Source organism: Panulirus ornatus, chromosome 56 (assembly GCF_036320965.1).
Source record: "Panulirus ornatus isolate Po-2019 chromosome 56, ASM3632096v1, whole genome shotgun sequence".
Lineage (NCBI taxonomy): Eukaryota > Metazoa > Arthropoda > Malacostraca > Decapoda > Palinuridae > Panulirus > Panulirus ornatus.
Window position 1 is genome coordinate 15,165,887 of NC_092279.1, and position 144,179 is coordinate 15,310,065.

Genomic DNA, 144,179 nt, shown 5'->3' on the forward strand with positions numbered 1-144,179 from the left:
TCTCTCTCTCTCTCTCTCTCTCTCTCTCTCTCTCTCTCTCTCTCTCTCTCTCTCTCCCTGGCGGGCGGGCGGGTGGGTGGGTGGTGGTGGGCGACACATCCCATATTTCTCATTCTGAACATGGTCGACCGCGTCCGCTGTGCAGTTGCCTCGCTGACTCTCCGGCCAAGTTGAAGATCAGGTGCAACCTCTCCGTGTCTTGCTGTGTGTGTGTGTGTGTGTGTGTGTGTGTGTGTGTGTGTGGCGAGTGGGTTGGGTTACATTCTTACGGCGTTCTGTTACACAAAACAGCTTACTTCTGCCATCGCGTTAGGGCCTGTGGCAAGAGAGATAGCTACACGAGGTGGAGGGGAGGAGAAGCTGTTCAGTCTTTTCGAGATAGTTTCTGCACGTGTTCCCGGAGGTTGTTAGATGACGCAAGTTATGAAGAAGGACCCTACGCTAGGAAAAGAGAAACAGAGGAACCCCATTTTTTTGCAGACGGGTTAAGAGAATGGTGGGTGGGGGAGGTTACGCCAAGAGACCCTGTTACTTGATGAGAGAGAGAGAGAGAGAGAGAGAGAGAGAGAGAGAGAGAGAGAGAGAGAGAGAGAGAGAGAGAGAGAGAGAGAATAACACCTCGCACAAGTAGAGTTCGTTGCGTCTCATGTAGTCTCCGTGAGGACGTAGTTATAGCGAGTGTAGGTCTACCAGGTCCGAATGTGGGTGGTGAGTGGTGAAACAGGGCGATGAGTGTAAAATAGGGGTGATGAGCGTTGAAACAGGACGGTGAGTGTAAAATAAGGGTAATAAGCGTTGAAATAGGGCGATATGAGTGTAAAATAGGGGTGATGAGCGTTGAAACAGGACGGCGAGTGTAAAATAAGGGTAATAAGCGTTGACACAGGGCGATGAGTGTAAAATAGGAGTGATGAGCGTTGAAACAGGACGGCGAGTGTAAAATAAGGGTAATAAGCGTTGAAATAGGGCGATATGAGTGTAAAATAGGGGTGGTGAGCGTTGAAACAGGACGGTGAGTGTAAAATAAGGGTAATAAGCGTTGAAATAGGGCGATATGAGTGTAAAATAGGGGTGATGAGCGTTGAAACAGGATGGTGAGTGTAAAATACGGGTAATAAGCGTTGAAATAGGGCGATATGAGTGTAAAATAGGGGTGATGAGCGTTGAAACAGGACGGCGAGTGTAAAATACGGGTAAAAAGCGTTGAAATAGGGCGATATGAGTGTAAAATAGGGGTGATGAGCGTTGAAACAGGACGGCGAGTGTAAAATACGGGTAATAAGCGTTGAAATAGGGCGATATGAGTGTAAAATAGGGGTGATGAGCGTCGAAATAGGGCGATGAGTATATCTGTGTAGTCACTTAGAAACAAACTTTTGAGGCTACTTCTTCTTTTTCCCAATCATATACATAATACCATTTGTGGAAACATCTTCTTTTCTTTTCTTGTATTCTTTATGGGAGGGGAAATTTCTTTCGAGGATGTACCCCCGGGGGAGAGCGGGCTGATTTACAATCAGCATCAATAAAACATCTCCGGAGTGGAGAGAGACAGAGATAGACACACGCGCGCACGGGATACGATGCAGTTGAACGGAATGACTTGCGAGAGGGCTCATTGGTATACATATTCATCGATGACATGTCATGATGTCTTGTTTACAACCTGGGACGAGGCAGGCAAATGGTCCATGAACCATGGGGAAGGGAGGGGGATGATGCCGCACGCTCCCAGGGGGGGATCACGGCCAGTATCAGACGGCCATAAGCAATACACGCCCCCCCCCCCCAACCCCCCAACCCCCTCCTGATGAAGTCCATAACTTCTGAGGGCTGAAGTTCCAACTTGCTTCGAGCGAAGGGGAGGACCCCACCACCCCCTAGTCGCCGTGGAGGCATCAACGCATATTTATCACTTTCGACTCCCTCCAACGACGACGTGTGCGACCCTTTGTGCAAGACCGTTGCAAAGCCCTTTGGGGGAATGATGATCATACCCGCGGGGCGTCCTCAAGGGCAGGTATACACATGCTGTAAAAAAAAAAAAAAAATGGCTGTATCTTCGAAATCGAGTAAGCGCGCCGTTGGTACTCCAGGTGTCCAGGGCTCTGTAAATAGGCCAAGATGTAACGTCTAATCCAGTCAAGGAAGTAGCGAGTTGACGAAGCGTAGTTTTGATTTTCAGCCACGTCCTACTGCAGGCATACTACCACCTCTGGGAGGTTAATGCCACCGAGACATCCCTGGGATGGTGGTTCCGGTGATGTTATCTATCTATATTCATCATCAGCGGTCGACTTGAGATGATTAATTCAATGGAGGTTGATCACTGCACCATCATCATACTCTGATGATCATACGGGGACGCTCTGAGGACATGCTGATAGGTTATTGATCCGTCATCAGAGACGGCGGTCTCCGGGAAGCGAAAGAACGATCAAAAGAAATAATTTCCTCAGTCGTGCGGGGGGGAAATAGCCCACGTCTCATGGTTACTCATTGATAGTGTTTATCCTGAGAAAATATAGGAAATCTTTGGAAATCATTTCTTTTGATCTCTGTGGCGTAAATGAGAGTGTATTTGATTTCTCGTTGAACGCACAATCCCTGGTTTTGAGATACTGATATTTCGAGTTGGGTCGACTAAAAGATTTTTTTTCTTTAGCTGCGTTCTTAAAAAAAAAAGGGGGGGGGTGGGGTACTGTAGTTCAACTACGGCGATGGAACTGACGGATGGATAAGGGAAACATGAGCAACAATGACTACTGCAGTGCTTTTACTCGGTAAGATACCAATAGACGAGGGTTACCCATGGGCGAAGAGACACAAGAGACGTAGGTCTGAAGTAAGAAGGAGGGGTCAAGTAGAATAGGGTGGGATGTGGGTTTGTGGCTGGAAGGAGAGAGGTCAAGTCAGGCAGGATGGTGTTGTGGGTTCGAGGTAGGCTTGGCAGGAGTCCTCCGGTGCTGATGAAGATTCATGGAGTGAAGAAGTAGCCCATGAGAGAAGGACGTGACTAGCGAGCGGGGTCTTCGTGGAGCTTCTGCTGGAGGGTGTGGCGCGCGCTGCCGTTTGTGCTACTGCCGCAGGGGGGGTGGTCGCGGACGCAGCGGAGGTTCATATCTCACAGTGAGAGATCTGCGTATGGTTTGCCTTCACTGGTGCCTGGGTAATAATAGGTGAGCGAGGTGAGGTCACGCAGGCGGTCCTAGGGAAAAGACGTGGCCGACTGGTGCAACTAGGAGGGAGCTTATTACCGGCCTTAAGGGAGAAGGTCGCAAGCTCTTCGACTTCACTCTTGGGCGGGGGGGCGGGAGTGTGTGATCTCGGCAGGGCTGGGGCGATCCGTGGGAGACAGCTCTTCTCAGAGAGAGTGATAAGGTCACCTGCTTGATAATGAGAGAAGCCGCCTAATTAATATCGCCGCCCTCCTCCACTACAAATTCAACCTAATTCAAGTCAAAAGACATACACGAATTGAGCTCATTACAACAGATGGCATTTCTCTGGATGGACTACGCCGTGCACTCTTGTATGTTTATGAATAAAGCATGAGGGAGAAAGATGCAAAGCAAGAATCTAATGATCTCGTAAATCATATACACCGGCACAGGTTGGATTATCTGATATTCAGGACGTGGTATTAAATATGAATCAGCATAACGCATTGTGTGTGTGTCGGAGAGAGAGAGAGAGAGAGAGAGAGAGAGAGAGAGAGAGAGAGAGAGAGAGAGAGAGAGAGAGAGAGAGAGAGAGAGAGTTTTTCGTAGTGTTGTGGTTAGTGATGCTGATTTTGAATTCACGCAGGGGCACGCCCGAGTTCGAATCCTGGGCGCAGCACTCTGTCCGCTATTGAACCCATTTGTTCATCCCCTTATCCCCTTGGGGCTCATCGATTAATGGGTACCTGGATTAGGCTGGGCTATGTATATATTCTCTCTCTCTCTCTCTCTCTCTCTCTCTCTCTCTCTCTCTCTCTCTCTCTCTCTCTCTCTCTCTCTATCTTTCTCTCTCTCTCCAAAACCACAGCTCTCTATCCACAACCAGGTCCTGCACACCTTTCTATGGTTTCCCTCAGATGTTTCACCTCTCTCACTCTCCATGCGTCCAAACTAATTCCCTACACACACACACACACACACACACACACACACACACACACAGGTTGTCCGGGAAAGACCTCCGAAGCTTCATTCATTAATAATCATTAACTGTGTCAACACACAAATCTTTTCAGAACGAATATCAGTAATAAACGTCTCTAAACGACGCGGCGTCATCTCGCGAGATTCAATATGAACCCCGTCCACAGCTCCGTAAACCCCAGCCCTCATAACCCTCCCTCCTGAGACGGCGCTACGACCTGAAAGGCGCTTCTGAACATCGCGCATGCGCGAGCTCTCGGCGGCGCTGTCACGCAGCCGAGGATCAGACGCTACAGAGATTTCGCGCCGAAACTTGTAAATACATATACATATACACCTGTGCGTGAGCCATGGCTAGGGCGCTGACCTACCCCTTCTCTGCCGTCTCACAGTTACCTTAAAATAAAAACGACAGACGGACAGACAGAAGGGCGTAAAAATAGGAGGGGGAGCGAGATACAGAGAGAGAGAAGTCAGGTTAAAGTGTGCAAGCTGGGGATGGTAAGAACGTATTCCGTCCCTGCGCAACGTAAATGAATTTACTGAGGGAAGTAAGAAGCTTCCGACCTGTGATGTGTCCGACTCAGGCAGGAGAGGCGGGCATTACTCTCCCAGCCATTATGCTGATGCCGGGGAAACACATGCAGGAATAATTTCCCTGAAACTGGTGGGAAAATTGTTTCAGGGAGAATCGTATAACTTAACCAAATATGAATTTACAGTGTGTGTGTGTGTGTGTGTGTGTGTGTGTGTGTAAGTGTGTGTGTGTGTGTGTGTGTGTGTGTGTGTGTGTGTGTGTGTGTGTGTGTGTGTGTGAGTGTGTGTGTGTGTGTGTGTGTGTGTGTGTGTGTGTGTGTGTGTGTGTTGTGTGTGTGTGTAAGTGTGTGTGTGTTGTGTGTAAGTGTGTGTGTGTTGTGTGTAAGTGTGTGTGTGTGTGTGTGTGTGTGTGTGTGTGTGTGTGTGTGTGTGTGTGTGTGTGTTGTGTGTAAGTGTGTGTGTGTGTGTGTGTGTGTGTGTGTGTGTGTGTGTGTGTGTGTGTGTGTGTAAGTGTGTGTGTGTTTCTTTATCTAGTTGTCTATACGTACTCCACGACCAGTTTCCATGAAAAGGGTCGTGGCGTTACCCAGGATCCTTCTCAAGGCTCCTGCAGCCCGAGGCAGCGCTACATCCAGTATCAGGAAACCGTAGGCTCCTTTAGACTAAATAAGTTCTCTGGTGAGATTGTACTCCCAATGATACAGCCTCGCCAAAAAGTTAATTTTCTACACCCGCGGAGTAACCTCGGGCGGGCGGAGTACGGTAAAACGTGTGTAAACAAGTAAAAAATAAAGAACGGTTTATTGAAATCAATTGTGTGTGTGTGGTGTGTGTGTGTGTGTGTGTGTGTGTGTGTGTGTGAACCATCAGTGAAGCAGCTGTTTACTCATCCTAAACGGGTTAGGAAACTTTATTTTTCTTCGGAAAAATTCAAATATTTTTTGAGACAAGACGAATTTCAGTTGTCTTGCTAACGCTGGCTTAATCGTACTTAGGTTTAAGTTTGATCAAATCTCAGAGAAAAAAAAAAAAATTCTTACGTCTGCTGCATCTGTTTCAAGTCGCTTCCCGAAACCCTTGTTTTTTTTGTTTTTTTTTACCTTTTCTTTTTCATCCGCAAAGTTTACGAACGAACTTCGGAAATCCTCCAGGCCTGACCTACTCCGGGTTATGCCTGGTTGTGCTCAGATAAGGTTATGTAAGTCGGGTGAAACAAAATTCTGGGTAATCCCTCGGCTCTGCCTTGGTCCGTTCCTTGGTTTTCCCCCGAGGTAAACATACGACCATGGACCTGTGGAACGATCCGGAACCCCAAAACAACACAAAATATTTCAAAAGAAAACAAAAATATCCGAATCATTTACTGATATCGCATTTTTTGCGTATCTTCATATCTCCAATGCGATACGATCATTGTTCGCGTATCCATGCAATGTCTGACTTATCTGATAATTACACACACTATATGATGAACGAGAAATTAGAAATTAGGAGTCTCGTCCAATCGGCCTGTGAACGAGAGATCAGAAGTCAAAAAAAAAAAAAGGCTTGTGTTACAGAAGGCTTGACTGCTCTCCAGAGTCTTGGGTTCTTCTCTGTAGCACCCGGAAGTGTGTGTGTGTGTGTGTGTGTGTGTGTGTGTGTGTGTGTGTGTGTGTGTGTGTGTGTGTGTGTAAGGCGTTAGGCTTTTCTCGATCGTCCAACATAACCCGAGCTTTGCCGCCGCCGTCCGGCATACTGATCGTGCCACCGTACCCCTGAGCCGTGCCCACTGGTGTGCTGATCGCTCGCCAATACCCCAGGCCGTGTGCCGACCAGTACACCGTGTTACTATATCAACCACCGGTCAAATACTCTCTCTCTCTCTCTCCTGAACTGTCCGATTACATCGAATGCCTGATGGTGGTTCCACCCACCAGTGGCGGGCGAGAGGATCCACTAAGCAGCCAGACACAACCATGACAACCTAGAGACCGACGCTCACGCCTCCTGACGACGCCCCTACACCAGCCTCTTCCCCTACCTCCCTCGACGCCCATCCTTTACACCCTCCCCAACCAAACCCTACGTCAAGCACGACGCGCACTAAGGCCTTTTTGTCCATTTATTCCGCAGGTTCGGCCTAACGTACGACCAGCCGCACGACTGGCAGCTCCGCATCCGCTACGTGCAGCACCGGGACGAGGGGACGTACCAGTGTCAAGGTGTCCACCCACCCTCCCCTCATACGGACCATCCACCTCCAGGTCGTTGGTGAGTCAGTCTCTCTCTCTCTCTCTCTCTCTCTCTCTCTCTCTCTCTCTCTCTCTCTCTCTCTCTCTCTCTCTCTCTCTAAATATCAACTGGAATTAAGTAAAATCAAGCCGGAAATGACATGGTAGCTTTCATCATAGTTTTCTCTTTGTCAACAGTTGAGTCGCACGCAATACAACCGACATACTTTGACTTGATTGTCACAAGAATCATGATCATGGTCCTGGGATGTGACAGAACCGGTCATGGATGCCCTCCTGGTTTCACTTGTCTGTTCCTACCTTCCGGTTGGTCGAAGTCTTTGTTTTCCAGACAGAAGGCAGCTTCTGTCCGCGGGTGGCGCAGGTTCTGTGAGATTTCTGTAATGGTACAGGTTGAGGATGACGTACTCGCTGGCACTACGGGTTGGGCTTTTGACAAGTCCATCATCACAAATAAGGAGGAAAGTGTGAGTTATTCCCACCTCGTCCGGCTCGCTGTGTGTGGTGCAGGAAGCCGGATCAGACACCCGGCCCCCCTTCCACTCCTTCCTCCAACTTGAAAGCTATGAATTTGCGGTTTAACCTGACCTCTCTGCCGGCTCGGGAGGCCAAGCTTGTTATGTACTTCCAAGGGAACCTGACACTCATGTTTAGCCGACTCGTAAGGATAGCGATTCTACCACTGACGCAGGGAGATCCCTCTCCAGATTCTGTGGGCTGGCGAGACTGCGTTGGGATTCTCAGTGCTGAGCTGTGTGCCGAGTTCCGACACTGACGCAAGACCGACCCTCCCCCACTGGGACAGGGAGGAGCTGGATCGAGCAGGACAGTCTCGACGTCCTCGCCATGTTAAAGTCGGCAGCAGTACACTCTCCCTCCACATACGACGAAGACGAGGCCACCCCCTTGAACGATCATGGGTGAAAACAGGATCTTTCCCCAAATTTCTTGACGCCAGAGACCGTCAAATCTAGACGCTTCTGAGAACTGTGTGTATTTCAAGGCTGATGTATCGAAGCAAAAAGGAAAAATCTTATCCATAACACTTATTATTTTTATTTCCAGTGTCCCACAAAGGGAGTTTATTATCAAATTTCTTCGGTTGTGTTGGCTGACGAGCCACTGCTGTTGATACAAAGCAAGAACTCTTCTCAACGTCACACTGGGCAAAGTCTCTAAAGCAACACCAGTGATGCTCGGCAGACAAAAACGACTTCCCCTCAAAAAAATAAAACTCATTATTTTCCCTTTTTTTTCACGTCTCCCATAACAAAAAAATAATGAAGAACTTTCCAAGTTGTGTTGAAGATTCACAGGCGGTACGACGACGGCTCCTCCTTCCAATAGTGCAGCCCTTAGACGGAAAGACTTTGCAAACAACAGAAGAAATTCCAGCTCAGCCCTCGTTAATGAGGGCGCTAAACTTTGGAAAAAAAAATATGACGAGCATTAATTTCTTACGAGACGCCTACGTAGGCCATAGCCAGCTGAAATGCAGGCACCTCGATGTAATGTGGACAGGGGTCCACTGTTCTCTTGGATAGTAACATTTAACATAGACACTTGACTGTGAGATTGCACTGGCAAGATCGCGGAGTTATTGTAGGGGCAGCTGAGTGCCCCATGCTGTGGGATCAAAGGAGGAGTGAGATTCTTCGTCCGACAGGTGCCAAAAGATTATACAGACACGAGGTAAGAAGCCGCGAGAAATAATTTATTTTGGTCGGGTGGCAAACTTGTCAGGAGAAATGGCAGGTCAAGGTAAAGTGGAGGAGACAGACAGTTGGGAGAAAGGTCCACGAAATTCACTTCTCTATAATCAGCTGCAGAGTACGTAAAAATAATTACACTTGTGACAAACTCTGGAGAATGTGGTCGAAAAAATTATAAAATTCGCAATTCTTCTTGATGTTTTAAATTACGCTTTTTATACAGTCTTTAAATAAGTATAATTTTAGGTTTGACTACTGGATGAACAAGAGAGCAGTCTCTAGTGCAGCAGCTAAAGATGTCTTTTACAAATACAATTATCAGACATGAATCACAGCCAACATTCTCTCGTATGTCGTTATAAAGTCTTGTAAAAATGTCAGCACAAATACGGCTGACTGTAAATGCAACTCCAGGCTGACAGTGGCCCGGACCCCAGACCAGCGTTAACCAGGGGTCAAGCTGACTGTGGCCAGCACCCAGCCGAACGTTAACCTGGGGTCAAGCTGACTGTGGCCAGCACCCAGCCGAACGTTAACCAACGGTGAGCTGATAGCGGCCAGGATCTGGGATACTGTGAATATACTGCTCCAGCTTGTCTTCCTGGCTTTACACCCGGCGATACATTGTGGTCAGGTCTTATGGACGGCAGTATGTATGCACCCGGACCCAGTAAGGTCCTGCAGGTATCTCACTTTACCTCAAAATACTGGACCAAGTCACACACTTCCTATATATATGTAACACATGGGTCACATGTCGAGACTTGAAGATCACTCGAATTTCAAAATGTTCCGTTCGAAAAATGTCCAAATCATACGCTCTTTTTCTGACTCTTTTTCATAACGTCTTTAGATAGTGTGGGATTCGAAGCGGCGCACGTGCCGTAATTCTAGAACTCACGGTCAATATAAGCTATAAGCGTATGGGCGATGGTGAAGTAACCAATGCTTTTTTTCCTCCCTTTATTGTCATTTTGAGGGTTTTACCGTTTCAATATATGAAAAAAATTAAAGAAAAATAATTCCCTGACCGTACACAGGGTCTTCTCTATTTAGACTTGAAAGTAGCGACCACTGATCAGAACATGTATATGAGCAAACTTGCAAACTTTACTTATACAACACAAAATGGTCTTCGACTGTGTCTGGAGACCTTGGAAGGAGGATTAAAAAAAGAGATCATGGAGCTGAACTAATCGGTGTCTGACTCGAGATTGCTCCGACCTGCTGCAGGAGTGAGCCGGGCTGAGTTGTCGCTCGGCTCCCTCCCCCCCCCGAGCAGGACTGCATCAGTGCTCGTTGGGCTAGACAAAGGTCGTTTGGAGTTAAATGACTCTCCAGTGACTGGATCACCCCCTAAATAACTCACCGTTTCGTCTCCTAGGCAGGCCCATTACCCGTCGGGAAGGCTCCCGCTCCAGTCTTTACTGTCAACTAAACTGATTGCGCCGTTTTCCTCAAGAAGACGAACAGCGCCCTCCTGGAGACGTATCCTCATGGTCCAGCCCCGTGGCACGCGTCCGTCCATACCCGCTTTCTCCAGCGCGCCCTACGGTTTAAATGGGGTCCTCCTGGGAGAGAGCGAGACACAGAACGCTTGTCATGAGAGAGACCATTATGGACTCCTTTAACACGCGTTAAGGGGACGGGGGTTCCTCCACACTCGCTGCCTTGGTTCCTAGATCCACAGAGAAGGACTCAAGGGGGTTATGAGATAGCTCAAGTGTCCCGTCCATCATCAGTAATTTTTAAGGATTTAAAAAAATACATATATATATCATGTGGGCATGTTTGTGTTACCGAACTCCTCCTGCTTGAGGTCACACCTCAGTGAAGAGTCACCTTCAGCGAGAGTGCACATCACCGTCAGCTGACGAGACAAGAAGTATAGCCTCGATCAAGACCTTCTCCCTCCGAGGTAGTCCATCCCATCCCCTGGTTCCCACGGTGTCATGTGATGCAGACTCCTGACCTCAACACCTGATTTCAAGCGCTTCATTCTCTCTCTCTCTCTCTCTCTCTCTCTCTCTCTCTCTCTCTCTCTCTCTCTCTCTCTCTCTCTCTCTCTCTCTCTCTCACACACACACACAAGCAACGTAACGTAACCTCCTTAAGCAACAGAACCTCGAAATCCCATTGCCATGGGATGACCCGCTCTCGACATTACCACGTTATGTCGGAGTTCTTCTTCAGTCCACCGCAAACCCTAACACCACCACTTCCAGACTTCAAAGTGGTACTGAGAGAGAGAGAGACAGACAGACAGAGCGTGAGTTTTCCCTTGACATCAGCTCGCGTCCTCGTTCCCTGTAACAATCACCGTAAACCGCAACGTAGCGCCATTCTCCTTTAATCGCCGGCGGTAAAAGGAAAATAACGAAGTAAAACGAGTCGAGATGATACAGTGGCCAGAGGAGAGACTGGGCAGGGAGGGGAGGGAGGGAGGGGAGGAGGGGAGACCACCACTGCCTCGTACTTCCTCATTTAAATCTCACACGTTCGCCATTACCGTAAGAAGAAGAAGAAGAAAAAAAAAAAGACCATTCGCTTGGGGAGCGCTGGCTATCTGGGGAAATAAGACAGAGAGCTCTGCAGCCCAAGGCATTGTTGACCGGCCACCTGGAACGTCACCTTGCGGCAGCGGCCCACTCCTCTGCCTCACCTGGTGTGCCTGAACGGAGGCATCATCCTCTTCCTCCTTAGCGTCGTCAGTGACGTCTCAGACAGCTACGTCCTCATTAAAGCTAACGATCTTGCCCTGTGTGGCGAGGTGGCGATGGGAATAAATAAAGGCAGACAGTATGAATTATGTACATGTGTAAATATGTATATGTCTGTGTGTTTATATATATGTGTACATTGAGATGTATAGGCATGTATATTTGCGTGTGTGGACGTGTATGTATATACATGTGTATGTGGGTGGGTTGGGCCATTCTTTCGTCTGTTTCCTCGCGCTACCTCGCTAACGCGGGAGACAGCGACAAAGCAAAATAATAATATCATAATATATATATATATATATATATATATATATATATATATATATATATATATATATATATATAAAGGTACTGGGAGACCTTATACCCTTGGGTGCGACAGGACGATCCTTCAACACGGTGGTCCGACCTTTGAGGACGACGGTACAATACTTAAGAGCGTGATAAGCCTGGCCTTTTAACCTGACTTAAAAATAAACATCAGGTCAAAGGCCAGGCTCTATCGATCCTCATCAAGGGTCGTCCCGTCGTTAACGGAAAGTTATGATGGAGCGGCAATAATACGCCCCACAATTACTCACTTCCAGAAATGTCTGGATAATGAAGCACGCTGAAACCCGCTACTGTTACGACGAACGGAAGATCTTAAACAACGTCCTTTTAATTTGGGTAATTCCTCGGGTCTGTTTCGTGGTAGCGAAAGTCATTAGTGAGATATAGCCACCATGGACGGTCCTGAAGCCTTAAATAAGAAAATCCTCTACAGAACAGGACGGGAAGGAGACAGAACATGTCATCTAATGGTGTTTCTGACGCCACATTCCAACCATACCAGAACACATTCCAAAAGGAAACGAGAAAATTCAGTTAAGACAGTTATACTTAAACGCTACTCAGAGAAGATTACATTTCCCTCATTTTTGTCGGCATAATCGTTCCAGAAGTCTTCACCTTGCTCCTTTGCCCCTCCCGGTCTGAGGTAAAGCATGTCTTTACAGAAAACCGCAGTACGCTTTTCCTGGCTTTCTAAGAATATGAACTAATTTACTTTCGTTCTCAATTCCACGAATGAAGCACCTTCCATTTCTCCCATCAGTGTGCTTCAGACCCCCCGCTCCTCTTTCCACTACCCATTCTATTACCTTAAATGTTTTTTTTTTTTAGTTATTCCTAAATTTCTCCATCATTTTTGTGCTATGAATTTGCCCAGCCGCAGTTCAGTAATATGATGAGTTCTCGGTAACTTTATTCCCTGTAAAGTAATCAGGTTTTATTCCCCTTTAACCACCCTCCCCCACCCCAACCATAACTATCATCTGGGCGGCCAGAGAATATCAACCCTGTATACCAGCTCCAACCTCCCACCTCTCTGCTCCATAACAAGATACAACAGGCCAGCTCCAGCCTCTCACCTCTCGTCTCTCTCTCTGTTCCATAACAAGATACAACCACCCACCTCCCGTGCTGGGGAGCTCCTCCTCCTCCTCCTGAAGCGTCAGCCAACCAGATGCTGCTGCCACTATCACCTTCCTCGTCTGCTGCTCCCTCTGGAATCTGCTGTCAGAATACTTTACCAACAGCAACCTGCCACAAGCCTGATCTCAAGTCACGTCAATTGTGATCATCTTTGTATTTCTGACTTCAATTTTTTTCCCCCTTGTCCACTCACTGCAACGGAGGCAATCCATATCTTGTGGTTCATTAGCTATAAATCTCCTGAGTAGTTCTTGGCAGCTTTTCAGAACTCGTCATACTAACCTAAGGGCCTTCTCTTATCTACCAAACCACTCGCGTTGCTATCCACCTTTTTAGACGAGAGCCAGGTACTGAAGTCTGTGGTCTTTGTGTGTGTGTGTGTGTGTGTGTGTGTGTGTGTGTGTGTGTGTGTAGAGTTTGAGGTACCGTGACTGTAGGGGCGGCAGCGCAAATCCTGCCGTCGTAATGAAGCACCAAGGGCCTTGTTCATTGCAGAGGCGGCCATCAGGATCCTGGACGAGCGAGGGGTGGAGCTGCGGGAGAAGTTCTACCGCACGGGTTCCACCATCGAACTCCAGTGCCACGTGGCGGACGTCCCCACGGCCACGACCCTCCAGCTGGCCTGGTACCATGACAACCACCGCCTCAACTACGACGACACCAGGGGCGGCGTCAGGTGTGTTACCTCACCACAACCTCCCACCACCACCTCCTCCTCCTCCTCCTCCAACACATGAAAGCTATCTACTGACTCACACTCGTAACACTTCGGGCTTTACTGATGACTTCGCATGCATTACCAGAATCTAATGACGTACTGACGTATACGAAACTGTCGAGACTGGATGTGTAACGATCTCTCTCTCTCTCTCTCTCTCTCTCTCTCTCTCTCTGTTTACCCCAGACACTAACACGCATTCAAGATTTACCGGACACACACAAAAGCACAGCGACTGTAAATTCAAAATGTCCTAAAGGGAACCAGCCACTTGCTGGCTTTGTAGTGAATATTGAAAAGAGAGAGAGAGAGAAAAAAAAAAGGGTAGATTACACTGATCATACCTGACTATACAGCAGGTGTGCTATACTGCCTGGCCCCATCCCCGACCCTGTAGGTACTAGGAAATGCTTGACAGGCGGACGGTAACCCAACACCACACTCAATGACAAACACAGGTTATGCTACTTGGCCCATAGACGGTCTCTCTCTCTCTCTCTCTCTCTCTCTCTCTCTCTCTCTCTCTCTCTCTCTCTCTATCAGAGCAGTGGGTCGTTGACTGATGCTTCCCTGGAGCGTTAACAACCTGAGGAGACCTGCAAAAAAAAAAAAAGAAAGAAAGAAAAAAGAAGCTTTTCCGGAGACTTACTCCGGAGAGGTGAATCGCCACAGAGCTCCTTAAGCCTTAAGATAAGTCAGAGATGCGGTGGGAATAGCCAAACAAAAACAATAATCTGATGGCCTATAAGAACGAAAATAACTTGGCCTATAAGAACGAGATGATTTGCTGGGGAGTACAGTAAATGGTATCCTAAAATCGCAAGCTCCATCTGTACTGACACGGTAGTTCAAGCCGGCATGGTGGTGTTGGTCGTGCCCGGTGTCACCATACCGCACTTCTGCACCTGGAGTAAATCTCTGGGGTGCCATTTGGGTAAGCATCTTGAATATTCCGAGTTCCTCAAATGACGATAAACTGCCTTTGATGTCGGGGAGGGGAAACCCGGGGCGTTTCCAGACAGAGGAGGCAACTCCCTCTGGGGTGCCACAGCTGTGGCTGTAGTCTGACGAGTGGCTGTAGTCAGACAAGAGGGCGTTGTCAGACGAGAGGGCGTTGTCATACGAGTGGGTGTTGTCAGACGAGCGGGTGTTGTCAAAGGAGTGGCGTGGCCAAACGAAGCGGTGGTGCAGTGCAACCATACGACTGGTGGTGTACACCTGGTGTTGCGAGGGGCACCGGCGGTTGGAACGCTGTGGGTTTATTGCCAGCGCAGAGACTCCCTGTAACTGGTCCCCTTTGTTGATAGAGTGGCACCAGATGACACACTTGTACGTGACTGTTAGGCTAGAGCAACGTCCCCCTCCCCCACTCATGGCTCTCTTACTGTGATGGAATACAGAACAGCTCGCATCAAGATGCAAAGTGACGCACACCTCTACATCCAATAAAAAACCAGTCTATCTTTTCCACTATAACTCTTTTTGTTCCATTATGGATAATTATCCTTCGCCTGCTGAAGCTGAAAGTATCAATATTCCTACGGCTTAATAATTTGTCATCCTCACTGGACTGGGGGTCATAAAATAAATCCTGTATGTCAAAACTGTCCTCCACTCAAGATGAGGCTCCCCACCCCTTTACTCAATTCTTTTCCAATTAGAGCGGGTTTCCCTTTCCTACAGCAAACATATTGATCCCATACAGTAAAGACGAGAAGTGGAGGACTGGTAACACATTTGCTCCAGCAGTCTGGCACTGACTTGGCAGCTTAATGTATCCCACCCTCCCTCCTTCTACTTCTGTAATGACAAGATGTATAATTGCCTAGCCAAAGGATATTTCTATGTGTTATTTTTTTTGTAATATAACAAACACACACCATTAGGCTAACACCCCACCATCCCCTGACAAAGGATCTTAAACTATATCCTTCAAGAGGTGAAGGTTAACTCCTTCACACCCTCAGGGAACGTAATTAATGAGGTCATTTCCAGCTTACTAACCCTGTTTCTCTCCCTCTCTCTCTCTGTGGGGGCTCCGGCCGGCCGGCAGCGTCAAGACGGAGCTGCGCGGCACCGTGGCTCGCTCTTGGCTCCGGGTGAGCGGCGCCGTGCGGGCCGACTCAGGCACTTACTACTGCAACGTCACCAACCTGGCCATCACCAGCGTCAACATACACGTGGTGCCAGGTGCGTCCCTGCTGTTGAGGCGGGTGATACGTGAGAGGCTTGTAGGTGGTGCTGTAAGGGACTGTAGGGGGTGGTGTAAGGGTTGTTGTAATTGATGTATGGGGGGGGGGGGTTCTTAATGGTAATGCACAAGTTGTAGGTGATGTTAAAGGTGGCGTTGTAGAAGCTATGGGTTCGATATAGCTGTTGCAGGTGGTGAGGCAGCAGCCGATGTCTGGAAGGATGGATCAGACACCCATGGCTGGCGCAGGATTTGGCCTCGGTACTCTGCTTAACATCAACGCTGAGAGGCTGGTCACACAGCCTATCTTCACGTGATCATACCACTTTATGTTCCCATCCGTGTAGACATGATTGCCCGTAATGCGAGGCACTGGAATGAGGACTGGGAAAACCATGTCTGGGTAGGAATGATCCCTCAACATTTGCCAGAGCAACACGTCTGCCCCGAGTGGCTCTCAAGTTCCTCCTACCAGTTGGAACCTCCGGTTAAGTCCTTTATCTCCGTGCCAGATGGATCGTCCGGGATCCTGAGTAGCCAGATATTCTGCAGGGGCTCCAGGATCAAGGGCTTAGAGATGGACCTTGTCCTGCGAGTGAATTCTGGTGACACTAACTGCCAGGTGTAACACCTGGTGCTGTATTGTCTGTGTGTACTGGACCATGAGATGACTCGGGCTTGGGTCTTCGTGTACTGGACCATAAGAAGACTGGGGTACGGATCTCTGTCTGTATGCTAGACCTACGATGACTAGGGTCCTGGTCTTGTCTGTATACTAGACCCTACGATGACTGGAGCCCGGGTCTTTGTATGTATGCTGGACCCTATGATGACTGGGGTACTGTTCTTTGTCAATGTACTGGACCCTATGATGCCTGGAGTCCGGGTCTTTGTGTGTATACTGGACCCTGAGATAACTTAGGTTCCAGAACTTACTTCTGCAGTAAACCTTACAACTGGGGTTAGGTCCTGTGTATCAAACCCCTGTCAAACTACAACTCAAGGTCTTTGTGTGTGTGTGTGTGTGTGTGTGTGTGTGTGTGTGTGTGTGTGTATTGAACCCTACGACATCTACAGCCTTAGGACCTGTGTACAGAAGAATCCATGGACAACTAAGGGCTGAGGTCTTGCTTGTGTGCTAAGCCCTGAGACAACTTAGGTTGGGGGTCTTCGTTGTAATGAAAGTTACACTCGGGGGGGGAAGGAAGAAGTTGACATCGAACCCTTTAAAAGTAAGCGTTTAATTAACTCCCCGACTTTGGTTCCCCCCCTTCCTAAAACTCCGAGGGAAACTTTGGCCTCGTGACAGATGGTTGAGGCAGAGGAGAAGCAGCCAGGGAGACAGTCTTGGGTGACAGGCCGTAGCTCACTGGGGAGTACACTGCCACTATGTCCTAAGATCCACACTGTTCTAGATCTAGAAGTAGCTTGAGTCTTTCGTGCCATTCTAAGACATAGGATGTGAGAATACACGGCACGTGTATCATCAAGATATCACAGATTTCGTCTTTCATGTTCAGGTGTACAGAGATGTGCTGTTGTCTTATTTACGCCTCAATTTGTAAGACTGTCAAGTCTTGTGTACGTCTTCTCTTCCTTCTTCACGCCCTCCCCTTCAATCCATCTCTCTCTCTCTCTCTCTCTCTCTCTCTCTCTCTCTCTCTCTCTCTCTCTCTCTCTGTAGTCGTGCGAACCGTCTAATAGTGTTCCCTCGTCTTGCAGACGAACACCCCGCCGCCATCCAGCAGGGAGCCGCGGTCTCGGCCTGGAGAGCCCACACGCTACTGCTGGCCGCCCTCGCCTCCACCCTGGCCCACACCCTGACCTCCTGCTGCTGCTTCTGCTGCCACTCCTCCTCCTCCTGTTACTCCTGCTTCCCGCCGCACAGATAAAACTGCCGGGCTGTGGTACGCCGCCGCTGCCGAGACAGAAACCGGCCCAGAAAAAAAAAAAAAGGAGGAGGAGGAGGGAGGCGGGCTAACATACGTACGTAGGTGTGCTGAGGACTTAGCCAGCCGCACAGACCTGGAGCTTTCCCAGCTAAAGCTGACTCTTCACAGGAACCTGGGGGACCATCGGCTATAATGACCCGACACCACGCCCACCCTACAGATTATGAAGGAGAGAGAGAGAGAGAGAGAGAGAGAGAGAGAGAGAGAGAGAGAGAGAGAGAGAGAGAGAGAGAGAGAGAGATTCTTGTTTTTCTGTACTGATTACAAGTATATTTAATACAAAAAAAAAAAAAACATTTTTATTTTTGCAACTAAACCATGTCTGTCTATATTGGGATAGCAAAAAGCCAGTACCTAACATGGGAACTAAAGATGGGGGGGAAAAAATACTACAAATTGATGTTTCCTCGATGTATATACTTTTTTTTAGGTGCATATATATATATATATATATATATATATATATATATATATATATATATATATATATATGTTTTTCGCCGTGAGGCACTGGTGAAGTGCGGCAGGCGAGGGAAATCATGTTACATTCATCAAATATTGGTGTTTAATGTTGCGTCCTGTTCATTACTGGTTTCCCCTAAAGACACGTCGATGCCTGATGCATCCAAGATTGTTCACTGAGGTCCTTCGTTGTGACGGTAAGTCCCACCACTCATCAAACCTTAATAATATTATTCTATACCATTAAATTCAATGTCATTTGCAAGATGCATCTTCTTTCTAATAAACGAGATCGAAAACCCATAAAACCAGTTTGAATCTCCATCACTTTGATAAGGACTTGTAGACGTTTCACACACGCAATCACAGTATAAATGCCTCTTGCTTACCTTTCCCATGTGTGGATGAAGAAGAATGATATATAATTCCTGAGGATTACATAAATAATCACGTAATCACAAAACAGAAAAATGCTTATCATCTTTCTGATGTACTGATGGAGTAAAATGAAATATAATTCCTACGGATTACATGGAAAATCACTCAATCACAAAATAATAATTAAAAAAAACCTGCTTACCTTTCAGATGTGCTGAGAGAGATGGCTGAAATATAATTCCTAATGATGACATAGACAATAAAATATAATTCCTAAGGATGACATAGACAATAAAATATAATTCCTTAGGATGACATAGACAATAAAATATAATTCCTTAGGATGACATAGACAATAAAATATAATTCCTTAGGATGACATAGACAATAAAATATAATTCCTTAGGATGACATAGACAATAAAATATTGACATAGACAATATAATTCCTAAGGATGACATAGACAATAAAATATAATTCCTTAGGATGATATAGACAATAAAATATAATTCCTTAGGATGACATAGACAATAAAATATAATTCCTAAGGATGACATAGACAATAAAATATAATTCCTAAGGATGACATAGACAATAAAATATAATTCCTTAGGATGATATAGACAATAAAATATAATTCCTTAGGATGACATAGACAATAAAATATAATTCCTAAGGATGACATAGACAATAAAATACAATTCCTAAGGATGACATAAACAATATAATAGGACAATAGAAAGAGATCAAACTACATTATAACAGCAACTTTCTCTGCAAGAGATTGTAGATCAGCGAAAACGGAAACAGAAATCCTTTCAGTGCAAAGAAAATGGCGGGCTGGACAGGATAAGAACGAAGGAAAAAAAAAAGGTCTAGTTTATTATAGAGTGGGAGCGTTCCAGGAAGAAATAATAATAATTTAAGGAAAGGCAATGAGACGAAAATCATGACGATGGTCGTCCAAAAAAAAAAGAAAAAAAGAAAAACAAAAACGACAACTTTCTTTAAAAACACTGCCCATGTCCTGTACAAAATACAAGAATCACAAATTTCCTCCTGAAATCCACGCAATTTAGATTTTAGATCTATAGAATACGAAACAAAACCAAAAAATTATTTCAAGCTGTGTCAACCAGAACGAACATGTTGAGGAAGCCGTGTGGTGGGGTGTCTGTCCGTCCGTAGCGTCTACCAGTAACAATTGTGGCTCGCGGATGAATCATTCCACAAGCGCCAATACCGTCCGCTCGCGCAAAATGCCATTTCAATCATAAATGACCAACCTACCAACTCCCAGAGCCACTAAATGTTAGCAATTGTGTACTTGCATTTCGCGGCTCCCGGACGCAAGACAGCAAACTGCACGCAACACAGAGAGAGAGAGAGAGAGAGAGAGAGAGAGAGAGAGAGAGAGAGAGAGAGAGAGAGAGAGAGAGAGAGAGAGAGAGAGAGAGAGAGATAAAGTCATCAGGGCTGTGTACATGTAATCCATCACACGGAACTGGGAATGGAATTCATCGTGACATGATGATAAACAAACGCGCAGGATAATAAGCGGCCTAATGGCAGATAGAAATCATAAAAAAAAAAAAACACCAGGTATTAAGCATGTTGATGATCGCTCTATAAATAGTTCTCGTATCATTCGCCTCCGGTCATTAACTCCGAGATAATACAACCTTTTTCCTGCTCGGTTTTTTTGGTTTTTTTTCGTAAAATTTGAAAATTGTGTGAACGGAGAGGGAGGCCGTAGCATTCATACTTCATCTGGCAACAGTGGTCCCCCACCCACCCACTCACCCAAGGGTACTAACCCCAGCATAAAGCCGCTAGCTACACACACACTGACCCGAAACGGTTCCCCCACCCACACCCTCCCACTACACAGCTCTTGCCCCATAGCACCACAGGGATCGGAGACACAGTCAAGGATCGAAAAAAAAAGAATAAAAGGAAAAGGAACTGGATCATTGAAATTGTGGACACTGATGTTTGGGGGTTAGCACAACACCAAGCGTCGACAAAGACACACGAGGAATGATCATGCCGCCCCAAACACCAAAACAAAGACACAATTTTAATCGAGTCTTCATCACAGGGACTATGTAGGCACGTAGCTACCTCACTACACAAGAATCTCTTGAGTCTTCACTCATAAAAAAAAAGGGAAAAACTCAAAGCACGGTTGAAGTATAAGAGCTTTCTAAATGTTGATCACAGTTGTTTGAATGAGGCTGCATATGAAGAACCTTTTTACATAAAGCCTAGATTTATCATACCATTGAGCTTACTGTATATTCTCAAGACTGACATCATGTACTGCTGACCCTAAATGCAAAGCACAGGATGATACATACTTTTCCACAAATATGAGAATGAAAAAAAAATAAATCTAAACCCCTGACAGACACGAATCCAGTTCAAAACCCCACCATCCCCCATGAATGGAAAGTCTCTGCCAATGAACGAAGCACTAACCATTCTAGGCAACATATACGACACTGAACAGACGTCATTCCCTCCCCAAACCAGTAACAACAACACAAAATCAAATGCCCTCAGAACACTGACAGATTGGGACATGAAAAAGAATCCTTCAACATTCTCTACAAACGATTCATCCGCTCCACTTTAAACCTCAGCCTCACCCGCCTGGTCTTCCAATGCCTCAAAAACATTCTATGAACAAAGCTTTAACCGCACAAAAATCGTGCACTCAGAACAATCACAATTCACAATCAACCCCTCAATCAAATCGACGTCGTCCCAGGTCAGTTTTCAACTCCAACCCACCAGAAATACATCCATTAGAAACTACGTCCCCCATACAGACACGAGTCACCCTTTCTCCCGTCTGCGTTCTGGACGTCATCCATTACCGCAACACCACAAACACCGTTATCAACATATATACCAAGTCCTTTCTCTGCGCTTGGACGCAAACACACATCATCGGTGGATGTGGCCAGCTTCCTGAGTGCTGCAGGAGACTCATAAAAAGAGACGAGACTCCTTAGAAAATATATATATATATATATATATATATATATATATATATATATATATATATATATATATATATATATATATATATATAAGCACCAGAAGCCACGCCACGGACAAAGCTGTGAGCAGGATAGCAGTATCTGCAAAAGTCGAGAGCAGCTCACCTGTCATGACGTCGAGTGCATGTAGGAACAAAGCTCGTCCACTGACATCATGGGAAAGAGAACAGTTCCTTTCTACTCTGTAATTTGAGACAGAATATCTCCTACCGTCTTCAGCAGCGGTCGCCTACAAACAGCAATACACATTTAACACGCTTATTACTTCTCTCTTGCTCACGTAATCCCTAAGCGCCAGACTTCACATCTGGGCCCCCTCGACACCCGCCACCTCTTTCCAAAATAATAATTCAGTCCCGCACAATGCTTCAGGGGTCAGACCACTTCCCCGCCAAATCGGATTTGCCTCAGCCACGTGTAAGTGGATGGAAGGGTCTTGGCACAGACACAATCACGGATCTTTTTGTTTGAGTCCGTCCATTTTTCCTCATTACCAGTTCCCGAAGACGTTCTGCTTTAAGATAAACACAGTCGACGTTTCAGAATAAAAGGAATCATTCCAAAAGGGGACAGACGTAAGCATCTGGTTTGTTTGCCTTCGAGGTTTTTTTATTCCTCCCCCTAAGTCACTTTCAAAAATCAGTCAAACTCTTCCGCTTAATCTGCAGTCACGTCCACTTGTGTGCCAAATCTAAATAATTCTACTGTAAAAGAAAATAGTACGACATTGAATAGAAAATAACATACTGATCCACGATAAACAAGCCAGACGGCGAGTGGAGCAGAGAGAGAGAGGTCCAGTGTAGGACGGCAGCTATCAGCCATAAATCAAGACATATTTAACGTTGGAGAATTCTTTTATCGTCTCGTATGCCCCGTTCCTGGAGACGAAGACATATATAATGCGATACGGGGGAAGGTAAGCAGTTCCCTCGTAATGGATCTGTCTAGCTGAGGAATGTGAGGAATTAAAGGAGGATTTGCGAGCCAAAATGAGGTGGTTGGCCATCCTGCAGGGTGGAGACAATAGGACGCTGCTGCTGTTGCTGGACAAGCGAACACAAGATTTGGGTATGCAAGACCACTCACTCACTCCCTCTTTCTCCACTTACTTAACTACCTACATATTTACGTATCTACATAGCTCTCTCTCTCTCTCTCTCTCTCTCTCTCTCTCTCTCTCTCTCTCTCTCTCTCTCTCTACCTACCTACCTACGTATCTCAAACTAGGGATTCCTAAACCCCCACGGTTGCATCGTCAGAAGTGCACCCTCGCTCCCTGCATATTGTTCATTCCAGATGTGTCTCCCCGGCGTGAATAATCCCCGCAAAGTATTCTCATCTGAGAGAGAGAGAGAGAGAGAGAGAGAGAGAGAGAGAGAGAGAGAGAGAGAGAGAGCAGCAGCAGCAGCAGCAGCTCCTCAGCCACTTAAGCTGCAACCCCTGGCGGCGAGCCATGCATACGCCGGAACTTTTAAAGAAAAGTGTTAAATGGCTAAACTAGATCAAAATAAAAAGTGCGCGGACACTTTCCCACAGGAAGAACGTTATGTGGCAACCCATGGAACTCAGAGTCAAGAGGCCCGGGGCCTTCCTCCTCCTCCCCTCCTTATCTCTCTCACTCTCTCAACTTGAATAAAGAATTGGCTTTCATGAGCGCGAGTCAGTCGTCAGCGGTGGCAGTGCCTGGTGACCTACCGCGCTCGCCGCCCCTCCCACCTTGCAAAGGTTCCAGCTCTAAGCTGGATTTGAGGGGGGTGACCCCCCCCCCCCTCCCCCGAGTCTGTACACAGCTGGAAACGACAGTTGGAAACCGAAGTCTCTACGGGAAGGGAATTTTCATAAGAAAGTTCACAAAACAGCTTACAAAACGAAGTTGGGCGAGAATCCCCCCCCCCCCCCTCTCTCTCTCTCTACCCCTCCAAAACCTTACCCTCTTTTGTCTTCTTTAACCTAATTATTATGTTCCTCTTAAGGCTTAACTCTGACGAGAACTTAGCGTTCCAGCCCGTGACGCATTCACGGGCCGCCTGGGGTCGAGCCCGCAAAGATTCGAATCCTGGTTGCGGCTGTCAGTCCACAGTCAACCCACCTGTTCATCCTCCCCTAGGGGCTGGTCAACAAATTAGGTACCTAGCTTAAGCTGGAGTGTATATATAAACACACAGCGTTAATGAGGTGGTCTTGAATAGAAAGTTCAGCTGCCCATTGTTTCAGTCAAACGTGTGTGTGTGAGAGAGAGAGAGAGAGAGAGAGAGAGAGAGAGAGAGAGAGAGAGAGAGAGAGAGAGAGAGAGAGAGAGTAGCTAGTGGAATAAGTCAAACTCGTCTCTGTTGGTTTGTCCTGGTGTATATTTCAGCAACCACCGAGGAGGACAGCTTGTGCTGTGGTCACCCCCCCCCCCCCCATGAGTGCCAGACCTGGCAGTATTTTGACTGCCAATCATTACAGCAGAGAGGGATGTTTGAGATGGTATTCAAGTCCAGCGGCCAAATACTGTGTTCATATCTTGAAAAAAAAAAAAAAAAAAAAAAAACGAATGCAAAATCTTAATAAAATGGATGTTGCCGATTTAAAGCGGATTTCGTCATTGACATTTGAAGCAGTCATTTAAAGAGGAGGTCGCGATTTAATATGGAAGTGCCGATTTAAAGCGGATGTCGCGATATAATGTGGATGTCGCGATTTAAAGCGGATGTCGCGATTTAATGTGGATGTCGCGATTTAAAGCGGATGTCGCGATTTAATGTGGATGTCGCGATTTAAAGCGGATGTCGCGATATAATATGGATGTCGCGATTTAAAGCGGATGTCGCGATATAATGTGGATGTCGCGATTTACTGCTGACGTCGTGACCTAAAGTGAATGTTGTGGTTTAAAGTGGATGTCGGGGTTTAGAGTGAACGTCGAGATTTACAATGGATTTACATCGAGATTTACAGTGGACACCGTGATTTACACTGAGCGCTGCTGTTTACAAGCGGATGCGTCGCGATTTAATGAATGATAATGATAATAATAAGGTATTCCTGACAATGCTCTGGCACGTCATTTGTAGGATATTTTCAAAAGAATTTCCCAGAAGAGGAAAATCAGATCGAAGAAATCAGGGCGTAAATCTTCCCCTTCCCTGCCAGATTTATACCCTAACCTGCTGTTCTCAGAATGGAAGAGAAAATTATATGTGCAAAAAGATGAGAAAGAGCGAACTGACGAGAATATTGCCAAAAAAAAAAAAAAGAAATTGACCGAGGTGAAATCTTCGCAGAGCAAGAGCGATACAATTGATTACATTTGTATTCATGTATCTTTTTTTTTCATATATATAGGTTCCTCCCACGAGAGAGAGAGAGAGAGAGAGAGAGAGAGAGAGAGAGAGAGAGAGAGAGAGAGAGAGAGAGAGAGAGAGAGAGAGAGAGAGAGAGAGGCAAAATGCATTTTCATCGGATCCTATATATATATATATATATATATATATATATATATATATATATATATATATATATATATATATAAATGGGTATGTTTGAAGGAATAGTGGTTCCAACAATGTTGTATGGTTGCGAGGCGTGGGCTATGGATAGAGTTGTGCGCAGGAGGATGGATGTGCTGGAAATGAGATGTTTGAAGACAATGTGTGGTGTGAGGTGGTTTGATCGAGTAAGTAACGTAAGGGTAAGAGAGATGTGTGGAAATAAAAAGAGCGTAGTTGAGAGAGCAGAAGAGGGTGTTTTGAAATGGTTTGGGCACATGGAGAGAATGAGTGAGGAAAGATTGACCAAGAGGATATATGTGTCGGAGGAGGAGGGAACGAGAAGTGGGAGACCAAATTGGAGGTGGAAAGATGGAGTGAAAAAGATTTTGTGTGATCGGGGCCTGAACATGCAGGAGGGTGAAAGGAGGGCAAGGAATAGAGTGAATTGGATCGATGTGGTATACCGGGGTTGACGTGCTGTCAGTGGATTGAATCAAGGCATGTGAAGCGTCTGGGGTAAACCATGGGAAGCTGTGTAGGTATGTATATTTGCGTGTGTGGACGTATGTATATACATGTGTATGGGGGTGGATTGGGCCATTTCTTTCGTCTGTTTCCTTGCGCTACCTCGCAAACGCGGGAGACAGCGACAAAGCAAAAAAAAAAAAAAAAAAAAAAAAAATATATATATATATATATATATATATATATATATATATATATATATATATATATATATATATTGGAAAGGATCACAATTTTGCGCGTGATCATGATATTCCTATGAGTCCACGGGGAAAATAAAACACGATAAGTTCCCAAGTGCACTTTCGTGTGATAATCACATCATCAGGGGAGACACAAGAGAGAAATATAAGTCAGTTGATATACATCGAAGAGACGAAGCTAGGACGCCATTTGGTAAACATGCAATTGTCCAAGACATACAACGAGCGTTCATAAACTTATCATTTTACAAATTTTATCAACAACTTTATTGTTATAAAATTTGTAAAATGATAAGTTTATGAACGCTCGTTGTATGTCTTGGACAATCGCATGTTTACCAAATGGCGTCCTAGCCATTGAAGGGCCAGTGAAGGGCGCAAATGGGGAGGTGATAATAAGTAGTGGTGATGTGAGAAGGAGATGGAGTGAGTATTTTGAAGGTTTGTTGAATGTGTTTGATGATAGAGTGGCAGATATAGGGTGTTTTGGTCGAGGTGGTGTGCAAAGTGAGAGGGTTAGGGAAGATGATTTGGTAAACAGAGAAGAGGTAGTAAAAGCTTTGCGGAAGATGAAAGCCGGCAAGGCAGCAGGTTTGGATGGTATTGCAGTGGAATTTATTAAAAAGGGGGGTGACTGTATTGTTGACTGGTTGGTAAGGTTATTTAATGTATGACTCATGGTGAGGTGCCTGAGGATTGGCGGAATGCGTGCATAGTGCCATTGTACAAAGGCAAAGGGGATAAGAGTGAGTGCTCAAATTACAGAGGTATAAGTTTGTTGAGTATTCCTGGTAAATTATATGGGAGGATATTGATTGAGAGGGTGAAGGCATGTACAGAGCATCAGATTGGGGAAGAGCAGTGTGGTTTCAGAAGTGGTAGAGGATGTGTGGATCAGGTGTTTGCTTTGAAGAATGTATGTGAGAAATACTTAGAAAAGCAAATAGATTTGTATGTAGCATTTATGGATCTGGAGAAGGCATATGATAGAGTTGATAGAGATGCTCTGTGGAAGGTATTAAGAATATATGGTGTGGGAGGCAAGTTGTTAGAAGCAGTGAAAAGTTTTTATCGAGGATGTAAGGCATGTGTATGTGTAGGAAGAGAGGAAAGTGATTGGTTCTCAGTGAATGTAGGTTTGCGGCAGGGGCGTGTGATGTCTCCATGGTTGTTTAATTTGTTTATGGATGGGGTTGTTAGGGAGGTGAATGCAAGAGTTTTGGAAAGAGGGGCAAATATGAAGTCTGTTGGGGATGAGAGAGCTTGGGAAGTGAGTCAGTTGTTGTTCGCTGATGATACAGCGCTGGTGGCTGATTCATGTGAGAAACTGAAGAAGCTGGTGACTGAGTTTGGTAAAGTGTGTGAAAGAAGAAAGTTAAGAGTAAATGTGAATAAGAGCATAGTTATTAGGTACAGTAGGGTTGAGGGTCAAGTCAATTGGGAGGTGAGTTTGAATGGAGAAAAACTGGAGGAAGTGAAGTGTTTTAGATATCTGGGAGTGGATCTGGCAGCGGATGGAACCATGGAAGCGGAAGTGGATCATAGGGTGGGGGAGGGGGCGAAAATTCTGGGAGCCTTGAAGAATGTGTGGAAGTCGAGAACATTATCTCGGAAAGCAAAAATGGGTATGTTTGAAGGAACAGTGGTTCCAACAATGTTGTATGGTTTCGAGACGTGGGCTATGGATAGAGTTGTGCGCAGGAGGATGGATGTGCTGGAAATGAGATGTTTGAGGACAATATGTGGTGTGAGGTGGTTTGATCGAGTAAGTAACGTAAGGGTATGAGAGATGTGTGGAAATAAAAAGAGCGTGGTTGAAAGAGCAGAAGAGGGTGTTTTGAAATGGTTCGGGCACATGGAGAGAATGAGTGAGGAAAGATTGACCAAGAGAATATATGTGTCGGAGGTGGAGGGAACGAGGAGAAGAGGGAGACCAAATTGGAGGGGGAAAGATGGAGTGAAAAAGATTTTGTGTGATCGGGGCCTGAACATGCAGGAGGGTGAAAGGAGAGCAAGGAATAGAGTGAATTGGAGCGATGTGGTATACCGGGGTTGACGTGCTGTCAGTGGATTGAATCAAGGCATGTGAAGCGTCTGGGGTAAACCATGGAAAGCTGTGTAGGTATGTATATTTGCGTGTGTGGACGTGTGTATATACATGTGTATGGGGGTGGATTGAGCCATTTCTTTCGTCTCTTTCCTTGCGCTACCTCGCAAACGCGGGAGACAGCGACAAAGCAAAAAAAAAAAAAAAAAAAAATATATATATATATATATATATATATATATATATATATATTATATATATATATAATATATAAAGCGTCAATATGTCCCTGATTAAGGTGTTCAGTTGCCCGTGCCGTCTCAGCGAACATGAAAACAAAGAACAGCATCTTCAGGCTGCAGACTTTTCTAGGAAAGTGCTCCACACACAAACACTGGCGGAGGACCTCAGGCAAGAATGCGTTCCTCTCAGCGTTCTCTGGCCGAGTGGGTCGTTCCCTTTGAGGCGTTCACCAGCTCTCGAGAGATAGCCTGGGGTAAAAACAACAGCATGAGCCGGCTTAATGCGGGAAAAACTGCATGAATAACGCGCATAAATCTGCGTAATAAGGTCTCAACTTTGATAATCTGTCATTATTTTCTCCAGTATTATCTGCTGATTTTGATGTATATATATATATATATATATATATATATATATATATATATATATATATATATATATATGGGTATCCCTGGGGATAGGGGAGAAAGAATACTTCCCACGTATTCCCTGCGTGTCGTAGAGGGCGACTAAAAGGGGGAGGGAGCGAAAGGCTGGAAATCCTCCCCTCCCGTTTTAATTTTTCCAAAAGAAGGAAAAGCGAGGGGGCCAAGTGAGGATATTCCCGCTGAGGCTCAGTCCTCTGTACTTGACCCTACCTGGCTAACGCAGGAAATGGCGAATACGAAAAAAAAAAAAAAATTAGAAAGGTCCTACGACTCCTCTTCACCCCCCTCTACCATCTTCATCCCTGTGATCACTAGCCATTTTTTTGCCATCACTTACGTCACCAGCATCTGTAATTTCACTACTCATGTACATGACCGAGTTCCAGGGAAGACATCGTATAATCTTACTGTATTTTTCGTCATATAATCGAGTTGTCATCTTCGTTATCAACATCCCATCTTTTTTCTTTATCTAATCTTACAATGTTTTTGTCATATGATCTTATTACAATCACACCATCTTTACAATTGTATTTGTCGTCGTGTAACCTTACCAAATTTTTCGTCTTAGAATCCTACTGTATTTTTCTTCTTGTAGATTTTTCCTCTTACAGTAGTGCAACTAAGCACTCCTTGTTTACGTGGAAACCACGAATGACTACATTAATTAAATCGTTCTGAATTTGGTTCTGGGGACGGTTTTTTTTTTTTTTTTAAAGAAATGATGTGCGGAAATCTAATAGCAAAATTAAAAACAAAAATTATTAAAAAAAAAAAATGGGGGAGGGGGGGAATATTCCCCACAGAAAAATTCCCAAATTGTAAGCCTATAGTTTGCCAGCAATTTCCGCTGTACTGCACAACTAATAACTGTCGAGCTAATGAGATGTCGAACTAATGGACACGTCGAACAACACAGTTGGGGGACCAACCGCCCGGTGATCAATGCTGCTGAAAAATACTTATCGATTCGGAGGGATTTATGGGACAGTTGGCTTACGAGGAACAAAATGAAAGAAATAACTTGTGGGAGATACAGATAAATCAACCAATTTTTCACTCCAACAAAAATGAGGGAGAGGGGTGGTGGCTGATTCAATGTATCCTTGCCATGTCTGTCCTCCCGTCTGCAAAATATTTAGGTGGACAGACGCCGTCCCAGGACAGTTAACGTTACCGCAACGACACATGGCAAAACACATGACGATGTTGTCCGTGCGCCACATGGGCTCATAACTCGCGAGGGAACCGTCCGGTTCATCCCTTTGTTGCACGACGGTACGAACCAAGAGTACGACGGTGCGATCCTCAAGCACGACGGTGCAATCTTTGACCACGAAGGTACCGTGCGACAGTGAGATTTTCCAGCATGACCCTCGAGTATGATGACCTGGCCTTTGACTCCCGCCCCCCATCCTCCACAGGTTGTACCATTGTCCATAAGACTCTTATCATCGTGCTGAAGGATCGTACCGTCGTGCTCGTGGGTCGTACCCTCGTGCTCATGGATCGCACCGTCGTACTGAGGGATCGCCCCGTTGTGCTGAGGGATCGTACCGTCAAGCTCAAGGATTGTTTATACATTCATGATTTTTGCATCTGGAGGGTAAGTATTTATATCCATATTTTGTTTTACCTTAATGTGTGTATTTATTCTTAGATGCAATCCACAAGTGGAAATTACATTTCCAGTCAACTTCACAAGTGGAAATTACATTTCCAGTCAATCTAACAGATTTTTGCTACGTGGCTGGGCTACAGGAGTATTTAAGTTCACAGCAAACAATTTCAATCGGGAATCAAATTATACTTGTGTGGTGACCAACAAGCCACAGACAAAACATGCCCCAGTCAAGGCCATCTCGGGTGAAAACAAATACGAAAAAGATAGAAAAAAGAACGAATACATTAATCATAGCTCTGCAAGTGTTTGTCAACCTGAATCTTAAAGGTGGAGTTACAGGGTTGCGCCTGCCTGTGGTTACGCTCAGAGCGAAAAGCCATTTCAGCAAGTCTATACCTTCGCCTGTTGATGATGGGGAGTACAGTCTTATCGAAAAACTCACTCCAAAAGAGTCCACCATTTCCCTGAACATGAGGGAGCCCAATGAGAGTCTTGGGGTTAATGATAATAATAATAATAATAATAATAATAATAATAACAATAATAATTATCCCTGGGGATAGGGGATTAAGAATACTTCCCACGTATTCCCTGCGTGTCGTAGAAGGCGACTAAAAGGGGAGGGAGCGGGGGGCTGGAAATCCTCCCATCTCGTTTTTTTTTTTTTAATTTTCCAAAAGAGGGAACAGAGGGGGCCAGGTGAGGATTTTCCAAAAAAGGCCCAGTCCTCTGTTCTTAGCGCTACCTCGCTAACGCGGGAAATGGCGAATAGTTTGAAAAAAAAAACAATAATAATAATAATAATAATAATAATAATAAATAATAATAATAATAATAATAATAATCTTTAAGAGAAGTTATAGGAGGAGGGAAAGACAAAAGAGGAAAGAGGATTCCACAGATTCGGTGTTCGAGGAAAGGTATCAATACGACCAATCCTCGTGTTACCAACCACCACACAGAAACTACGAGAAGCAGCATACAGAGGGATGCCGTTGGTCTAAGGCCTTGGTGGTAGGACCACGTGCAAGGAAGGAGGAGGAAAGGTTGAACTAAAGATAATATCGATGCTTTTAGTTAAGGACTAGATGGTTATGTCAGCTGAAGTCAAAGTAGCACTATTCACCTACATGGAGGCGTGCCTGGTTTACAAAAAAACACCTTTGGAGTGATTCCGAACAAAAATGAAAGCAGTGGGTTTCAGGTAAAGGGAAGAGTTGATTTAAAGCTTTCCTAATATATGGATCACGTAAAAATACAAGAGATATTGGTAAAGAGCAGCTGTTTAATCGTACAATTTTCTCTGCGGAAAGTCCGTCCACTGCGTCGAACGATTCACCTTACGTACAAAATAAAGATTCTGCATGGAGTTATGTCCGGCTCCCACACCCGTATGGGTGGATCAACAGAGATGAAATTTTGTGAGCGTATTCAGGATTCCTAAGGACAAAGTTTGGTAGCAAAATGAAAAACAAAAACAAGTAAAAAAAAATGTCCATTATGGTGAGACATACGATATGGTATTGTCGCCGAATACGTTTTTCTTCTACTGAAACATGAATTCCACATTCCTGACTGATTACAAAAGCAGCTGAAGCCACTTCGCGCCCTAGCCCTCTGCAACAGAGATCAGACCAAGTCCCGAAGGGCCCCAAATCTGCTAGCATGAATATAAAAAGAGAACGTATGAGTATTACCGGAGAGCATTTGTCTTTTCCCTCTGGATATAAGCTAATGCCCTTTTGCTCTCCGATACTTAAGAATACTTGGTCTCTATCTTGACCCCCAAGCCTGCTTCCGTGAGTGGGAAGCAAGCACAAACTTATGAGGAGATACGTGCGTGTTGGGGGCTACACTCACTCTTACCATCCCTATCGGAGCATTTCGCCAAGAACGCACAGAGCCGCAAGCTCTCAGCGGAAACTGTTCAGGTTTTACTCGAAAATAAAGTCAGTCTTAACCTTCACAATTTAAATAATTTTCTGATTATCAATTCTGTAACTAGCTCAGCAAAACAGATCTAGTGTTTTTTCTCTCTCTAGATCCGGCGCCTGTCCAATTTCCTAAACCATTCCATCTGCAGAAGCTGAAAAATCACGTAATAAGCTAACCCTTTTTTATTCCTCTGAGCTTTGCATTTACATTTTTCCGTTAAGTTATTTACGCACAAAATGATTTTACCCTTCAAATATCCGATAAGGGTTCATACATTATGCATTTGTCCAAGTGCAGTACCTTCTCCAAGCATCATTTCACCCACAAAAGATTTCCAGTGCATAATGAAAAACAGAGCCGATACAAACGTAATCAACACTCATCACAAACTGAGTTAGCAAAACAAGTCAGCAGAGTTTCTCCAACGTAATTACGTCTTACCCAGAAGAGCCGGTCTTAACCTTATAAAATGCAAATATTTCTAAGTTCTTGAGTTTTTCTGTCGACTGCTACAATTTTGCTCGGATATGTAGTATGCTAAACGTACACAATTATACAAATATATATATATATATATATATATATATATATATATATATATATATATATATATATATATATATATATATATATTACTAGAAAACTCCAACCCCTGCATGTCCCTTACCTTATCGACCCCCATCCCTTGAAATGCTCTCCCCTGCATGGTTCTCCCTTCCTCTGACCACCAACTTCTTGCATTTTCCTCCCTTTACACGATCCCCATCCCAGCACTCCTCAGCACGGCCCTCCTCTCCCCTAGCCCTGCATCCCTAAAATTGCCCTCTCCAAATCCCCCCAGACCCCCACTTTCTGCACGGTCCCTTCCCTCTTCGGGACACCCCCCCCCCCCCCCCATTCAACCGCACTACCTAACCCTCAGAAAAATTGTACGGCCCTCTCTTCCCCAGACCCTCACCCTCTGAATAGCCCTACCCTCCCCAGACCCCCACTTAGTGGTCTGCCTTGGTTCTTATATCCAGCAAAGGCCAACACAGTTAAGCGTGGTGTATTATGCCTAACACTGTTAATTAAAAAGACATAAAAAGTGTCTGGGTTGTGCTCTTTAGTCACAACCAACATTTCTGCTACGTTAAAGAAAACGTGGCGGTTTTGGTCCAAACTGATGATAAGTAATGGACCTCAGTGGTGTAGCTGTCCGCGTTCCTTACCGTGACCAACTCTTAATCCACCCCAATGGATTGATCGTTAAAATTTGTTGAGATGGCCTTGAATACGGCTACTGTTCCAAGTGCCATCTAAAAAAAAAAAAAAAGCCACGCCACTCCTTCAGAATAATACGGTTATTAATCAAATAATTTTCCCACAAACTTGATCGCTGTTTCCCATATCAGCGAGATAGCGCCGGGAACAGACGAAGAAAGGCCATATCCGCTTACAACCATTCTCTAGCTATCATGTATAATGCATCGAAACCGCATGTCCCTATCCACAACCAGGCTCCATAGAATTTATCATTATTCATAGTATCAACACCACTCCTATGTTAAGTTGTGGATCAAGAGAATACAGGCATATGCACTTTAAGGAAATCAATTTTACAGAACTGTTGTCCTGGGATCCGTTCCCATACCCGCTGGTTGGCAAGAAGCAGATACGACCACTTCACTGAAGCAATTTGCTATAGGAAATGAGAGCTATCAATACCTATGTGTCATCATCGTACTCAAAATATGCTTTGAATGTTTCTTATCCCCAATCAACCCACTAGCATCATCTGGAATGTCCCTAGCACCTAATAAATTTTCTCAATACATTTCCCCTGTAGTCTATCTCTCCTTGTTCCCCCAACTGCACTGCTAGATCATATAGCTATCACCTGCCACAAAACTCTCCCACCGCGCACTTCTAATGATTTCTTCACACCACATACTCTTATCACACCTATACTTTTCTCTCTCTTCTCTTAAGATTTCTTCACACCACATAACCTTCTCACACCTTTACTTTTCATTCTCTCTCTCCTCTTTACTTAGTGCAACACTACGCAAGTTATCTATCCCAACTGTTCGTATCTTTTACCCATATCCTGCTTACACATAGTCTGGATTCACAACTATACTGCTGCGTTGGGACAACGGCTGTCTTCCGTTCGTTTCACTTTTTCCCCTTGAAACCACAGATTCATAAAATCAATTACGGTGGAGGGAAATCAATCATGCTAAACGAAACACAAGCTAATAAATGCTAAGAGGAAAATCTTAGATATCATCAATTGGTCAATTTAATAATGGCTGTGCACACAAATATCACACGGAGTATAGCAAGATCTATTACAAAACAACAACATTGGCAACTTGGTTCTTTTCGACATATACGACCGAGACTGAACTGGTTGAATGCTTAAAAACATTTTTTTTCAACGCGGCCCTTTAATCAAGCCCAATTGCAGGAATGGTCAAAGAGGGATGTGTACAGTAATGGGAAGGCAATAGCAAGAAAACGTGAGCAGAGCAGAAAGCAGTGAATGGGATCTGACTTTGCTTTGGCTTACGGTAGTTGAAGATCGTCCATAATCATAATTAGAGTCTCACCGGCCTCGTGAAACAAGTAAGTTATTCACGATGACAGTACATTTTTTTACTTTTTTGTCACTGGTTGATGCAGTAAACGCTTGGCTCGGCACTGAGTTGTTACAAGAATTTATGGCATAAAAAATCTACATAGGTCTAGTTTAGCTCCGTTTTGCTATTAACTTTGGATACTGAGTGATTTTGCTTTAAAATGCTATTGTAGTGTTTTGATATATAATTGCTAAGAAGAATGAACATGAGCCATACATTTAATTGAACACCTATCAAACTGACTATAGTAGTGAAGTTTGGGAATGCTATTGGTTCGAGGCAATTTTAACTTATCCATATCAATTTCAATAATAAATGTAGAATCATCACACTTTACAGAAATCTTATTCCACCTTCATAGACCACTCAAAACGATGAGAATAATTCAAGTTTACAGACACATCAAAGCTAACTTAAGTGATAATTTTGCAAACTAGTTGGCATTGAAGTATCAAGTTATTTTTCCAGGTAATTTCCATGGAGACACAAGTTCTAATTGATAAATTTTGACGAAAGTGTTACCAGTGGATGCCTTACACTGTCTCCAGGTGATACAAAGTATGGGATTTTACATATAGCACCTCGTACTCCAAGTTTAAGTTCTCGCATATTGGGCAGGGCTTTAATTGGAGGGAAATCAGGGGGTAAAACCCATATATCAGTGCATTGGTAATACTTTCATCAACATCTAGCAACTAGAAAGTGATGTTTGAGACACCTAAGGCATCCTAACATCAATGTCTAATTAGACTATCCTGTACGTTGTAAAACACTGAACTTTCTTGGGTCATGGATCCTGCCTCAGCATTCCTTAATAAGACTTTTGTAGGATAAGAGGTAGTGCAGTAACATCAGCTAGATGTTAGAACATTTAAAGTACTATTCCAACAGGTATGCTCTGAGTCTGTTGTGCCTTAACATAACTATTTTTATGTTTCTGATTTCCACTCATGGCCATTGGTGCCATTCAGATTCATGTTTCCCAAGATATTTGTGCTGTCTATTTATTTGCCATTGTTCAGTATGATGGATTTCAAGATATTTCTTCAAAACTTCATTATAATCAGCAAGGGCTGGTTCTATATTAAATATTATCAGTACTCAGGAAGATTCTTTTGCAAATGTATCAGCTCTCTCATTTCTTATAATGTTACATTGCAATGGAGTTCATTGGAAGGCATTTCTAAATTCTCTATCAAACAGATTATTAATTACACATAGTTATTAATCAATTATAAATATTTGAGCTTCAGAGCTACTAAAGATTCCAATGCACTGATTCAATAAAAAGAACTATTGATGCCAGATGTAAAGTGCTTGATGCTCACTTCAGTGTTTTCTGTATTATGAATAATTCAACTCTCATTTCTAAGTACATTCCATCAAATCTTGTTTACTTCTGCTCTATATATTTCTATACTATGCAGACCCCCTTTATGGGACTTTTCTGAAAAAAGAAATTTATTTTTCCATGCCAAATGAGTAATTTTCTAAAATACAAAATGTAAACGACAATATGGTATATCTGTTCGTAGGTGTGGGACACAGTGCCATTTCTGTTGCAAATTATTGATGTTTTGGTATTTAACATATATGTACATGCATTTTCATGTTTACACACCATATTCTTTTCAATATTGTTTTTGCTTTTTGTATCGTACACCTAGAAACATGGATCCTGAGACACCTAATATATCATTATGATCAATTTCAGTCTCTAGCATTTCAGAGGAAAGTAGTTTGAATCCCAGTCTCCCTTTCCACAGAGGAAAGTAGTTTGAATCCCAGTCTCCCTTTCCACAGTATGAGACATCTCAGCACAAATCTTGAAATAGCATATATTTTTCTCTGAATTCCATACAGAACTCATACGAGTACCAGACTAATTTTTCGCATCTTGTCATTACCTGTAAGCTGCATGTCTGTAAAATTAAGGAGCCAAAGAAGTTGAATAATTTTCCTGATAAACCATATCTTAAACATCTCACAGATGGTCCAATATTAATAAATTTCATGTTTCTGATTACAGGCCATCGTCATCACCATATACAAAAACTTGTAAATTTCATCTCGAGTGGTGTCAGGGAACTTGGAGAGCCATAGAAAATGTTAACTGTTTATCTTTCAGAAAACCAAAAAAGGGATTATTTCAGTCACTGTCACATCCATGAAATCACTATCAAACTACTCTTAAAAATATTTCAGTTCCTCAGAATTCTCAATAACAGAACAAACATCTGTTATACCTGAGTTACTTCTATCAAATACAAAACGTGATGAAGTGAAGATAGCAACACCCATCCATGCTCATGAAGTAGATGGCAAAGTGACAAAGTAACTCTCCTCTAAAGTGTCTTAGTAAAGTATATCTGCAAAGTCCATGTAATGATTTGGGTTTTCTTGGCACGGCTCATGCGAGGTGAGGTTGTTATACCACATGCTTCTGCAATGCTATAGTTACTCGCTAATTAACCAGAAAAAATACAGACTAATGTAGGGAAATACTCCCCGAGATGCCAAAAAGAGAAATTTGGCCTTTTGTCCACTGACTGAAACTTCAATGTAAAAAAAAAAAAAAAAAAATAATGCCCCATACTGCCATGTATGGACTTTTTAAAATGAGATCCTACATATGGGATACTTGCAATCAGCTCCCAGGGGCAAAACATCCCTTACAAAGTATTGGATATCATGGATATCAGTGGTCAATGGGTTAAGGGGAATCTCGAAAACAGCTTTGGTGGAATTATTTTAGCTCTAATAATATGGTGGATATTTACTTGGAGATCCAAATCTTGTCCAAGGGGGTACTGTTGATACTAAAACACAGCTTGCATTAGATATCACTGGAAGGTTCTATATTAATGTTTTACCCTTTTCTCTAATAAAGGCTGATTTTTCGTTAGTCAAGGGATTCCAGTTCAAAAGTCTTCTGTCATGCAAGAACTAATTTTTTACATGTCTTCCATCAAAATGTTAAACTTTACAGTAAAACTTTTGCGTAATTTCTTCACTTCCCTTTTACAGAACATACCAAACATTTACATCCTGATGCTACTATGGGGATGATTTTACATGTTCTACTTGCAATTCTCAAAGCTTTTCTATTCCTTTCCCTCTTTGGCATCGCCCAAAGCCTTTGCCTCACTGGACTCGTCTAAAGCTTCTACCCTGTCTGCTTTTTCAACATTTTCTGCCTCAACAGCATTGCAAAATGCCTCTGGTTCATCAATGTTTTCAAAAGCCTCTGTCTTACTTCTTATGAATGAATTAATAATTATTAACATCATATCAGCTCGCAAGGATTTCAATGAAGATGCTCTCATAATTCTCCATTTTTATTACACATGAAGTTAACCACATAAAGCAAGAATATTGCAAATGCTTCTGGTAGTATTAGTTAAGCAGTGGTTTTGAATTTTTCATTTCTTATGGTTTGCTTACTGCTACGTCTGATCATTTGAGGGTGGAATGGTAACAGCTGTCCAGAGTTTCTGCATTAAATTTAACAGGCTCAGTATGGATTATAGCATCACCAATGCATCTTTGGATAACAATAATAAGTATACTCTCATTAGCATGCATCTTAGTAACACAATTTCTTGGTCATAAGGTTGGGCAATTTGCCTTTGGTTAACTTTGAGGTTTAACCAGCTTAGCTGTTTTAGCATATCATTACCCAAGCATTTTGCACGTGTTACATGACCCACAATAGACAATCATGGCCAAATCTTTTGGGAGAGGCATTACAAGGGTTTAATGGTAATGTTATCTAATCTTATGGAATTCATAATAGCAATTTCAAGTGAAACTGTGAGGTACATCAGAAAACAACCCTAACATTATATTTAAGCATTTTGCTCCAGTTTACAAATTTATGGTACCTAATGACTCGTTTGTATGGCAGATTTACATATGTTTAATCATTCTTTTTTCCTCCAGATCTCCCTGATGATGTATACCTTGTGGCACTCCACTTTCTACTCGTATGTGGATGGAAAACACTTGACAGAGCAGTCACTGATTCTCATTATTAAACTTAATCTTTCGACCACTTGAGAGATTTGTAAACGTGAACAGGATTAACTTTGTGCAGTTTTTTTTATCGAACAATCCTTAAACTCGGATCTATCCGAGTCAGAACGCCTAGCTTTGCTACTAGCTACAAATTCTTGTGCATTACTGCCGCTAGCCTTAATTATAGTCATTCCATTACTATTGACAACCGTTACATCAAGCCGAACTAACGTCACCTCATTTGCTGAAGGTTTTAGCTTTCTATCCTTCCTGGTCGTAACGTCTTGAAGGCCGTCGAAGTCTTTACACAACACTGTCCACCATAATGGCAGTCAAACTCTAGATTCCATGGTTGAACTTTTGGCTAATTGTAGTTCGTAACAGTTTTCAGCTCCTCGGGAATTTCAAAACCGACTTGATTTTCATATCTAACTGTGCCTTTCGTAATTTGCCGAGTGTCAATACCACTCACTTTCTGGTTATGTAAACCCTAAGATGGATTTGTCATCTTTCGAGTAATTGTCAGACACACCAGGAAAGCTGACAACCAGAGTCCTGACAGGTGTGCTTGACTGACGTTTATACAGACGGCTGACAAAAAGACGAAAACCTGGAGATTTTTCGGATTCTGATGAGCTTTATGAAGTTCTTATGTCGATGTACAAATACATTTCATGCCATGTGAAAGGGTAGAGACATCAAGAAACTTACCTTACTGACGGTTGGAGACTTTTCCTGTATTTAACCGTTGGCGCAAATGCTCCTTGAGAAGTGTCACACACAAACCCAATCCATGACTTTTTTCGCGATTTCTCTCTTGTCAAATTATTTTCTTTTTCAGTCTTCGCAGAGGAAGAAGTTCACAAAGTTCTAAACTAGTAACTTCACAAATTTTTTTCCTTGTTGAGAAACCGAGAAGACGTGATCAGTGAAGTTGATCAAAAGTTCTGGAATGCTGTTTAATTCTAAATGAGACTGTACGATCAGATCGTTTGTAGGAAATTAACGTAATGCATTTCTTGCTCCATTTATGAACAAATGAATACTTTTAATATATATAAATGAATATATATATATATATATATATATATATATATATATATATATATATATATATATATATATATTCCAATACGATATGTTATGACGTCTATGCCTAAGACGAAAGTTCTCGAAAAGCATCTGCCTCTCGGCACTTATTGAAGATGCCGTACATCACGAGCGAGGTGATGCTGGTAAGTAACTTAGCTTGAAGTGGATTTTACGTATAATTCGACACCACACATAACTTTTTTTCTCTCTTCTCTCATTCTTTTTTCGCCGATTCCCGTGCTAGCGAGATAAACGCCATGGACAGACGAGGAAAGGGCTTATTTTCTCATCCCTTTAAGCGTCGTGTAAAGCGCGCCAAAATCACATCCGTGAGCCTTCTCTCCACAACCAGGATCCATTGACCTTTCCTTGATATTCCTCAGCTGCATCACATGCCCAGGTTCAGTCTAGTGAAAGCACGTCTACCCTTTATACCAAATTACTCCATTATCCCGTGCACGCCCCTCATGTTCCTGCATGTTCGGGCCCCGAATCCTCGAAATCTTATTCACTTCACTTCATCTTAACATATCCAGTTAGGTCTATTAATTATTTCAAAATGTAAGGGTGCATTAGATTAATGGTAGCATGCACATGAAAGATGAGCTTCTGTCGTCCTTCAGACATGCTCAGTTGTCCTGTTAGTGGATGTAATGTAGAAATGTCCATCCTCCCATCACTTTCTGGGATGAGTTTGTGTCTGCTGCTACACTGTGGGGGGATGTTATAAGTTTTCTTTTTCATTTTTTCATGTTATTTGGGTTGTTTTATATTTTTTGTAAAGGATTTTTGCCAAAATTCAGATCCTGAGCATTTTCTTAAATCATAGTTGCACTTGATTTTGGGAGGGGATGAAAGAGGGGATCTTTGTACTTGGGGCTGCACAGTAAAGGTTATTAACCTTCTGTTGTGATATTATACATTTTCATACCATTAGGAAACTGGAGTTCTCTTTAGTTTGTTTAGTACTTTAGGTTATTTCTTTCCTTTTCTTTGAGATCATTGTGCTAGTTAATGTAAAGTGGGCTTTGTGATGACTATGCATGTTTATTTTGCCCTTGTAGTTTAAGGAGCTTCTTACTTCAGTTTTTTATGAGGTCATTTTTTATTATACTGGTTCAGTGCTTTGTGCATAATAAGATAGCACCCGGAAGAGACGAAGAATGGCCTTACTTGCTCACTTCCACTCTATATCTGTTGCATACAATACACAACATCCAGCATCCTGTCTGTATGTTACTTTTGTGGAACATCATCTTTCTGTCCATTAGAGACACTTGAAGATGTTCGTTTCACTGAAAATTTCATGCTTGTTCATCCAGATTAATTTTACTTTTTATCAGCAATATGGACTTTAGAATTTTACATTTTTGAGCTTTGATGGTACTGAAATACATCTTTCTCCATCAGATTTTGAACATGCGACTGACACCGTTTATGCTAACCACACAGTATCTTATCAACAAGTCACCAAAGAATGGACGAAGACCCACTCGTCAGCCTTTCCCTTTCAAAGCCGCTCTTCCACTTATCCTGAAAGATCAAGTATCTGGGAAGAGTAGTAAGAAACAGAGTAAGTAGTAAATAATAAATCACATCCTCTAAAATGTAATTCCATCTTTTGTCAGGTGGTGTGTTGAATTTACCCTTTTATGATTATTCTTATTCATTTTAGGCCCATGTCTCATAACCTACTTTTAAATCTTCTCATCCTCTCCTATCCCTGATTCCAGTAAACTTATATTACATTGCCCACAGCCATTGAGTAAAGAGGTCTTTAGTTTGTAAATTTAAATGTTTATGACTTGGAACTGCAGGTTTTTATCGGCCTTCCAGCCTCCAACACTTTGACCATTGTTCAGTATCCTGTTTCTTTCTCTATATTTAAGGTTTTTCTTCTTCTGATCTTAGCATCTTGCTGCTCTTGTATTGTGTGCAAAATTTCTTACAATATTTTCTTTCATCTCAATTTCTGTGTTTTTGTAATGAAACTAATACTTTTCTAGTACAGTAGTACACTTGGTAAGACATTCGCATCAGACACAGCTCCATTTCCTGCCTATTTTAATATTTTTTTATTATCTTTATAACTTACCCTTCCTATTCCTTTTATTTCTATAGCAACCAAAATTCCATCATTTGCAGTAAATTAGGTGACTCACCTGACAACTACATATCAGAAGTAGAGGGAACAAGGAAGAAGAGAAGCTCAGTAAGGAGATGGAGGGATGTGTGAGGAAAGACTTGGGGTAACACATCTGAGCATTAAGGAGAGCCAGAGGCATGCATAAGAGAGATCGAATGGGATTGACGTGGTATATGGAGGCAGCTTGCTGTCATTGGGCTGAACCAGAATGTATGTAGTTGTCAAGGTGAACCGTGAAACGATCTCTGGTGTAGGCCTTAGTTTCAGTACATTATATGTGACAACTTGAGGGTGTGTGTATGCAAATGAGGCTGTTGTTCCTTTGTTTTCAATTATACCTTGTGAAGGTGGGAGGAGCAGTTATATAAAGAATTGATTGATGTTCACAGTGTGAGGATGGTCTAGGAATAGTTTGTAAAAGTTTTTGAGGGCTAGACTGTAACTCAGAGATGAGAGAGAAACCATAGTGGCACTATTGTTAAAGATTCAGTACTGTAATCATGTATATCTTTAGTACCTTTACTGTATCTGGTCTTACTTAAATTTATATACCACATTGAAATCTCCAAAGTATACTTTGTCTTAAATTGCAGATGTTGCTTGTCTTCAAGAGATGTCCATCCTCTTTGCATGCTTAAAGAAAAGTGACTTTGCTCAGTCGTTATGTCAGAAGGAAATAGACTCCCTTGACAGTTGCTACAAGAATTTTATGGTAAATATGACATTTTTTTTTATAGTTAGAAAACATATTATGCACATCAGATATCCCTGATTTTGTTTTAGAAAATAGTATCACAGTGTAGAAATTAGAATGCATCAATATGGTTTCCTTTGTATATGTTCATGCAAAGAGCTTCAGATCTTTTGTGAATGTTTTGATCATTTTATCACATCATTCACCACAATTTTAACCTAAGGTCTTAATTTTTATTCAGAATATTATGTTTATCAAAAAGTTGGAGTGATGCGTTGATTAGTTAGAAGTTAAGTGTACACAAAGTTTCATTTATGGAGCCAGAAAAACGTTATTCATCATTTTAGCAAAACTTTGATAAGATGTTGGCCAACTTTTTTACATTCCCATATGATTGTTCTGTCTAGATTAGGCTCCTGTTTTAGAGTAATGGCTGCTGTTCTGGGCATGATTTTGCTGGTTAGTACTCAGAATTGGTTGTTATTCAAAAGACTTTTTTGTCCCATATTGATCAGTCTTCGTATTATTTACTGCAACTAGTGTAACACAATAGTTAAGCTAGGATGATGGACAGAAATGACAGCGTGCTACTGTCATCCAACTCACTCAGAACTATTTTATGGCATGGAATATGAATATCTTTAGTACAGTGTAAACTGTTTGGATAATCATTCTTGCAACACTTGATGAGTTTAGCAAAGCTTCTGCCATTTACATTTATTACATAAAAACGAGCAGCTAGCTAAAACTTGCCTCTTTAACAGCCTGTTTAAGTGAACTCTCAGTTGACCGTGTCACATACATGGACAAAGGTAGTCAAATTGCTAACTGATTAGAGTTAAGATTTTTATTCTTTTTTAAGTATTCTCAGTTCGCTATCAGTTTAGGTAAGCATGTTCATTTTATGAATGCATATCAAACCGAATATGGGGAGACTTTGAAGGGTTGTTTGAAGAAAAAAGTCATAGTCATCATATGTAGCCATGTTGTGGTTGGTCTTGTGTTTAAAAGGTTTTTTCACAGTACATAATTTGTAAAATGCACGTAAAATTAGGTATAGATTGGATACGTTTATCCTTCAGAATCTGTTGACAAAGGTTTAACAACACCACAGCCATTGCGTTTTGATTTGTTCATTAACCCTTAAACTTAGCAGTTGACCCTCACGGACTTTCTCCTGTGCACAAAATTGAAAAATCAGAAAAATATTTTTACTCTACAGAACATGAGTATGTTATTCATAAGTAAACAAAGACTAAAAAAGGAGGTTTTACTGCACAATTCTCTGTATTGCTGTGGTAGGGATTTGAATGTACTGTTGGGGCAGGTGGGCAGCAACTGAACAGTAATTGCCCTTCTTAGCATGATTTCATTTGAATTTACAACATATTTACATGTATATACCTAAGCACAGTACACACACTATGAAGTATATTTCACTTATATGGTTACACTATGGTTACATATTCGCTCAAAGGCCCAGTCCTCTGTTCTTAACGCTACCTCGCTAATGTGGGAAATGGCGAATAGTATGAAAAAAAAAAAAAAAATGGTTACACTATATGCTCTAATCTTATTGTGCACATATATTTTCTATGTAATCTACTTATTCTTACACAGAATTTCATTAATGTTGATAATTGCATTGGTATTTCTCATATAGAATGATAATGATAATTTTCTTATCACCAAAGTTTTAACAATAGTGCTACAGTAATTGTTTCCCTATGAAATTAACTAAATTTGTTTTACTTTGAGAGACATATTGGAGGTTGCTTAGTATACCTCTTTTATGATGAGAAATGAGTGACTGTGGCATGCAATATTTTATCCAGCTATAGCAGGAGACTGCTGTTGACATATACGGATAAGTGGTGGAATTACACTTACAGCGGGAATTCAGATCAAGGCAGGAACCATTAAATTGTCAGTGGGCAATATTAGCAGTGAACAATGCATCATCATCTGATGATGAGAGCAGTTTAAGGGTTAAATAGCTGGCTTTCCATCAGGATGTCTGCAAAATTAGATTTTTTTTTTTCATAATGTAATATACAAAGGAATTCAAATAGCAACAGACCATATGGGTCAATATGCAAAGGAATTCAAACAACAACAGACCTTTGGGTTAGTATATAGGAATTCAAATAGTAACAGACCGTTGGGCCCTTTCAAGGTTGTTTGTGATAGTGGAAGATATCAGAAACGCAAAGATTAGTTTGGTAAAAGTTAGAAGATATATAGATAATTCAAAGAGAGTAGTCTGCAAACTGTTAGTGTAAGTAACTAAGGAGTAAATGTGAAAAAGAGCAAGGTTATTAGGTACAGTAGGGTTGAGGGTCAAGTCAATTGGGAGGTGAGTTTGAATGGAGAGAAACTGGAGGAAGTGAAGTGTTTTAGATATCTGGGAGTGGATCTGGCAGCGGATGGAACCATGGTAGCGGAAGTGGATCATAGGGTGGGGGAGGGGGCGAAAATTCTGGGAGCCTTGAAGAATGTGTGGAAGTCGAGAACATTATCTCGGAAAGCAAAAATGGCTATGTTTGAAGGAATAGTGGTTCCAACAATGTTGTATGGTTGCAAGGCGTGGGCTATGGATAGAGTTGTGCGCAGGAGGATGGATGTGCTGGAAATGAGATGTTTGAGGACAATGTGTGGTGTGAGGTGGTTTGATCGAGTAAGTAACGTAAGGGTAAGAGAGATGTGTGGAAATAAAAAGAGCGTGGTTGAGAGAGCAGAAGAGGGTGTTTTGAAATGGTTTGGGCACATGGAGAGAATGAGTGAGGAAAGATTGACCAAGAGGATATATGTGTCGGAGGTGGAGGGAACGAGGAGAAGAGGGAGACCAAATTGGAGGTGGAAAGATGGAGTGATAAAGATTTTGTGTGATCGGGGCCTGAACATGCAGGAGGGTGAAAGGAGGGCAAGGAATAGAGTGAATTGGAGCGATGTGGTATACCGGGGTTGACGTGCTGTCAGTGGATTGAATCAGGGCATGTGAAGCGTCTGGGGTAAACCATGGAAAGCTGTGTAGGTATGTAAATTTGCGTGTGTGGACGTATGTATATACATGTGTATGGGGGTGGATTGGGCCATTTCTTTCATCTGTTTCCTTGCGCTACCTCGCAAACGCGGGAGACAGTGACAAAGCAAAAAAAAAAAAAAAAACTAAGGAGGTATGAATAATGTGAGTTATGGACTTGAAGCAAAATATTTATTAAGTCTTCTTTCTGTTATCTATAATTCTGCTTTCAACATCTAATTGGCAAAGAATTCTTTATGTTAACAGTCTTGTCAAAGAAAAAGCACTTCACCTCATTCCGTGTAAAACATTCAGCCACAAGTTTGTATCCATTGTTACAAGTGAAATCAGACAAATCAAGTCTTGATTACCTTGATAGATCAAGGTTATCAAAAAAATTAATGATTTTGAATACTTGTATTAGATCACTTCTTATCTTAACTTTTCAAAGCTTAATAGTTGCAAGTCATTTAATCGGCTCTCATAAGGTTTGCTTCTCAGCCCAGTAATCATTTTAGTAGCTTAATGCTATACTTTCTTCATTATGTCTAGGTAGGGTAACCAAACTGATCACAAAAATATTCAGGATGTGGATGAACCAGTGAATTATTTCCCTGGACCTCAGTTTGAATGCCCTAACTATTCATCTAAGAATTCTGTTTGCTCTTTTCATTGCTTCTTTGCACTGCTTACTTGGTTCTAATCATCAGACATTAATTTGCCCATCTTTTCTTCATTTACCTTTTGCAGTTCAGCAGAGTTCATAATGTAGCTTGCATTTGCAGTATTTCACTTACAGACTTTAAAATTCATTTGCTACATACGAGCCCAGTCCATCTGTTTGTTTATATGTCAGAGTGAAGGTGTAGATGTTTCAAGTTCATTTGTAGATTTGTTTCCAAGTCTTGTATCATCAGCGAATTTTGACATCTTACAATGCAGCCTATTAGCAATAAATATTAGTATTCAGAAACTACAGGAAATACATGAAAAGGTTGATTAATACTGCACATCTGTATTGGTGACCCACTGGATAGTGATGGAGGAAGGGTGTGGGTAATACATCTGACAGCTCCCAGTAAGAGAAGATGATGTAGAGATGAAGTTCCTTCCTTTCCATTGAATTGGTTTCCACACCCTACTATTTTCATATACAGTCACAATATTGATGTGAAATGTCATGAATATTTTTAGAAATATGACACCTTTACACTAAAGTTTAGCGGGAGGGAGATTGGCTGGCAAATGTGGTGGGGATGTCGAGGGATTTTTTTTTCTCTGTTTGTGTCAGACTTAGTTTTACACTACTATTATTTCAAACATAGACACAACAGTGGTTGTGAATAGCATGAAAAATTTAGAAATATACTGTTCCTTCTTTTGGCTTCCTTCCCTCACTTTGCTCCTTCATATCTAGCTTCCTCTCTGGCCAAACTACCTCTGTGGTTGTTGATGGATCAGCCTCCCCCCTTTTCTCCATCAACTGCGGTGTCCCTTAAGGTTCCTTATGTCCCCAACACTTTTTCTCCTTTTTCCAATGGTTTTCTCTCCTTCACAAATATTCAAATACACTTATGTGCAGACAGCTCAACACTGCAGTCATCCACGTCCTTCAATTCTGTTCCTTCTTCTCTCACTCGATCTGCATCTCATCTTGACACAGCTTCCTTTAAAACTCAGACTTGGGCATGATGTCTCAGTACAGTAGACAAAATCTAGGTCTCCAAGACCCAGTTTCTACCCATCCCTTTATAGAAAACTCCTCCTCACACTCTTGCCTGACCTTTGATGGTTCTGTAATTCCACGTTTGACTTAGTGATCATACTTGGTATTACTGTGACATGCACTCTTTCATGGAAACCCCACATTATGGGAATAGCTAAGCCTGCCTCTAAAAATTCCTTTTCTTCTGAACAGTTACTCTGTTTATACAAAGGATTGATTCATGCTTGTATGGAGTACTGCTCTCATCTGGGATGGTTCTAGGTCTGCTTCCTTGCATGACAGAGTTGAGTTGAAAGCAGTCTGGCTTATAAACTGTGCTAGGCTAATTCCAAAGTTGACACTTGTCGTATGCCTTAATGCTGGTTCACTTTCCATATTCTATTGGTATTACTTTGGTTTCTGCTCCTGAGAACTGGCTGCTTTTATGCCTCCACTACTAGGTAGACAATGCAATATTTGGCAAACTGCTGCATCACATGATCACTGTGCAGCCATCAGCAACTCAAGGGAATGCCATTTGACAACTATTTTTTTCCCTACATTCTCTACTTTATGTCTTTTGTAGTAACTATGTTCTGGTTTATTTAAGACAGGTTTTTTCATTTCCTCCATAATTCGTAAATACTTTCCGTTGTCTTTTCTTTTTCCCTTTCATTATTCTCTCTACATTTCACTTAAGGCCTAGCCTTGATATTGACTTTTGTCTGTGACTGGAGGCTTCAACATGAAAAAAAAAAAATTGTGCTCCATATGAATGTAATATCATCACATGGCTAGCACATTTGGGATGGATATTGCAGGTGTCTTTTTGTAAATATTCTAGTCCTTTACCTGTTATCTATTAACAAAGTCTTCCATCACCAACATGATTACAGAAGGAGAATATCAAGTGCAGTTATTATGTAATTTCCAACACAAACAAGAATCAGTTGGGACCCCTATGCAGGCCTCATTTATTTCTTCCTGTGTAATCATGCTAAAATCAGTCTCTTGAGTCACTATTTCTTTACATTTCTCATGTTATTTTCCTTCCTATACATCACAAACTGATACATTTCATGTATGCTTATTCTCTAAACTTAAGTCATCCAAAAATCTTCATGTTTTCATGGGGTCATCATTTAAGTATGACCTGCTCTTACAGTGAGGGGGTTTTAGGGGTTCTGAGGACAGCAGAATTTTTTTTCCATCACCTTCCTGGTGAAAGAAGAGACCTCTGTAGGCTACTAATGAGAAGATAAGTTAGCCAGATATTGAAACAGAAGAAGGAAAGGTCAACACAGCAATTCTTTGAAACCACTATTTAATTCTTAAGGATCCTAGCTGTACATATACATTGTTTAGTATGAAGATGTTTAGTATGAAGAAACTAGCTGTACTGTACATTTTATGGTATGGATACCCAAACTCTACAATATGTTTTATAGTATAGAGACCTTAGGTGTACTAGTACAGATTACCTCTTCCTGTCCTCATTGAAATTAAAAGGCATGCTTTCTCATTATGTAGAATGTCAGAAGCAACTGTAACTAGCACTGAAAGATGTTGTAATTACCCATGTAGCACAATATCACCCTGTAGGGACCTTAGTCATACTTGTACATATGTGTTTCCTTTTTTAACCATCATTTGAATAAGAAAGTTCACTTTATTAGCACGTAGAGATGCCTTATATTACAAACAACTACAGTTAGCACCAGGAAAGAACCCAAGTTTCTCATTTACTTATGTAACATGATGGGAAGATATGGTCAAAAGTGCATGCCTGTACATCAGTAAGTTACTGGTTTAACAAAACTTTTGGGGAGAACTAATTTTGGTGATAATGATCTGACGGATGTTGAATTGTTAGCACTTGAAGAAAGTCTGTGTATCAGTAATCCATTAGCATTGAAGAGGACGGGAAAATGTATGACTCAGCAAAAGTCAGTAAAAGTTACATGATAACCTGAGCTTGCATGGTACTTTAAATTTAAATGTTTTTATGCTAAAATGTGGTTTATATACCAGGTTTTCCATTTTTGGTAATTTTTCTTGTTATTTACAGTTCATTGATAACGACTAAAATGTTTTTTGATAAACCCTGGTCCTGGGGACCCCAGAAATTTCCAGACTTAGTTCTAAGGGCTAAGGGTTAAATATGAAATGGAGCCTTCTTCGTAAAACTGGATATGGTGCCTTCCCAATTACTTTTTTGTGGGAGGAGGAGGGGAATATGAGATGAGGGTCTCTTAAAAAACCTCCAGAAGAATATTTGACATTGTAAGGATTTTGAGGTAGCTGTAATCCTTGAGTGAAATAATGGAAAAGTTTTCAATACCTAAAATTTAGCCATTTTTTAATGCATTAAGAATGCCATGAGTTTAGAACTATGTCTTTTCATGTTTTGTTAATTTGCAATGATAACTGTAAAATATAGATAGACAGGAATAATATTGAAATCTCTTCAGCTTATTATCTCAGTTCCTAGATTTTCTAGTTTATCACAGGAACTCTTGATTATGACTCCCCATAAACAAATATTCAATTTTACATTTGCAGCATACACAGAGTCAAAGGAAACAGGAGGAGAGAGAGGGACTTCTTGTACCTAGGGAGAAGAATTTGTCCCATAAACAACTTAATCTGCTTTTAAAGAAACATCCTCAGCCCAAGTAGATGTTCATGCACATTTTGTAAATAATTCATTAATAATGGTCAACTTATTTCATTATTTCTCTTAACCTTTTGCGTGACTGCTACAGTGTGCTGTCATTATCTAGCTTATATCTTTTAATGTGATAGCCATGTATACATTTTAAAAGCAGGAACAAGATGTTTCCAAAGAAATTTTTTTGTGTAATGTTCTAAATAGTTTTCTAATTACATCAGTGCCAAGGTAAGACTTTTATTTTAGGGGCAAAGAAAGTTGTTTCAAGACATAGTATTCCTGACAGTGTTGCCTAGATGCGAGTCTTTTCAGCCGTGACTACAAAAGAGAGGAAGAGGGTGGATGTTTTGGAAGACAGTATCTGGCATAAGGTGGGCTAATCCTGTAAGAAATAGGTGTCAGGGAAAGGTTTGCTAATGGGCCAAGTTTGATTAAAAAGCTGATTAGGGCATACTGAAGAGTTTCAGGCATGTTGACTTGGAAGGTCATCTGTTCTGACAGCTTATCCTGCAGCCATGCTCTTGTGTTATCTCCAGATCTGATTGCTTTTTTTCTTGGCTTTCATTTGTTCCTGTCTTTTGCTAAATGGTGTCACCTGCAAATATTTGGCTGAGTTTTCTTTTACTTTCCTGTCTGTTTGGTATCATTAACATCTTTACTGCTCGGTCAGACAACAGCCCACAGGCCATGTTAACTACTGCATCTTGGCCAATTTGGCACACTTTGGAGATTCAGACAAATTTTAAACAGGCTTAGGTCCCACAATTTTAGAATGTTTTCTTGTATTTGATTACTTGCACTTCAGTGGTAATATTTTTCATAGTCCATTCTTATTATATCAGTGGACAGCTGCTTTTGAGTGTAAGTTGAGAATCATGCATTTCAGGATTTTTCAAGTAATGCAAAGGAATACAAAGGAAAGCAAACAACTATAAAACAAATGGGCTTTGTCCTGGCTGTTTGTGACTATAGAAATTAGAAATATAGAGCTTCATGTACGAGGAAAAGTGTAAATAGATGACTCAGAAGAATCTATGAACACTGCATTAAGGGTGTGGCACCAAAGGCTAAGAAGCAGCACTGGAGTTCACCAGCTCTGGAGACTTTTGCTGTGTACACCCCCTTGAGGGAGTTTCAGAGGGAACGAGCATCAGATATGGATAGATAGAGAAATCTGCTAAGGCACAAATTATGTCTGTCATGGACTTGAATTGAAGCACATAAAGTCTATTTTTAAATGATCCTTGTGGATAAGGGACAAATAATACTACCTATGTATTTCATGTTTGTTGTAGAAGGCAAGTAAGATGGGCAAGAGCAGGGATTGGAAATCTTCCCATGAAGTATTATCTCTTTCCAATACTAGGAGTGGAGGAATAAGCTTAGAGGGGACATTCCCTTGAAGACTCAGACATTTGATCCTGGTTCTACCAGCTTATATGAGGAATACCATACAGGCATTAAAGAAATTAAACTTGAGTAGTGTGTTACTTTCAGCTACTCGTATCGTCAAATCATTCCTTATATTAACAATCCTGCTAGAACATTTGCCTAAAAGTCTGTATCCATTACTGCAAGTGAAAGCAGACTTATCTAGCTTTACATAGCTGCTTATATCAAGATTGTTTGTTAGTTTTGAATACCTATGTCAAATAACCTCTATTCAGAGCTAAATGAGCGTCTGTCTACTAGATGGCCTTCAGTGGATTTAATTCTTAGTTTGGAAATCATCTTGGTTGCTTGCTCACTCTGTACTCTGTAGTCTGTATCTTTTTCAAGGAGGGCAATCAAAACTAAACACAGAAGTGGAGATACCACTGAATTGTGAAGAGTAAGGGATTAGATTATGAAATTTGAATTCATGTACCTTAACCATGAAGCCCAAAAAATTGTTCCCTTTTAACTTGTTACACACTCTGCATATTAAGCTTTAGATTATCAGAGATTATTACACGTATGTCTTTTGGCACACTCGCGTTTTGTAGCTGAAGAGAATTCCTATTGTAGCTTGTCTTCTTGTCTTTACTGCCAGTGTGTAAAACTTTGCACTTGTAAGTTTAGAAAGTCATATGCCACCTCTGAGCCCAGTTTATCAGTCCTTCTGTCAACTTGCAGCAGTAGACATTCAGTTTCTGTCATAGGTTTGTTTTCCAGTTGAATGTCTACAATTTTTGATATTGTAAAGCATGTCCTATTATCAGCATCATTATTGTAACAATAACGAATATCCAAATATTTATTACAATTGACTCAATAATATTTGTGGAAGCCTTTTGTTCACTTTGCACATTCCAATGAAGTTAAATACATGTATGAGAGAACTGAAAAGCTGGAGGCACTAATGATTGAAATTATAAGTGCTTAAAAAATATAAAGGAAGAAAAAAAATATATATGTATAAAATGTTTATTCCAACACAAACCAGTGTCCACAACAGAATGCATTTGCAAATTGAATAAAACTACAGATAGCAAACTTTTCCATTGCCTGTCAGCAAGAATACTGGATTACATTTGAAAAAAAAACTGATGCATACATCATTTACATGAATAAAAATTCTAAATATCTACACAACAAGCAATGTCTGTAGCAGACAGACTTAGTCCACAAATAACTGCAGATATTTAATATATAATAACAGTGGGTTGAGGCTTCCTATTTTATCAATATTGGTCATTATGCAATACAAACAAAAGCACATACACAGTTTTCTGGTATGGCAGTGTGTAAAACCATATATAAAGCCAATCATAAAAGTATTTAAAAGACATTAAAAATTTTAATTTTTCTAAATCACACTGCACTACAGAAGCTGTAACACAAGATATAAAAATTGAAACTGGATTGGAAATGCTGTCCCACAAGTATTGAAAAAAATAATTAGATTTTCGTAATTTATACTTCTTGGATAGATGTAGATCATAGGCTTTAGGTCTTCATCACTCTTCTTGTAGCTATTCTGGGAAATATTTCAATACATATTACTCTTCTTAATGGCTGAAATGATAACCCTGTTGGTGCTGCTAGCTTTAGTCTACATTTAGGTGGTAGGTGCAGTTGGTATCACTATAAATAAGGTTCCTGCAAGAAGTTGAATTATATGCAAATTGTGAGCTCTGCTGGCCAGCCTTAGATGCCAACCCAAAGAAAGTGAGTCGTACGAGTTGCCTGGAGGCCTCAGTAACCCACTAGTGACCATGTTGGGCAGTTATATGCCTTTTCTTGGAAATTACCATGTGGCACACACCACTCCACTGCAGTATCCCCAACCATATGCCACTGATACTTAAGCTTAGTCAGTTTAAAAACACAGTTGTTTTTCCAAAACTACAAATGCTTATTTATTAATTCTTAAGAAAAACAATGGATTTCATAGTTTTCCTGCATCAAATATAAAAACCAAGAGAAGAAGGTGAATGTGCTTCATGCAGACTACAAATGGTTGTCTTAATTTTGAAGAAAAAGAAAATGTGTAATTTTTTTTTTTCTTTATGCTGGAAGGCCAACAAAAAATCAGTTGCACACAAAAAGGGGTTAAAAATCAAAGTTGAAGAGAATTCATATTCAGAATCATTTCACCTACTACAATACTGTCAAAATGATGTTCAGAACTTATTTCTTTTGAAATAATTGCCATAGTGTTGATTGTGAATGTAGATTGCCCTTGTGCTAAGTACTACAAATTAGTTGTAAAGAAATTAAAACTCATAATTGGAAAACAATCAGCAAGCACCACTTTGCTCTCAAAGCAAAGAACAGTAGTAACTTAATAGAAAATGCCTTCCACAAACAAATTATGTCGTATTTTTCTTTACGTAATTATTGACCTTAACTTTGAGAAAGATGTCTTAATGCCTTCCACTAACAATTTAAGGCTCATTATTGGAGCAGTAATCATGAGTTCAGCTTTTTCAAGTTAATTATATCTGCTGATCGTTATACAAAGGAGCAACTGCTTGGTGACTGTAAACATTCTTTCCTTTAACTTTTTACCTATGGGCTAAAGAATTTTACAGTACAAGGAGATAATTATTCTTTTTCAAAAATATTGTAATTTTCTAAGTACTAGAGTGTTTTCTTAGCGAGCGAGATGGGATGTACTAAATTTAGGTTGTTGCGAACAGTTTACAGGGATGGCTCCAAAAATTTCTGAAAGGGAGAACATATGGAAGGGCTTTAAAAATCATGGCAGGACCAGTAATAACCACATATAATGCACACACTTGTTTTAAGAAAATTTCTTACTTTAGGAGGCTAAATTTGTATGGAACAGTATAACTGCAGCTTAGTTATTATGAAAGGAAATATAGTTTGAGAAAGATCCCCATTAAGTTAAGTGGGTATATATCCATTTAAGTGCCTATTTTTTTGTTTGACAGAGAAATTTGATGTTACAAATAACTTTTGCCGTAAAGCCTCTTTGCAATGATTAATTTATGAAATCAGTTAAGAACTTGAAGCTAAGAGAAAATACCAAAACAGCTTTTTACATTTTCTTTTTTATGAAAAAAATGTTCATTTATAAAAACTCCTACTAACTTAAGTCTTTTTCAGTTGATTACTTAAGTTCTTTTATGTAATTCTACCATCTAAAGACAGATTATATAAATTGTTTTCCCTTTTAGATAATAATAAAAATGGAAAAAATTCCAAATGGAGAGAAACCATTCATACCTGGTAAAGATGAGATAGTGCCTTTTATTTATAAATGAGCTTTCACATCAGTCAAGCCTACATAAGTCCAATGCAAATTAGAACATTTGCGGGAGCTAACTATGAAAACAAAATTGAATGTTGCTTTCTTGTAATTGTATAAAGTTCCCTAGACAACATTACATTAACATTCTAATAATGATGCAAACCAATTCGTACAAGCATTTCATCAGTCTTCAGTCAGGACATAATGTAATAATGGTACTAAACTGTAGCTTCATTCATCATTACAGGAGAATATCTAATTGCTAATTCAAAAGATACACCATGCACTCACCAACTTTTGAATGCTTTTTCAATTTTTGATGAAGCTGAAAAACATTACACCATAAGCACGTACGAAAAATTATAAGTATATCTTTTAAACAATAACAAATCTGCTACACTTTTTCCCCCTCTTAAAACCTCAATGCTGCTATCAAAAAATATCTTTCAAACAAACCTACTTTGAAATTATGCACACAATCTCCTATCACATTATGATTTAGATAACACAGTCAGTTATAAAACAAATTCATATAGCCTGGTCATAGCACCTTTGTAACTATCATGCTATCCTGATTAATGGGGCTTTTTTAGAGCTATAAAAACAATCTTTTCACACTTTTAAGACATCTCTTATTGAAGTTGCAAAATCTAATATCAACCTTATGAAGCTTTTCTGTTTTAGTTTAGTAATTTTTTTATACATATATGACAATATTTATTGCTGTAAAAGCCAAATGTTAATTTTAGTCCTGCAGCCTTATTAAAAAAAAAAAAAAGAAAAAACTTTACAGCTAACTAAAATCTTCATTTAGTTTTACATTTACCAGATAGCAGTAGCAGATGTAGTACTTATATAAAACTGCCTTAGCTGCTGCTTCTCTGCTGAGTTGATTAAACTTATTTTTATTTTTATTGCAATCAAGAGTAGAAAATTAACAAGCAGCAAAAGATATACTCTTCAGGCATGGTGGTACTCTGCAACATTTGAAAACTTTTAATTGAAGCAAAACAAATTGCATGCAGGTCTTATTCATTTGTATGCAAATATTACTTACATACATATCTGATTTCACAGGTCAGGTCAGGAAATTCTCTGTTAGTGCTCTACTGCTACATACTCGGCAAGCCAAAATCAATTTTCAGTTCTTTAGTGTATGCAAAAGTGTCACACCAATTATTTATATGTATGGACAATTATCTAGATTTAGTTTTTTATATATTTGCTGGTGGTTTGGCATTGGTGCAAATGACAAAATGCACCATTTCATTCAACAATGACTGTGCATGTAAATCCTCACCTTGACCTAACTGTAATTATGCAGTATTAGTTATAAGGACTTCTCAGGTTATAATAATTGACACACAAAACTTATGTAGCTTTTATATTTTGTTGGATTTTTCCATTAGTACATATTTGCATAGTCAGATGATCTAAGACATATGAAAGATACACAGATTCATGCCCTTGGATAACTCGCTTTTAATTTTAGAATTTCTAAATATGTTAAGAGGCTATGAAATGAAATATCACCAACTGCTTAATTTTCAACATAGTACTTAACAAGCAGCTATGATGGTCATTTATTTTGCTGGCAAATATTTCATCATTCATATATATATATATATATATATATATATATATATATATATATATATATATATATATATATATATATATATATATAAAATTACCCCAGGACCAATTTGTATGAAAGAATCCTGGTGTTACCCAGACATTTCAAAGGCCTCCTGCAACCAAAGGCTGCATTACCTCCAGCAGCAGGGGAATGTAGACTCCTTTTGAGTGAAAAGTTCTTTGACAACACTATACTCCCAATGATACAGCCACCCCAAATGTGACTTTCATATGTGATGTAACCTCGAATAAGTGGAGTCTAGTAATATACATATACATATATATATATATATAATTATTAAACTGAGATCTCATAAGCACTCTTGAATAAGCTGCATCAAAACCATCCACCTTAAAGGGGCACTAAATGATCTGCCTAAAAATCATAGTAACCGCATTTTCCCTACTCAAGGGACATTCCCACTGGGTTAAGTCAAAATCCCTCAATTATTCCTTGATAAAACTGCAAAATGTGCAGGCAGACAGACAGCTTTGTAACATTCCTTCCCATTTTTAGGTGAGAGGGTTAATGACACAACCATCTGATAAATACAAATCACAGTTCAGTTCAATTCGGCAGAAAGATTCTTAAGTGTCAAAGCTGAACAAACAAGTAACAGAACAAGGCAATAACTCTGCCAGCTGGTCTCAGAAATTGGATACTGATATTTATGAATCTCCCTCGGAATATTATTTTTGGTTCTATAAAAATTCTTAAAATTAAACAAAAAAAAAAATACCCATTAACACGTGTCATATAAACTGTTGTGTTTCTTTTTGTCAATTCTTCAACCAGAAAAGAAATTAGCTCAGAAAAAATAACCTTACTTCTGATGTATATACTCCCACAATGGAAGCAATAACAATGGCTAGCTTTGGCCTGGGGTGAGCATCAGTGAAGCTTTCTTTACACATTTCTTGTGTATTTTTCATTATTACTTTCTTGAATACTTCCGGTCCCTTGAATATGACCTGAAAAAGAGAACATTTCCAAAACATAAAAAGATGGTTAATGGAAAGCTAACTGAAAAGCATAAACTAAAAATTCATATTTTAAATGTGCGTAAACATAATCACAGAACATAAATGAATCATCTGTATTCTGGTAACCTATATGCCATCTTCATAGCACAGCGACTCATTCCAAACTTCTCAACATTGGTGTTGCAAATATTTTGCATTTTCTGTACAAACATGCTTCTCTCATCTGCAAACTCATTTAGTCCATTCCTTTTGTAATCCATCACTATAATTGTCTTAGTATTGTTTCAATTTACTAATTTTTTCCCTCCATTCTCTTAAGAAAAGCACCAAAAAATCCATCTCCACTTCTAGTGTTACAAGTAGGTTTCTTAAGCACACAAATGACAGCTCCAGCACCATATAGTAAACTTTGCCACAGTTTGAGAATACGATCAAATCTTGTTGCTAGCAGATATAAGTAAAATTTTACTACAAAATCATTGCTGTAATACTGTTGTATTTGTTATACATTTCCAAGACATACTGTTGAACTATGTTACTGATTTGGAATACACCTGTCGATAGAAAAGTAAGCTTACATATATCCAATGCCCCCATCTTCCCCTAACCAACAAGAAAATACTTGCACTCTCCTCTGTGCACCTCTCTCCACTGCCCATTAATGGATCCTTCCCCCTTGCTCTTCTTACCTTCAAATTATTCTTATACACTACTCATCCATACTGCATTCATCCTCTTGCTAATCCTGAACCATCTTGATTTAGTTAAAATACTTGGTGCACAATGACTGTCTATCATATAAGTATACCTCTACAGTAAAAGATTTATTAGACTTACCATGAAAAACTAAACTACCCTAAAGTGTTTATGCTGAAACTACAACGAAGGGACCCATAACATAACTACTGTTGTTACACATAGGTATGCTTTGAAATATTGTTATGCTTCTGATTTTTACATGTTTTCAACTTCAGTTATGTAGTTTTATGTCTGGTTTTCCTTTGAGCATTCTGAAAATCAAATTACTCTTCACTCTTTTTTGCATGATCAACAGGAAATTATTTATACAAATTTCAGATGTTTCCAGGAATTCCTGATTTTTCTGGATTTAGGATTTCCTTGTCTGCCTACATCTGCAAGATAATGATACTCTAGGTTCTGAACTATTTATGTGCAGAATTAGTTTACTGCTCCATTTTTTCACTTTTTCCTTTGATTTTTTTTCGACAAGATATTTCCCCAGCGAATTGAAGGCCATATCATGAGTGATTTTGCTTTAGATGGATGAGCTAAGAGAGAGTATTTGACCACCTACAAGTAAAGTACCTACAGTGAGATTTGTCAAAAGGCAGGGGTACAATACACATCTTGCTTGCCAAATGATAGTTTTTGTCTGGGTTCATCTGGACCTGATTTCAACCATATTTCAAGTTTTCTTTTAAATGTTTCTGAAACTATTGCATGCATGTTACTTACTTTTTTAGATAATACAGTGAATGGTCTCCATCTTATTAGAGATCTATTTTTTTTCTGGTATTTTATGGTATTACTGCACATTTAGCAAAATACCTAGCTTTGCCCATGCTAAAATCAGTATTTCACTTTTCCTCTATCTATCTACTACATTTCTTTGTTAATACTAATTTTTTCCACTAAATTAAAAACATACATAAGTGTACATCCTTGGGGTTCCCTTAGTAAGTCTACAAAGTTTCAAGGTTCTAGTTGTCATTGTCATGTAGCTAAGGTGCTGATAAGACATACAACAATTTAAAATAGCACACCCAAGTGCATACCTATGGGCTCCCTGTAGTATGCATAAAAAGTTCCAAATGTCATTGTCATGCAACCTTGGTACTAACAAACACTCAGGCATCAAAATTAAAATATCATACCCAATTACACACCTTTGGGGTCCCCTTCATGTGCACACAAAGATTCAGGTTTCTAGTTAACATTGTCACAAGGCTATGGCAATGATGAATATGCAAAGACACCAAATTTAAAAAATCAAACCCATGAGGTCCAATTAATGTGCCCATAATGCTTCAGGGTTCTAGCTGTCATTGTCTTGAGGCTATGACATTGACAAACAATCACTGGCTGTTTTATTAGTAAAGATTTACTAATGATTCCTCAGTGCTATGAGGCTAGTATATTATCATTTATCCATTCACTTTAGCCAAGTATAGATTATTATGCATCTTTCCTTCTTCTTTCAAGGCTGTAAATTTTGAGATCCTTTTTAAGCCTCTCAACAGTTCATATGTTTTATTACCTCAATTTTTAATGTGTAATGCTTCTGAATTCTCCCCAACATGACAGCAATATTCAATTCTGCCTCATTTTCATAATTTTATGTCTTGTAGTACAAATTCTCATTATTATACCACTCATTACTCAGCTGGACAATGTTATATTTCTAATTTTTGATGAGTCCCAAATCTTTGAAGTCTGTTCCACTTTCTACCACTTCCTCTGTTGGGCCTTTATACAGTTACTGGTGTATTGTAATAAACCCACAAGTCATTCGCTTAAGTTTATCTTTAGTGAATTCCATCAAGTTCACTTATGCCTATTATTAGACTGAATCTAAGCCTTTTTGCACTTCTCTTTGATCATCATCTGATCCTGTCATAATGCTCACTCGTGCAATCAGTAAAGCATCTGACAGTACCTTCTTTTATTTCTCTGTTGGTATCTAATTTTGAAGCCACATTTTTCCTCCCCAGTCAAGTTCTGTGCCTTTCACCATCCTCTCAGTCACCACTCTCCCACACAACTTGCCAAGTACACTCAAAAGCTTATACCACTGTAAATTGAAGATTTGCTTTTGTTCCTCTTGCCTTTATACATTGGCACAACATAGGCACTCTGCCAATCCTCAGGCACCTCACAATGAGCCATATACTCATTCACACATATTCACCATTTCCCGCATTTGCAAGGTAGGGTCAAGAACAGGGACTGAACCTAAGAGGGAAAATTCTCACTTGGACCCCTTCTCTGTTCCTTCTTTTGAAAAAGTAAGAAGTGGAGGGGAGGATTTCCAGGGAATATGTGGGAAGTATTCTTTCTCGTATCCCCAGGGAGGTGGGCAGATTAGAAAGGGTAGTGAGTGGTGGGATGAAGTAAGATTATTAGTGAAAGAGAAGAGAGAGGCATTTGGACGATTTTTGCAAGGAAGTAGTGCAAATGACTGAGATATAACAAAAGAAAGAGGCAGGAGGTCAAGAGACAGGTGAAAAAGAGGGCTTATGAGAGTTGGGGTGAGAGAGTATCATTAAATTTTAGGGAGAATGAAAAGATGTTTTGGAAGGAGGTAAATAAAGTGCGTAAGACAAGAGTACAAATGGGAACATCTGTGAAGGGGGCTAATGGGAGGGTAATAACAAGTAGTGGTGATGTGAGAAGAAGGAGTGAGTATTTTGAAGGTTTGTTGAATGTGTTAGATGATAGAGTGGCGATATAGGGTGTTTTGGTTGAGGTGGTGTGCGAAGTGAGAGGGTTAGGGAGAATGATTTGGTAAAGAGAGAAGAGATAGTGAAAGCTTTGCGGAAGATGAAAGGCGGCGGGTTTGGATGGTATTGCAGTGGAATTTATTAAAAAAAAGGGGCTGACTGTGTTGTTGACTGGTTGATAAGGATATTTACTGTATGTATGACTCATGTTGAGGTGCCTGAAGAATGGCAGAATGCATGCATAGTGCCATTGTACAAAGGCAAAGGGGATAAAGGTGAGTGCTCAAATTACAGAGGTATAAGTTTGTTGAGTATTCCAGGGAAATTATATGGGAGGGTATTGACTGAGAGGGTGAAGGCATGTACATAGCATCAGATTGGGGAAGAGCAGTTTGGTTTCTGAGGTGGTAGAGGATGTGTGGATCAGGTGTTTGCTTTGAAGAATGTATGCGAGAAATACTTAGAAAAACAAATGGATTTGTATGTAGCATTTATGGATCTGGAGAAGGCATATGATAAAGAGTTGATAGAGATGCTCTGTGGAAGGTATTAAGAATATATGGTGTGGGAGTCAAGTTGCTGGAAGCAGTGAAAAGTTTTTATCTAGGATGTAAGATATGTGTATGAGTAGGAAGAGAGGAAAGTGATTGGTTCACAGTGAATGTTGGTTTGCAGCAGGGATGTGTGATGTCTCCATGGTTGTTTTAATTTGTTTATGGATGGGGTTGTTAGGGAGGTGAATGCAAGAGTTTTGGAGAAAGGGGCAAATATGCAGTCTGTTGTGGATGAGAGAGCTTGGGAAGTGAGTCAGTTGTTTGCTGATGATACAGCACTGGTGGTTGATTCGGGTGAGAAACTGCAGAAGCTGGTGACTGAGTTTGGTAAAGTGTGTGAAAGAAGAAAGCTAAGAGTAAATGTGAATAAGAGCAAGTTTATTAGGTACAGGAGGGTTGAGGGACAAGTAAGTTGGGAGGTAAGTTTGAATGGAGAAAAACTGGAGGAAGTAAAGTGTTTTAGATATCTGGGAGTGGATTTGGCAGCGGATGGAACCATGGAAGCAGAAGTGAGTTCTGGGAGCATTGAAAAATGTGTGGAAGGCAAGAACATTATCTCAGAAAGCAAAAATGGGTATGTTTGAAGGAAGTGTAGGGTTCCAACAATGTTATATGGCTGCGAGGCATGGGCTATAGATAGGGTTGTGCGGAGGAGGGTGGATGTTTTGAACATGAATTGTGTGAGGACAATATGTGGTGTGAGGTTGTTTGATCAAGTAAGTAATAAAAGGGTAAGAGAGATGTGTGGGAATAAAAAGAGTATGGTTGAGAGAGCAGAAGAGGGTGTTTTGAAATGGTTTGGTCACAAGGAGATAATGAGTGAGGAAAGGTTGACTGAGGATATATGTGTCAGAGGTGGAGGGAACGAGGAGAAGTGGGAGACAAAATTGGAGGTGGAAGGATGGAGTGAAAAAGATTTTGTGCGATCGGGGCCTGAACATGCAGGAGCTTGAAAGGCATGCAAGGAATAAGTGAATTGGAATGATATGGTATACCAGAGTCGAAGTGCTGTCAATGGATTGAACCCGGGCATGTGAAGCATCTGAGGTAAACCATGGAAAGTTTTGTGGGGCCCAGATGTGGAAAGGGAGCTGTGGTTTTGGTGCATTATTCATGACAGCCAGAGACTGAGTGTGAATGAATGTGGCCTTTGTTGTCTTTTCCTAGCACTACCTCGTGCACATGCGAGGGGAGGGAGTTGTCATTTCATGTGTGGCAGGGTGGCAACGGGAGGGAATGAATGAAGGCAGCAAGTATGAATTATATACATGTGTACATATGTTTATGTCTGTGTATGTATATACATGTGTATGTATATACATACATACATGTGTATGTATATACATACATACATGTGTATGTATATACATACATACATGTGTATGTATATACATACATACATGTGTATGTGGGTGGAATTGTTTCCTTGCCCTACCACGCTAACACGGGAGACAGCGACAAAGTATAAGATATTTTTTTTTTTTTTTTTCAAACTATTCGCCATTTCCCGCGTTAGCGAGGCAGCGTTAAGAACAGAGAACTGGGCCATTGAGGGAATATCCTCACCTGGCCCCCTTCTCTGTTCCTTCTTTTGGAAAATTAAAAAAAAAATTGAGAGGGGAGGATTTCCAGCCCCCCGCTCCCTTCCCTTTTAGTCGCCTTCTACGACACGCAGGGAATACGTGGGAAGTATTCCTTCTCCCCTATCCCCAGGGATAAAATAGATATAAATAGATATAAATGAATGCATATATCTGGGAGTGGATTTAGCAGCGGAGGGAACCATGGAAGTGGAAGTGAGTCACATGGTGAGGAGGGGGCAAAAATCCTGGGAGCCTTGAAGAATGTGTGGAAGTCGAGAACATTATCTCGGAAAGCAAAAATGGCTATGTTTGAATGAATATTGGTTCCAACAATGTTGTATGGTTGCGAGGCGTGGGCTATGGATAGAGTTGTGCGCAGGAGGGTGGATGTGCTGGAAATGAGATGTTTGAGGACAATATGTGGTGTGAGGTGGTTTGATCGAGTAAGTAATGTAAGGGTAAGAGAGATGTGTGGAAATAAAAAGAGCGTGGTTGAGAGAGCAGAAGAGGGTGTTTTGAAATGGTTTGGGCACATGGAGAGAATGAGTGAGGAAAGATTGACCAAGAGGATATATGTGTTGGAGGTGGAGGGAACGAGGAGAAGTGGGAGACCAAATTGGAGGTGGAAAGATGGAGTGAAAAAGATTTTGTGTGATCGGGGCCTGAACATGCAGGAGGGTGAAAGGAGGGCAAGGAATAGAGTGAATTGGATCGATGTGGTATAGCGGGGTCGACGTGCTGTCAATGGATTGAATCAGGGCATGTGAAGCGTCTGAGGTAAACCATGGAAAATTGTGTGGGGCCTGGATGTGGAAAGGGAGCTGTGGTTTCAGGCATTATTACATGACAGCTAGAGACTGAGTGTGAACGAATGGGGCCTTTGTTGTCTTTTCCTAGCACTACCTCGCACACATGAGGGGGGAGGGGGATGTTATTCCATGTGTGGCGAGGTGGCTATGGCAATAAATAAAGGCAGGCAGTATGAATTATGTACATGTGTATATATGTATTGTCTGTGTGTGTATATATATGTGTACATTGAGATGTATAGGTATGTATATTTTGCGTGTGTGGACGTGTATGCATATACATGTGTATGGGGGTGGGTTGGGCCATTTCTTTCATCTGTTTCCTTGCACTACCTCGCAAACGCGGGAGACAGCGACAAAGCAAAATATATAAATATAATATATTTTTTTTTTTCTTCTTTTTTTTTTTTTGCTTTGTCGCTGTCTCCCACGTTTGCGAGGTAGCGCAAGGAAACAGACATAAGAAATGGCCCAACCCACCCCCATACACATGTATATACATACGTCCACACACGCAAATATACATACCTACACAGCTTTCCATGGTTTACCCCAGACGCTTCACATGCCCTGATTCAATCCACTGACAGCACGTCAACCCCGGTATACCACATTGATCCAATTCACTCTATTCCTTGCCCTCCTTTCACCCTCCTGCATGTTCAGGCCCCGATCACACAAAATCTTTTTCACTCCATCTTTCCACCTCCAATTTGGTCTCCCACTTCTCCTCGTTCCCTCCACCTCCGACACATATATCCTCTTGGTCAATCTTTCCTCACTCATTCTCTCCATGTGCCCAAACCATTTCAAAACACCCTCTTCTGCTCTCTCAACCACGCTCTTTTTATTTCCACACATCTCTCTTACCCTTACGTTACTTACTCAATCAAACCACCTCACACCACACATTGTCCTCAAACATCTCATTTCCAGCACATCCATCCTCCTGCGCACAACTCTATCCATAGCCCAAGCCTCGCAACCATACAACTTTGTTGGAACCACTATTCCTTCAAACATACCCATTTTTGCTTTCCGAGATAATGTTCTCGACTTCCACACATTCTTCAAGGCTCCCAGGATTTTCGCCCCCTCCCCCACCCTATGATCCACTTCCGCTTCCATGGTTCCATCCGCTGCCAGATCCACTCCCAGATATCTAAAACACTTTACTTCCTCCAGTTTTTCTCCATTCAAACTTACCTCCCAATTGACTTGACCCTCACCCCTACTGTACCTAATTACCTTGCTCTTATTCAAATTTACTCTTAACTTTCTTCTTTCACACACTTTACCAAACTCAGTCACCAGCTTCTGCAGTTTCTCACATGAATCAGCCACCAGCGCTGTATCATCAGCGAACAACAACTGACTCACTTCCCAAGCTCTCTCATCCACAACAGACTTCATACTTGCCCCTCTTTCCAAAACTCTTGCATTCACCTCCCTAACAACCCCATCCATAAACAAATTAAACAACCATGGAGACATCACACACCCCTGCCGCAAACCTACATTCACTGAGAACCAATCACTTTCCTCTCTTCCTACACGTACACATGCCTTACATCCTCGATAAAAACTTTTCACTGCTTCTAACAACTTGCCTCCCACACCATATATTCTTAATACCTTCCACAGAGCATCTCTATCAACTCTTTATCATATGCCTTCTCCAGATCCATAAATGCTACATACAAATCCATTTGCTTTTCTAAGTATTTCTCACATACATTCTTCAAAGCAAACACCTGATCCACACATCCTCTACCACTTCTGAAACCACACTGCTCTTCCCCAATCTGATGCTCTGTACATGCCTTCACCCTCTCAATCAATACCCTCCCATATAATTTACCAGGAATACTCAACAAACTTATACCTCTGTAATTTGAGCACTCACTCTTATCCCCTTTGCCTTTGTACAATGGCACTATGCACGCATTCCGCCAATCCTCAGGCACCTCATCATGAGTCATACATACATTAAATAACCTTACCAACCAGTCAATAATACAGTCACCCCCTTTTTTAATAAACACTATGCACGCATTCCGCCAATCCTCAGGCACCTCATCATGAGTCATACATACATTAAATAACCTTACCAACCAGTCAATAATACAGTCACCCCCTTTTTTAATAAATTCCACTGCAATACCATCCCAACCTGCTGCCTTGCCGGCTTTCATCTTCCGCAAAGCTTTTACTACCTCTTCTCTGTTTACCAAATCATTTTCCCTAACCCTCTCACATTGCACACCACCTCGACCAAAACACCCTATATCTGCCACTCTATCATCAAACACATTCAACAAACCTTCAAAATACTCACTCCATCTCCTTCTCACATCACCACTACTTGTTATCACCTCCCCATTTGCACCCTTCACTGAAGTTCCCATATATATATATATATATATATATATATATATATATATATATATATATATATATATATATATAGTAAAAGTGAGAATTTTCCCTCTGGGGCTCAGTCCTCTGTTCTTGAAGCTAACTTGCTAATGCAGGAAATGGCGAATATGTATGAAAAAAATAATAAAAGTCGTAACTGACCAGCCAACAAAAGCAATCATCTGTCTTGAGATACCAACTGTAAGTCCTTGCCAAACTTCATTTTACACAAGAATTTCACTACCTTTTTCTCTTCACCAAACCACTTACCACAAGGAATGTGAGAACAAAAGAAAAAAAATATGGCCATCAGTGATGAGAGTTCATGAGGAAGTGATTAAAGGCTAAGAAGAGAAAAATGGATTGCTGAAGGCATTAGATGTGGGGTGTTTGGGACATGGAGTATGCAGAGCAAGAGTCATGACAAATGGTTTGGTGGAAAGAGAAGACAGTGAAAGCTTTGCACAAGATGAAATGTGGCAAAACAGCTGAAGTGGAAGGAACTGCAATTGAATTTCTTCTGAAATAGGGTGACACTATTGATGAGTGGTTACGATTTTCAAAGTATATATGATTCAAGGTGAAGTGCCTGAGAAGTGGTGGAGTGCCTGGATAGTGCCTCTATATAAAGGCAAGGCGCACAAAAGTGAATATTTGAATTACATAGGTATATTTTGAAAGAATACCTCCCTAGTATTCCCTGCATGTCACAGAAGACAACTAAGAGTGGTGAAAGCAGGGGGCTTGAAACCCTCTACTTCTTGTATTTCAATTTCTAAAATAGTTGGAACAGAAGGAGCCAAGCAAGTTCTCATCCTCCTCAAAGCCTTCGGCTGGGGTATTTGAATGCGTTTGCATGTGCTTAGGATGAGAAGAATACAGAGATAAGCAGAATGTTTGAGAAAGGAACCAGGATGTTTTAGGTCTGAATGAAACAAAGCTCATGGGGATGGGGGATTAGAATGATCAGGGATTAGGGGTATAGACTGGGATTAATGTGAAGGTGAGAGCTAAAGAAAGGGTGGTACTTTTACTAGAGGATTAATTAGAGGATGAGAGCTAAGGAAGGGGTAGCACTTCTACTGAAGAGTTTTTGGGAATGTGTGAGAGAGTGTAAGGAAGAGTACCCTAAACTAACGTGGATAAACATGGAAGTGCATTACAAAAGGTGGTTGATTACTAGTGCTTAAGCACCCATAAGGAAGAGAGAATTGTTTTGCAAGAAACAAAGTGAGTGTCGGCAATTTTGATGTGAGGGTGTTAGTGATGTGGATTTGAATGAGAGAGTGGGTAATGTGGCAATTGAGGGTATAAATGGAGGGCATGAGAATGAAAATGAAGCTGTGGAGTTATGTGCTGAGTAAGGATTAGTGATTGGGAATACCTGGTTTAACAGGATCTTTGTACACAAGTATATATGGGTGAATCTGGCAGATGACAATTGAGCAGGGGCAGCTGGTGGGGTGCTAAAACATTACTTTGTGGATGCAACAGTGAAGGTTGTAAAAGCTTTAGTTAAAGAGAGAATGATATGGGCGAGATGAGGGTAGTGAATGTGACTGAGTTTGGAAAAGATGTTTACATGAAGAGTCACCAGGAGTGACTGAGTGTAGAATGACGAAAGGCAAGTGTAAATGAAGCTTGGGGAGTGGGTAAGGAATGGGAGGCATTCAGGGATGCACTGGTGACATGCAAGAGAAGTGTGTGGTATGCAGAAGGTGGAAGGTAGGCATACAAAAAAGGGTTGAGAGGCGGTATGACAAGGTTAAGTTGCTAGTGAAAGAGAAAAGAGAGGGGTTCGAGCATTATATTCAGGGGAAGGAGTGTGAGTGACAGAGATATACAAGAGAAAGTGGCAAGAAGACAAGAGGAAGGTGCAAGCATTGAAAAATAGGGCAAACAAGAGTGTGGTGGAGCAAGTATCATCAAACTTCAGGAAGAATAAGCAAATGTTGTGGCGAGAGGTTTAAAGTGAGAGAAAACAAGAGAACAAATGAGCATCAATTATGGGGATAAATGGGGAAATGAAAACAGAGATGAGGTGAAGAGGAGATGAACTGCATACCTTAAAGAACTGTATGTGTTTGATGAAAGGGTAGAACATCAGAGTGTTTGGGGTAGGGAGGTATGCCAAATGAGTTTGATGAAAAGAAAAAGAGTAGTAAAAGCTTTGCATAAGACAAAGTGCTGCTAGGAGGTTGGAGTGGATAGTATTTAAGGCGAATTTCTTCAGAAAAGAGGCGACTTTGTAGCTGATTGGTTACTATTGATTTTAAATGTACATGTAGCTCAAGATGAGGTGTCCAAAGCTTGGCAGAATGCCTGTATAATGTCACTGTATAAAGGGCTAAGGGGAAAAAAAATCAAATTAAAAAGGTAAAAGTTTAAGTATGTGTGGTAAGTTGTATGAGAGAGTAGTGACTGAGGGGTTGGTGGCATGTATAGAGCTCCAAACTAGGGAGGAACAAAGGGAATTCAGGACTGGTAGAGGATGTGTGGGTCAGGTGTTTGCTCAGAAGAACGTGTGCAAAAATAATTATACAAGAAACAAAAGGATTTACATGTGTTGCTTATAGATCTGGACATAGTACATGATAGGGTTGATAAAATATGCTCTGTGGAAGGTATCTCCAATAAATGGTGCGGGAAGAAAGCTGTCAAAGTAAAATGATGAAGAATTCTCATCAAGAGAATAAGCCATGTGTGCAAGCAGGAAGGTGAATAGTTCCAAGTGAAGGTTGGCCTGCAGCAGGGGTGTGTGATGTCACCATGACTGTTTAATTTGTTCATGGATAGTGTGGAAAGAGGAGCAAGTCTGCAGCCTGTCAGGAGCCTTGGGGCCTGAGAGAGGTTAGTTGTTTGCTAATGACACAGCACTAGTGCAGATTCAAATGAGACACTGAAGAAGCTGGTAGAGTAAATGATAAAAAAAAAAAAAGGTTATTACATATGGCAATGGAATGTGTCAGGTTTGCTGGATTAGGAGTTTGAAGAAAGAGAACCTGTAGGTAATGGGATGCCTTTGCCATTTGTGAATGCAGGGGAGAAACTTGACCATTTTCCTTGTGTGCACATGTGTGTGGGGGTGGGGGTATAAGGTATATTTGCCTGACAAACAGGGTGTGGTCTTGTTATTGCCTAATGATTACAGAGGTGTCACCTTTCTAGACTGTCAACAATGATTAGAAGTTCATACTATAAAAAACAGCCTGTTCTTGTACAAAATTCCCCAACAACATATTTACCAACAACTCAGAAAAACTGCCTCAAGTCCAGTATTTTTGCCTGTGTGAGAAGACATGGCAGCAAATGGAACTGTGGAAACTTAAGTTAGCCACAAGATGGGTCATGGTACTTGTCCTAGGCACACTAAGGAGTAATAGAGAGGTGTTTGCCTATTAAAGATAGGTATGTTTGATGGAAGAGTAGTTACAATAGTGTAGTGTGGATACAAGGCATGGGCCACAGATCAAAAAAGCATGGAGGAGGATGGATGTGTTGGAAATGAAATATGAGAAAGATATGTATTTTGAGATTACTGATCAAATAAGAAGTAACAGCAAGAGGAGTGAGGTTGTAAGATGAGCATATATGGAAAAGTGAAGAGGATGTACTGAAATAGTTTGAACATATGAAGAAGACTTAGAAGTCAAGTAAAGGGAACAAGTAAATGGCGAAACCAAGGAAAGGATGGAGTGAAAGACACTTTGAGTGTTCAAGGCTTGAACATGCAGGAGGGTATAAGGCATGCAATGAACAGAACAAATTGGGTCTATGTAATATACAGGGAGCAATGTGTTGTCAGTGGGCTTAATCAAAGCATATAAAAGCAGTCGGGAAGCCATAGAAATGTGGTTTCGGTGCATTATACACAACAGCTAGAGTGTGGATGTGATTGATGAGGCTATTCCTTCGTCTGTTCTTGGTACAAATGCAGGAAATGGCAAACAAATATGAAAGAGAAAAAGATATATATCTAAATATTTCAACCAAATCCCCCCCCCCCCTTTATTATATGATGTTTTCAGTAAAATCACAGCTAGTACTTTTAAGGCTATGGTGTAACTGCAAAAAGAATAATGCCAACATGTTATGACCATACATAATCATGCAAAAATGCTGGACAGACAAATACATGCATACACACAAAAACTTCACACTAACCCAAACCAAAAGTCATAATTCCCAACCATGCTTATGCATATAAAATCTCATGTAACACAATAATGCATACAACATTAATACACTTGCTTCATTATATATTCTATTTCAGATTTAATACAACACAAGAATACCTCATTCAAAAACCTGTGGAAACATTATAGTGAAATAAGTGTAATAGTGGACATTTTATTTTCATGATTTCTTCTTGGTGCTATTTCTCAAATTCGAGGGTTTTACCATGATCTATCTTTTCTGTTTTATATCCTTTCATTTTACTCATTATTCTAGTTATCAATGATATTCTTAAAAATGAAATGTCTTCCTTTCTATTTTCATTATTACACTAATTTTGCTGGTTGTCAGTGATATCCTTATAACAAGGGTATAATCCTTTCTTTCAGTTCTTGTTAGATTATTGTAATTACTTTTCAAGCTGTTAATGCGTATTTTCTATTTTGACAATGTCTTCACTTGTTTTACAGCAGTGGTTAAGCAGAAAACAACTAATTCACATGTTTGAACCAACAAAATATTCAATGGGAACACTGTAAATATTGTTGAAAGTTTCTGACTTGCTTGTAATATATGCTATGTAAAGAAGATTCTACTAAGGCTGTCCTTACCCTGCATATTAAGTAATTCATTTTTTTACATATAACTTACCATGAGACTTTCAGATCTTATAAACAATTTCAATTTCTAACACCTCCAGTACTTCTATTAAGGCATCTACACTACATCCAATGGTCATATCTTAAATCCTTTACACTGCAGTGACATGTAAAACTTTATAAACATTAAACAAAGCAAATCTTTTTTATATCATCACTGCTACAGTGACAATCCTTGGGAATTCTCTTAGCATAACCCCCTTTTAATTTTCCCTCAAATTTTTATGACACCTATATGAACACAAATAACTAAAGCTAAAGAAAGAGTCTCAGTACGTACCTTACTAATGTGGATATACTCCAACTCAGAATTTACGATAAGCAACATCAATAACAACAACATTCTACTGACTACTATTAAAATTAAAAAGTTAAAAATCAAGAGGTCACAGCATCATGACATGAACATATACAAAGCCAACTACCAAAAAGGGACTTGTCATACGTACCTTGCGAACGTCGATATACTCAAACTTGCAATCTATGATCATTATGAAAATCTATGGCAACATTTGAATTATTGTTATTCAAACAAAAATCTTTTATCTTCATTTGTTAAAAACTTTATACATATAATGTAAGGCATCATGAAAAATGTGTAAATCTTCCTCTCATTCCAATAAAACTGAAAATGGTTTTACCAATTCATAAATGTTTAAATAAAAGGGATTTCTACACAATCAAATTGATGTTAATTTCTACATCTTGTAATGAAGCTGATAACTTAGATACATCAAAAATGTAAAGGTGTTGGAGAGCAATTAGTAATTGTCATTTTAGCTGTTTACGAAAATTTAGCTGAAAATCATCTTGCATCCAAGGCTGTTGATAAAATTTAACAATAATTTCACCTACTAAAACTGATATCATTCAATTAGACACACCACCCAAAATGACACCTCCAATACCCTCAGCACCTGGCATCCACCATCACCACCTTAATCCTGGTTACCTCGACCTGGAGCGCGAACGGGAGAAGGAACGGTGTGATCCTCTGCTTCTCTTCGTGCTTGAACGATCCCGTGACCTATAATAACCACCACATATAATTTCTAGTAATGTACAGCAAATTAGAAGTATCCTCACACAAATCTGGAGGATTAGATGAGGATATATTATATTTATATATACAATTCAAATTAACTCATGAGGATCTCAATTACATGTTATAGCTTGATCACATATGATGTACAAAAAGAATGCAACAATTTGCAAAATGAATGCATGACAGATTCAGGATGAAATGAAATATTACTTTCACTATTGTGACAATAGAAATTTTGCTATAGCAAAAATCATTTCCTTAAACAGGAGTAAAAATTTTGTTATACCAATACAGGGAATTACAAGGAATTTTCAGGGTATCCAAAAAGTCTAAGCAACACCATAAAGTATAATATATTAAACACAAAATACTTCACATATGATACTATTCATGCTTTTTTAATATTATTAGGAAACATAAATTCCTCTATATTTGTTTTACACATACTACTTTACCCTAACCCAAAATCATTGTATTTACAACTTTTTGTGTCCCATCTGCAGGGTAAGGATGAGTATGTACTGATACTTAAAAACATTCCATTGTGTTTATGTCAAAGCACCTAAAGTCATGATGCTTATTAATAAGTGGTTCCTACACCTTAATCAATCCTTTTAGGGATACATCCCCTATTCTGTACATAACTTCTACTCCCAGAGCATTGTAATGTAAATCACAAAAAGAGAATTGGTTTAAAGTTTATGATTACCCCTAGACCAATTTCTATGAAAAAGTCTTGGTGTTGCCCAAGATCTTTCTCAAGGATCCTGCAGCCAAAGGCTGTGCTACTTACAATAGCTGGAAAATGCAGACTCCTTTGAAGTGAGCAAATCTTTGACATGACTGTACTCACTCCCAGTGGCACAGCTTTGTCAAAGGTGACATCACTCACAGTACAACCTCAAGCAAGGAGAGTCCAGTAACACCTATATATATATATATATATATATATATATATATATATATATATATATATATATATATATATACCTTGCTAATGCGGGAAATGGCGAATAGTATGAAAAAAAAAATATATATGGGGATAGGGGAGAAAGAATACTTCCCACGTATTCCCTGCGTGTCGTAGAAGGCGACTAAAAGGGGAGGGAGCGGGTGGCTGGAAATCCTCCCCTTTCTTGTTTTTTTTAATTTTCCAAAAGAAGGAACAGAGAAGGGGGTCAGGTGAGGATATTCCCTCTAAGGCCCAGTTCTCTGTTCTTAACGCTACCTCGCAAATGCGGGAAATGGCAAATCGTATGAAAAAAAAAAATACATATTTCCGAGATAATGTTCTCGACTTCCACACATTCTTCAAGGCTCCCAGGATTTTCGCCCCCTCCCCCACCCTATGATTCACTTCCGCTTCCATGGTTCCATCCGCTGCCAGATCCACTCCCAGATATCTAAAACACTTTACTTCCTCCAGTTTTTCTCCATTCAAACTTACCTCCCAATTGACTTGATCCTCAACCCTACTGTACCTAATAACCTTGCTCTTATTCACATTTACTCTTAACTTTCTTCTTTCACACACTTTACCAAACTCAGTCACCAGCTTCTGCAGTTTCTCACATGAATCAGCCACCAGCGCTGTATCATCAGCGAACAACAACTGACTCACTTCCCAAGCTCTCTCATCCACAACAGACTTCATACTTGCCCCTCTTTCCAAAACTCTTGCATTCACCTCCCTAACAACCCCATCCATAAACAAATTAAACAACCATGGAGACATCACACACCCCTGCCGCAAACCTACATTCACTGAGAACCAATCACTTTCCTCTCTTCCTACACGTACACATGCCTTACATCCTCGATAAAAACTTTTCACTGCTTCTAACAACTTGCCTCCCACACCATATATTCTTAATACCTTCCACAGAGCATCTCTATCAACTTTATCATATGCCTTCTCCAGATCCATAAATGCTACATACAAATCCATTTGCTTCTCTAAGTATTTCTCACATACATTCTTCAAAGCAAACACCTGATCCACACATCCTCTACCACTTCTGAAACCACACTGCTCTTCCCCAATCTGATGCTCTGTACATGCCTTCACCCTCTTAATCAATACCCTCCCATATAATATACCAGGAATACTCAACAAACTTATACCTCTGTAATTTGAGCACTCACTCTTATCCCCTTTGCCTTTGTACAATGGCACTATGTACGCATTCCGCCAATCATCAGGCACCTCACCATGAGTCATGCATACATTAAATAACCTTACCAACCAGTCAACAATACAGTCACCCCCTTTTTTAATAAATTCCACTGCAATACCATCCAAACCTGCTGCCTTGCCGGCTTTCATCTTCCGCAAAGCTTTTACTACCTCTTCTCTGTTTACCAAATCATTTTCTCTAACCCTCTCACTTTGCACACCACCTCGACCAAAACACCCTATATCTGCCACTCTATCATCAAACACATTCAACAAACCTTCAAAATACTCACTCCATCTCCTCACATCACCACTACTTGTTATCACCTCCCCATTTGCGCCCTTCACTGAAGTTCCCATTTGCTCCCTTGTCTTACGCACTTTATTTACCTCCTTCCAGAACATCTTTTTATTCTCCCTAAAATTTAATGATACTCTCTCACCCCAACTCTCATTTGCCCTCTTTTTCACCTCTTGCACCTTTCTCTTGACCTCCTGTCTCTTTCTTTTATACATCTCCCACTCAATTTCATTTGTTCCCTGCAAAAATCGTCCAAATGCCTCTCTCTTCTCTTTCACTAATAATCTTACTTCTTCATCCCACCACTCACTACCCTTTCTAATCAACCCACCTCCCACTCTTCTCATGCCACAAGCATCTTTTGCACAATCCATCACTGATTCCCTAAATACATCCCATTCCTCCCCCACTCCCCTTACTTCCATTGTTCTCACCTTTTTCCATTCTGTACTCAGTCTCTCCTGGTACTTCCTCACACAAGTCTCCTTCCCAAGCTCACTTACTCTCACCACCCTCTTCAGCCCAACATTAATAATGTTTATTATTTATTTTTTTATTATACTTTGTCGCTGTCTCCCGCGTTTGCGAGGTAGAGCAAGGAAACAGACGAAAGAAATGGCCCAACCCCCCCCCCCCATACACATGTATATACATACGTCCACACACGCAAATATACATACCTACACAGCTTTCCATATATAAGTTTGAATGGAGAAAAACTGGAGGAAGTAAAGTGTTTTAGATATCTGGGAGTGGATCTGGCAGCGGATGGAACCATGGAAGCGGAAGTGGATCATAGGGTGGGGGAGGGGGCGAAAATCCTGGGAGCCTTGAAGAATGTGTGGAAGTCGAGAACATTATCTCGGAAAGCAAAATTGGGTATGTTTGAAGGAATAGTGGTTCCAACAATGTTGTATGGTTGCAAGGCGTGGGCTATGGATAGAGTTGTGCGCAAGAGGATGGATGTGCTGGAAATGAGATGTTTGAGGACAATGTGTGGTGTGAGGTGGTTTGATCGAGTAAGTAACGTAAGGGTAAGAGAGATGTGTGGAAATAAAAGAGTGTGGTTGAGAGAGCAGAAGAGGGTGTTTTGAAATGGTTTGGGCACATGGAGAGAATGAGTGAGGAAAGATTGACCAAGAGGATATATGTGTCGGAGGTGGAGGGAACAAGGAGAAGTGGGAGACCAAATTGGAGGTGGAAAGATGGAGTGAAAAAGATTTTGTGTGATCGGGGCCTGAACATGCAGGAGGGTGAAAGGAGGGCAAGGAATAGAGTGAATTGGATCGATGTGGTGTACCGGGGTTGACGTGCTGTCAGTGGATTGAATCAGGGCATGTGAAGGGTCTGGGGTAAACCATGGAAAGCTGTGTAAGTATGTATATTTGCGTGTGTGGACGTATGTATATATATGTGTATGGGGGTGGGTTGGGCCATTTCTTTCGTCTGGTTCCTTGCACTACCTCGCAAACGCAGGAGACAGCAGAAAAAAAATATATATACATATCCCTAGGGATAAGGGAGAAAGAATACTAACCACGTATTCCCTGCACGTCATAGAAAGTGACTAAAAGGGGTGGGAGTGGGGCGCCGGAAATCCTCCCCTCCAGTTCTTACTTTTCCAAAAGAGGAACAGAGAAGGGGATGTTAGGATTTTCCCTCAAAGGCTCAGTTCTCTGTTCTTGATGCTACCTCGGTAAAGCGGGAAATGGCAGATATGTATAAAATATATATATATTTATTTTATATTTTATTATACTTTGTGTCCCTGTCTCCCGCATTAGTGAGGTAAGGCAAGGAAACAGACGAAAGATGGCCCAACCCACCCACATAAACGTCCACACACGCACATATACATGTCTATGACATTTCAACGTATACATATATATATGCATACACAGACATATACATATATACACGTGTACATAATTCATACTTGCTGCCTTTATTCACTCCTGAAGCCACCCCACCATACATGCACTGACACCCCCCTCTCCCCACACACGCACGAGGTAGCACTGGGAAAAGACAACAAAGGTCACATTCGTTCACGCTCAGTCTCTAGCTGTTATATATATATTTTTTTCATATTATTCGCCATTCCCCACATTAGCGAGGTCGCATTAAGAACAGAGGACTGAGCCTTTGAGGGAATATCCTCACTTGGCCCCCTTCTCTGTTCCTTCTTTTGGAAAATTAAAAATGAGAGGGGAGGATATCCAGCCCCTCCCCTCCCCTTTTAGTAGCCTTCTATGACATGCAGGGAATACATGGGAAATATTCTTTCTCCCCTATCCCTAGGGATAGTATATAAATCATGTACATGATTAATCCCAATTAAAGAGGAATAGAGTTAAAGATAGCAGGTGGATAGAAAATACAATGAAATAATCTGCTTTTGACTAAACATCATTTCCAACAGCCTCAAGAACAATTTCTTGATGCCAAAACTCCCTAACCTTAAATTAATTGTTGGAGAATTTTACGAGGCTTGAGTAATTACAGAACCAAGACCCTAATGCTGTTTTTAAGTTCTATACAATTCCTTTAGAAACTTGCGCACACACAGCAAACCTGATTATGAACAACAATTTGCAAAATGTATTTCTTAATCATAATTCACTTTTTCCATAATAGCTTTTATACAATGCTATCTTAAAACTAAGCAGCACTGTGTTAACCCACTAACTGATGACGTGCTGTATAGAGTAAAGACTGCCTCTAGCAGCTGACTGCAAGTATGCCACATAAAGTCTAGGGCTTTCAAAAATCCTCCATGTGGTAATTAGGGGAGTATCAACTCATTAAACACCTACTGGTATCTCAAACACTGTTCCACAACCTTGCCCATGTCATCAATAAAATTGGTATCAATCAAAATGTTAAGGCGTGCATACCAACAGCATGTTACCATGGCAGCAGAGGAGAAATCCCAGTTACTGTGAGGATTTCCTAGATGCCATACACTCTGATAGCTTAGATTACTACAGTGGTTTGTAATGTTCCTCTAGATGTCTGCTCACTCACTATACAAGGAAAAAGAAAATTCAGAAATAAAAAATACTGCATGTGTAAAGACTGCGACTGTCATGTTCCTCCATATCTACACCCATCTTCCTAGAGCATACAAAGACCACTAGAAGTTTTTACTAGTGAATATATGAATGTATATGTATATACATAACTTTATAGCAATTTCCTGCAATTGCAAGGTAGCACCAGGAAGAGAGGCTGCACTTTCTTTATATAATTGCGAAGAGAAATGTGTATGTATTACATTGAAAGGAGGGCCATAGTTGCATCCAAAACATTTATTAGTCTAGGAAACTCACCACATACATAAGATTCATTATACTGTCATGTTTATGGATATATACATGTATGTGAATGGATGGGCCGTTCTTCGTCTGTTTCTTCACACTACCTTGCTGGCACGGGAAACAAATGATTATGTATAATGTATGTATGTGCGTATGTGGGTGGGTTGGGCCATCTTTTCGTCTGTTTCCTTGCGCTACCTCACTAACACAGGAGACAGCGAAAAAGTATAATAAAAATGAAATAAAAAATATGTTTTACAAAAATATAAGAGATAGGAAAAGAAAACATACTACAAGCAAAACCTAACATGTTCCTCAATGTCTTTATGGATTTTTCTGGGTGTATGATACACTGAGCACTCAAAGTATACATTAAATATAGTGTAAATAGGAGCATTATACAATTCCAAAACTTTTAGAACATATATCACTGAAACCATGAAAAGTATGTGTATATACAGTGGAGGTACTTACCTTTCTACCTACGAGTAGCTCTGAAATTTTTTTGCTGCGATGGCTTGGCTAATGCATAGCATTCACCACTTGACTTTTACATTGAGGAATGTTTCTTACGACCACCTTTCCTTGTCTCATCACTTGTCTTGCTAATTGAATATTGCTATTTTTTCAGTAGCTATTCTATTGGCATCATTCTCTATTCAAAGTTCTCTCATTTCATCTTTAACAGCGAGTCTCAATCTTCTTATATCAAATTACATCTCATTACATGATTGCTCCAATGTCCTGCCAAGGTATCATGTATCTTTGTCTGAAACCTTTTTGGTACGTTTCTTGGAATTACTCTCGACTTAATGATTCTGTATCTTCTTAGCCTGGCTGCTTTCAGGTTTAAAACATTTTCAATCCTTCTATTTGTTGTCACCCCAATGACTTCTCTAAAACACTTAAACCTTTTAGTGGAGTTCCCCAAGGAGCAGTTCTTTCTCAAACTCTCTTCAATCTCCTCCTCATCCAACATACCACAATATGAAGGTCCTTTTCATGTGCAGATGAACTACTTGATAATCTCCAAATCTCTTCATAGTTTTTCTTGCCTATTCTCATGTCACGAGCAGAACAGGAGATTAAACTCTCTTACTTTCTTACATATGTCAGAGATCATGATTTTAATAAGTACTGCTGTCAGAACATTCAGTATCCTTGACTGTACATCTTCATACATGCTTCCATTTGCAACTAATTTGAACTCAATATGGGTCAGAAATCTTTGATCCATTTTCCTACTATATTCTGTCATGCTAGTTTCTTTAGTACCACTGTAAATGATTTCACAAAATCATGAAGTGTTTTTTATTTGTTCCATTCACCAAATTTTTTGTAAATGTCTTCATAATGAGCTAGTAGCTGGTGAGTAAGCTTCTACAAGGAACAAATCCATGCTGTCCTACATTTACGAGTCCATTTGAAATAGGATGTTCTATTAAATGTTTTTTATTAATCTCTCGAATACTATGTGTGAAGTTAGGTTATTGATCTGTACTGTTTCAGCAGTAATTTGGGTCCTCCTTTGAGCACTAGCATTATGCGTGCCACTTTGTGTATATCTACCATATAATATAGGTCTATGCTTTGTGTCAGCAGCATTATAAGAGGTACTGGCTATGGGAAGGTTATGTCGTACACCTGGCTCAGTCACTACCTGAATATATTTATTCAATTGGAAAGCTCATCACACACATAAGCAATGGTTTACTATACTGGCATACATAATATTTTTGTGACAATACCTTAAAATGGTGAGGCAAAAAATTTACATACTACATGAGTACAAACTGTCATGTTCATCAGTGCATATGTGATTTTACCACGAGTACCATACACAAGGAGGCTACTAAAAGCATAGTAATTGGTCTAAACATGAAGATATATATACATTTACATAAACAGCTGACCAGCTCAGTTGCTCATTTAAATATTTTTTTCATTTGTAAAGTTCATTAAACACAGGTAAAGCTCTACTTCAATGTTTTATATCAGATGCTTCAGAAAATACTCTTGAATGGCAAAACAAAATTACATACTACATGTGTAAGTACTCTCATATTCCCCTATGCATATAATTGCATTTCTAGATATATGGTAACACAAAAAAATAATATCTAGCTGAAAATATATGAATACAAAAGCCAAACACAGGTCATTCGAAATTGGAAAAGTATGACATAATTGCACAATGAAATGTGTATTATATCATGGCATGGGGAGGAATATAACAAATAACTAGCTGTGTAGTACTGTAAATATTCATTCGTTTGGTAACTTCACCTACGTAGGTAAAGTATTACTATGATTATATATCACTTTGAAGTGAGAGTTACCGTGATGAGACTGCATGCGTATACCCCTACAAACGAATTCTCTGGGAACAAAGCTAATTAAATATAATCAAACAACATCAATTCCAAAATTTTGGTCACTTTGGTAAAGGCAAATTCTCAGATAATCAAAACAATACATATCCTCTTTAGTTGTTATAATTACTGTAACTTCCTAAATAATATCATATACTATTTAACCAGGTAAGACTATTTATGAGTGCTGTATGCCCTTTAACTTGTGTTGCACAATTGTAGGTAGTTCAGGAGGGGTCTCCCCAAGAAAAAAAAAACTGCAAAAATCCAAGAGGATTGCTGCAGAATCAGTGAAATATGCCAGTAATACTGTAGCTGGCCTAGACAAGTAATTAAATCACTATTTATATTGACAGTTTAAAGTTTTCTGCACATATTCTATGTGTCTGTTTTCCAATCATCCCAATGAAATAACACAATTCCTAGTACTTCTGAAAAATGTGTTTTTCAGGAGAGATAAAAACAATATCTCATTCAGTGAAACATCATTTAAGAAAAATAAAACAACCAAGAAACAAGTGACACAGGACTTAACTTACCTAGAGATAAAACTAATTTTCCATGCGCAATGTGAACGTATCTGAAGGGAATTTGTACATAAGCCAATTAGCAGAACTTTGCAAATCTCTATTTATAAACCAATCAGCAGCACAATCACCAGACCCACCAGTTATGCATCACCTGTGTTGGAGACTTTATCTGTCATCTGTTTTGGAGTGATAAAGTGATTTTATTACCCCCATAATATTATGTTAAAGCAGCCATCAATTGCTAGTAGCCCTGCTGGGCTGAAAGTGAAGCATAAATCTACAGATCATACAGAGGGTAGAGACAGGAACATTGGTTAGGGCACAAGTAAATGATGGATGTCATTTTACTGTTTTAGTATCTAACTTGGGTAATTTCAATGTGGATTCATTGTGTTCTCCATATTTCATGTAATCAGGCAACTTAAACTTTATTACTATTCATATTTCATGATGTATTCCAACTGTAAACCCCTATTGAAATGAATTTTCCAAAAACTAAGTGAAGTCAAGTAATACATTCACTTCACTGATAGAGGTCTTCATGATCTGTTTTGTCTGTTGATGATACAGCTTAACCAAAGGTGGCTTTTCACTCACAGTGTTACTTCAAGCCAGTGGAGTTCAATAACAACTGATAAGTATATAAATAGTAACAGCTGTCACAGGTATCCACCAGCACAATGGTACATCATGCGTGAAAAATCACCTTTGGAGAGGCTGAATCACAGGGAGTGTAGTCTTAAAAAAGAACTTCTCACTCCAAAGGAGTCCACCATTTCCCTGCTACTGGAAGTAGTGCAGCCTTGGAATTACTGGAGTTCCTGAAAAGACATCCAGGGTAACACCAGGAACCTTTTTTAGGAACGGGTCCTGGTGCAACTATCAATAAATATTCAAATAAATAAATAGATATTGCAACAATTCATTGAAAAGTGGAAAGTCATTACAAGTGTCTATACTGAGTGTAAGGTTGGAAAGAGTGTGCAACTGGCTCAGATGCAGACTGAATATTCATTAATTTGGGTACCTCACCACACATACCTATAGTTTCAATCTATTGCTGTACCTTCTTAAAAAAAATTACTTTTAAATGGTGCAGCAAAAATCAACATTTTACAAGTGTACAGATTGTGACAATAAATCCTGTATGTACAACAATATTTCCAGGTGTGCCATATACAAAGACACTACTGATATTATGTACCAGTGTAATTATGTAGATATATAAGTATATATTCATTCAAAAAGTAAAAGATATATATCATTAAAAAGTGGAAAATTATAATATAATTGCATAGAAAGTTATATTTTCCAGCATAAGGTGGGTTCACATTGTACGGCCAATAGAATCATTGCGGTAATATCTATTTATTTTGGAACTCATCAAACACATAGGGTTTTACTATAGATATTTTGTTTTTCATACTTGAGAACTGTTTCATGCATTAGCGAGCTAGCACCAGGAATAGACAAAGGAATGCCACATCTGCTTACACTCATTTTCTAACTCTTATCTGCAATGAATTAAAACCACAGCTCCCTATCCAAAACCAGATCCCAAAACCTTTCCATAGCTTATCACAGATGCTCCAGATGCCCTGTTTCAGTCTAATGACAGCATCGACCCCTATATAACATATTGCTCCAATTCACTCTGTCCTATGCATGCCTTTCACCCCCAGCATGATGAAGCAGTTGCTCAGAATCTTTTAAACTCCATCCTTCCATCTCCACTGAAAAAATATTATTTCCTCTTTGTTAACTTATCCTCACTCGTTCTCTCCATGTCCAAATCATTTCAGCACATCCTCTTCAGCTCTTAACCACATTCTTTATATTACTACACCTCTCTCTCACCCTTTCAGTTCTTCAGAAAAAAATAATTTCAAGTAGTAAGACAAAAAGTTTTTTTAAATTTTCAATTTTTTCAAAAGTGCAACACTGAGGGTAAACCCTCTAACTGGAGTAGCCACAGTCAATGGGTTTTCAGAACATATGGGAGATCAAAGGTATAACTGATACATGCTGTATCAAAAAGGTAAAGCTTAGAGTAAAGGGGAGAGGGCAACTGCTAATACACAGTCTGACTTCCGATTTAGCCGGCTGTAAATTTTAATTTGATATTTGCCGAGTTATGCATTCTTTAAATTCTAATGGATAAAGAGGTTAGTAATTTTGCAGCTGACTACCATATGTTAATCTACTCCTGCAGGGGACAGATCAGAATAATTCGTCTTTGCATTTATATTTCAAGTAACTTACAGAATCCAATAGCTTAAACCTTCATATATTTCATACCTCATGTCTGGCATTCAGGAGACAAAATGGTCCAATACATATACAAGAAATACTTTAGAAATGATATTAACCTTTTACCCAAGTTACCCTTTTACCTTGACCTAGATCTCCGCCTCCTTGATTTAGGGGACCGAGATCTTGATTTAGAGTTGCTATTTCTTCGTCGCGACCTTGACCACGACCGTGAGGAAGACCTAGATGACCTGAAGGTAAACATCTTTATTATAAAGAATATGCATAATCTTAAAAACTAGAATATAATTCTTAGGGTTGGTCACTGCACTTAAAGAAGCACAAAGAACAAACTGAGGTCTACAACACGACCCCAAAGCTGATACTGGAATTAGAGTTGCATCACAGGAAAAGACTAATAGCCTTAAATTTGACCACCATGAAAGAGAGAAGAGTGAGGGGTGACCTTATCACAAACTTTAATTTTCTGAATCAGCTTGATGATACAGATAAGGAAAAGTTCTTCAAAAGATTCTGTGATACAGCAACCAGAGGTTTACAACATGAAATTAAAGAAATTTGTCAGACATGATGTAAAGATGTACTCTTACAGTATATGAGTCGTCAATACACGGAATACAATAAATTAGGAAACAGCAAGTGCAGACAACATAAAGATTTTGAAAAGTTATTTGAATGATCGTAGAGGTAGCTCAAGGGATAAGGCTCCATAAGTATAAAATTCCCCCCAGTACCATCCAAGTTAGTAAATAAACACAAAAAAAAATGCATTTATCACTTTAATCCATCCAACTCATCCAATCAATCAGAATTATCTACATCTAAAATGTGCGACAACCTTCTTTCTCAACCAACATGTCTGTAATCTACCCAACGTCACTCTCATCTCATATAAAACACCTTTTTTTCTCTACCATCATGTCTCTGATCTACCCAAGCTCACTCTCATCTCATGTACAAACCCAACTGTATAATAAGAAACCCCTTTGGTTACAGTGATCAAATCTGTAGAATGAAAAAATATGGTCTTGTTCAGACTTGAAAATAACTCAGTAATCTTAAATTTCCCAAAAAGTAAATAATTTTTTTCATTTAGTTTGCCATTTTCCATATAGCAAGACAACACCAGGAAATGACAAAAAAAAAAAAAAAAATGCTCACATCTGATCTCTATCTGTCATGTGTAATGCAACAAACAAGAGACCACCATTCACAGCCAAGCCTCACTGACCTTACTACCTTCCCATGGTCTTCCCTAAATGCTTCATATGCCCTTGTTCAGCCCAATGACAACACATCCCACCTCTATACCTATCACTCCAATCAGCTCTATCTCAGGCACACCTCACAACCTTCTGCATATTCAGGCCTTCATACCTCAAAGCATCTTTCAATCCATCCTTCAATCTCCTCCTCAGTCTTTCCCTTCTTGTTCCTTCCAATTCCAACATATATATCCTCTTGGCAAGTCTCTCCTCGCTCATCCTCTCCACATGTCAAAACAATTTCAGCTCACCCTCTTCAGCTCTTTCAACCAAACAAAATGAAAAGAATATACTGACCTGGACCCAGACCGAGATGACCTAGAAGACCGCGAATGAGATCTAGAGTAAGATCTCGAGCTCTGCCTTCCCCGAGAATAAGAGCGTGATCTTGATTTTGATTCTGATCTTGATCGACGAACGGATCGGGATCGAGATCTCGATGTTGTGCGGCTTTTATGAGGAGAATCGTCAGAAGCTTTGCCATTCTTTTTCTGATAAATAAAATGAACAGAAATATGAATGGCCACTATGAAGGGAAAAGACGTGATGAAAAATCATTTTAACTTCACACTCATTCCTGCAAGTTTAAAGACATCCTCTTCCGTAATATTCTTTTTCCTCTCATGGCACCAGTGCTCTAAAACCAACACACTAAACTAAACACAATCCTCATTATAAAACATTCCGTCCTATGTTGGCCAGTAAATTTCTACCAAGAAAAACAAAAATAACTACAGGGTTGTTATCTCAACAATTTTTAATATATATCCACCCTTCTCACTTCAAAATATCAATAACATCCGAAAAACTTACATTTGCCATTTCATTCTGCCATTACATGTTTTAATCACATTTGTGTAAGAACACGTAACTTATTCCTTTTAGTACTCTGTCACACCTTGTTTTAATCCCATATGTTTAAGACTAACTTATTCCTTTAAGTACTCTATCATACCTACAATTAAATTTTTTTCATAAACACTTTCTCATACCTAAAGCCACTTGCTTGCCTTAAAAAAAATTGAAGCATCCCCTTCAAACTGGGATGTTTTAGTCATTCTCTCTATATGTCCAAACCATTATAGCACATCCTCTTCAGCTTTCTCATGCATACTCCTCTTACTACCACATCTCTCTCTCTCTCATCCTACTATTCATAGTTAATATACCCTCATCACACCGCATGTTGTCCTCAAACATTTCCTTTTCCAACAAATTCACCCTTTTCTTTACATTCTTGTCTAAGGCCCATGCCTCATATCCATACAACACCAATGGGACTCTTATGCCACCAAACATGCCTAGTGGTGTCTTGCTCTTTACCAAAATGCTACTTTTAACTTCCTGTACACAGCTCACACAAAAATAGGATAAAGAACCAATGGAGGCAGTATCCAAGTAATGCACAGTAAGGTCAATATGCTGGCAATTCAAACAAAGCGTTCTTACCTTGCCATCTTTCATTTCCTCTTTATCTTCATCATTTTCATCTACATCATTCCAAATATCATATTTAGAAAGATCTCCATCATCATCATCTTCATCATCATCATCGTTGTCATCGTCATCATCATCATCATCTTCCTTAACATTATCATCATTAACAGCAACATTATGCATTACAATATCCTGGAAAAATAATCCAGTGTAAGAAAGGCTTCTAAATACTTGTATACATAAATTGATAAATACCTGTTTCATCAACTTCAGCATCCTCCTTGAAATAATTTTTGAAAATAAACTAAAAAGAAGGGAAAGTAATGATGAATATCTTGTCTATACATAGGATATGAATGTTTCTTTGAAGTCAAAAGTATTAAGAGGATAAAAGGACACTCACAAAGTTCTAGCTAAATCAATTCTGACAAAAGCAAGCGTGTAAGAAAAAGTCAAAATTGAGGGCAATCACACAATAAAGTTCTCATTCCTGTGGGTGCTGGATACTAAACTACCATGAATATTCTTTTATTTTTGATGTCCAATACTGGTATTGCATTAAAAAAGATCTGGAAGGATAGATTAGGAACATCATCCCTTTGCTACTCTTATGGGATCCTGAAGAAAATTCAATTCGTATCTCAAAAAATTGGAGAGGAATAATTATTTTGTGCCATTGTTTGGGATATTCTGGTCAAATGAATCATGGACAAATGGAAGTTCATTACACTAGGAAAAGGCCTCTACATATTAGTTCCCCACTGGCAGGGAAAGTGAAGAGATAAAGACAGTCATTTCAATAAATGTTAAAAAGAGAACAGCATTAAACTACATATGCATAAGCCTAAATTAAATGTACAAAAATAAGGTCAATTTACTTGATTTTCTTTTCTTCATATGTGTCCTGCTATTTCCTGTATTAACAAGGTAGCACAAAGAGCCACTGAAGAAATGGCCTCATTCACTAACATTCAATCCTCAGCTGTCATGTGTAATACACTGAAACCACAGCACCCTATCCACAATATGGCCTTTCAGACCCATCCATGGTTTCCCCCCACCACTTCATACAGCCTGGTTCACCCAACTGAAAACCAAATCGTTTCCATTCACACCATCCCTGACATACATCATACCCTCCTGCATGTTCAGGCCCCAAACCTTCAAAGCATTTTCCACTCCACCCTTCCACCTCCTCCTTAGTTTCACTCTTTTCCTTGTTCCCTCCACATATGACATGTATACTTTCAAGGTAATCCTTTCCTTACTTATCATCTCCATATGTCCAACCTCTTCAGCTCTCTAATATGTAATCCTCTTACAACCACAGCTCTCCCTTACACCATTACTTCTTACTTGGTTAACCTTCCTTACACCACATATTGTCATCAATCATTTCATTTCTAACACAACCACCCTCTTTTCTACACTCTATTTATGAACCATGCCTTCCATACTTACAAGACCAACAGGACTACCATACCATCAAACATACTCATCTTTACCCTTAATGACAGAGGTACCTCTCTTTCTTCACATTCCTCAATGAGCCCAGGACCTTTGCCCTATCACCCACCCCCATGCCTCACTTCAGTTCCTATGGTTCCATTCACTGCCACATCCATACCCAGGTATCTAAAGAACTCTTCTACCTCCGTGTTCTCCATTCAAACTCACATGCCAAGTAATCTAGCTCTCTTCTCTGTTTAACCTAATAACATTGATTTCACTAACTTCTCCTTTCACACACACACACACACTCCCAAACCCAGACACCAGCTTCTGCAGTTTCTCCTTTGAATTTGCCATCAATGCCACATCATCTGTACACAAAAATGGATTCACCTCCCAAGACCTCCCTATCCCGAGCATACTGCATACCTGCTCCCCTCTCCAAGACCCTTGCATTCACCTCCCTTAACATCGAACCCATAAACAAATTAAACAGTCGTAGTAACATCACACAACTCTGCCACAGACCCCCTTCACCTGGAACCACTCAGCTTCCAATCTACCGACTTGCATACATGCCTTATTCTCTTAATAAAAACTCTTCACTGCTTCTAGCACCTTTCCTTCCACGCCCACAATACTTTCCAAAGAGTTTCTCTGTCAAACCTGTCACACAGTTTCTCCATTCCTATAAATGCCAAATATAAATATCTGTTTCTGTAAGGAAATCTCGCACACATTCTTCAAAGTAATCCTCTAATTCACACATCCTCTACCACTCCTGAAGCCACATTGCTCCTTTCCAATCAGAAACTCTATACATGCCACCATCCTCTTAGTGACCACCCTCGCATAAAACTTTACCAGCTACACCCAACAAACTTATATGTCTGTAATCTGAACATTTGTTTTTGTCCCCACTGCCTTTATACAATGGCACTATACAAGCATTCTCCTAATTTTCAGATACTTCACCATGATCTAAATCCACTGTAAATCCTAACTAACCAATATCAGCAACACAATCACCCCCCTTTCTACAAAAATTCAACTGCAATCCCCTCCACTCCAGCCACTCTACTGCACTTCATGTTACGCATCTTTCACCACCTCTTCTCTTTTCACAGAACCACTTTTCATGACTCTCACATTACATATCTCCATGCATAGAAATTACTATTTCAGAGCTGACAAATATTACAAGTGATAAAATGAAAGTACATGTAAACAGAAAATTTGCTTATGTGTGATATATATAGGACAGGAACATTCAGTGGCTAATCAAGGAACAGAATAACTTTTTCTTTAGTTATTTATTTTATTATACTTTGTCGCTGTCTCCCGCGTTTGCGAGGTAGCGCAAGGAAACAGACGAAAGAAATGGCCCAACCCCCCCCCATACACATGTATATACATACGTCCACACACGCAAATACACATACCTACACAGCTTTCCATGGTTTACCCCAGACGCTTCACATGCCTTGATTCAATCCACTGACAGCATGTCAACCCCGGTATACCACATCGCTCCAATTCACTCTATTCCTTGCCCTCCTTTCACCCTCCTGCATGTTCAGGCCCCGATCACACAAAATCTTTTTCACTCCATCTTTCCACCTCCAATTTGGTCTCCCTCTTCTCCTCGTTCCCTCCACCTCCGACACATATATCCTCTTGGTCAATCTTTCCTCACTCATTCTCTCCATGTGCCCATGTTATAAGAACATATTAGCAAGTCTAAGGTATTATTAAATAATAATCTGCCTCTAAATAAAATTTCTAAGAAGCCATGAAACTGGATGAGAATTTTCTTTAATCAACCTTTCATAATATTTATTTCAAATAACTGCATATGAGAGATAAACACTAATTTGAGGGTTAACTTTACAAGCAAAAATTCAAATTCACTTAAAAGAAAAAAAAAATCAACCTGAAGAACAGTTTGCAGTAAATAATTTTTCCTAGACCAATAGCTTCAGTTAATGGAAAACAACAATAATTATAAAGCAATAAATATTAAAGCAAACCTTTTTTTCTTCATCAAACAGCTGACTTTTCCTCCTGAATTTTTTCTTCTTTCTTCCAAACTCATCATATTCATCATCTGATTCTTCACGCTGGATGTATTCAACACCCTCCCTTTCATTAAAGCCACCCCCATAACCAGTGCGCTCCTCTAGATCACCAAACTTAGGAGCATTACACATGTTGCATGTTTGTCGTCGGGCCCAGTTTACATTCCCACACCTTAAAAAAGAAATGTAGCTCTTGTCATCACTTAATTCCATTTACTATAAATATCATGTATGATCCAAGACAACAAAGTTACCATGTTTCTTTTCTACATCAATCGAACTGAAATAATGTTACAATTCCAAGATACACTAGTTTGGAGCAGGATTCCAAATTTCTTTCTTCTTTTATGTAAGAGGCTCCAGTCAAGAGACAGAAGTCCACATCAAGTCTGGGCCTTAACAGAAATATGAAATGAATAAATAAGAGAGAGGAGAGGTGAGCCAAGGAAAAATATTTCAAGAATTTTGGAGAAAGTGGAAAACCCACCTTCTAAAAGGGGTGAGATCACAGATAGGAAAGAGATGAGGCAGCGAGTTCAAAAGCTTTAAGGTGTAGAGAAAAATCGGATTTCTAAACGGCTCAACGTCTAGTTGCCAACAGGTACACATCATGTTATGATGTGGCTTGCCTCTTGTTAGCTTTTTGTTAAATATCTTGGGCCAGGTTATCAAAGCCAGTTAACTTGTTTGCATTAATTAGGTCCAAGTTCCATAGTACTTCACGACTCTTAGTTTCAGATACCTTTAATTTTTTTGTAAACAGACCCTTGAAACATTTTTTGATGTCATATTGTATTTTCAACATTCTTTCTTTGTCTACAATTTTGAAGAATTCCTCTGGGTTATCTTGAACACTTATGGAAATTCTTTTTTTGTAAGTTGTTTGTCTTATGACCTTACAGTCCCTTATTATTTTCATTAGTTCTGATGATTTTCTTTGTATTCCATTAACTTGAATATCTATTATACCATTTTACCTTGGACAATTCTTTTTATATATATATATATATATATTTCTGGTCATCCAGGCTGGCTTGAGTTTACATTAGCTCTTCATTTTTTGTTTTCATTCTCACTATGAAATAATTTGTTGTTAGAAATACTCTGCAAATCTTCCACAAATTATCCACTGTCTCATCATCAAGGAGGTTAAGTTAATTCACAAAATTATGAAAACTGAACAGCCAGAGAGGAAGCTAGATATGAGGGGGACGAAAAAAAAAAAAAAAGCCAAAATGAAGGAACTTGGAAATGAAACCAAAACTATTCTTCTGTATTTCTGTTCATCTATCTGTCTATCATCTAGCACATTTACTTGTGTACCTGTTTTTCTGTTCATCTATCTGTCTTTTATCTAGCACACTTACTTGCTACACTGCCAGTCATCAGCACTAAACAGACCATGAGACTTTTCTGCTGCAGCTTTACCAATTTCCATCCCAAGCTGACGCTTGTTTTCTGCTGCTGTAGCTATTGATCCACCACGCTCTGAAGGGAAAATGCAAATATTTTTGCCATTAGAGTTATGAGATTCATAAAATTGTTCATCATATTATTTTGCCACAATAGGAAAGTTTAAATTAAGATGCCAAAAAATTTTAAATATAGAAGATTGTAAATCAAAAGGTGTAAATGATATTTAAAAAGCCTGTAGCAAACAGAACACATTTTAGTACTGTAATCATGATGCCAACTAGCTCTACATATTAAATATTCTCTCAATGGTGCAATTTTCAATAAATAAATATAAAATAATGTCGACTATATCAATTAATTTTTTATGAAAGAAACTATGTACATATCAATACACTAACCCATTAATTATGTGCATGGTGAGCTTATCACATAAGTAAATGTAGTCACTGAAACATAAACTACCAGGAGTACTGTGTACCCCTCCAAATGGAGTAACATTTATACATCTCACTATCCAATCATATGAGTTCCAATCAAATGCAGTCCAATATTTAAATATAATTTCAAGAATAATTAAATATGTCCATATAAATTTTGTTTGCTGTGCAGGCACTGCCAAAATTATGTGAAATCCACCAACTTGCCTCTAAACTTTAATCTTATGTTAATGCCCACTCCATGGCAATTCTCTTCAAGTTCCCCTTAATTTTCTTTCAGGGACTCAACAAATTATAAGTAATTTGAAAGAACATTAAAAAATAGTACCATCCCCTGGTAGGCTCATAAGGCTTTTCAGCAAGGGCCATGTTCCCATACATGGCCTCCCTTGGGAAATCTTGAAAAAATTACAAGCTGTCCGCAGGCTTATAAGTGGGGTAATTTACCCGAGCTGAAATTGGTACCCATGTGTCTACTAACCAAAGGAAGGATAAAAAGCAAGATGGGCAAGCCTTCAGCTTTTACCTGAGATAAAACCCAGGCCAATAGATTAGAAGTCAGTAATGACAACTATTACACCACCAATGCACTTACAGGGTACAGTGCATCCTGATTATTCATACTGGTCAACACATGCTATAAAAGCAAGACATATACTCTACTGACAGTGCCAAGAGTAACTAAACAAGCTATCTTTACTCTTCATGTAGTCAAGCTAAAACTTTCTCACCTTTACCACACCTGTTGCATGTATTTCTTCGGGCAAAGTTCACATTGGCACACCTGGAATGGATATAAAATAAATGAAAATGCTTTACAAAAGTACACTATCATTGGAGAAGATTTTTCTAATTCTGATACTAAAAATCTGCACAATTTTCAAGAATTTAAGCTAGCATGTAAGAAAAACTACACTACTACAATACTATCAGTGGTGATACCTCCTCACCAAATGTTACTTATAAGTAAAACAACAAAAAAAGTGAGCCAAATATTTGGGAATAATCACATAACAAATAAATCAGTGGGAAGGAGACAACATGCTTAAGCACTGTGTAGGAGGAGTTGTTTCGAACAGAGACTGGGTGACACAGGAGTAATCATACCCTGCTGGAGCTGTTGTATGTAGTCATGCACAAATAGGAAGGCAGGATAGAAAACAGTGAAGGCATTCACTCGAAGTATAAGTTGAAAAGAAGCTGTCAAGAGCAAGGAAATGATACTCGAGAAAAGTATGGCAGTGTAAGATGGGGCCACATGAGAGACTGGAAAGGGTGCATTATTTCAAGCATCCTGGAGCATTCCTAATAAAAATTTTGGAATAAACGTTGATTTTCCACTTACGCATTCTCATTAAAGATGATAGAGTATATGCTGATCTAAGAGCATTACTAGGAGGTAAAAAGACTAATTAACTTGTGGAAAGAAATGTTTATTCTGAAATATGATAAACCATTTCTCAATCAGTGGCAGAGCTCTAATGGCATTAGAGAGAACACTGACTTATAGGAAGATATTCAGATACCATTCTTTGCCCAAAAATAGGTATATCAATTTGGATTTCATTCTTTTCATCTAACAATTTCTTTGAGGCCATGTAATGGTCATTCATATACCCAATAATCATACAGAAACCAGCTCAAGGCTATGATCTGCGAAAAAGCTTCTTTTCCTATAGGTGTGTTGAGCACTGGAATAAGTTACCGTCAGACATAGTGAATGCTAAGACTATAAAAACCATCAAGAGTCATTTAGACAAATATCTTTTAAATTCAAATATACTCTGAGAAAAATGCCAGAAATAAAGTGTATAAATGACAGCAGTAGCAGGGACACTAGAAGGCTAATGTGCAGCAGCAGGCAGGTGGTGATAGCTTAAAAAACTGCTGAGTAGAATTACACTTTCTTGTCAAACTCATTTTTTTTCTTTTTTTTTTTACCAGGCAACCCAGTTGTGGGCCAATCAGGCCTCTTATTGTCTGTCTTTCTCATGTAAACTGACACACATTACTCAAAGCCCACTGTGTCTTAGGCCTGTTACTGGAAGAACTCAAAAAATGGTTTTCTGAAAAGGATAGCTGGGAAGGAAGGGAGAAGAAAATAAAAGAAGGCTCACACACAAGTACTCCTGATGATGTTTTTACATCATTCAGAATAAATAAATTTCATCTCCAAACATAGCCCTTTGAATGTAAGAGCGTACCCACACACAGGCTGATGAATGGGAACTTCAAAAAACTTTACCCTTGAAAACAATGTTTTTTTTGCTCTGAACCATCCCTTTTTGAAGATGACACACCCAAAGCCAAAACAAGTGAGGTCAACCACATCTAAACACAGCAGCTGTCTTATTAAAGTGTTCATTGAAAACCAAAGACCTTATCTGTTAATCTCATCCAACAAGAGATTCAGTAAGAACTGAACGTAAAAGCCACTTATATCATGAAAAATGCTGACATAAACCTTCCAAGGAGTGAACAAGATAACAAGCAAGATTATTACATCCCAAATGAGAAAAGAATCAAAACCCAAAACCTCTGAGTCACTCCAGAAATCAAATTTTCTGAGGCAAACTGTAATGCTGTTCAATTGATTTTTATAAGTGCATTACCTATTTTCAATCTAACTGACCCTTCAATTTCCCTAACATATTTCTATTGCCTGACCTTAATAGTTCAATAAAATACACTCCATATATTCTTCATCTGTCAGTGTTCAAAGTAACTAACACTGTAGAGACAAGTAATTTATCACAAAGAGGACACACTCTTTCTAGGTTTAGATTTTTTTTTTTTTTTTTTTTTTTTTTGCCGCTGTCTCCCGCGTTTGCGAGGTAGCGCAAGGAAACACACGAAAAGAAATGGCCCAACCCACACCCATACACATGTATATACATACGTCCACACACGCAAATATACATACCTACACAGCTTTCCATGGTTCACCCCAGACGCTTCACATGCCCTGATTCAATCCACTGACAGCACGTCAACCCCGGTATACCACATCGATCCAATTCACTCTATTCCTTGCCCTCCTTTCACCCTCCTGCATGTTCAGGCCCCGATCACACAAAATCTTTTTCACTCCATCTTTCCACCTCCAATTTGGTCTCCCACTTCTCCTCGTTCCCTCCACCTCCAACACATATATCCTCTTGGTCAATCTTTCCTCACTCATTCTCTCCATGTGCCCAAACCATTTCAAAACACCCTCTTCTGCTCTCTCAACCACGCTCTTTTTATTTCCACACATCTCTCTTACCCTTACGTTACTTACTCAATCAAACCACCTCACACCACACATTGTCCTCAAACATCTCATTTCCAGCACATCCATCCTCCTGCGCACAACTCTATCCATAGCCCACGCCTCGCAACCATACAACATTGTTGGAACCACTATTCCTTCAAACATACCCAATTTTGCTTTCCGAGATAATGTTCTCGACTTCCACACATTCTTCAAGGCTCCCAGGATTTTCGCCCCCTCCCCCACCCTATGGTCTACTTCCGCTTCCATGGTTCCATCCGCTACCAGATCCACTCCCAGATATCTAAAACACTTTACTTCCTCCAGTTTTTCTCCATTCAAACTTACCTCCCAATTGACTTGACCCTCAACCCTACTGTACGTAATTACCTTGCTCTTATTCACATTTACTCTTAACTTTCTTCTTTCACACACTTTACCAAACTCAGTCACCAGCTTCTGCAGTTTCTCACATGAATCAGCCACCAGCGCTGTATCATCAGCGAACAACTGACTCACTTCCCAAGCTCTCTCATCCCCAACAGACTTCATACTTGCCCCTCTTTCCAAAACTCTTGCATTCACCTCCCTAACAACCCCATCCATAAACAAATTAAACAACCATGGAGACATCACACACCCCTGCCGCAAACCTACATTCACTGAGAACCAATCACTTTCCTCTCTTCCTACACGTACACATGCCTTACATCCTCGATAAAAACTTTTCACTGCTTCTAACAACTTGCCTCCCACACCATATATTCTTAATACCTTCCACAGAGCATCTCTATCAACTCTATCATATGCCTTCTCCAGATCCATAAATGCTACATACAAATCCATTTGCTTTTCTAAGTATTTCTCACATACATTCTTCAAAGCAAACACCTGATCCACACATCCTCTACCACTTCTGAAACCACACTGCTCTTCCCCAATCTGATGCTCTGTACATGCCTTCACCCTCTCAATCAATACCCTCCCATATAATTTACCAGGAATACTCAACGAACTTATATCTTTTTACTCTCAAATATTCCTCGTTTCCTCAGTAAATAATGATTCAAGATGATGGAATTGTTCATATACACTCGTATACCTTGTCTTCTCGAAAATAACTGGATTTTGTGAAGGTTTATTATGAGGGAGAGGGAAAATGTGGGATCACATTATGAAAATATTATATCAGTTTTGTAAATAATAATACCACAACACTAAACCAAGGCATAAATTGAAATCTGAGGGTGGTACACACAACATGTGCAGTCTAAGATTAGGAAAATTACCTTATTCTGAATAACACATGCAAATGTTTTCATTGCTGATGGTTGGCATATAAAATAGCAATGAAAGAAAAACATTAGGGAAAACACTGGAATAGATCAGTGACTTTAAGAAGAGTTGCCATCTCCATAAATTCAAATGGGTTCCTTTCAGTTAGAACCTGACGCCTCTTATTCATTACAACACACAGTAGTTATTTACAGGTGGAATAACTAAATCCTTTTAAAGAACTGGAATGTCCAGCAGGGTTTGGAATCTATTTCTTGGGGTAAAAGAAGGAACAATAATTATTTTTCAATGATTACCAATGATTTTCTCCTTTGTAGATTCAATATCAAAAAGTTTACAATTAGTGACCTGCCACATCTCTTATGACATTTCGTAATGGAAGAGGTTTGTGATGACTGGGATTTTAAAACTTCTGAACTGTTGGACCCATTACTGGACCTGAGCACGTTGGTTTCCTTCTTTCTGGCACATCAATTAATTTAGAAAACCGTTTTAGTGCTGAAATGAATTAAAACAGAAAAACTCTGCTTTTCTGCAGACAAGACTTGCATAGTAACATGGAGGCAAGAGAGAAAGGAACAGTGTGGATTCCAAAAACATGCAATAAATTGATCACAATTAATAGGTCATTATCAGTTTAAACATCAATTTACAATACATATACAGCTCTACAGAGTCGTAACAAGTAGCAAGTGGAGGTTTGTGTGTGGCTGCCTGCCTAACAGTTATTTGTGAATGTCCCAGTACTGTACATGGACATTTGTACATTATTTTAGGATGTTCAAGTGAGAATTTGACAATTATACCAATCAATTCCTTACATTCTGAAATGTTAATATGGAGTGCTTTTACCAACAAATTTCCTTCTAATTTAAAGCCAGCCCACTCAGTGGAAACTTAAAACTGTGGTAGGAGGTGCTACGATTAAAAATTTGCATTACAGTGCACGGAATCCACTAGTACAACTTTGTTGAAATCTTTCGACAAGAACATGTGTCCACGTCCTGATATATTGCTCAGATCTGATCAACACAATTACCACTAACACTTCAGATCTTCAAAATGTCACAGTTACCTGTCTTTCCATAATTTCTTTGGACCACAGTTAACATCACATATATATGAAGGCCACAAGAAATTACCTTAGCATAAACTAGTGGGGACACTCGCTGTAATCATAAAGAAAACTTAACCACTTTCCTGCCTTATGTTCAGTTTCTAATGCCATACATGGTACAAAGTTTAGGGATATTCATCAATTATCTTTCATCAAAGAGAACACTGCATGCACTTCACATCTTGCATTATAAGCCCTATGACAAATAACAATACCCCCCAAACTCCACGAACCCCCCCCGAGTTTAGGTTCTCCTTGTTTAACAGGTCCATAAGTTATGTCAATTGTTTGGATAAAATAACTATCAATGGCTCAAAGCACAGCAACAACACTATAACAAGGAATATGTTCATACGAATTTTTTACGCCATAGATGCAATCAGCGTTGACATATTTACCTCTAAGCACAGCAAAGTAAGAATATCTGTAACGTGCAGTTTCTTGTAACAGAACAAACTTAGTGCATTGGATTTCTATGGGGGGGTCATAAGGCTTGAAATGCATCCAAACTATGGGCTGTGGTCGTGCAGCAGTCCTCTTTATGATTGCAATCTGCCACGGAACAAATGCTTACTTCGGATCAATGCAAACCCAGTCGCCTTCTGAAGCCTTATATTTAGCTGACATCTTGCTGGACATGCAGCGGAGTCCTACAGAGACAGGATAATCATCACAGATTTAACTTCCACCCTCGATGTGGTCTGGCTCGTCCACCCTCGCCACACCAGGGAGGGCGAATGAACGCTTCTGCTTCGACCTGTGGGTTCGAACCCTCTTAAGTGTACCACAAACCTTCTCCCCTGGCATTCAGCCACTGCACCGGAGATTTGTTAAAGCAAGTAAAATTTCTCTTCCTGAACGAATGATTCTTGAACTATTCATATCTTGCAACAATGTTTGAAATTTGTATGCCTTTTATTGGGTAAATCCCATTGAGGGATGATGCACATTAAGGGAGGAGTAGTATATTATACCCCGTCTTATGTATGTAAATCATGTCAATAAAGTATTTCAATTTTGATTTCAATTTCTAAATCAGAGTCTCGTTTACATCAGGCGAAAATCTAACATTTGATTATTTCAATTACTTTAAAGGGACTTCACCTTGAAAGTAAAGGGTTGGTAGAGCTACCACAATAACAGATCGATTACATAACCGTATTAATAATCTACCTAAATCATCATTCAAAATAATTATTATAATGATCTATCTCAACAATAGTGAAAAGTTGATAAAAGAAATTCCTTTGTACGAAAAAAGGCATCTTCCGTGACCGAATTCAGTCTAGCTGTAGAACCAAGTTTATATATATAAATTATGTACACACCAAATGTGTAATAGAATCTGCAGAGTTAACCACATATAATGTAAATCACGAAAGTGCCATCATAGGAGGTAAGATGATGGGAAATACGCGTACATGAAGTTTTCTAATGTAATTGGTTTGTGTGAAATATTTGATACAATAAATCGCCCTCAAAGGTATCGCAGTTTGCAGACGATATATATTAAGACAGTATATGATCCATGGCGTGACACATGCAATTAGCTAATTTCAGCAAGAACACTCGTTCTGAATTACTAAAAATAAGACATATAGTTAACGAATCAACTACCCTGAGGCAGGAATGGCGAGAAATTTGAGATCTAATTGGCGAGTGATTGGAGGTAATTACCGATTATATACTCAATTCAATGTTGGAGGGTTTTGTCGAGCATTCCAGTCAGAACCAATAGTTCTAGTGAAAGACAGGCCTTTAACGAAACTTAAAAGGAGGCTGCTGGTACAGAAACAGCAGAGTTGTGGGACAATAAGTTTTAGAGAAAGTTTCAAAGCAATCATTTAATGTTTGAATTAAGGTAAGTCGAGTCTGTCAGGAAGATAATGAGTTTTAAAGCTTAGTGGTGCAGGAAAAGAAGCAGACTTTAAAAGGCTACTACCCGCACATCTTGCGTACAAAAAGACCGCACTGTAGACAGGAGAGTAGTCTTGTTAGGTATTACGTGATCTATCTAATGGTTGGGACATACTTAAACATCCAGTTATCGGGAACAGCAATGCGGTTTAGGGCAAGTGGATCATGCATTGCGGTCAGACTGGGAGAGTTTATGTTGGATTGGTTTCAGTTCGATTCTGCCAAGTAAGTTTGTAAGAATAGAACCTTCCCAGCTCTGAGGGCAGTTTTCCATAAAAGGATGAATTAGTCCTTTGTTAAAGCAGAGCAGCTGTTCAATTTCGTAGGTGCAGACTTGACTGTGTAATGTGGGATTTCGAAGAGAGAGTGCTTGTTGAGATGAATCTGGTATGTCTGTTGTGGTGTGGGTGGTTAAAGAGCCATCAAACTTGTGAAAGTTGTATGCAGTTTCAGAAAGAAACGTCACAAGTTATACCTACCCCACTGGACCGTCCTGTCCAAATCTGAGTTTATAGTAGCCCATTAGGCATGAATAATGAAAGACAAATTAATTATAAGGAAGTGGAGGAATGCAGTGTTATCAACATATGAATGCAATTAGCCATATGGAAAAGGAAATTATACTTGAAAATTGAGGAGACTGGACAGTAACCTGACAGGACCACTGTTGATTTGGAAAGAGGGAGAGGTTGATCTATCAACAGTTTTGGAAAGATACTAGCCAAAGAAAGAGCTAGACACGAGGGAAGAAAACCAGAACCTGATGCCACGCTATGTCAAAAGCTTATAGTATATCAAAGACTACAGCAGATGATTATCCAAAGTCTGTCAAAAGAGGTTGATCAGATATTAGTTATGGGAAATGATATCATTGGCCCTGCAAAGGGCACATTCATTACTGGAGAGAAGACTTTGACATGGACAGTGCTTCAGGAAGCAAGAGTTGAGGGATTCAAAGATTTTGGAAATAGCAGATCAGAGACTTAGAGGAAATAGCAGATCACAGACATAGAGCAATAATTGCAGAGATTTGGATGTATGCATATTTCCAAAAGATAAAGCCCTAACTTTTAAGCTCAAATGAAACAAACAAGGATAGATAAAGGTGCCATCTGTTCTGCATCTTGCTTTTGACTACAGAGAGAAGTGCTTTTTGATCTATAGAGAAATAGTTTAGGGCACATGAGTAATACGAAGGATGTCAGAATCATCCAGTGTGGAAAAAAAAAATAAAAAAGAATTACTTTGTTATTAGTTGACATAATTACATTATCACTGGCAAAGAAAAGAAAGGCTGAGAAAGGGTATCAAGACTGAAATTAAGATATCTTCGGCAAAACGCCAGAGAGACTTATCAGTTAAGGAAGTTTTCATATGGATAACATATTAATGGTGATTTTGGTCGAGGCCAGCATGGAGATAAGCAGATGAATACAAACCAGATTGAAAGATTTAATGGCAATGAAGGTTGCTAAATGTGCATATGTACAAGTAGTAGTTTTTGATTTTTACTACTTTGAATATATGAGCACATTGGGGCCCAGAATGTAAGAGGTCAATCTGTGCATTAGTTTTTACCTGCATTAAAAATGCATCTGGTTTATAAACTTGACAAAAATTTCATAATGACATTTATTTGATAATAAAAATTTGGCTATGCTCACTTCATTCATCTAATAAGTACCTTAAATGACTGTTTCTTTCAAAACAGGAACCAAGAGGCAATCGAGTATTTCTTAATGCCAGACTGAAGGTTAAGAAAACACCGGTAAAAAAGAATATATTCTTTATAATTACAGCAAAGAGTATGCAGAACAAAGTGCAAGTTGAGTGGAGCTAGATTATTAGGCTGGAGAAGGCAGGGCTATTGTCACTGCTAGATGTAATGTAGGTAGATGATGAGATCCAAACAGGATTAGGTATCACGGACAGTACCTAATAAATGATCTGGCACATGTTCCGGCATAAGTTTTCAAACTCTTTTCACTCTAGTGTGTCTTTGGCAGGCTGCTTCATATTTCATCTGTGAGCTATCAGTTTTCTTAGTTTGTTGGTGCTGTTATACAAAGTATTGCTGCACCACTCAACTTTTCATGTTTAATTAAGAAACCATTTTTGGATATTATACAAGAAAAAATCCTTTTACTACATTATCCTAATTAATTCTTTGTAAAGAGGAATATGAATGATAATGTTAAGTGAAATTCTTTATCAAAACAATTTGAGTCTCATAATTTTTAATACAAGAACTTTCATCTTATTACGTGTTTTCTTAAGTATGAGAAGTACATTTTCTTTTAAAGGTGTCTTTTGTCATAATCAAAACAACACAGCATTTTTTGGTTATTTTGTAAGTAGTAGATAAAGTTTACAACATACTACCTTTAATTTATAGACAGGTTCCATCTAAGATGGTATTACTTTCCTGACATAGAAGCGGTAAAATGAAGCCTGAATATACTGGGCTAATCTTAGTATCTCCAAACATGCACCATACACCCATCCTTCTCTTCTTTTACTTCCATTTTTTGTAAATTTTTTCTTCCCCTCCATTTCATTATTGTGGATCATTGCATGCAAAATAATTTATCTGCCATAGAAAATGAAAACGGAATATTGACAAACTTTACAACTGGCATTATATTTGTAGAGGATACAAAGCTAATACATGGGAAATACTGGAAGGGTAACCTATTTTATTTCTGTATGAAGAGGGAAACCTTTAGGGTCAGCATTTCTTGTGGTGTTAGTCTAAACATCAACCACATCCTTTCATAAATCGTCATTCTTATGGAAATCTTACTTCTTAATGTAGCATCCTTGAATATGAAATGAAACACTGAAAGTGCAGTTCATATTTATTATGAATAACTGAAAAAAATATCTTCAGCCATTTTTTGAATTCCAATCTTTGACTAGTAATCCCTGAGAAAGTTTTGCAAACCAATAATGCTTTACTCTGGTCATATTAAGGCTATGCTGATATTTAATTTCTAACTTTGCTATGAATGTAAATAAAAACCATATAGGAAATCATCTCTACTGCCAATATATAATCTATTTTTAAAAAATACAGGAGATGCAAAGAGCTCGCCATTTAATTTTCTTTCCAAAATTGTCTCAATTACTGCATTTGAGGATCTGGTGGAGGAGTCTGATTTTTCTGGATCTACTTTAGCATTAAGCATTACATGAACAATACAGAATCTCCCTGAAGTTTCACATATTACTGCTCTAAATGCATTCTGGTCATTTAAACAATATAAATATGGGGATGCATATATAGGAGATAAACCATTATACTCTACAATTTTTTCACCATAACTATTAAGGAAGTATACACAGTTATCATGAGAGCCAATGCCTATCACTTCCATCCCATTTTCTAATTGTAAAACAAATGGTGATGAAAAAACATTACCTTTTGTCTCAAATTTCCAAAGTCTAGATCCTGAGAAAGAGTAGCTAAAGATTTTTTTGCAAACATTTGCAAAGATTATGCCTCTGGAGTATGAAGCAAGTGAACTAAACACAGGTTTATTAACAGATCTTCTCCATATAATTTTTCCTGTGTTCTTATCTATCCCACCAACTATGCCATCAAGTGAAGCAACAAAAACTGTATTACCACTGATGCATGGTGAGGAAAATATACTGCCATTTGAAAAACTGACCTTCCATGTTAATTCTCCATCAGCAGTTACACAGTAAAGTATTTTATCATGGGAACCAAAGATAACAAATCCCATTTCATCATCAACAATAGGAGAACTTTTAATCTCAGCCCCAGTTGTAAACTTCCAGATTATTTGTCCACTTTCAATGCAAATGCAGTATAATAAACCATCATAACAACCAATATAAACGTGTGCACCATTTTTTGAAATGATGGGTGATGATTCTATTCTTCCCCCTAGCTGAAGACACCAGTGCTCAGTCCCAGTTACAGCATTAATACAAGCAAATTTATGCGAATGTGAGCCTACAAAAGCAAAACTCGTGCCATTGCCATATTCAATTATCATTGGGGATGAGTCTATGCACTTTTTAAGGTTATACTTCCACAGTAATCCTATTTTGTAAGGTATACTTTTATAATGAATGGGGGATGTTCCCTTGTTAAGTATGCCTCTTCGTGATACAACAGTCAGTTTGAGATTTCCATCTTTCACCGGTGCTTCTTCCTTGTTTAAGGAATCGTATTCTTGGCAGATCCCCTCACTATAAGAACTTGGAATAATATTTTGTGTATGATAATCTCCATGAGCATTTGTTTGGAAATGACTATCTAGCATTCTAATATTTTCACTTTTGAAAATTTTTGAAGGTTTTGGATGAAAGATGTCAACATTTTCAAAGCTGTTCCTGGAATAATATTTTTTTGCTAACTGGTAAGTTTTCAGTAAAGTCTCACTGAGTAACACATCAAGAAGATTTGGTATACTGTACCCCAAGAAATTCTCTAATTCTTCAGTAAACTGTATAGCTTTTAGTGAATTGCCACCTGATTTTACAAAATTATCATGTGGACTAGCATTGTTACATCCAAGAATTCTCTTCCATAGATCTCTATAAAACTTATCCAAAGACTGCAATTTATACTTATCAGACCTGTTTACTGAAGACACTTGTCTCGCAGTCATCAACTTCTGTATATCAACTTTTCCATGCTTGTTAAAAGGCAATTCTTTAACTATAATTACATCATCAGGTAGTTTCCAATGAGATAAATTATTTCTTAAATCCTTCCAAACATCTTCCTCAGTAACATATTCATAATGTGGATACACAAAAGCTATGATTTGCTTTTCATTATGTAGTGCTACATGACATGTTTCAACATAATTAAAGTTTCTACAGACTCTTGTAATTTCTGAAAGGCTTATTTTTCGACCATTGCGCTTTACTTGACAATCAAGTCGTCCAATGAAATAAATTTTTCCACCTTTTAGTACACCTCTGTCACCACTTGGCCTAAAAAATGATGGGGCTTGTCTGTTTTCTGTGGCACTAAATCTAGCATCAAGATTGACAGTACCATCATCTACCCTGCACATTCTTTCAGGCCCTCCAATGTAAATTTCTCCCTCTTCACCATCCCTAACATCTTCCCCACTTTTACTTAGCACCTTGACTTTGGTGAAGCTTAAAGAATTACCAATTGGAGTCATGTCTTTCAGTGAATGTCCAAGCAAGGGCACTTTTCTCTCTGAAAAACCGTCGCTCATTCCTTCACCTGATACAGTTTTTGGTGGGCTGTCTTCTGTGTCAGTGACTAATTCACTAATAATGACCTCTGCTACTGTAGCCCAACATGAAACCTCTGTTATGCCATATAAGTTAAAAATCCTAGTTTGGCACATCTCTCCAACCAACTGCTTTAAATGTGACAATTTTGGGAACATCTCACCACCAAGGGCCAAAACTTTGAGGGAAGAATTATTTCCAAGAAAAGATTCCTTTAATCTCTCTTTTCCAAAGCTCAATAAAAGAGTTGGAGTAGCCTGCAGAATTGTAACTCTATTCTGTAGCACAATGTCAAGCAAAAGAACAGGGATTTTCAAGAGATAAGGGGATACCATAACAAGTCTCGCACCTGCTTTGAATGCCAAAAATAAATCTACTACACTTGGGTCAAATGTAAGTGGAGCAGCACAGAAGATACAGTCCTCCTGCCCAACCTCAAACAGCTTCACCAAGTCTATAATATTTGGTATTATGCAAAGATGAGGTACATACACATATTTTGGTATTCCTGTAGACCCAGAAGTGGGGATTACATATGCCACATCCTTCATTTCATTACTTCTTTGAAATTCTGATTCTTTCTCACTGTGCAGAGATACAAGTTTAAAATGAGTTCCAAATACATAAAGGCTGCACAAGACTACATCAACCATTTCAGCAACATTCTCCAAATACTTTTCTTCCACCAGTACACTTTTCATATAAATCCTTTTAACAATGGAAGCTAATTCTCCTCTTGAATATTCAGGTGTTATGTACAAATAGGCATTATTGGCAAGTACTCCAAGTATACAAGCAATTGCTGTGGGCCCTGGAGAACATAATATTCCAATTACTGTTGATGTCATATTATCAACATTCTTTGACTTCAGATTTTCACAAACTATTGATTGTTTTTCTGTAAACAAACTTTCAGGCATGCTTTCTTCATCTATTATATGACAATGTTGTTCCTGTTGCTTCTTGTCCCCTGCCACTGTCTTAAGAACAGAGAAATGTGCATCACAAGTCTTGCTTAAAGACAGGACCTTGGCTATTTCAGTAGCTTCTCTCTGTAGCTCACTATATGTGATCTTCCTTTGGCAGTGTATATCTATAAAATACAAAACGATGAGTTGCCATGAAAAATACATAAAAAACTTTTTCTACTGTATATATAATACTGTAATGATAGAATGTAATGAATATGAGAATGAAAAGAAGTTAGTGAGTATAAATAAATACGAAACATTCAAAGAAATTCAATGAAAATGACAAGAAAAAGTTTCCTAAGTTGAATTATAAGTAGTGCAGCATGGGGAAAATGAAATGTTAACTGTACATGATCACAATACCAGGAATGTGCTAGAATTTCCTAAACTAAGCCAAAATCTCAAATTACATGTGTTTATAAATCTGGTGTAATTAGAACACCCATTGTATAACCAAATAAATTTTTTTTTTTTTTTTTTTTTTTTTTTTTTTATACTTTGTCGCTGTCTCCCGCGTTTGCGAGGTAGCGCAAGGAAACAGACGAAAGAAATGGCCCAACCCCCCCCCCCATACACATGTACATACACACGTCCACACACGCAAATATACATACCTACACAGCTTTCCACGGTTTACCCCAGACGCTTCACATGCCTTGCTTCAATCCACTGACAGCACGTCAACCCCTGTATACCACATGACTCCAATTCACTCTATTTCTTGCCCTCCTTTCACCCTCCTGCATGTTCAGGCCCCGATCACACAAAATCTTTTTCACTCCATCTTTCCACCTCCAATTTGGTCTCCCTCTTCTCCTCGTTCCCTCCACCTCCGACACATATATCCTCTTGGTCAATCTCTCCTCACTCATTCTCTCCATGTGCCCAAACCATTTCAAAACACCCTCTTCTGCTCTCTCAACCACGCTCTTTTTATTTCCACAAACCAAATAAATACAAACAGTATTTTCAGCAATCATCAATACTGAAAGAACTAAAGATCAATTTCTGTCCAACAAAAGTAGCTGGATTCACATATTTCTGGGCCAAACCATCTCAAAACAATATACACTTTTCCAAAAAACCAGTCCCACATGGCCTAACTAACTGTAGTCTAAATCAAAAGCAAAATACAACACTTTCAATATTGCTCAACAGCAGTTGAAGTTGTGTCCATCAGCTATGAGAAATGAAAATGAGACATAGTATGCAAGTAACTTTTTCTTTTAATAAAATCATGGTGGAAAAGTGAAGTTGTTTACCTAGAAACTTTAAAAGAGAAGATTTACTGCCATCATAATTGTGACTCCATCTGACATATGTTGCTTGACTTCTATGAAACCTTGATAAGTATAACAGTAGGAGAAATTGTCTCTTTCTATTCATGGTCATGACATTTCTATGGTTCATTTTCATAAGTAGTGTAAGCATAAATCAAGACTTACCCAAGATAAAATAAACTGACTAGTTAGGTATTTCATTTACCTCAAATACTTATTTTCTTGCATACTTAGATACATGTACACCACCCATAAAACATTCACATCTTTGGTGGGGCTGTATTCAATAGAGGAAGAAAAATGTAGGTGTCAAAATTTCTTTCTAAAGCAATGTCCTGTAAGCATGAAAGATTCTATGAGACATTCTTTAGAGAAATCAGAGTTTCAACCTTCTAACCATCTGTCTTTCTCGAGAGGAAACAGTGGCTTTCTCCACCTATCACTATTGTCCCAACCAGCTAGCAGCAGCTCACTCATTTTAGGCCTAATTTCATCCCATTAGAGACTGTTTCAGAGATAACATCAACAATTCAACCTAAAAGTAGTCACAACTGGTACAGAAAAAAGTTTCATAGCACCACCTTGGGAAGAAATTTTTTTCAGATTTCAATACCACTTCTTTCATCAGCACTCTGTCCCCAAAGTGAAAAGCATACCCACATGAAGGAGGTGGATTTTGAAAAAAAAATAGATAACAAGCCTGAGTCCAACAGCAGAAATAATTCCTTGAGCCACACAGGGTAGATTCACAATGTTTAAGCTAAGGTCCTGTGTGACTAAGGTGGCAGACATGAGCCAACCTTATGTTGACTTTGTCTAACAAAAGGTTTCTGAGGAAGACTGAGATAGAGGCCATTTTTCAAACATCTTGCATTCTAGTTTACAAGTCCAGATTGAGCAAACAAAAAGCTTCTTAATCTATGAAGAGAAATTCCTTCCCAAAATGGGTTTCAAGAGTTCTGGTTGGACAAATAAATGTTCCCCTTGATAATTCTTAGAGGAGTCTAAAAGTCTTAAAGATATTTAACAGGGCATATTTTGACAAGGCTTGAAGCTCTCTTGGCAATGTTTTCTAAGATTTGATGGCAAGAGGACTCTTTCTACATTAAACAGTTCAAGTCTTAGCCAGGATTATAGAGTATGAGTTTATCTCGACCTAAGATTCTTGAGTCTAGAAATACCATGTAATGCACTAACTCCTTCTGCAGCTTGAGCTATAAGAAAGGCTTTTGGAAATACCTAAGGAGAGAATCGTTCCCATAATTATCTTTTTGACCTGAAAGTGTTGATAAATAACTGGGCCTACTGCAGGCTTTATGATATCCATACTAATCATCCCTATAGTGTATCCCTAAAAAAGCAGAGATGGAGTTTACTGACAGGCAACTGATATTCCCAATTCCATCTCAGATCTCTTTTTCTACCATTAGACACACCACCTACTGGACTCCAAGATTCTTGGAAGTTCTGGAGTTGACTCCCAACTGGCAAGAAGTTATTATGAAGATATCCTGTCAGAAGACTGCACTCAATGGCCTTGAAAGGGCTACCTTAAAATGGCACCTCTGCCTATAGCAGAAATGGACTTAGATGTACTAAGGTTCTCCCTTCTGAATAATAATAATAAAAAAGATACTAATCCATAGGATGGAAAAAGCCGGTCTGGTAGCAAACAATAGGTCTCTTGATAGCACATGATCATACAGAATTCCCTGAGCTGCTAGCAGCTGAAACTGAGCAGGTTGATGATGTCATCTTTGAGGTCGTCTATTACTGGATGAGGTTGAGCCTGAAACAAACAAGCTGCCACAACTGTGGCTGAACTGTTAGTGAAGGGCAAGGAAGACTACAGCTTCATCACTGAAAATACTGAGGGTTAGAAGATCTCAAACCTGATGTCTCTTATGCTCACAGGAAAAATTAATGCCTTGATCTGTACTAATCTTTAAGTATGATAATATAATTACATGTACAGTAATTTCAATTCAAACCTATGATGGTACATGACTGTAATGTAAAATCAAGTACTACACTTTATATCATAATAAAGGAGTAAGATAATTTTAGCATCAGCTGCACATATTTCACAATTATAAAAGCAAGGAATTAATCATTTTGTAGCTTGGATTCATTGCTTAACAAATGTATGGAGCTAAATAACATGACGCTTTCAACAGATCATTCCCTACCTTCACAGTAAACAATGGCCAAATTGTCTGGATGTTTAGCAGCTTCAGTGTGAAAGATAGTGCACAGGTTTCTAGCCATTGTACTGTTGGTAATAGTTATACCACTATTTACATCTGAAATATGTGAAAACTGGTGAGATAAATCACAGAATGAATAAATGATGCACTAGCTTACATTTTCATTTATATATCTTTAAAATTCACTTTAAATACACATGAAGTAACTGTGCTCTGAGGTTATTAATCTTTTGAATTTACTTTTATACTTTATCTCTTTGCTCAAGTCAGATATCATTTTTACAGATATCAGAGATGCTTATATTGTTCCATGAGACATCCAACATAGAACATTTTCCTCCTTAGACATAGTTCCATTTGCTAATACTTTAGGTTTTCTTTAATTAGAAACACACACTCTTTTTTTTTTTTTTTTTTTTTTTCATACTATTCGCCATTTCCCGCGATAGCGAGGTAGCGTTAAGAACAGAGGACTGGGCCTTTGAGGGAATACCCTCACCTGGCCCCCTTCTCTGTTCCTTCTTTTGGAAAATTAAAAGAAAAAAAAAAAAAAAAAAACGAGAGGGGAGGATTTCCAGCCCCCCGCTCCCTTCCCTTTTAGTCGCCTTCTACGACACGCAGGGAATACGTGGGAAGTATTCTTTCTCCCCTATCCCCAGGGATAAGAAACACACACTCATCCTCACAATTTACCCATTGGAAGAAAAGGGTAACCTAAGATATTAGAATCACATTAAAATCAAAATTAATCAATCAGAATTTATATCTGTATGAATCTTAATTTTTGCAAAAAACTGCGATCTACACTGCTTAAAAAACTGATACATTCAGCCGTATAATTGGGGAAATAAAGGAAAATAAACAATGCCTATATAATACCATTAGATTTACCAATGCCATTATGTTTGCAAAATAAATATTATGAACATTAGCTACTTAAAGGAACTACGGAAGTGCACTAATTGAGTTTTGGTAAAGTTCCAGTTTAGGATCATCTCAGAAATATTTATGGACTTGGAAGAAATGCATATCAATGAACTCCTTTCATTTTATAGAATTTACTTACACTGGGAAATGTGATTTGGAGAATTATCTTTTACCTACAATAATAAATGCTGGTAATATCAGCAGGGAGGCCTACGATGATCAGGGAAAATGTGTAGTAAAATAAGTGAAAACTTTCCAGAAATCAAAAGAGCTTGGAAAAGTCTCAACTACCCTCCCCTAGCAACCTAAATTTACCTCCCTTTTGGTGTAATTCAACTGGAAAATGAGGATTCTGGCAGGTTGCTTTTAGGTTGTGGGAGGTTTGTCCAATGACTGTTTGGTGTGTTTGATAACCATGTTTACTTCTTCCAACCACATGCAACCAATATAGCAGAAGAGAAATGACAGTGTCTCTGGTATGTTTCGACACTACTGAGAATCAAGGCAAGTCTCAGCCCCAATGTAAAATCAGGGTTCTGCTAATTTCTAGTAGTCTTTTACTTTTAACAAACATTTTTCCAGATCATCCATATCCCTCCTCAGTATCACAGGTACTGTTTGATACTGATTTTGTTCTGCACTGCTAGTGTAGCATTAAAATTTATTGAACAATTTTTGTATGTCAGGAATAATGTGGGGTTAATGAATGTGAAAGTTGGTAAATCACTTTTAAAAAAACCATCACAATCTATGAAAACTTCAACTTGCGGACAAAAAATATACCAATAGTATAAATATACCTGCGTTAAATGGGCGTGTTGATGAGTATGGCATGGCTCCTCAACTTGCTGTCTGTCTGTTGACAACTGGCCACATATGCATGATGTTCAGTTAATGGTGGGATTAGTATATCTTCACCAGAATGTTGAACATTAAGAAAAATCTTAACTGCCTGGGAGGTTAGATGAGGTTCTGGTTTGTTTATTTCAGCTTATTGAAAATAGCTTTGGGAAACAGCTACTTACACTTTATATGCTTTATGTAAATCACTGTGATTACAGAATTACATGTGGATGACAGATCCATCTTCTCTTTCATTGAATGATATAAAGTAAAGCAGTTAGCGTAAGGGAAGTGTGGCGTTATAGTATCATCAACAGAACTTGTGAATACCTTTCCTAACCACCCCGCCAGTCAAGAATTATCTAACTGTTAAATATTCTAATTGTAATATACTATTCATAATCATGAAAATGTGCTCAGTGTTAACAAACAGACGACATAGCAAGAAGCCACACAGTCCCCAAGAGACAATGGTAATGTTGAAATGTTTTAATTAACAACTTGGCTATGTGGTGTTTATAAGTTTTGTTAATATTTCGCAAATGTACTATAAAGTATTATCCGCTTTTACATTATTCAACCCAACATTTTCCATTATGCATATAGGTAACCTTTCTCACCGTACTGAATATCGACCAATACAGCAAAACGCTTCAGATTAGGCCCCTTCAGTGTTATTCTATTCTTTGGATGCAATATTCGCTTTGCAAAACACAATCAGTCAATATCTATAATTAATAACTAACACTGAATCAGTGCATACCAAGTTCTCCGAACCAAACCACTTCTCCCATACATGAAGAATCCATTGACGTGTATATCATTTAGATTCATAAGTTATCTCTTTGGTTCCCCTTAATTGGGACTTACCAAGTCTTTATAACCCATCACTTTCCATGTCTTTATAACCTGTCAATTCCCAGGAATGATGAAATGTTACGCGATAAAACACCACTTGAGACAACTGATCGTGTTTACAACGGGTTACGGGTGCAATATAATTTACTTGTCTTCCTAACAAGTTCAGACTATCTTGAGTGTTGATAATTGTTAGATGATGATCATCATAAAAATATAATGAGTGATAATGATGATAATAAGAAACTATCAGTAGTTATGACAAACCATTTTTTAGAGCGGATTTGTCGATAAATTTCTTGTCATATTATGGTTAATAGAATTATACTTATCATAATGTTATAAATGTTTTTATGATTAATATTTTTTAATTAGTTGATGTTAAAAATGACGGTCTTAACGAATATGAATATCGTAGTTAATATCAATCATAGTATGTAAATAGCGTTGACCTAACGTCTCTATTTTCATTGTTATACTACTATAACATTACAGAGACATGGTAGGTCTAATTTCTGTAGGAATGTAGCAAGGAAACTTTGGATTTAGACAGGCTGTTGGTAACAAGAGGTACAATTTTAGTGCAAATGTCCTAATGTCGGAAGAACAGATCCGCCTTTGAATTAATGTACCATTGTACTTAAAAAAAAACTTAAAAACTCGAGAATGTCCCACTTTTAGAGAAAATTAGGATATAAATGTTCACTATCAATATTGCTGCCAGCAGGTTACGAGATCGCAAGGATCTTCTGGTGTCCTAATACATACGTTTATATTAGTAAAGATGCAGTATGATATTTAACTCTTTAAATAAATGCTGTGTGTTATGGACCGTGAAAAGAGAAACATCTAACAAATCCAAATATCACTTTCATACAGTAACCACTTTTTCGTGTATTAACGTCCAAATTCTGAAGTTCATATATTTAATGTGAATGCATCATGACTACGGTAGTTCGTTTAATATTGACTTAAAAAAAAGCCAATGACCTCTATATACTGTAAGTCATACGCCTTGGCATTCATTGTACGATAGTAAGGTACTGTTATGCATTGGTATTGTCATATCTAACGAAACAGTGTGAAATTTGATTAATCTTGTGAGTCCGGATATTATTTGCCTCTTCATAGTTTGTAGTTCAGAGGTAAAGACTTTTGCATTAAGTTATTCTCCTTGCCCTCTTTCATTCCATGCCTGTCCTCGAACATTTTTGTTTCTGCTTAAAGCCCTTCTTTAAAGAGGAATGTAAAGAGTATACCCAGAAAGGGTTTACTTTAAAGAGTGGGAACAAGCAAAGAAAGATAAAAATATAATTTTGGGAAGTTCAAGAAGGTAAATTGGTATTAATGCAACAAATCCAGGATATGCAAAGGCGGTTTCATGGCCCTCTTGAGAGAATAATTGTATAGTGCATCACAGTAAATATGTATAAATACTATTTGTTTGGTAATTCAAAATCAAATCACTAAAATCTATTTATTTTATTTTACATTTTGTACATATACATTACATAGACTATAATTTCCTTCAGTCTTAATTGAAACCACTATCATAAGCATGAACTGGCCCTGGAGTTTTTGGCTTTGAAACAGCGACTACTGCATCCTCCGTTCTGTTAAAAGAAATTCACATCAGACAACAGAAGAATTCTGAACCAAAGCTGAATATCAAATTCTGAATAAAACAATTGGAAAATGAAAAAAACACACACAACTCCATGTCTTAAACTTTGATCCCATTTACATGCAGTTGATTACGTGAGGCACTAAAGTTTAAGCAGCAACACTGATGTTTACCAGTTATGGAGACTCCTTTGCCATGGCCACTCCCTTCAGGGAGTTCCTTAAGGAAATGGGCATCAGAGATAATATGTAGTTAGACAGATAAGAGCAAATGAATAAATCCTCTAAGAGCAGTTTCTAATAAAATCGAATACTTTTCTCTGACTTGCCTATATTTTGCTGAAATTCTTGTGAATAAGTACAAAGTCTACCTTAAGTGTTCAAAGGTAAAAATCAAAATGATGAGAAACCATCAAACCGTGAAGCTTACAGAACTATGGTGAATAAAAGCATTAAGGAAATGGAAAAGACAAAGTAATATCATCATAGGTACATCCACTTACTCAGGAGCCAGAGATATCAGTTTAGTGGGTCCACATGATGAATTAACAGCCAGGACCTCATTTGGTGTAACTGCACGACGGCCATCACGAGTATAGTAATAGTTAGCAGAAAGTTTAGAACTCACACCAGGAGGTAGATTGGGGTCTGGTTGTGAACGGCAGGATACTATATCTGCTTGACGTAAAGCACTGGTATGTTCACGCTGAAAACAAAATATATCATGATCTATTGACATTTCAGTGCACCATATGATGTAACATAGAGAATTTCCAATATAAGCAAGCATGGAGTATGTTAGCAGACCTCAGGTGCCCATGAAATTAATTATTGCTGGAGAACTATTCTTTTATCCAATGGAATTCATTTTATAAGCTACATCAGAGTTGTGGAATACATTCTCTTTTCCAAACTATCCATCACTCATCAAGGTTTTCCCAGATCTTTATGTTGGCTTTCTCATTTTCTCTTACTTTCCTATACCTTTCCCTTCCCTTCATATAAATAATTTCCCTTTTCTGCATAAATAAGGGAGCTAAGTTAATTTTTTTCCTGTTTTCTAAATCTTGGGATACACAAGATATGGATGCTACAAGGATTAGATAGGCATAACAACATGCAAAATTTATCAGCAAATGTTTTAAGCACTGCCTGTCGGTAATGGGCATCTGAAAGAATGCAGCTTATCATCATTCAGAATGTTTGAAAAACATTCAGCATGCATTGTCCTGCTCTAACTAGAAAAACAATGTGATATAATACTGAAGGTTGAATACTTGGGAGAATGAAAGCTGGATATGATAATGTTTGCAATAACTATAAAACACAAAAGATATGAGACATGACAGGAAAGAGACGAATAATCTGTTTCATGATGCTTAATGTGGAGTTATGGGTGAGATACAGGATGTAGGCAAAATTTTGCCATTGCTCGCAGCATTTCCCAATGAACTGCTGATATTCTTTGTTACTATGCATTTTACAGTTGTCAATCTTCGGCTCACCCATCTGCTTTAAAACTGTCTGCCTAGCCTTTTTGTCAAGGTTCAGTAAATATGCCTTGGTCTTTTCTTTTCCCCCAAAGCAGTAAAAGTCTCTTTATCTTTTTTGCTGGACTCTTGGATACTACAATTTGTTGTCATTTTGACAAAGCTAATGGACTGAAAGGATTATTACTATAATAATTCTTCTTATTAAAACATTATCATTCATAATTCAACACAAGAACTCCCGAGCCTAAAGGCTGCTTTCCATGCAGTAGTGGGGAAATGATGGAGTCATTCAGAGTGAGATGGTCCCAGCGGAACGTTAAACATACTGTATACAGGGTTAAATAATACTCAGTATGTAGGCATCACATATGTTGGTCTCTAACATGGAAAAGAAATCTAAGTTAAGCCACACTGCTAGCCAAAGCATAAAAAACTAAGTAATAGCTGAATTCTGATACAGTTAAAAGTTTCATTCACATAAATTCTCTTTTGTATGCATAAATTTGAAACTACATTTTTCATTAATGATTTGTTTTTAATACTTCATTTATGATTTGTCTAGACCCTTTAATTCAGTAGTAATTACTAGGAAAATGCTGAGGGCCAATTGGGGATATAGAAAATTCTGATTGGACCACATTGGTTTTGTGGAAATATATGCATGTATAATCATTGTACAAACAGGTCTCTTAGTATATAGATAATTATATTGAATCTCTACACTTTATTTGTCGCAGTTCAATAATCTGGATATGTTTCCCTATTCTTACGATTAATACATACAATCTCTATTATTAATTTTATTATTATTTTCCTCTCTAGATTGCAGGAGATAAAAGTGTGGGCTACATGTGGCCTGAAAGCTGCTTTGTGAATACCACAACCCTAGACTTATTTGAAGGGCTGCACAATAAGAACAGGTATGATCTTAAAATTATCGTAAACCCTTTCATGTGTTCAAGATTTTTCAGCAGGGTTAAAATTTGACAGTGACGGCCTTAATTACCCCTGGCAGTCAAGTAACTAAACAACCAATCTTGTTAAACCAGACGATAAGCATTTTTTTTGCAACGATAGTGTAGTCTCTAGAGAATAATTGGAATACATAATAGTAATTCACCAGTTTATCTGCACAACAGAACCAGTTTTGAATAGTGAGCGATTTTGCACAAAGGTAATTTGAGGATTTACCATATATTTTGTGAAATAAATATTGTGACTTTGATGAAGGTTATGAGTATCAGCAAAAATATGGGGTAATGTAAATATAGGTGAAGCACTTGTAAAACATCAGAGAACCTAGGAAAACACACATAACCTCCCCTGTGGAAGAGCTTGTGGAGTTGTGCTGAAAGAGGACAGGTGATTGGGAATATCTGGTTTTGAAAATGGGACATACATATGCATACTTGGGTGAGTTAAGTTAATTATGTTTTCATATAATTTGAAAAAATATAAGTATTGAGGCTGCTATCTTCCAGGTACTGTTTCGGTTCCCATAAACACAATAATTAAGGATTTTACTCACTCCTAAACCCCAAAAGCAAGTTATACTGATTTTCACAACTTCGTTCATTTTGTAAATCAATGTACAAAATGAATAAAGTTGTGCAAAATTCAAGCATGCATCATGTGGACGTATGGTGATGGCCACCTACAAGATGGTCCTATTTGACCGTCAATGTGCTATGCATGAGGACATTTGTAAAGTAGTTTAGGATCCCATGTGCATACATCCTTTCTAGTCGACAGATTTTACAGTAAATAGCACCAATTGATTCTTTACATCCTAAACAGCTGGTATAAGTTGCTTCATCCCACAATCTCCGTTCACTTTAAAGCAGGTGCTACACAAAACCTCACACTCTACATCAACTTTACTAAGTGTAACGCTGGTGACGCTTTCGTCAAAATCTATCAACTAGGAGTTGTGTGCACTTTTTTTTTTCTAAATCTACCAGATTTTTATTAGAGCAATCGATTTTTGAAGAGCCCTTCTAAGTTATTTTACCCCCACATCTTCATAACCCTCACTACTTTCACTTCACATCACACTGTAGAAAAAATATCATTCTCCAAATCTTGCTCCACCTCTCCCATTTTACCCACTAAACACTGAAATACATATAGAAAACAAAATCACTTAATACTCAAAGCCATTAGCTCTTATTCTCAGAATGACCAAGTGAATGGGACCCACCCGAGTCGTGTCTGTACTCCTTGAAAATGAGACACGATTTTGATGAAATACCTCACTGAACAAGTTCAGTAACACAAACTTAATTACACACCCCTAGTAGGAACTGGCGGACAGCTCGAAGAAAAGGCGAAACATCCCTATATTGCACCCTCGGCATTTTGCAGTGTAGTCCAGCTTCGGCTCCGTACGGATATGTTTTCGTGAACAGCTGATTTCTCGAGTATACATATCCTGTAAGAGCTATTTTTCTTTTATCAATTTTCAACTGCATTCCTTAAAAGTTTCAATGATAATATCTTTGATTGGTCTAGAAAGTAGAAATAGCAGGTGAAAGATTATTTTGTGTTTTTTATGTAAAACAGAGTAAAATATCTTAATAGCATAACACGGATATAGATATTTTAATGTAGCAAATTGTGGATAACATGTATTTTTCAATTGACCGTACCTTGCATTCATCATGGAGATGAAATTTTTCTCAGAATTACGTTTAACAAACTTTTCATATCACTTCCCTCTAATCTTCCCATTGTATCTTCAATGTTGCTGAACTCTTCCTGTTCTGTTAAAATTTCCATCAATGCTTCTCTTTAATTGTGTGTGTGTGTGTGTGGTGACCAGCCATACGAGGATTGACTGTGATGGTAACTTCCTATCGGGAAAAAGCAAAGACGAGGAATTTTTTTCCTCTTCATCTTTCCTCTTAAGACCTTTAAGACTCGTGTTTGTAGACATAAGCCTTAAAGATCTCCCATGTAATTTCTTTATTCTTTTATTTTTGATTTATTTCGTCTTCACCCGAGATGGCCATGCCTGGGGTGCATATAATTCAGTTATATATATATATATATATATATATATATATATATATATATATATATATATATATATATATAATCTGAAAATGATGCCAAGATCTTCGAGAAAACTTTCTTCTCTGCCTTTCTATTCAAGGACACATGTAAATGACGAGCTGATGTGTGATACGCTGTCAGATATTACTGTCCCTGGCAATATGACTGATCAGTTTACTTCCAAGACGGGAGAGTTACGACTTAGAGTGATCGCCATTAATGTATATAACATCTTAATGAGATTCCGAGGGGGTGTCGAGGGTGACTCCTGGTGGAGAGCTTTACGCTAGGTCATGCCAAGGAAGCCTTATTTTTTAAAAAATAAGCGTTTTGCGTGTGTCGCAGCCGACGTCTTAGGTCGGCCTTGTGTCCCTGACGCATCAGGCCACGGCCCTGCCCTTCCCTGCTGCTGCTGCTGCCGTGCCCTCCAGGGGGCGTCTTGATTTGGTAAAGGGATTATCTATATTGTTTTAGAGTTATTAGAATTCCGCAGGTAGGCTCCATTAAGGGAAGCATGTGGAGGGTTCCAGGCAGGGCTCGACCTGGGATGGGGTGGGGGAGGCCCCCCCCCCCTTCCCCCTGTGGAGGGTCCCACAGGAAGCAATAACAGAGTGGGCCGCCGCCCTCCATTAGGGCCGCCAATCAGAAATCTCCTGACTAAGGTTTTTGCTAACCCCGTTACCGGCGATGGTGTTACTACGCTTCATTACTTCCCCCTCCCCTTCCCACAGTCTTAATGACCACTTCCTGGGTGGGTTTGTAGGGTGGGGAAGGTGGGGTTATCGGGAAGGGACAGTAGGGGATGTGGCCATCGGCTGGGGGTTGTAGGATCGCAGCAGTGGGACTTGACGCGAGGGGCGAGGAGGCTGCGGGAGTGTGTTGGCAGGGGAGTTTTCGGACGTGACTGGGCTGTGGGACAAGGCTGGGCTGTGGGGCAAGGTGGGGCTGTAGGACAAGGGAGGACCGTGGGAAGAAGTTAGGGTGTGTGGAAAGTTGGTGCTGAGGGACAAGGCGATGCCACCGGGCTGCAAGTGTTAGGCTAACCGGGGATGAGGCTAGTAAAGCAAGATGTGAAGTTAACCAGGGGGTAGAAATATCCACAGGTGACGCTAGTCCGAAGTGAGACTAGAGACAGGGACGAGGCTAGGCAGATGTTGGGCTAGATCAGGGTGAGGTTAGCCATGCGTAAGACTAACCAGGACGAGACTTAAAACAGTCCCGTCAGGATCCAGTCTGTGAGCTAGCGATGTGTGAGGCTAGCAGGGTGTGAGCTAGCCAGGCTAGATGCCAGCCAGGCGTGAGGCTTGGTAGATGTGAGGCTAGGGATGGAGCTGGCCAGGTGTACTTTCGGGTAATATGGTTACGCCTCTATCTCACGGTCGGTAAGGCAAAAGTGCTCGAGTGGAGAAGTAGCATCACGCTCACTTGAACAATTACTCTGGGAGATAATGACTTACTATTACGGTATATCGAGTGTGTCGCTATAACGATGGCCTCGCTATTATTACCAAATGACCTATTTCAGTATACGTCTTCAGAGAAATCCTTCCTTATGTTAAAAAAAAAAAAAACTTCCATTGGTAATTATATTAGTGATAGCAGATTCGGACCCTTCGGGCTCTCGTCTCTTCGCTCGTATACAAGAGTACCATATCCTTCCCAGTTACCACCACCACTCCCTCCATCCCTGGCTACCTCACCTTCCACCACCGCCACAGGACCTTGGATAGATTATCAATCATGATCTCGATAGATATGGAAAATAAATCATAGCTACATACAACAAAGCCTGTAGGATGCTAGGTTACATAACTGGAAATGAAAATTGCAAAACAAAGGATATGATGCTCGTATCCTAACAGTACCCTGAGATCTTCATTTGGAGCATGAAGCCGTTCATTCCTGGCCAGCAAACCTGATCACAGACAAAGAGAATCTTGAGCGAATTCAGAGAAGAGCAAGCAAACTAATCCCTCGACTCAGAGAGAGAGACTCGCAAAAGATTTTAGATTTTTCTCCGAAAGAAAAAAAAAAAACGCAGATTGTGGAGACCGTGATAGCTTTGTTCAGCTTACTAAATAATTTCGTTAACACATCACACGAAAACTTCCTCACCTTAGACAGAGATTTGTTGACCAGAAATAATGGTATGAAGATAAAGGGAAGTAGATATGGTAGCAATGTAAGCAGAAAAGTTTTCGCGCATAGAGAGATGGAGCATTTGGAAGTGACCACAACCCTGAGTAATAATGCAAGGTATATATATATATATATATATATATATATATATATATATATATATATATATATATATATATATATGCCTTCAAATCTACCTTTATTCATGTCCAGACTTATATTACGTTTTCAGCACAGGGTCCCTGAGTTTCTGTTGCTGCTGGTGTCAAGGAAATCTAGAAAAACAGGTTATGGGAAGAGGCAGTGTACTATATAACCATATATACACTGTATATGAAGCCAGTGGGGTAGGGGCAGGAAATCCCCCACTTCCATATTAGTTTCCAAAAGAAGGAACAGAAGAAGGAGCCAAGTAAGACAAACAACTTCACAAGCATCTGTTATCAAGATAGTCATATATATATTACCACTGTCTGTCTTTGCCAAACCAGCTGCTGCGCAGATGTCGTCTGACTGATGTGGGTTTTTTTTTTTTTTTTTTCCAAATTTTCCTGTATAATTTCAGTGGCAGTATCTTGCCACTGTACTGCATTACATTATTTTCCCGCCATTTTTCCTGCTTAAGTTTTAGACTTCATTTTCTTTACCGACAATTCGTTATGGACCATCAAGTCTCCTGTGTTGTCTGTCTTTTCCCATGTACCGCCATTCCCTCCCTCCCTCCTTGTTCATCACTCCCTGAACGGCTTATGGCATTGTACAGTCAGTGGTTCCTACCACTCGTCCGGCCATATTCACATCCCTGTCCCTCCTTTACACCCTCTGTACCTTCAATATTGCCAGCACAGCCTTCCCGCTCAACTAGAAATGATTTTCCCAAAACTATTTCACCCCAGCAGCCAGCAATATCACTCCTACCAAGGAAATGGATGAACTTTTGGCAACTGTGTATGAGGGGGTTAGTTGTCGTGCGCCCGGGAACTACCTTGCAGTGTTGACAGCCTGGGGACCGACACACAGACGGACAGTAAATACCATATATATATATATATATATATATATATATATATATATATATATATATATATATATATATATATATATATATATATTATTATTATTATTATTAATATTGCCGTAGGACCCCATTCTTGACATGATCATAATGTTAAGCCAGAACCCTTTTTCCAGGAGCTCTTGCAAGCTCCTAGGCCGCGTTACTTCCAGTAGCAGGGAAGTGATGGACTCCTCTGGAGTGAGAAGTTCTTTGACGAGACTGTACTCAGTGATAATCGCACCAGAGGTGATTTTCACTCTCAGTGCAACCTCTTGCAGGCGGAGTCCGGTAACACATGCAAGTAGACGATTTCGAGAATAGATATGCTAAAAAAAAAAAAAGAAACGCTACAAAATTTAATGATGACGTCTAGAATTAGATACTAAACGTGGTTGAAATTAAGATCAAATGGTCTTTGCTTCTTCCCTTATCGTGATGTCGAAATTTACTTTATTTCTAGTGCCAGTTTGGCCGTGTACACTGGTTGGGCGGGTCTGGCCTTCGCCGTGTCGGACAGGAAAAGTCAAGAAATGGAAGAAAAATACGTAACTCCCTGGCGACTGGTGCAGAAGGCTGAGGTTGGTGGTCCTCCTCCTCCTCCAGTTGACCCTCTCACCACCAGGGAAGGAAAACACAGGGAAGGTAAAGTGGTCAGGGAGGCACTGAGTTGCAAAGGTCAACTCACAGGGGTCAAAAAGTCGTGAGTTGAAAGATTACAGAGGTCAACCTAGGTCCCATGTTGATACGAGCCACTAGTCAAGACAATCACAGCTGGACACAACGCTATATTTTTTATCGGGTTGGTTTTTAGATTGAGTTTTCAATATGATTCGAAGTGTGGCTCTATGTTGGGGATGAACAACCGTACTGACTCTTATGAGTCTTATTTTCAGGCAAATTGTATCACCTGTACGACGAACGGCCATTCAGTGGGAGAACATGACAATCATATCTTCTAATTTTTGAAGAAATGTTTCCCCCGCGTCATCTGTTGTGTGGAGCCACATGCAGCAAATCTAACTCGGAATGGATGCAACCACCGTGAGGGTGATGTACTTTATCTGTGTGCCTTTGAAGGACTCGGAAAAAAAGTGTGTGGTGCCCGTGGTCAGTGGTGTAGGTGGAAGCCGCTCAGCATATATAGAGAGCGGCTCCCCCTCACTAATTACCAGTCCTTAAATGCTGAACACACTCTAGGTACTGTGTAGGGCAGGGGCGCCGAGGGAGAGGAGGAGGAGGAGGAGGCAGCTACATCCCTTCCGGGGTCTTCCGCGACTTCGTCTCTGCTTCGCCCTTTGTCTTGTTTCTCTTCCCGTGGCCTCGTCCAATTACCGTGTTGACGGTTGCTGTGTCGCTCGCTTCCCTGCCCGTCCAGTCTCGTTCCTCCCTGTTTTATGGACGTCTTTGTTCACGCGCCGTTCAGGTCCGTCCTCCCTCGTTCTGGCCGCGTGTCATGCGGACCTGACAGAGAGAAACTTGGTTCATAGACGATGGCGTATGCGGACGCCTGCGGCAGGTACAGGCAGTTTCCTCTAACCGCCCGTGCGAATTCTGGTTGATGTAAGAAAATCATGCTGGCGGTTGAACATTCCTCAAGGACGATGGTCAGAGGTGCATCGTGGGTGATCAGTCTCGTCTGTATTGCTTAAAGGGATGTAAGGAATTGCCTGGAGAGATTTCTATTGCATCTGAGACATCAGTGTTCCTGAGAATAGCTTGTGTGTTCTGAAGGAAGGCGGCTTTCCGTTCCAGAGAGATTATTTTTCCTCCCTCCTGAAATTCCGTGTTTACAAGAGGGAGTGAGGGAGCGATTGTTTAACGAAGCAGGGAATTATCATCTTGGCCTTGGGTTAGCGACCCTCCCACGGTGTTGATTTTAGCGCGGGGATAATCCGACCAGTTAGGGTTGATTTAGTGGTCAGGCTCTCACGCCCAAGGGTCGTACCGCCGTGCTCAAGGGTCGAGTAATCGTGTTCGAGGGTCGTACCTTCGTGTTCGAGGGCCGTACCATCGTGTTCGAGGGCCGTACCATCGTGTTCGAGGGCCGTACCTTCGTGTTCGAGGGCCGTACCGTCATGCTCAAAAGGATATTGTACCCGTATCAGTAGCTGGTCGTAGAAAGATTTTTAGTAGGATTCTTTTTTTAACATCCCAACTATCTACAGGCAGGAGAGTGGTTGGTTGCCCACATTAACCACTGGGACGCTACTGTGGGAGAGCTGGAGCCACTCTCCTTTTCCTCTCCCACTGGTAGGCAGTTTCTTTGTTCATATTTCCATTGTAGTTCTGCCAGACAGTGCAATAAAGATCCACGCACTCAACAACCACTCAGCGGTACCTTCAAGACTCGTATTTGACGGTGTGGTACACAGCCACACACTCTACGCACTCTCAGACGGTGTGGTACAAGCCACACACTCCATACGGTGTGGTACGGAGGCACACACTCCACACTTTCCCCTAGACGGTGTGGGACACAGCCACACACTCTACACTCTCCTTCAGAGGCTGCTTATGTCCCTCACTTCTCGACCGTGTGTCCCCGAAACCTGCATAATGTGCTGGTCCTTCACATTTCCGTATCTTAACTCACTCCCTCTCTCCCCAAGCTCTCTCTCTCTCTGTGCCTCCTCAACACACTCCTTATCACGTTCGCTCAATCTTACATTCTCGTCGACGGAAATGGGGCAGTGTCGCGCTTTACACTGGGAGCCAGACCACATCCGCGGAATTCCTCGGCAAATGTTTCCCGTGCTGTTGTTGTTGCTGGGAGGAGGGGCGGCCCGGCCGACACTTTGAAGGCGCGTGTGTGCCTGGCGGAGACACGCTTCCTGGTGTCTGTAGACGACAGATATGGGGCAGATAAACTCTGCCTGTGGAGCGGAATAGATCACATGAGTTGCTGAGGAAATGTAGTATTTGTGACGTGTCTTATAACCTGTGTCTGCGAATGTAACGTGTTCTCTCTTCCAGGGATGCGGGGCGACCAGGCGGAGGAGGAGAGTGGTGAGGTGTCTGGCGTCATCGTGGCTCCATGGAGTGGAAGGTTAGTTCCATGTTTTATTCGCAGGATAGACGCGTGATTACGAGTGTAGGAGAAGCGTAGCCCATCATGGGATGAGAAATCTTCCTCTCGCAGTAGGGAATCGTTGTGTCGCCCGGTCAGCACTGCAGGTCAGAGCGGTGGCCTCTTGCTAACAAGTCTGACACTCCACACGGTCACCCAGTTCATGATTAGTGACTCACACTCACTTACTCATCCAGTTGATCGTATAGCCTCATCCAATCATCCAGTCTCTTCGTCTCCCCGACTGTGGCCACTTCTCTGATCTGTAGAGGTGCTTGGATCACCAATACCTCATTCGTAAAAAGTAGGTCACTTCTCCCCTCTTATTACCCATTTTGTCAGTTTTCTTTTAAAGCCAATCAGTTCAGGTATGAGAGCATCCGCTGTGGTAGTGCGTTGCGGCAAATGGCGTTAGTCCCCTGTTGGAATAAAAAGATAATCAAGTCAGTTGTCATAGTTTTTGATTACTTTCTAATAATACAGTATACAGAGATCTACGATATAGAATTTGTTATTGTTAAAGACTGCTTATTAAAAGATGTCTGTCTTCTGCACGTATGTAAAAAAACTGAAAAAAAAGTCTTTAAAATCCGAATGATTTATCCGTGCATCTCGTGGCTATATACATATGGGCGTGGGAACCCTTACAGAACAACACGACCTGCCCTAAGGCCACACGGTGCTACAGCTCAGGTGTGACAGTGTCTTACACACACACACACACACACTTGAGGATACAGAGGTATTTAACCTTCCCTTGAGCAGCGCCGGCCACAGCCTGCAGAATGCATGTTTTATAAGCGTTCAAGGCGGTAACCTGACATTTGGCGTCGCGTCCCAGATACCACAAGTCCTTCATCCGTCTTCAATAAAAGAAAACGATATAAATCTTCAATAAAAGAAAACGATATAAATCTTCAATAAAAGAAAACGATATAAATCTTCAATAAAAGAAAACGATATAAATCTAACGATACGAGAAGCTTCATGTATTGCTCCGCCGGCCGGAAGAACTGGAGAAGAAAATGTTATTCAGTCCCATGACCTGTTCATGGTGACATCCAAGACTTCTTGAAGAATGACCGAGTGATTGGATCTGCCGACGATTCATGGCGACACAGACAAACTTTAGATCACGTAATCCAAGACTGTTTTCATCGTATACATTTTCTGTTCCTCTTTCTTATCTTTAAGAGTATAAACAGAAAAGTAGCCACAGCTTGCCTGTGTCACAGGACAAACTGAAAGGGTCATGGAGATCTGTTGTTGATTACATCGTACTTACCTAATCCTGTCTGGCCAGTTTGTCTTCCCTGACATCGAGTGAGGGCCTCATACTTCATGAGAGAACGAAGCCTCACAAATCCTCATAATAATGCCACTACAGAGGCCATGAGGGCCCACATTATTATTCGTTGGAATATTTGTGAAAACGAAAACAATGATATGCCTGTGAGGTTCTGGGATAAGGGCGCCCTTGTTAGTTGCACCGTCTAAAACGGACGTTCCCTAGGGCTTCGCGTGCTGGCTATCCCAGGGCTTCACGTGCTGGCGTTCCCTAGAGTTTCGCGTGCTGGCGTTCCCCAGGGTTCGAGTGGGAGCCACTTATGTATGAATGAACCACCCAACTCCCTCAGCAAATTTCTTAACTTGTTTCCTTGGGAGTTAGCTGTTGTTACCTGAGTATACCACTAGTATATTTTATAGTTCAGCGCTCCTTTCAGTATACTTTAGTATATCATGGGTATACTTGATAGTTTACAGGTCCTTGTGTTATGCTCCCTGGCTTGTCGTGACCCGAGTATACCACTGGTATACCTGATGGTTTACAGCTCCCTGTATAATGCTCCTTGGCTCGTTAGTTTTTTATACCACTGGGTGTACTTAATGGTATATCTTTTCCTGCAATACTCATACCACAGTGAGGTAAAATCCCCGATACTATAAACATGTGACGTAATTCCTTCAGATGTATAACTACTCTCTTCTTTTCCTCCCTCCATCCTACTATTTTCCCTCCATTCCTTCCCTCGATTGTGTTGTTTTCCCCTCACTCTTTCCTTCCCTCCATCCTGCTTTTTTTCCTCTTCATTCCCTCCCTCCATCCTTCTGATTTCCCTTCCACCCTTCCCTCCATTCCCTTGCTTTTCCTCCATTCGTCATGTAATTTTCCCGTATCTCCTCCTCCATCTCATAATTTCCTTTAATTCCCATCTTTCTTTATGTTCCCTTTCCTCATCTTCCTCCGTCTCTTGTACCTCATCTCCCTTCCTCCTCTTACTTCTCAACCACCCTCCCCCCTCCTCCTTCCCTCCCTCCTTCCTTCCCTTCCGCTCACCCGTTTCCCCTCTCACAGCCACAACCCGCTCACTCACCAACAGTTAAGCCTGGCTGTACCTTTGTCTCTGAAAATCATGTTTGAAATCTAAATGAAATTTGGTAGGCAGCCGTGAGAGAGCGTCAGGTGGTGCTGGGTCAAGGCCAGGTGTTAGGTGGGAGAGCCAGGTGATGGTGCATTAAGGCCAGCTGGTGACATGTGAGGAGATGCTGGTACTGTGAGAGGGCCAGGTGGTGCACGGTAAGAGCCAGCTGGCACCAGCAACCCTCCACGTTAACCTCCTGTGCTTTTGCAAAGCAGAGGAAAAGAAAAGATCATCAAAATTACAAGTTGAACATGACAACTTCGGGTTAATTAGATGAGGAGAGAGGGGGAGGCGCAGGGAGAGGTGGAGAGTGAGGGAGACACGGTGCAAAAGACTGTGGGCAAAGCAGGGAGAGAGGAACAAGAGAAGCGGCATTTGGCTCGGGGGAAGAATTAGAAAAAAACAACGTGGAGAAGGGTGAATAAGTGAGAGGCCGGGGGTGGGATGTGGTGGGGAGAACTTCGACGGAGGAGTAAGTAGGAGGGAAATGAGAGGAGACGTAAGATGGAGAGTGACAGAAGATGTAAAGAAGGGGAAAATTAAGAGAGACAGGAGGAGAGAGTTTATATATATATATATATATATATATATATATATATATATATATATATATATATATATATATATATATATAGGTTACCTTTTTTTCTGTTTTCAGTAACCTATATTGAAATGTGTGTGACATAGTTGCGTTGCTCGCTACTGTTCCTCTTCGTTACTTCTCATCATCCACGTCTGGCCAGTAACGTGCAGAACTACCTCGAAATCAAATCTCTTGAGCACAGTTGTAATTTCCCGACGTCCACACTCAGGTTTTTGGTCGTTCTGTGCTCTGTGGCTGCCACACCTTCCCTGGCACCACATTCACAGTGTGTGGCGCCTCTGACCCCCCTCTCCCAGACTGACACACACTTACATCTCATGACTGTGGAATCAGGGACCCTCCTGAAATATTCCTTTCGACACAGCCTACAGTGCCGTCCCAGGCACGACTAAAACACCAGGGTCGCCTCTGTTGTAGTGGTCTTTGCTGAGGACCTGCGTCTCCAAGAGGGTCGGGTGAGGTGGGGCTCTGACCCGTCATATGCGCTAGCCATCAGGACCAATAGATTATTTACGGTGCCTAATTATTTCGACCCATGGCTCGCAAAATGTCGAAAGCTGACGAAGAAGGCGAGGAAGGGAGTGGGTGGTGGTGGTAGTTCCCCCAGACTCTCAAGGCCTCAGTTCCCTGTGAATGAATCCTTTCGTTGGCCACAGAGAAACTACTGCTGCAGTATGTCTTCTGTTTGGGTGGAGGAACCTGGTCGTAGTGGGTGTTCCTGCTGCAGGAGGAAACGAAGAAAAAAAAGTATATTTCATTGGTGTCGTGTGATCTTATTGTTCCTGGACGGTGTGATTAACGAGAGAGAGAGAGAGAGAGAGAGAGAGAGAGAGAGAGAGAGAGAGAGAGAGAGAGAGAGAGAGAGAGAGAGAGAGAGAGAGAGAGAGAGAGGGCAAATAAATAGGAAGGGGGCCTGGGTTTACCTTGGCGCTGCAGCCAGCCACTGGTGCAACCATTAGTGTGTGTAGATGCGCTCTGGTCCGAAGTGGAGGGTCTCTAATGGACGCCACCACTCCTGCCCTTCACACCCGCCGCCCGGGGCCACACAGCTGCCAGGGGATGACCACACCGCTGACAGGGGGGGCCACACCACCAGTCCTGGGCCACACCACCACCAGGAGGGAACACTCCTTATACCCCTCACTGCTCTTTTCAAACCTCCTCCACAACTTTTCCCTTTCCTTTGATGGCCGTAAAGTTCCACCACACAACATACTTGATGCCACCGTAACTTCTGAAGCCCTTGAAACCCCCACAGTCACGCACGGGGTGAGTCCTCCTTTATGAAATTGCGAGTCCCGTTCACATGCCTATGACACAGTCTTCTGAATAGCTACAGGGGGATTTGATGCGTCCTCGCAATGGAACGATGGGGCGCTTCGAACTGTACGTAATTCGCAGTCGAATCTATATCATTCCGACTTATCGACTCTCCCAGTGTGACTTCAAAGCCTGACTCATGTGCCCTACACTACTGTGTGTGTGTGTGTGTGCTGGTTCTCTTTTCCCTTTTTTTCTTCAGATAAATTCTCCGGTATCTGCTGAGAACTGGCTGCAGGTGTCCCTTTGGTGCTAGCTAAATCACGCAACACTCTGTGAGCCAAGTGCGTCACATGATTACCGTGTGGCCGTCGGCAACTCAAGAGTGGCCCCGTTATGGTGTGTGGCTGTTGCCCTACTCGTCTGAGCGTTGGAAGTATCTTTCCTTGTCTTTCCTTTGTCAGTTCCCCTCCACCCTCCTATTAATGCAGGTCCTCCACTTCCCCTCAAAGATTCTCAAATTCGTCGTCTTCACCTCCTCCTCTTGCTTCTTTGTCACTTAAGCCCTCTATTTCATGTTTTATGGCTTCTGGCCTTTAAGAGGAGATTTTGTACGGATCTGGAGCTTTAGATATTAAAGGAAGATCCACAGACGCTGCCACACCGACGCGGGAGATATGAGGGGTCAGGGACCGTACCGCTGGCGGGGACCACTTCAGAATCGGGGACCACAACTTTGCCAAGGACCACATTGCCTCTAAGGCCAACCAGGGGCCAGGGACCACATCGATGCCCTTTCTGTAATTACTACTTGTTATTGCTGTTACGAATACTGTCGGTGTGTTACGGCGGTGTTACACTCATGTTGTCCAGTCTCTTAACCTTGCATATGTACACCATGTCTTTACTTTTATGTATATTAACTCACACGCGCCCACACTCACCAACACACACCCACCCACCCACCCACTCACCCACACACACACACCACACCCACCCACACACACACACACACACACACACACACACACCAGCCTAAGCCAGATACCCATTCATCGACCAGCTCAGAGGGATAGATGAACACCTGGGATTCACTGTAGGCAGACTGCCGCTCCCAGGATTCGAACTTGGATGGGCACCCTGCATGAATCGTGCATGGTTAGCGACGTTAACCGTTACAACCACGGATGCCCTTGTTACGTATAAAGCGTTGCGTTGATGTCGGTAAGCCAATAATTGTGCAGTATTGCACCACCCCCCCCTGAGTTTACCCGCGGGGGGGATGAGGGAGCCAGCGGGACGACAACAACGGAAGCCGAGTTATATAATCTGACTTTCATTGAACGTTTTCCCTCATGACGCTGACATGGTAATTTGCACCTGAATTTCTGGCAATTTTAGCGGTTTTTTTTTCTTTTTTGCCGTCATTATTTCCCTTGTACGAGCGGCCAATTGTCTCAATTTGCATGTGAAAGGCCCGGCGGAGGCTAGCGAGGTAGGAGCTCCCCTGCCGTAGGTCAATGTACGACGCCTCTGCCCACTCCAGGGACAGGGTTCGAACCCCTACACTGCCATACGAACACTATTCGGGTTACCTGCCACCTTCAGTGTGTATGTGCACTTAATGATGCACTTGCGGTTAGGTTTCCTTGTTTACATATAAGTGTGTTTATAGACACGTCTGAATGTGTGTGTGTGGATGTAGGTGTATTGGTGTGTCGGTGTGGATGTCTGTATGTAAGATTGTGTCTAGGTATATTTCCATGTATGAATATATTTTAGTATGTATGAGTGTGTGTGTGTGTGTGTGTGTGTGTGTGTGTGTGTAATGTTTCCCCAAAATGTTGGACTGAACGAGAGACATTTTTTTTTGTTGAGGCAAAAGAAAAGTTTTGTATTCCATTATTCCCTCAGTCGTCCGCCGGAGCTGGAACTTGGAAGAGCGATATTTTTGCGTAATGTTAAAACCAACTTGTGATGTTAAGATGTTGCTCCTCCATCACTTTGAAGTCAGTTCACTCGCGGACGTCTGAGATATTGACCTATGAAGATCCGGATGTTGTTCAACACTTTCAGATGTCATTATGGCCATCACGTTCACGAAATGGCTGAGGTCCTGGTGTGTGTGTATGATCGCCTCTGTTGGACAACTGTGGCAGGGTTGACATGTTGCCCCATACCCGTTGTTCAGCGCATGCGCCGCGCACCTCACTGTCAGGACAGTAGTGTTTGCCTTGTATCCACAGGTCATCATCACCCTGTGTTGGATCTCTCTGCTGGGGTGGTAGTCTTAATCTCAGACCTGTAGGTCAGCATCACAGTTAAGGGCGACGCCTCACGTATTGATCAATTCGACAGCCGTCCACTTTGGCTCCCATCTCGTGGTTCCAGCTGGCTTGTAATGTGAGGCTAAACCCCCAACACACTCTCTCCACCTCGGAATCATCTCATCTCGTGTGCTTACCTGTGTGTGTGTGTGTGTGTGTGTGTGTGTGTGTGTGTGTGTGTGTGTCTGGACTCTCACTACCTTGGCTAACAGTGTGAGTTAGGTCCGCTTGCAACATCCAAATGTGAATTGATATTTACAAGCAACAAGTTCTGGCCTTCAGATCTGTGTTAAGATATGAACCAGACTAAGATAAACCTGCGATATGTTGACGTCAAGGCCACATAAGAACAGCTGTGTACTGCGTCTTAAGAATCTCACTTCAGTACATTTCGTTATGTCGTAGGATCATCACACTATACTGCATGTTGTATTGCCCAAGATTACAGATCACTACGTTTCCTTATGCCTTAGAATGGCCCCACAGTATGATTTGGTGTGCCGTAAAATCACGCTGATAGTTCTGTTTCACCACAAGTCTGTGGTACCTTTGGTGTGTCCCTACTGCTCTGTGTTTGAGGGGTTCTTCTTTGGGTGTGTGCTTTCTGTGCCCGCATCACGCTTGTGTTTAGTGATGTGGACGTATAGTTGTGTCCATTTCAGTGTGTATGTACAGCTATACAAACATAACTATATACATTTGATAATCGCAGGAATAGAAACATATACGTGGACACAGACACAGTGGTATGTACTGGCTGGTACGTATAATATAGACAGGACATAGACTTGGTTACCGCTGTTGCTATTTAGGGCATAGAAACGGACACCGTTGCCTCTGTTTGAGACACAGACCCGGACACAGGTGCTCCTAACTGGGCCGTCACTACGTCCTTGTCACAGGTCGCTAATGAAAGATGGACAATAATCATTCATACATTTTCACAGCAATAACACGCATTTTCACAGCAATAAATCAGGTACTGCATTGGATGCCTATTTGCCTGTCAAAGAATTTCCCAGTTATCATTTTTGTCGTGGGATGCATTCTGAATTCTAATTTTAACTGCATATCAATTACTTGCACATACAGAGTCTCGTGAAAGTTGACAGTGGAAGTATGGTTTGAATGCAATATGAATTTGAGGTTGCTATTTTGTTACTTACAGACAGCCAGACAGCATCAGATATTTTTGAGAGTTTGTGAATTTTAGTGATTGATCTATAAAACTATGTAACAACGAAAGCCTTTCATAAGCCTTTTGAGCACTATGGAATGAGCTAAGAGACCACTAATCTCGACCAAACAAAGGAATACATGGGAAGGCCAACAGCAACAGGCCACTGGGTAAGCCTTCCGAGGCTGTTTGTGGTAGCAGAAAAGATGAGACACAGAGCTTAGTGTGGAGTGAGCAGGAAAGCAAACAGATGACTAAAGAAGAAACTGTTGTAAACTATTTTAGCTGCGGAGTCACAAATAACGTCAAAATAGTGGACTTGAGACGGAGCATTTTTCTTCTCTGTTTTTTAATCGTATTTATGGTGTCTTCAAATGTCTGGTTGGTAAATCATTTTATGTGTTAAGAATCCTGTCGAGAAAAAAAAAAGAATCCTTGCCTCGTTCGAAATAAAATCTTTTTTCCTTGTTTCTCAGAGTTAGTATTCGTATTATGCGCGAAATCAGAATGATCCAGCAGTAGAAACAAACTGCCGGAGTGTTTGTTTATCTTGAATACCTGTATTACATCACCTCATAACCTTCCTAAGTTAGAGAAGTTAAGGTCGTATCTGACGGCTTCCACGGGATTTGTTTCTCAGTCCGGGAATCATCTGGTTAGCTCGTTCTTGTACTCTAATGTATTTGTATTTATTAGAAAGATAACTAAAACTGAACCGGTGAGAAAGCAACAGTCAGTTGCAGAGTTAGTATTGAATTCTCGGACTTGAAGTCGCAATGCCATTCCTATGAGGCCAAAAATGTCGTTCGCCTTCTTTACTGCTTCCGTGTTTTCTCTGACTAGGCTTTGAGTCATCTGTGATTATTGCACCCAAGTGTTTTTCCACTTTTACGTTATGGAGCCTATTAAAGTTCACACTGTATCCTGTATTTTCGTTTTTACTGCCGATGTGAAAACTTCTGCACTTAACTGAATGCATTCGCCACTTGTGAACCCAATTTATCAGTTTGTCTTGCGACTGTAGGCATTCAGTTTCCCCGCTCTCACTTTACGGCCCATATCATGGGAAGAGGATAATCTAGCAAACGAAAGATTAGACATATAACCAACACGAGACCAGCGATCTAAGAACCAACAGAGGACCGATAACCTAGCCAACATGAGGCAAGGGACCAACAAGCCAAGCCAGATCCTAACTTACATGAGACCAGGAACGTAGTCAGCGGGAAACCGAGACTAATGAGTAGGCCACAAGGGACCCTTGTGTCTGACAGCTGAACATATCGCACACATCAGTATAAATTATCCAACAGACCTTTCCCTCTTCCACCCTTCCGAAGCTAGCCATCCAGGACGAGGCTGGCCCGCTCAGGCTTCCATAGACTATATAGCCACTCATAGCCTCTAGCCACTCACAGTTGATAGCCTCATAGTTTATAGTCGCTCATAGTGTACATCCGCTCGTATTGTGTACCCGCTTGTAGGATGAGCATGGAAATAAGCCAGGCCATGGCTTGTGTGTTCGTTAGTGGTAACATTTGTTCCCACAACGTAATTGGTGCACGTCAAGGCCAAGACTGGAACCCTGGAATACAATTCCTTCGCGAGCGGAGTAATTTCCCTTCAGAAAGAAACTGTTGCTAATGCTCTAAGACACAACAGTAACCACATAAATTTGTCATGACTGATCTGTTTATGGACGATGGTGGTTAGAAGGTAAATACGAGGATCTTAGAGCAAAGATGAAACACTGTACGGTGAAGAGGGGGCAGGAGATGAAAGATAAATCAGTGATTGCAGATGATGCATACCTGGTGACAACTTTGACTGAGATTAAAAAACAAGAGATTAAAGTTAATGTGAACAAATGGAAGATGATTCAGTGTGTAAGACAGGACTATACGAGTGTGAATTTAAGAGATGAGGGGAGGTCGATGATCTGGAGGAAGTAGAGTGCTATAGCTACATACGAATGGATGTAGCGGCGGATGGAACAATGAAAACAAGGTGGGAGATGAGATGCACTGAGGAGTAGGTGGTGAGGAAGATTATTAGTGGTCGTATGGGGAAAAGATAGGCATTAAAGTAGTTTCAGTAGTATCGACAGTGATGGACAGATGCGAATCTTATAGGCTGCCAGTGCAAAGGGATTGGAAGAGGTAGGGTATGTTAGAAATCAAATGCCTGAGGACCGTGTGTGGCGTGAGGTGGATTATTCAGGTGAGAAATGATGTTGTCAGAGTAAAGTGTGGGAGTAAATACTGCCAGGTAGGTGGCCCGACCAGGGCGTGATGAAATAGACTAGGCATATGGAGATAAGTGAGGAGAGAAGACAGGCAAAGATGATCCATATGTCGTAGGTGGACGGAACAAGCAGGATAGGCAATACGAAGAATGAAACTTGAAGATGAGGTAAAGCTGTTCGGATACCTTCAACTGAATACTCAGGAGGGCGAGAGGCTTACACTGGATGGAAAGAATTAGGGCGGTGTAGCGGTGCACGGTGGGCGACGCGCTATAAATGGACTGAACCGGGATGTATGAAGCAGCCTGGGTAAATCGTCGAGTAATCTGTGAGGCTTGGCTGCGGATGGCAGGCTCTGGTTTTGGAATACTGTACATGATAGCTAGAGACCGGACGTATGCAAATGAAGCCATTGTTCATCTGTTTCTGACGTTAAGGAAATACGATTATATATATATATATATATATATATATATATATATATATATATATATATATATATATATATATATATATATATATATATGAGAGTACTTTCCACAATTACTTACGACGAGAATCCACTAGAATGGCAGGGGTTAAAGCGTAGCGCCCATTTTATGATTTGCTTCACGAGTTATGTGATTTTACTAACACCGCTTTCCTTTCTTGATTAATTGTCTACCCGAGGCTCATCAGGGAATGACTTAACCCCCTCGAGTTTAGTCTTCTTTTGAATGTTTTTCGAGTCGCTCCGTGTGAGCGTCGGGTACTCTGCTATAAATAATCTTTCATGATTTTTCGCAGGGCGCTCGTATATCTTCCCTCGGATATATTTTTTTGCCACGTTCCCAGGAGTCGTTCTCGGCTGTATGATTCTGTGCCTTCGTTTCCGAGACGCTTTCAGGTTCATGGTAATGGTTGGAGAGAGAGAGAGAGAGAGAGAGAGAGAGAGAGAGAGAGAGAGAGAGAGAGAGAGAGAGAGAGAGAGAGAGAGAGAGAGAGAGAGATTCTAAGTAGCGTAAAAGTTACATTACAATTACACGTTCTAGATTTCCACCTATCAGACCGCTAGGATCTGTTGGTATCAGGGAGGTCCCGGTATTACCATCCACAGGAGCGCCTGGACTTGCAGGAGGCGGTGGACCAGCAATGTAAACAAATATATTAAGTGATCCGAAGGTCTCGTCTCGTCTGTGGCGGCGGGGCAATACTAGCCTAAGTTCTGCGAGTTCTCTCTCTCTCTCTCTCTCTCTCTCTCTCTCTCTCTCTCTCTCTCTCTCTCTCTCTCTCTCGTTTAGATGAATGGCCTCACGTCGACGACTGTCCTGCGTTGCTTTATAACAGTTAGATGTATTTCTGTAGTTTGTTTTTCGTTATGAAACCCTGTGTCGCAGCGTTTTCTTCTCTTCGTCCCATCCATGTGTCTCCCAGCTGCTGAAGGTTCGTCTGACACAGGTTCATTATATATATATATATATATATATATATATATATATATATATATATATATATATATATATATATCCTATATATATAGGATCTAGGTTATTCCTTGCTCTTATAGGATGAGACATGTGTTTTTTAAGGTCTTTGTTCCTTAGCAACACACAGACTTCGATCTACGAGGGAAATTAGGAAACTGTGTACCGCTGGCTCGTGAGGGCTGTACGTAATGTAGATTACAAGTAATACATGTGTACAAACCGACACACAAAGTTACGACATAGCATAAAATTCAGTGACAGCAAATGTAGTACACTAATTGGTCATATTACATAGCTTTAGCAATGATGCTGTTTAATAACATCCCCTTGTGTAACATTATCATCTCATTAGCCGAGTCTTCATCCATCAGTGTTACGGGCTATTTGAGGAGCAATGAGCTAATTAGCTCCGTGTCGAGGGGAGGGGGGTGTAGGGACCCCCCCCCCCCGTGGCCTTCTATAAATTCCAAGTGGCATCTGAAGGCATGTAACCGGCGGGCGCGTCTATCACCCGACGTATTGTGATGCGGCCGATGGTGCTGGGAGAGAGAGAGAGAGAGAGAGAGAGAGAGAGAGAGAGAGAGAGAGAGAGAGAGAGAGAGAGAGAGGAGGAGGAGGAGGAAGGTTTACATGGAAGTTCTACAGCCCGGGCCATTCGTGAGGGACGCTTCTCACTACCCCTGGCCAACAAAGGAGGGGAGAGCCTCTCTCTGGTGTTGTGGTAGCAAGCGCCCAAGAGTGACCCGTCGCTATCCATGCCCCTGTGAAGTCCAGTGTCAATAGTGTCGCCAAGATAGTGGCCCTGACATACGATGATCTACATGCATACACACGGGCACTTCACACACACACACACACACACACACACACACACACACACAGTGTGATGACGCCAGTCAGAACTGTGTAAACCGTCTTATTTAAGCTTAAGAGTAGCTGTAAGTCTTCGGACTGTGTAGGTCAATGCTTAGTGAGCCATTCCTGGAAAATATATTAGAAAAACGATAACAGCGTAATCATGTTGCCCTGTAAAGGGTGCAGCTGATCTGTGCCAGAGTGAAATAGAAGACAAGGGGATCACCAGGCACAGAACAAGTGTGTGGGATATTACTTCCTGGTGACTGTAGGAGGAAGGGGACGCAAACAATGGAAGTACAGGTGATGGCAGGTGGCCGACCTCGTTACTTCGATCTCTTAGGACAAGCTAGGATGTTCCTGACCGTCAGGAGGTGCGGAGAGAGAGAGAGAGAGAGAGAGAGAGAGAGAGAGAGAGAGAGAGAGAGAGAGAGAGAGAGAGAGAGAGAGAGAGAATTATATACAAGACCTGAGGAATTCAATCACTATCACTCGAGGATGAGTTGAGGATGCTTAGGGCGGCAGCGAAGTCTCCAAGACGGAGTGAGAGACCATAGTATGAGGAGGGAGAACCATCGAGCAATATTAAGGATAAACCATCTCTAGGAAGAAGGAGAATGAAGTAGGAAAAACAAGAGGTTAGTGGGGAGTGGAGGGCGGTGCTGGTGGGTATCAGGCATCCTTACTAAAGCTGAAGGTGAAAGTATCGTAAGAGAGAACGTCTGATAATGTGACAAAGATAACGTCAAAAATCGATAACATTTACTACGAGTTTGAAGGCTAATAAGAATATTCAGTGTGAATGCTTCGAGATGGTGGGAGATGTAGTCAAGTTAGGCTGCAAAACCACGAGCAAGGACAAACATGGTCTCGGATGCAACGAAGGCTAGCTTAAATGTTAGACCGACACGCGACATAGAAAGCATAAGATGAGTTATGGTTTTTGGCTCATAAGATAGTCATATTGATAGTGGAAAGGACATGACCAGAATGAAGAAGAGGAGGAGGAGGAGGAGGAGGAGAAAAAGTAAAATTTGTGTACCTGTGGGAAACTCTAGGTATAATGTGGGAGGTAACAAATGATATAGAAAGAGCAAGGCTAGGGACATACTGCAGAGGAAGGGTGCAGCACCCAGAGCGTTGAGAGATGTATGAACCAGCAGTAAGGTATTAGTGAGAGGGGGACCAGTGTAGAGATGTAGATACCAGAAATAAAGTATCAGTGAGAGAGGGGGAAGGCTGTAGTTAATGACCAGTTTATTAGGTTAAGGGACACGGCAGGGAAAGTTATTGATATGGACGATGAACATGTGTACAGAGATGAAAGTTCAGAGTTTATCATCATAGGCTTGTGATATTACCGGTACACCAGAGCTCCGGTATTTACCTGTTGTGGTACACACTGCCGTGCTCTCGTGCCGTCCCCGGTATAACCTATAGCAGTTTCCGTGGACGAGAAAATTACGGAAAATTCCCAGTGATGAATTTGATAATTTGTGAAGCTAAATACATTCTTACCCGTGATTACGTTCAAAGAAGATACCAGGCGTCAGTTCTGAATAAATTACTGCATTCGGTTCATAAATCACTGAGGAGAACTTTAGTACTTTCCAGTATTGAGTGCGCCTGGAAACTCATAACCCCAACTATATCATGGTGATATATTACCGAGAGCCTGACGGCAGTCAGAGAATTACTGGAAATGCGGGATGGCGCGTAACTGACCCTGATGATCTTTAAAAGAGCAGTGGTTACCACGCACTCCACTTATTTTTCTTTCTTTCTTTTACGTGGTACCTAACACTGGAGAGTGTGTTCATGCTGGAGGACACAGTGGTATACCATTGGTATACCATCGCCAGGGAAAGAGGTTGTCGAAGTTAATCCAGTGGAAGCGAGGAAGCCTTTTGGAGGAACCAGATCCATTCAGAGCCCATGGTCCCGAGGACATCTCGCCCATTTGTACTCAACAGAGCGGAGGGAAACCAACACCTCCGCCGAACCGCTCGTCATGTTTCACATCTGCCTGAGCGAAGGAAGTATTCCATCGGAATGGATGAGAGTCGTCGGCGAACCACTAATAAATAGAGAGAGAGAAAAAAGAAATGACATAAAAGTAGTCCTGAATTATAAGCCATATCCCCACAAGCCTAACCTGCAAGATGCTAGAGAAGGTAATTATGAAGCAGTTAGAGATGTACTTGTCTTCGTGGGGGTCGACTTGTGCTCAGAAAAAAAAAAAAAGAATCTTGCATAGCGAATCTACTGAGGGATTTTATGAACGAGTGAGCGACATCCTTGAAATGAGTAGATGATGTGGGTGGTTTGCATATTGCTGGACTACCAGAAAGCATTTGATACTGTCCTCCACAGGAGACTGATGACGAAGACAAATATAAAGCTAGAAAGAGAGGGAGAAAGGAAGGCTTCTCATGTGGATAAACAGCGACCTGATTGAGAAGGAACAGTAAACACGTGTCTGTGGATGCCTTCCCAAGTGGGGCGAGGGTGTGACAATTAGAGGAGTTTCCTCAAGGACTCGTGGCCGGGGACGTTACTACCTGATCTGTGTAAAGGATTAGCCAGACGAGGTGGATTTATACACCTGAATAGGTTTGCCTATGATGCTGTAATAGTGAAAGAAATGGAAAGCAACATGGAGTGCGAAATGCTGAAAAATTGTCACAGACAAGATACGGCAGTGGTCGGACAAGTGGATTAGGACATTCAGCCCTGGAAAATGTAGTCACGAATATGACAAAGAAAGGGTTCATACAGACCAGAGTGTTGAGCAAGTGAACAAAGATTAACAAAAACTAGTAATACATTACTCGGACACATTCAAACGAGTGTACACCCACACAACCAAACACACACCCACACCGCAAGATTAAACGCACATGTGCACGAACAGTCTAATGACACTGACAGTCAACCTTCCCACAACATCCCTTCGTGGATGACGTTCTAACGTGAGGAACCTGGTGAATGGCCTCCTCATCCACCGTCGTCATTACTGCCAACGCCATCCCTCAGACTGACCACCTTAGGAGGTCCATTGGTCGACTCAAGCTGACGTAAAATGGAGAAAGACTGTCCCATGATTTATGGTAGCTGTAGATATCTTTGCGATGCTCTCGTTCCTCACCATCTCTGTATTTGTGTTGATCACGTCCAGGGGTCCGTTACCTGACGGCAACATGTCAGAACTGGAGGGAGACGGGGTCTCCCATCAGGGCATCCATCAGGGTCACTCGTCAGGGCAATCCATCATGGGCTCCCCAACTAGGTCATCCAAATCAGAAACTCCCTCCCATCAGCTGAGGCTCCCCAGTAGCCCAGGCTAGGTCGTCTCCGTACCGTTAGCTGGCTCTCTGTACCGCTCATGCTTGTGTATCTGTATGTTTCTGGATGTAGTGGCAATCACAGCAGTTAAGCCATCAAACGTAAAGCATGAAGAGCACACAAATTGGTACTCCCTCGAATCATGACCCCATGTACTACTTTTCTATTATGAATTTTTGTCTAAACTCCACATTTCTGTTAGGTTATGGGAAATCAGGCTGTAAAAAATAGAATAACGAGGATTTGTAGGTCTTCATTAACTGAAAAAAAATGATTATACATATGACAACTATATGTAGACACTATAATTGCTATAAGTAATGTAGTGTTAAAGGCAAAGCAAAATTTTCGCTTGTTTAAAGAACCGTCGGACGAACAATAGAAAACGCAATTAAGCTGGTACTATTTCATTTGATTCACAGTTAAAAGAGGCATCTAGCTGACATTACTACCGATGTGTTCAGTGGTGTTCCTGGGGCAGGGGTTGCCTGGGTGGGAGGAGAGAGAGAGAGGCTGGGAGAGAGAGAGAGAGAGAGAGTGTGTGTGTGTGTGGAGGTGTGCGGGACACCTCTGGTCCGTGGCCGCCCAGCAGGCAGTGCGGCAGCGACAGCAGTACCGTATAGACGCGGGTCCCGTCCCTACCCTGCTCACCGCGACCACCTCCACGCTCCCGTCCGCCGCCGGCCAGCGTGACCAACACACGCACGCTCGACCATCCTGCAGGGTACTGTGGCTTCAGCAGGAGGGTATTGCGACTCCAGCAGGGTGCTGTGGCTCTAGCAGGGTATTGTGGCTCCAGCAGGTTATTGTGGCTTCAGCAGGGTAGTGTGGCTCCAGCAGGGTAGTGTGGCTCCAGCAGGGTAATGTGGCTCCAGCAGGGTAGTGTGGCTCCAGCAGAGTACTTTGGCTCCGACAGAACACTTTATCCAGGCTAGCCAGTGTATACTGTGTCCAGCTCTGCTCAGGCTTTGGCCAGAGCTGAGGCAAGGTACTGCTGCTCGGGTCTGTGTAGGTGAGGTGGCCGAGTTGCCTGGATGTGGGTCATAGCAGTACGTACCCGGGGTGGTGTCTAGTTAGTTCGGAAAGGGGTACACTGGCCTCTGCTTTTCTCGCAGTATAATTGCCTCTGTCGGAGCACTGTGGTTAGTTTCGCCAGGGTGAGGGAAGGAATATTAGTTAGTGTTGTGGTCAGTTTTAGCAGGGTGCTGTAGTCGGTTCAGCCAGGGCACTGTCGGTAGTTTATCACAATACTGTGGCCAGTTTAAGCAGGGTGTTATTGGCACTTTATCAGAATACTGTGGCCAGTTAGACCTAGGCGTAGTAGGTAGTTTATCCTGGTTTATGAAATTACTATGGTCAGTATATCAGGTCATTGTCACCAGTTTGACCAAGAGCAGTGTGGCCAGTTTATCCAAATACTGCGACCACCTGTATCAAGGTATTGCTTCCACCTTCATTAGGGCACTTTGGCCAGCTCTCCTGGACTGTAACAGCTTCTATCACTGGTGAATTAGCCAGCTAACTAACCCTATCAGATGTTCTGTCCAGCCCTTCTGAGCAGTTGCCAATCCTACTGAGTGCCGCGGCCAGCTGAACTAGGGTACCGAGGCCAGCTGAACTAGGGTACCGAGGCCAGCTGAACTAGGGTACCGAGGCCAGCTGAACTAGGGTAACGAGGTGAGATGAGTGAAGGTACCGAGGACGGCTGAACTAGAGTACCAAGGCCAGCTATGTCAGGGTACCGAGGCCAGGTGAGCCAGACTACAGGCATACATACTAACAGCGTACTGGTGTCAGTCTCACTAAGGTAGAGGAGCCACCCCTGCCAGGCAGGCTACAGGGTAAAGACCCACCTCCAGGGGGACTGTGGCTGGCATTCTGCTAACTTTTACAGTTCGTGTGGAACTCCGCTACACACGATGATCTTGATGTCTATATAGTGTTGGAAAAAAAAGAGAGAAAAAAAAGATTCATTATCCTGAAGTACATGTTTCTGGCAGAAAGACACTGATCAGCAATGTAGTGAATTAAACAAACAGACTCTGAGACACATGTTGGTATGACAGTGGAGTGGACATCGTGCCTAGAGACGAGGCTTTGAAGGAATGGAGTAGAAACAGATCCGTAGGGGGGACATACATAGATACATCCAGCAGTCTAGAACAGCTGGACCACAACAGATGAACGAGCCCGTCAGAGTAAGGTGACAGAGGATCAGGCCATCGAGATAAGAAGCAGAACGTCTCCAAAACAGAGCGTGACGTTAAGCCCTTGACATTTAGCGATGACATTAGGACCAGTGGACGAGAGCGGCAGCAGAGGAGCCGAGCCCTGACCTGGGGGAGGAAGGGCTACCTGCCGCGTCCGTCGTCCACCCCTTCGCCAGCGACACCTACAGGTAAGTTCTTACTCTGTGTGCCTCACTGTCGTCCCAAACATACCTGTCCCCCTCCATTCGCAGAAATATCGGGACAACTTCTGACGGTGTGTCGTTGATCGTGCCACCTCCAGCGCTAACTCTGCTACTAATGTTCGACAGCTTCCTGACAGCGACCTGACCCTGTTGTCGAACACCTCTCAGCGTTGCCTTCTGTCTGTAGTGTCCTCGAACCCTTAGGACATAATCAAACTCCACTGCTAAGGGTGTTTCTACCCCCTTTATAGATACGTTTAGCAACCCCCTCACTGCGTTTAGCAGTCTCCCTCACGACATGTCTTATGCCCCGCCGCCTCCTTCTTCTCTTCAGCTCCCCGTTCACCTGGGTCTTCCAACCCTTCAGTTTTGAAAATAGTCACCTTCCGCCTCCCTCCTCCACATAGGCATGACACAGCCTCCTTCCCCGACAACCCTGGGAACCCAAGCCTGACAGTCCTTCCCTCAGGTCTGATAACAACCCCCTGATACAGGATGGACCTCCTCATATGTTTTGGGCTCCCTCCCCACTGGTCTTATATCGTAGTTCCCTACAGACCCGACGATCCTATCTACAGGAGTGGCCATGTTCTCCACAGCCCCAGTAGCCTCGTGTCCCACGGGTCTGATAGCTCGGGATACCTCGGTCTCTTCCTCTCTGAAGATCCGGTAGCTCGTTCTGGATGGTCTGTTGGTCCTCCCCCATCACACAGACCCGGCAGCATCTTTCACGGCAAGCCTGATAGCTTAGAGCTTTTTAGCTCTCCCTGTAGGTCGTCTGGTAGCTCGTTCGACGGGTCTGTTTGCCCTTACGTACTGTAAGCCTGGTGGCCTGGTCCCACAGGATCATTCGTCTCCACCAAAGGTCTGTACTAACCCTTGCCCAGAAGTGTGGTAATCTCCCGCTTGGGATTCCGGCAGCCACACTTTGCCAATCTGGTAAAATGTCTCCGTTTACGTTCAGTGATACCCCTCTCTACAGATCCAGTAGTCCCTCCGCACTGGCTGAAGCTTTCCGTAAGATGTCTTCCCCTTTTTCCGCAGGTCTGACGACTCTCTCCCTACGTGTCTGGTAAGCCCTCCCAACAGGTCTGGCGCTCTTGTCTGTCAGGGTAACCTATTCTCGGAGGTGTGGCAGTCCCTTGTTTACAGGCCTGGTCACCTGGCCTCAAGTACGAGGTTAAGCCATAGTGGGGGGAAGGTGAGGACACACTCATGAGTTGGACGGTTTCCCCCTTCCCCTGAATGAGACGTCTTTTAAAATCATGTATGGGAAAATTTGACGCCAAATGCAGTCTCCCACAAGCCTCAGTATTCTTTGAGAGGGGTGAAAATGGCGGTACAACAGATGACAAAAGTGTCAGTCAGCTTTGATCTATGCAACAGGCATGAAAAAAGCTTTTACCCTCACAGCTCAAGTTGTGTTTTTACACCCCCACCCCACATGAGCAAAGCTAAGCTCGCACCGCTCTTGCTTTTAGACGGCAGTAGTGCATTCATTAATTTGAGTATCAGTGTTTCGATGAAATGTCTTGCTTGTAGCGTCGGGCATTATTAATGATTTAATTACAGCACTGCAAGATGAGAGAGAGAGAGAGAGAGAGAGAGAGAGAGAGAGAGAGAGAGAGAGAGAGAGAGAGAGAGAGAGAGAGAGAGGCGCCGAGTGGCCCACACAACGGTGCCAACTCCGGTGAAATTCACAATTGTTGTACACTCCGGCCGCCGCCTGTGACGTGTCCTCCCGGGCTGCATGTAACGCACAGTGCTGCAGGACACAAGGGTGGGAGGAGGAGGAGGAGGAGGAGGAGGAGGAGGAATTCTAAGGTATTCCTCCAGGCTAGAGTGGGTCGCTGGTTACCTGTCCTAGGTGGGGTGGGGGTGTGTCACGGGATATCTGCCGGTGGGTCGCTGGACGCCTGCTAGCGGGTGCTGGACGCCTGCTGGTGCTGGGTCGCTGGACGTGTACTACTGGGTCATTTGGACCTTCTGCTGGTGGGTCACATGATGGCCGTTGGTGGGTCACGGGACGCTTGCTGGTAGGTCACGTGATGCCTGTTGGTGGGTCACATGTCGGTGGCTTGCAGGTCACAGGACGTCTGCAATAGTCCTAAGACTCAATTATTGATAAGAAATGGTTTCCAGCTTCTACTGTGCCTAGACGAATGGACGGTAATTTTTAAGCTTCAAAGAGAAGACCTTAGAAGAGTGTATTGTACATAAGAATACATACATACATACATTAGCGTGTAATACATTAACTAATTTATTGTATATTTCCTTTTTTTTCTCACATTTTTTTCTATTAGAAGATCAAAGGTGGGTTATGTTAGGGGAGGGGAAAAAAGCGAATAGGATCCCTCGTTCTTAAACTGACGTATGACCTGTTTCTTAAAGAACATTGTCGGATGACCCCTATATACTATGGAGGCTGAGTTCCCGCAGTCGAGCTCTGGGCGGAAAGAAGAAAGACATCGAACTAACCCCCCTTCCTCGAGCTGCTGACACTCACTCTATCTGTGGGACGGGGTAGCCCGTGAAGCTGGCGGGAGAAGGCATATAAACAGCTAAGGTATGGGGTTAATGAGA

General features: G+C 40.7%; 5 protein-coding genes and 1 pseudogene across 15 annotated transcripts in view; 3 read left to right on the plus strand and 3 right to left on the minus strand.

Moving 5' to 3' along the window:
* LOC139765928 (lachesin-like) overlaps positions 1–18,473 on the plus strand; it is a 77,730-nt pseudogene extending 59,257 nt beyond the window's left edge.
* A 15,927-nt stretch (positions 18,474–34,400) lies between these two features.
* Positions 34,401–50,104, plus strand: LOC139765932 (small ribosomal subunit protein mS37). Of its 2 annotated transcripts, none has more exons than XM_071693905.1 (4): positions 34,401–34,687; positions 41,221–41,383; positions 42,550–42,668; positions 49,940–50,104. In XM_071693905.1, the coding sequence occupies exons 2-4, from the start codon at positions 41,230–41,232 to the stop codon at positions 50,054–50,056; spliced, it is 390 nt and encodes a 129-aa protein (XP_071550006.1). In that variant the 5' UTR covers positions 34,401–34,687; positions 41,221–41,229; the 3' UTR covers positions 50,057–50,104. The 2 variants fall into 2 exon arrangements, with proteins under 2 accessions (XP_071550006.1, XP_071550005.1); XM_071693904.1 differs by lacking the exon at positions 34,401–34,687 and adding an exon at positions 39,817–39,953.
* Positions 50,105–52,442: 2,338 nt separating this feature from the next.
* On the minus strand, positions 52,443–97,573 carry LOC139765930 (uncharacterized). 5 transcript variants are annotated; one of them, XM_071693899.1, is made up of 9 exons: positions 97,370–97,573; positions 91,861–91,913; positions 90,644–90,764; positions 89,229–89,448; positions 85,759–85,938; positions 84,607–84,800; positions 83,167–83,274; positions 71,982–72,056; positions 52,443–57,357 (listed from the first exon to the last, which is right to left on the minus strand). In XM_071693899.1, exons 1-9 carry the CDS (start codon positions 97,432–97,434, stop codon positions 57,321–57,323), a joined length of 1,053 nt encoding a protein of 350 aa, XP_071550000.1. In that variant the 5' UTR covers positions 97,435–97,573; the 3' UTR covers positions 52,443–57,320. The 5 variants fall into 5 exon arrangements, with proteins under 5 accessions (XP_071550000.1, XP_071550001.1, XP_071550004.1 ...); XM_071693900.1 differs by having other exon boundaries at positions 71,967–72,056; XM_071693903.1 differs by lacking the exon at positions 97,370–97,573 and adding an exon at positions 97,194–97,288.
* A 2,910-nt stretch (positions 97,574–100,483) lies between these two features.
* Positions 100,484–111,206, minus strand: Aasdh (Aminoadipate-semialdehyde dehydrogenase). 3 transcript variants are annotated; one of them, XM_071693898.1, is made up of 3 exons: positions 111,058–111,206; positions 108,400–108,513; positions 100,484–105,052 (listed from the first exon to the last, which is right to left on the minus strand). In XM_071693898.1, the coding sequence occupies exons 2-3, from the start codon at positions 108,476–108,478 to the stop codon at positions 101,715–101,717; spliced, it is 3,417 nt and encodes a 1,138-aa protein (XP_071549999.1). In that variant the 5' UTR covers positions 108,479–108,513; positions 111,058–111,206; the 3' UTR covers positions 100,484–101,714. The 3 variants fall into 3 exon arrangements, with proteins under 3 accessions (XP_071549999.1, XP_071549997.1, XP_071549998.1); XM_071693896.1 differs by having other exon boundaries at positions 110,951–111,072; XM_071693897.1 differs by lacking the exon at positions 111,058–111,206 and adding an exon at positions 110,145–110,920.
* Positions 111,207–112,508: 1,302 nt separating this feature from the next.
* Positions 112,509–116,611, minus strand: LOC139765933 (NADH dehydrogenase [ubiquinone] 1 alpha subcomplex subunit 7-like). Its single transcript, XM_071693906.1, has 3 exons — positions 116,453–116,611; positions 113,172–113,374; positions 112,509–112,658 (listed from the first exon to the last, which is right to left on the minus strand). Exons 1-3 carry the CDS (start codon positions 116,516–116,518, stop codon positions 112,580–112,582), a joined length of 348 nt encoding a protein of 115 aa, XP_071550007.1. The 5' UTR covers positions 116,519–116,611; the 3' UTR covers positions 112,509–112,579.
* A 23,172-nt stretch (positions 116,612–139,783) lies between these two features.
* LOC139765934 (glycine receptor subunit alpha-2-like) overlaps positions 139,784–144,179 on the plus strand; it is a 330,653-nt gene continuing 326,257 nt past the window's right edge. For 3 of the 4 annotated variants that reach the window (XM_071693907.1, XM_071693912.1, XM_071693911.1), the window contains exons 1-2: positions 139,784–139,904; positions 141,181–141,578. The gene's annotated coding sequence lies outside the window, so the exon portion shown is untranslated. Of the gene's footprint in view, positions 139,965–141,180; positions 141,579–144,179 lie in introns of all 4 variants that reach the window. The other variant, XM_071693910.1, reaches the window with a different exon arrangement.

Coding starts and splice junctions, on each gene's coding strand:
- LOC139765932 (XM_071693904.1), top strand. CDS start 39,924: ATGCCGTACATCACGAGCGAGGTGATGCTG. Junction 41,384..42,549: donor GAAGAGTAGTAAGAAACAGA/GTAAGTAGTAAA, acceptor CTTAAATTGCAG/ATGTTGCTTGTCTTCAAGAG. Junction 42,669..49,939: donor GTTGCTACAAGAATTTTATG/GTAAATATGACA, acceptor TTACATTTGCAG/CATACACAGAGTCAAAGGAA.
- LOC139765930 (XM_071693899.1), bottom strand. CDS start 97,434: ATGTCCAGCAAGATGTCAGCTAAATATAAGGCTTCAGAAGGCGACTGG. Junction 84,801..85,758: donor AGGAAATGAAAGATGGCAAG/GTAAGAACGCTT, acceptor TTTATTTATCAG/AAAAAGAATGGCAAAGCTTC. Junction 57,358..71,981: donor CGTTCGCGCTCCAGGTCGAG/GTAACCAGGATT, acceptor TCTCTTTTTCAG/GTCATATTCAAGGGACCGGA.
- Aasdh (XM_071693896.1), bottom strand. CDS start 111,011: ATGATATACACGTCAATGGATTCTTCATGTATGGGAGAAGTGGTTTGG. Junction 108,514..110,950: donor GGTTTGGTTCGGAGAACTTG/GTATGCACTGAT, acceptor CACATATTTCAG/ATGTAAATAGTGGTATAACT. Junction 105,053..108,399: donor GGCCATTGTTTACTGTGAAG/GTAGGGAATGAT, acceptor TGTATTTTATAG/ATATACACTGCCAAAGGAAG.
- LOC139765933 (XM_071693906.1), bottom strand. CDS start 116,518: ATGCCGAGGGTGCAATATAGGGATGTTTCGCCTTTTCTTCGAGCTGTC. Junction 113,375..116,452: donor TCCGCCAGTTCCTACTAGGG/GTGTGTAATTAA, acceptor TTTTGTTTTCAG/CGTGAACATACCAGTGCTTT. Junction 112,659..113,171: donor CTGATATCTCTGGCTCCTGA/GTAAGTGGATGT, acceptor TTCTTTTAACAG/AACGGAGGATGCAGTAGTCG.